Raw genomic sequence first — 116,953 nt, forward strand, 5'->3', positions numbered from 1 at the left:
TTAATATTTAAAGCCCAAATGTTCTCCACCCCTTGTCTCATTGCCTATTTCACAAATAAACAACACAAAACAGTTATGTAGGGCCCAATTATCTATCACTCCTTTTTTGGGTGGGTAAATCTCTATCTATCACTTCGCATCTCGCGAGCGGATCCTCTAGAGTTAATCCTCTAGAGTGATCTCCTAAATTGCCTGATCGGACGGCTGAGAGTAATACTCACCAAAACGACGTCGTTTTGGTGAGTATTTTCAACAAAAAAAAAAAAAAAAAAAAAAATTTTATTCAGATTTAGGGATTTCAAAACAACGAACCTGTGGAAATGCAAATCTGAATGTATAATTAATGTATCGATAGAGGATGATGATGATGATGATGATGACGACCTTTCGGCATTCAATATACGCAGAGACTAGGTTTGAATAGAGAGGATGATTTGCGATCTGAGCCTTGATGAGATCGGACAACTCCGATCCGCCGACCTCGATTTCGGTGGCCTCGAATTGAAGCATGTTGTCAACGGGGCCGTGAAGTCCACTCAAAGTCGTCGAAAAATCTCCAACTTCGCGAACATCATGATCATGATCTGAGAACGAAATTGAAGAATGAAGCCTGTACAGTTCGTCCATTGACTACTCAAACTCACTCAGGAGAGAGTGAGAAAACTACGAATATAGTACAATTTTGCGTTAAGAATAACCGAATCTTGTACAGTCCCGATCGAGCTTCATTACAAGTTAGAGAGTACGCCAAAATCAGGAAGAAGAAAAATTCCAGAAACTTCGATCGCTGTGACTTCGTCTGACTAATTTGAGGTTTCGAGGACTAGCGTTAATCTGTTAGATTCCATCAAGAGTCGCCATTAATGCAGGAGATTCAGCTGATGAAAAAAACTTCAAAGATTAATTAATAATCTACAGAGAGAAAGTTCAGTAATCCTTGATACAGAGATGAAGGAACATTACTTTTGCATTTCCATAGGTTCGTTGTTTTGAAATCCCTAAATCTGAATAATTTTTTTTTTTTTTTTTTTTTTTGAAAATACTCACCAAAACGACGTCGTTTTGGTGAGTATTACTCTCAGCCGTCCGATCAGGCACTTTAGGAGATCACTCTAGAGGATTAACTCTAGAGGATCCGCTCGCCCGCATCTCACGTATCAAAAGAAAACTCAACAATCCAGTTACGAGTCTCATTTTAATAAATTCGTTAATTAATTTTTTAAGTCCTACATAGATTATCCATAAATATCATATAGATTCAATAACTGTAATCATATGATCTTATCATATTTGTTCCTAAAAAAAAATAAAAAATAAAAAAATAATGTTGAATTCATGTGATTGTAATAACCTTTTTTTTTCTCCCCCTTAGTTAATCTACACAAAAGGGTTTAAAATAGGAATTTTTGGTAATAAGTCCCTTAATTTCAAATTTTGTTGCCAAAAAGACAAGCTAAAAACATTTAATTCATGAAGGACAAAGTTCAAAATATTTAAAAAATATGATAATAATACCCTCAACTTCTATCATTTTCTTACATTACCTAGGAATGCAACTTGGGTGGGCTCAACACAAGCAACCCAAACCCAGTCCGAATTTTTTTAGGACTTGGACAAGATATTTTCAAATTCGGTACAGGCTTTGGCAAAAATTCAAAAGCCCGAATTAAATTTGAACATGCTTGGGCAAAGACATCAAACAACCAGAGCAACCCAAAACCCGAATTATACATATATAGTTATATAAAAATATTAAATATATATACAAATTGTTAGCCATTACATGATATTAAAGTACTTTAGATTATTAAATTATATTGAATATATATTATATATACAAATAACATAAAATCTTACTTTTTATTTTATTTTTATTTTCACTCATAAATTGTAAAGACTACTATAGCGGCATCTCTCTTACATTATATAAATTATTTATTTTGATGGTATTAATGATTTTCTATATATATAAAAAAATGTAAATAGAGTCAAATTTTAATAATTTAATAATGTAACTACAAAAAAAAAAAAATACAATTCGGGCAACTCGGGCAATTCTAGTTTAACTCGGGTCGGGCTTGGGCAGGCAATCTCAGGTTACAATTCGGGCTTAGGCGGGTCTGGGCAAATCTCAGAACAATTTGGACTAGGCTTAAACAACCTCCAAACCCAACCAAACCCGCCCGAGTTGCACCCCTAACATTACCACAACCATTGTAACACCCACCTTCTTAATTAACTACTAATTATGTGAATTGCCTTAATTATGTGTTATATGCTATGTAGTTGCTATGTTATGTACTATGTGCTAATTGTATTTTATTATACGCAATAGATAAAATAGGTTAAGAAATGAACTTGTTTGAATCATGAATTAAGAGGCTAAAATTAAATGTTGGACTAGGTGGTTAGAGTCTAATTCACCTTATTAAGATTAAGTTTGGGTTGAGTTAAATTAGATTATAATGAGGATTGACTTGATTTAAGTGAATTTGATTTAAAGTAATTCAAGCTTAAAATTGATTAAGGAAAAAAAAGAGAGACATTTGGATATATTTGGAACTCAACAATAGATAAGAGAGAAAGAGAGACCAAATTTGAGAGAGAGAAAAAGAGAGAGAAAAGAGAGAATTCTAGATACTTAGGAGAACAAGAGCAAGTAGAAGGAAAAGAGAAGAAAGAAGGGAGAAGAAGGGAAAATTGAACATATTTTCACCAAATCAACCATTGTAGGTAAGAATTCTTCTCTAATTTCTTGAATCTAAGTTATTTTATCCTTGAACTCATAGAATCTAAGTGGAAAATTAGGGATTGGGTGGTGTAGTTCATGTCAAGAACCCTAAAGAGAGAAATTGAAAGAAATAGTTGAAAATTTTGTTATACATAGCATCATTCTTGCTCAATCACTTGTCCTTGCATAAGGTTTGAGTTGAGGAAGAAATTCTCATGGATTTTTGAACATGGAACTCTCTATGTATGATTTTGTGATTTTTCTCTTAATTTCAAGCTTTTGACCTTGTGGGTGGAAAAATGAGCTTTGTTTTGAAGTCATGGTTTAATTTGAAGTTAGAATTTGGTTATTCAACATGTTTTTGTGAGTTTTGGGTTTTGATTTGCATGTATTTAAAGTTTGATTTGCAAAAATAGAGCTTCAACTTTGAAGCAGATTTTTGGACTGGAACTTCACCCAGACCGTTCGAGCGGCCTAGGCCACCACACAAGCGGCCAAGTCTTTTTCTGTTCAATTTGCATTCTGTTTGAGGACCGCACGAGCGGCAATGGCCACTGCACGAGTAGCCGGCCCTCCTTTGCTCAACTTTGCATTCTGCTTGCTAGAGCGGCCAAGGCCACTGCACGAACGGCCAGGCCACCGCACGTGCGGTCAGCAAGGCCAGCTTAGTTTTGTTTACTTTTTATTTTCTCTGATTTCTGGGCCTTCGGTTGCATGATTTTCAACTATTTTCATATGCATATGCATTGCATGAACACAAGAGAAAATGAAAGAATGAATGGGAACAAGTTAGAGAATAAGTAGCAGATATGTTATGAACTAATTGAACAGAAGAATTGTATTGTGGACCATTATGCTTGAATGTGTTTGTGTAGGTCAGTCGCCACGTCCTAGCCACGTGTTTTGCGGACCCAACTATGAGTAATAACCTTGTAAAGATATGTTCTATTATAAGTATTTTCCGACTTAGACTATACTTCGTTTTTGAAATGATATTCTCTGCTTAAGTGAATGATTGTCCTATTTTCTGAACTGTATTCATGGCATCCTTAGCATTTGTTTACTATTATTGTTACAGAGATCTCTATCAGTTCCAATTCTTGGAACTTCTGTTTACTGCATTGATGGCATGTCTATCAATTCTGACTGTTCGGTCTTCATGATCGTTTATACTGTTCTGCTATTGGATATACCATGTATGACTATCTATGCAAATGATTCTTATTTTTTGTTTACTGTTATAATTAATCGATTTGTATTACAGTAAGGACATCATTCCTAACATCTTTACATTGTTGTTATTCACTAAGCTCTAACTCATTGTTTTATATATGTATGTACGTAGGTGATCAAGGGCAAGAAGGGATTTAGTGGCGTCGACCTAGCCTCAATTTTGTCAAACTAACTTTTGTGCCTACTGCGAGGTTCCTACTGGTCTAGTGTCAAGGCTTATGAGTGGTTCGGGATTCACCCCTTTTGAGATTAATTCTAATGATATGAAAGTTTTCTTAACTTTTGCGCATCTTTTGTTAATGGATTCGGTTTTGTTATGTTTGAGATGCAAGCTTGTCATAGATTGTTGTACATGTGTATATATAAAAGTTTATTTTGTTCCATTTAAGTCTTCACAGCTCATTGAACATTTTATTTTCTTATTTATTAGCTTCCGCCAGTCCCGTTACTGTATTACTGTTAAGCAGGCCTTAGTAATCACAGATTACTAGTCAGTTACAACACTAAACCTATAAGGGTAGGATTGGGTCGTGACAACCATTACCGACCATTATCTGCCATCATCGACCATTGCTAGCCACCGTTGATCACCTCGACCGATGACAATTTTTCAGCGACCACTGTTGGTTGACGAAAATTTTCCAGCAAGATTCTCCGGTGACGATAAAATTTTACACTATTAGACAATAAAATTTTACTTTATTAATTTAGACAGTAAAATTTTACTGTTTACTTTAAACATATAAATAATGAATTTTGCCATTATTATCACTAACCATCACACCTACTATAATTATTAACATTGTTCATATAGATATTAAATGAGAAATCAGTCAAAACATTGAATTAATAACCTTAAGTAGAGTAAAATTTTACTATTTCACTATTGAATATACTAAAATAATATTTTCATTTGAGATCTCAAAATCAATATTTAAACTAATAATGACAAGAAAAAATGCACTAAAATGAAAATATATACATATAGAGAGAAAGAGAAAAAGATAGAGAAATAAAGAGATAGAGAGAGTACATATATTGCCTCAAATCTAGTTCAAATCAGAGTAAAATTTTACTGTCTTAAAAACACAGAGCATCATGAGGACACAAAGAGAAAGAGAGGGAGAGAATATAGATCTAAGATGATAGATCTCAGATTTGAGGTCATCAACCTCAAATCTAAGGTCTTGGAGGCGAAGGATGACGATGGTGGTTGCTGGTAGTATAGTGGCATCGAATGGCGTTGATAGTTGAGACAGTGGTGGTGGTGGTGGTGACAAATGGCGTCGGTGGTTGAGACGATGAAAGTAGTGGTCATGGTAGTGGTGGTAGTGGAGACGGTAGTGGTGGTGGAAAGAGCTCGTAGAAAGAGAAAGAGCTGAGAAAGATAAAGATAAAGAGAGTTAAGACAAACTGAGGATAGAGAGTGTATGGGTGTGAAGAGATAAATTTGTCCAACAAAATATAAATCTAAAAATTATTGTCCTTCTTACTATATATATTTTTTTATTTTATTTTGGAGGGGTTTATGAGCTAAAAAATTATAATTTGTCATTTTTAAGAAAAACGGACTCTAAAATGGAGTTATGGCAAAAAATTCCTTTAAATAAAATATTAACGAATCAAATCATTAAAATAAGATTAATAATTGGCCTATAGACCCAAACTGAAATGTCTAGTTCTTATGGAGTGAGGACAAGCTACTTTATTCTAAGAACTTGACCACATAACCCAACAGCAAGTTCAGATTCATGAAGATTTTAAACTCAAAACCAAAGTAAATTCCAATACTAATGTATAAAGTAATGGCTTTCATGGGTGGTTCGTTGGGTAGGCCATAATTTCAGCTCAAACCAAAAACCATCTGTACACAAGAAAGCTGTAGCCTCGTTATCTTTAATGTGCACATGGGGGAGTCTCCCCTCCAACAATGATATAGCAACAACCCCTTGTGAAACTGTCTTCGAGTGACGTGGCACTTCCTCCATGGGACTCAATGAACATATTATAGGTCCCCCTCAGAGTGAGAGTGAGCCGGTTTGGATAGGTTCATGTCAAACTTCCACTATATAATAAAAAGACAAAAAAATTAAAAATTAATTTTCCCAATCTCAAATGTAAATCAGTAAAAAGCCTCTTTAGTGCACAAACAGTATGAACCATTGAATATAAACAAATTAATCATGAGCCTCCTACAAATAATATTATTGATTCCACAAAATGAACCAATACTATGCATTTTTAATCCTCTCCCATACCATAAGAATAACAATCTTTCCATTTTGGAGAAATCACAAGAAAGAATATTGAGAAGAGTATACTATACAATGACAATTGGAACCACTCTACAAGCAACCCTTGCACTTGAGGAAATAAAAATAAAAATAAAAATAAATAAAATAAAATAAAATCTCAGTATGACAGATGTTATGAGCATAACCTTCGTATATTGTAAGTCTTGGTTCACATCAGCGGTCATATCAGACAACCGTCCCACCTGAAATGCTTTCCTAGCATTAGAGTTGGCCTACTGGCGCTGTCTTCTTCCATGGTGTACCTGAAACACGCATTTTGGATAAATGATGAAGAGCAAGAACAATGAAAGTCATGTATGAATAGGTTGGAATAGCTCGGTTTCATTCTTCCATCGATCACTTCATTGTCCCTTATTTAGGAAGCAAGTAATATCAAGATGAACAATCTCAGTGTCATTTGATTATGTCCTATGAGGACTCATAAAATAAAATAAAAAGTCCTTTCAGTAATATATTTCTTCCTTGAATAAGTTGTAGGCCTGTTTTGGTTAACTTGCTAAAGTGAAAATACTTTTCCAAGATAAAATAGTAAAGATCAAATCCTTTCAGAATGCAAATGAAAAAAGCATTTAGAAACCGTTTTTGAGTGCATAGAACCACAAAGAAAACAAAATGAAAAGGCTCGGCTTGGTTTAGTTTTCAAAATCTATTTTTTGGTTTTTTTTTTAGATCTAAAACTAGCTTGGCAAAAGAAACACCAAACTAATTTGAAAATGACATGAAAATGATATTTTTTTTTTTTTTTTGAAATTTTCATTTTATTTCACCAAACTAGTTTTTAATTTTTTTGATTTTTTTTTTTTCACAAAAGAGATTTGAAACTAAACAAAAAAACTGCAGGACCGAACTCCAAAATGAAGTGAAATGCAGATACAAATCAAAGCTGGCAAAGCAAAAACAGGGAGAAAAATAAAAGAAAGAAGGATCAGTTACAGAGTTATTTTAGCAAGGAATATTTCCATCAGATTGCACCCGAGGAAAGCATCAGGAAAGAAAAAAAAAAAACATCAAGAGTGATACAGAACAATAAGCAAACAAGCAAATATTTTGTGATCCGTAAAAGCATATGAATTAAATTACCCACAAATGCACCATCTAAATACTCTTCATGAAAGTACTGTCAAGAAACAGCAAAAAAAAAGGCAATTGTCTAATTACTCTTTACAAAATTACTGTAAAAAAGAAACGAATACTTTCATTTTTTATAGCAAATTTTATCACACACACACGTTTTGGTATTGAAATAATGTCTTCACCCTGTGTATGATGCTAAAGTGAAAAGCAAGTCCACCATCACTGTTGGCGGCGGCGGCGGTGGTGTAGGAGTCATGACAAGTTTAGTGATGTTGGCCTTAAAGCTAGGCCACAGCTATTATGGGCATGGTGCAAAGTTGCTGCTGTGACTGCGATGACTTGGATACCCGGTTTAGTACACTACAAATTTATGCAACAGTTTAATAAAACACAATTGAACACACAATTACATATAACACACCTAATACGGAAAATATGCAATTAATTAAGATCATTATCCTCAGAATTCCCAGCAATTCTTTTTAATATCTCGTAGTCACATTTTTGATACCGCAACATCGTCAAACATTCCATGACAAACTGTGATATCAGATAAGATGGACAGATCAGGAGATTATGGGCGCCCGCAACACACACACAAAATAAATTGTATTGCATTGCAAAATCGTATTGATCATTGTGAAGACTAATACTTTAAGCAACATGAACAACATTGATGTTTTGTTTTATTTACCTTATGAGTTCATTCAGTTGTTCACATTTTTAGAATTTTTTCATATTTTTTTTATAATTCTTTAGCATTTTGTATAACATAGCTTTGCGTTTTGCCAATACTGCAATGTGACACAACGAACGAATCAAATTTGAGGTTCCCCCGTTAGCAACCAATCCCATGACTTTGAACCACAATTGTGGGATTTGAGGTAGAGAATTTCCACCAATAGGAGAGGCCATCATACAATGGTCCATGAGTCTAGGGTCCTGAGTCAGTTGCTATGGTTTCCCTTAGTGATCTTGATAGATAGAGCATTGTCTAGTTAGATAGAAATATGGACATGCCCATATGTGTCCTACAGATTTCGGTGTTGTGAATGTTTATACTCATAGAAGGTAGGGACCCGTAATTTTTTGTTCTTCATATTTCGGGTAAGTACTAGAAACATTTTAAAATAGCGTGGCCAAAAATTGAAGATTTATCGGAAGACTCAAGAACATTAGCAAGAAAAGAATTATAAAAGCATTAAGAAGCATATATAACCTGAGATTTGTTGTTGTTGTTGTTGTTGTTTTTTTTATTTTTTATTTTTTATGTATATATATATATGTTTATGCATCATGCATGGATCCAAATTCCAAGGCAGCTCACACAATCGATTTCACAATGACCCACAATACAGATGTCCTTTTATGCTTTAAAAATGCTCATCATCCAAATTTCGCCCCTTCAGGCTTTTTGAATACCCACAACTTTTTCAATTCCTTCTAAAAGGGATATGATGTCTTGGGTTAAATTAACTACGCAGAGAAGTTCAGGGCTATATGTCCAATTGGAAGAAATGGAAGAAACCTTTTGCAACTATGATTCAATTAGTCAGCCACGCAGCAGACCATATATATCAATCTTAATTAATCAACACACCAAAATGAGCAAAAAAAACCCCATATAAATCATTATTGAAGTGGATATAATGCAATGGAGCCAAATAAATACAAAAGGTTACATGCTAATCACACATTAGTAAAACAAGACACAGAAAAAGAAGGTCTAAAACAAACCTCAGACATAAGAAAGCAGCAAGTTGAAGTAGATAATCATATACATTGAAAGAGAGAAAAGTGCGAATACGTGCTGCCAAAAGAGGAGCGCTGAAGCTTCGCTCACAGCATAACCTCTCAAGCTAGCAATTGCTCCAATCAAGATGGCGCTTGGTGTAGTGTACTGCAACAAAAGCACAAACCTGTACATATGGTCTCCCGGGATCAAAATATTCATTCTATCCGCAAACCAAACAACCCCAATTCCAGCCAACGGAAGTACCAAAAGCCTTGCAACAATGATGCCAATCGTAGTCCTAATTCCAAGTTTAGAATCATTTGGACCCTCGGCAAGCATTCCTCCAAGGATTAGCATTACTGCAGGGACCATTGCACCGGCCAAGATTTCTAAACTGTCCAAAACAAATGAAAGTGGAGCATCATCACCATAAACAAAAGCTTTGAGTGGAGGAACCATCCCAATGATAAAGGCCAAGAGAGTAGCAATTGTTGGAGGTTGAAGGATGTGTCGAATTGGTGTTCGCTCAGCAACGATTCTAATTCTTCTAACCATCCGTGGCTCTGCCAAACACCTAATGGATCTGGGACTCCTTGTACCTCCTCCGTCTTCTAGTATATCGGGATCTGGAATAGAAGTTTGTGAAATGCTAGTAAAGATCCTTGCTATAAAGGGTGTCTTGCAATGTTCGGTTTCTTTTTCTTCCATCCCGGGCCACTCAGCTTCCACAAGAAGTGACCTACTGAGATCATTATTAACCGGCAATTGTTCTTCAATCTCACGATTCTCAACCCCTTCCTCAACCACCTCGTAATACTGTAACGGAGGTTCCATCATATGGTACACAAGGGTATAAACAAGGAGTGCAGCAACCCATTGGGCAAAAGATACATAAGCCACACCGGTCCCATAGCACTCTGGACCAAACGGGTTATCTGCACTATGACACACTGACCCAACAACAGCAAGGGGCAGATTTCCCGTGTTTCCAAAAGCCGTCACAATTACAGTGAACCTAACAAATTCAGGAGGGGGCTGGCATATTCTTGCCACCAAGTAACCCAACACACAACCAATGGCAGTACTGATAAGTACGTTTACGGGGATGAACCACCAGAGAGCAAAATTCTTGAGAGTAATGGATTCCCCAAGGTGAACAAAGATTGTGCAAGGCAAGAATAGGGCAAAAACAAGCTTGCTAAGAAGCTTGAAAGTAGCTCTGGGGATGATTTGGGTTTTTGGGTGGGCAAGCACTAGGCCTATGATAGTGAGACAGAGGAGTTTCAACAATGGAAGAACAGCACTTAGAATGTTTGCCCCTCCAGATTTTAAGTCTGCTTCACGAGTTTGATCAAAGAGGAATCCCATTATCTAATTGTTTTGCAAGATTCAAAAAAAAACACAAGGAAGCTTCCAAGCAATTTCACAGACCTCCTATGCAACAAAAATCAGATTACAAAATGGGTTTCATAGATTTTCAACTTTCCAACATGGGTTTCATGGATTATCACAATATCATAAACAAAAACAACATAATCAATCAAACACAAGGAAAATTCTCCAAAATTTCACGAACCCAAATAGAATCCAAGAAATCCCCAGAATTGGGATTCAAATACCCAATATAGAAATCACCAAAACAATGGGTTTTTTTTCACAAAATTTCACGTATATGAATTGAAAGCAAAAATCAATTATTAGCTGACTCAGATTCTTAGAATTTACAATTCCCACATATACTTCCTGGAACAAGAACGACTGTGTTTCTAGAGAGAGAGAGACTTACAAAACCAGAGAAATCTGAGGAGGCTACGAAACTTGACAGAAGGAAGAGGGTGGCGAGTTGTTTTTTGCAGATGATTAGTCACATCTCTTTTCTTTTTCTTTTAAATAAAAGATATTATAATTACCCAATCATATCAAATTTCCTAATATTCTTTTGGTTTGGAAGATGATTCCGTCACGATCAAATGCAATTGGGAGAATTGTTTTTAGAAAAAATATTTATCAAGATATTTAAAAAAAATTATAATTATTTATAAAATTTATTATTTATGTGTAATTTTTTTAAAACTTTATGCTGAATTGTCATTTTTTCAATTCAATTTGGACAATAATTGACAACACATACAGAGAGGTCGGGCTGCTTCAGAAATTAGAAATAACCCATCCTTTTTTGGTTTTTTTAATTTTTATTGACTTTTTTTCACAAAATTATGTTTATTTTTTTTATTTTTTTATGCTCCGTTTTATTTTGTGTCAACAAATCTATATAAAAAATAAAAAAAATTATAAAGAATTTTTTAAAACTGAAAAACTTAAAATAAATAAATAAATAAATTCATTATTTTTTACTTATTTTTGTATTTTTTGAACTTTTTTAGCTTGTATAATCGAATAAAATCTAAAATCTAAAATTAATTTTTTTTTTTATAAAAAAATTCACTAAAAATGAAAATAAATATTAAAAAGAAGGGAGAATGACAACTCAGCCGTTTTTTATTTTTATTTTTATTTTAACAGATGCATGAAAAAGTTTAGAAATTTAATTATTAACGTTTATAAAGTTTACCACTTATGGGTGATTTAGGAATTGTTTGGAATGATTTAAATAAATATACTTTTTGACTTTTCATTAAACGATATGAAATGTGGAAGAGAAATAATATGACCCAAATAAAATTTGATGTAACCTAAATAAAATAAAAAGATAAAAAGATGTGTTATTCTAACACATCGCAAACATGGCCTTACTTTCTAAATCTATAGTGAATTGTGTTTTCTCCTTTTAAAAAACCACTAAGGTTGCGTTTGATTTAAGAATTTGGGAACGTATTTAGAAAGGAAAAATATAAGTAAAATGTGAATAAATATAATTTACCTAATTTCACACTCATTTTACCAGGAGGTGCAATTTGGGCGGGCTCAACCCAAGCAAATCGAGTCCAGCCTCATTTTTTTAGGATTTGGAGAATATTTTTGAATTTGGTACGTGTTTGGTAAAAATTCATAAATCCGAATTAAATTTAGACGGACCTAGGTAAAGACGTCAAATAACCTGAGCAACCCAAAACTCGAATTACATATATAAATATATAAAATATTAAATATACATATACATTATTAGCCATTGGATGATATGAAAGTAATTTAGATCGTTAGATCATATTAAATATATATTATATATACAAGTAACACAATACAAAATCTTTTTTTTTCTCACTCATAAATTGTAAAGATTATCGTAATGGTATCTCTCTTATATTATATAATTTTTTTGTTTTGATGTTATTATGATTTTATAAAAAAAAAAAAAAAATAGAATCTAATTTAACAAATTAATTAACTTAAGCCTCGTTTGGCAAGTGACTTTTTTAGCTAAAAAGTCAAAAAGTTACTAAAAAAATTAAAAAGCCAATAACGTATACCAAAAAGTAAAAGATTTCATTTTCTTTCTACTTTTTGCACACCTTTTCGTAAAAAATTAAAAAATCATCCCAAACATACTAAAAAGTCAAAAAGTTACTAAAAAAACATATTCTCAAACGAGGCCATAATTGAACTAAAAAAATGAAGGAAAAAAAATTGAAAATTATCTATAATTCGAGTAACTCTGGTTGCCCTTGGGTAGACAATCTCAGGTTACAATTCAGGCTTGAATGGGCTTAGATAGTTCTTACCACAACCTGAACTGGATTTGGATAACTCATCAATCCGTCCGAACCTGTCTGAGTTATACCCTTATCTTTTTCTCTTTTTGTTTTTAGAATAATGCTTGGGACCCCCTTTTAGGGGTCACCCCCTCACCCCCCTTTGCCACGTGGCAGGGGGTGATTGGAGGAGCAGGAAAAAAAAGAAAAAGAAAAAGAAAAGGTAACCAATGAGAGAGAGAGAGGGGGTCAAAGAGGGTGGGGGAGAAAATGGGAGATGAATCATTACTCTTGTTTTTAAATCCCTTCCCAAATTAATCTAAAGCAAACCTTAGATTAATTTGACAATTTATAATAATTGTTTTTTTTTTTTACGAAAACGCGTTATTCCCAAGCAATGCCTTAATGATTGGGTTTTTTGCACATGTAAAACATCATGGTTGACGGTCGTCTGTAATTGTTTGTCACTATAGTCGTTTTGTTTTTGCTCATTCTGAGTTGGCTTGCGATGTGGGTTAATTTTTTAATTATTTTATTTTGAAATTAAAAAATTTCGTTTAAAATAATTTTTTGATTTTTGTAACTTTATAAAAAAAATAATAATTATTATAAATTAAATATGACATTTTATTTTATTAAAATAACATATTTTATTATATGAGTATTTAACCCAAATACTCATCTCAAATGGAGCCTCTAGAAGTCGTCAACGGTACCAGAAGTACAATAGCCCATGACCCATCAACGGTACCAGAAGTACAATAGCCCATGACCCATGTGACTATTGAGGTGCACGGGCTCGGTTTGGGAATAATTGTTGCAACAATGATTCATCCCACTAAAAGTATCACCACTAATGCATTAAAAAAGTAAAAAAAAAAAAAAATACAACTCTAAGACCAAAACATCGCATCATTAATGGCGGGACCCACTGCTACCTAATTAGTGGGAGCACTAATTAGTGCTCCCAAGCATTTTTCTAATTGTTGTAGTCTGATTTTTTTTTTTTTTTGTTGGAGGGGGTTAATTTAGCCTAATTAAATTAATTTTATTTGAGAAGAATTTTTTGATTTTTTTATGAAAAAAAATATTATAATTTAGATGTGATATTTTATTTTATTAACTTATTTAGGGATTGTTTAGAAAATGTTAAATTAATATACTTTTTGATAGAGGTGATCATGAATCCATTCAATTCGCCCAATCTAACCGAACTGATCCAACTAGACGGATGTGTGTCTTTCGATAGATAGATGATGAAATATTTTAAAATTTACGGATACAATTCGGATAATAAATCAACCATTTTGCACCCACATAAATCCGATCCGCATGTAGATGAAGTTAAAAAAAAAATAAAATTGCTAACAAATAACAACACAGAATAGAAATAATAAAATATATGTTTTTGTGAAAATAAAAAACAATACCTTAAATATGCATGCATGGTGTCATGGTTTATTATAGACAAATAAAACATATTTTTTTAGATTATTAGTTATTGGAGATTGTAAAAGTTATGAATTATTATTCAAAAAAATATCCAAAATTTATAAAGTTCAAATCCCCAAATCAATCTCATCCATCCATTAACTTGCACGGCCCGCTCAATCTATATATGTCAAATTAGTGGACGGATGCGGATTGACGTTTTTCAATCCGGCTAATTTTGGATGGATAGCAGATGGGATGTCACCCGACTCAACTCGATCCACGATCACCCTTGCTTTTTGTCTTTTTACGAAAAAATATAAAATATAAGTTAAGTTTAAAATGATGTGATAAAGAAGGGATGCGACTCTAATAAAATGATTATAACTCAAATAAAATAATTTGTTAAAATAACATTGAGCACATGTCAAACAAAATCTAGTCTATTTTATTTTTTTTTTGTATTTTTTAAAATTCCAACTTAAACCCAACCTAATAATCATTTTGATTTTTTTTTTTTGATGGCCCAAGCTCTAGTGTAGGTGCTGCGGCGTCCCGTGTTGCAGGCTATTTGGTGTGCTCCAGTGAGGGATATTTGCAAATTTAATTTTGATGGTGCTATCTCAGTGGAGCATGGCGCGTCCGGTCTTGGTGGGGTGTCTCGCGATAGGCTCCGAAGGATGATGGCTTCCCTCTCTGACCAGACTTGTTTGATCACGATGTTGATTTTTTGGAAGCTACTGCTGCTCTACGAGCTGTACGTTTAGTTTTGGAACTTGGTTCGTTGGATATTCACCTGGAGGCTGACTCTCTTACTGTGATTAATGCCATTTGGGTTTAGCTTCGTTTGGGCATGTGATTGCGGACATCCATGGTCTGGTGAGTTCTTATCGGTCCTTTACACACTGTCTGGTTAGGAAATTTGGAAGGAATTTTCGAAAGATGTAAATAAAATATATTAATTTTCATCTAATTTTATACTCTTTTTTTCTTTCTCTTTACAAATCTCTCAACCAAATTACAGCGTAAGGTTATCATGTTCGTTGAGATAGTAATTGAGTCGCTCATTGTTTGGCTTAGCTGGCAATTCGAATTTGGATGGAGGAAATTCCTGTGTCAGTATTGAGTGCGATTTTATTTAATATTTCTTATATCTTCTTGTCATATACAGATGTTCTGTTTTACCCGCTCTAAAAAAATATTACTTTACATTTGTTCACACATTATCTCTTCCCAACCCTAACCTAATATCAAATAACACAGCCTCTCATTTTCATGTTTTCAATTAATTGTAAGTTTTTTATGTTAGCATTTGTGCCTTCAAAAACTAATTTATTGACTTTATTAATTGATTATATAAATTGTTTGACATTTTATTTTGCATTTTGTATGTTATTACGGGTAATGTTATAGTTAATGTTACATATGATGTGAGCATAAAGTCTCTTAGGTAACATTGTAGAAAAATATGTTAATGGTTTTATATGGGTGCTTAACATGGAATCCATCATTCTCAAAGTGAGAAAATATATTCAAGCCACTTTTTCTATTAACGTTGGACCAAAAGAAAACCGGCCAGTTACTTTTTCATAAAAATATTTTTATACATATATAATTACAAAAATGTTATTTTTGAAAAATGATTTTGGGGTCCAATTAGAAGGGGAAAAAAAAAATTAGAATTCATCTATATGAGCTAGGGTTTTGAGAGTGATAAATTTGTCCATACCTAGTAGCTCATGTGGAATATAGTTTGGTGGAAGAAAATTTGTGAACAATTGAAAGAAAGGGTTTCACTTGTAATTCTCTTCTTTTAAGGGTTTAATTGTAATGTGTTGATAGACATTATTACAATTAGCAGAAGTTCTATATTATCTGTTTAAAAGATAATTAATAAAAAAATTGGATAGATTGTATCTTGTATATTTAAGATAAAGGCCCTACAACTAAAAGATAGAGATCCCTAAGGATCCCACCTACATGTAAACTCTATCATATGTTGTGTATATATATCAGATGTATTTGATACAAAAATTGGCCATCAAAATTTTTAAGGTCCGTAGAAAAATATACACAAAATAAATTGAAGAAAGTTCAAGATGAATCACTTTGGGAGCGAGACACTTGGATCCTTTGGTGAGGTATTATCAAATGCTTGGATTGAGGTATTTTAGATTGTATAATTAGGTGGTATTTCTCTGAAAAATTATTTTTCAAAATAAATTATTTTTCCACAAACTTTCATTTTATTGGTGTTCAGAATTTAAAAAAACATTTGAATTTGAAAAAAATTAACGTTCTCTGAATTTTTTCTTCATTTTATATTTTTAACTCACCCATTTCACTCAAACCCTTAGTTTGAAACCTATTCAGGAAACCCGCTGCTTTTGAAGATGAGTGACCTGGCCACAAGTCAAAAAATTCTAAATCCGAAAAAATGATTTAATTGATATATATATATATATATATATATATATTTTAAATTGACTCAAAACCGATCTTGCACCCTACCCCTAACCCAAGCACTAAACTTGTGATTGTAAGCTTTGCCGTAACTTTTTTTTGAACAAAGCTTTGCCATAACTAGTTCTGAAATGGATGTTTATAAGTTAGATGGGGAGGTGAAGAAATAATCAATTTTCATTGAATCTGAGCCCACCAGATTATTCATAAAAAATTCTAATTTTTGTTTGATTATTCATAAAAATAAAAATAAAAATGATATACATATATATATATATAACAATTTCAGTTATCTTTCAATTTTTTTTTTTTCTTAACAAATTTAAGATGTAAATATAAGGTAAAGGTAGACATTAATGGTAAGTAGATGAGTGATGCACATTTAACCCATGTTTATCACAAGTTAAAAATAACAGCAATGGTAGAGGGTCACAAAAATAGTGGTTCAAATGGCTTAAAACTGTCAAAACGACGTCGTTTTGGGTGCAAAATCTGCCAAAACGACGTCGTTTTGACAGTTTTGAGCCATTTAAGTCAGTATTTTTGTAGCCTTCAAACATTTTTCTAAAAATAATATAAAATGTGGACGTGTTCACTTAATACTGTAGGCATTATCGAATAAAACAGGCATGGTATGCTTAGGTACCTTATGAATCATGATTTTTCTTTTTCTTTTTTAAAGATAATGAATCATGATTGTTTTGTTAGTGGTTGGATGATTGACCTTTTATTTATTTATTTAAGTAATGCAATGATTTGATTTTGCTTATTACGTTTTCTTAGTAATAAAATAAAAAAATTATGTATTTAAATATTAAAAAAATTAAAAAGTGCTTAATATTTATAATTTATGAATCATATTCATTTGGTGTGGAGCCCCAACAAGCTTAACTTTATACGATTCATTCTTAAATTCTATGCAAGATGCTTCGGATAATAATAATTTTAAAAAAAAAGAAAAAAAAAAAGAGAGTATAGTCTATAATAATATATATAAATTTTAAATTCACTTCTGTACGGGGAGCAAATATTCTGGCAAGCCCGTACTCCTTTCTTCCGAGCTCCATCTTTGCCCGATCACCTGCGAGCCAATAAGGGTGAGCTACCCGGCGGTGTGTGGCCGGAAAAACCCTCCGACGATCAAGTTAGCACACACCTTAGGATAGAGAGAGAGAGAGAGAAGAGTGTTTTAATGTAAGAATTCCTTACCCAAGTGTTCGTCTGTCCGCGTATGGGGGGCGCAGACATGCTTATATACCCTCTGCGCCCCATATCCACTCCCAGTCATCTCCTAACACGTGGCTCCGCTATCCCATCTATCAACATAAACCTTGCTGAACACCACCTAACCCAACTGCCAGCCCACTCTACTGGGAGCTCGGCAGCCGGGCTGCAGCTTCTCGGCTGCTAACAACTATACTGCACTTCAAGACCAAGTGCTTCCAATAACCGAGCTTCCTTTCAGCCGTGCTCGACCGCATTCCGGCGACGCCGAGCACGGGATTGGTCATTCCGGTCAACCAAAGGCCTTCCTACCAAGCTTCAGGCACGAATCTTCACGCCGAGCTATGGGTGCGCGCCTTCCGACCGAGCAACGCACGAACCATGAAGCCCTTCTAGGCCGCGGACGTCTCAGCCGAGCTCTCACTTGACCGGCCTTCATACCAAAGAGCCCAAGTAGCTCGGCTCCGCAGGCCCTTTGCCATTACTGAGCAAAACCACGGTACAATCCTGAAGCCAAATACCTTGGCCCAATCTGGTTTGGCCGAAACTAGATCATAAATCTCCCTCTCAATTGCCCCTTAATTCCGTCCGTGCTAGCGTGACTGGGATTACATTACAAGGTCCGCTCGGCGACTTCCCTCTTGGCGAGCAAGATCAGCTCGACCATGAAACTCCAAAGAAGGCGAGCAAGGTCCGCTCCACCACTTCCTTCTTGGTGGACAAGATCAACTCAGCCAAGGAACTCCAAAGAAGAGGAGCAAGGTCCGCTCCGCGACTTCCTTCTTGGCAGACAAGATCAGCTCAGCCAAGGAACTCCAAAGAAGGCGAGCTAGGTCCACTCCGCGACTTCCTTCTTGGCGGACAAGATCAGCTCGGCCAAGGAACTCCAAAGAAGGGGAGCAAGGTCCGCTCCGCGACTTCCTTCTTGGCGGACAAGATTAGCTCGGCCAAGGAACTCCAAAGAAGGCGAGCTAGGTCCGCTCCGCGACTACCTTCTTGGCGGACAAGATCAGCTCGGCCAAGGAACTCCAAAGAAGGGGAGCAAGGTCAGCTCCGCCACTTCCTTCTTGGCGGACAAGATCAGCTCGGCTAAGGAACTCCAAAGAAGGGGAGCTAGGTCCGCCCCGCGACTTCCTTCTTGGCGGACAAGATCAGCTCGGCCAAGGAACTCCAAATAAGGGGAGCTAGGTCCGCTCCGCGACTTCCTCCTTGGCAGACAAGATCAGCTCGGCCAAGGAACTCCAAAGAAGGCGAGCTAGGTCCGCTCCGCGACTTCCTTCTTGGCGGACAAGATCAGCTCGGCCAAGGAACTCCAAAGAAGGGGAGCAAGGTCCGCTCTTCGACTTCCTTCTTAGCGGACAAGATCAGCTCGGCCAAGGAACTCCAAAGAAGGCGAGCTAGGTCCGCTCCGCGACTTCCTTGTTGGCGGACAAGATCAGCTCGGCCAAGAAACTCCAAAGAAGGGGAGCTAGGTCCGCTCCGCGACTTCCTTCTTGGCGGACAAGATCAGCTCGGGCAAGGAACTCCAAAGAAGGGGAGATAGGTCCGCTCCGCGACTTCCTTCTTGGCGGACAAGATCAGCCAAGGAACTCCAAAGAAGGCGAGCAAGGTCCGCTTCGCGACTTCCTTCTTTCTTGGCGAGCAACATTAGCTCGGCTGAAACTTCGGAGTTAAACAAATCATCAACTCGCTAGCCAGAGTAAAACATCTCGGCTGGAACCTCGCAGTTGAGCAAATCATCAACTCTTCAGCCGGAGTAAATCATCTCGGCTGGACCCTCGGAGTTGAGCAAATCATCAACCCGTCAGCCAGAGTAAAACATCTCGGCTGGAACCTCGCAGTTGAACAAATCATCAACTCGCCAGCCGAAGTAAAACATCTCGGCTGGAACCTCGGAGTTGAACAAATCCTCAACTCGCCAGCCGGAGTAAATCATCTTGGCTGGAACCTCGGAGTTGAACAAATCATCAACTCTTCAGTCAGAGTAAATCATCTCGGCTGGAACCTTGCAGTTGAGCAAATCATCAACTCTTCAGCCGGAGTAAATCATCTCAGCTGGACCCTCGGAGTTGAGCAAATCATCAACCCGTCAGCTAGAGTAAAACATCTCGGCTGGAACCTCGCAGTTGAACAAATCATCAACTCGCCAGCCGGAGTAAAACATCTCGGCTGGAACCTCGGAGTTGAACAAATCATCAACTCACCAGCCGGAGTAAATCATCTTGGCTGGAACCTCGGAGATGAACAAATCATCAACTCTTCAGCCGGAGTAAATCATCTCGGCTGGAACCTTGCAGTTGAGCAAATCATCAACTCTTCAGCCGGAGTAAATCATCTCGGCTGGAACCTCGGAGTTGAACAAATCAACTCGCCAGCCGGAGTAAATCATCTTGGCTGGAACCTCGGAGTTGAACAAATCATCAACTCTTCAGCCGGAGTAAATCATCTCGGCTGGAACCTCGGAGTTGAACAAATCATCAACTCTTCAGCTGGAGTAAATCATCTCGGCTGGAACCTTGCAGTTGAGCAAATCATCAACTCTTCAGCCGGAGTAAATCATCTCGGCTGGAACAGGAGAGTAGGCCCCTCATCCACTATTATTTCGGACACAACAAAGCTTTTCAGCAAAAGTAATTCACTTCTATTACATTGACAAAAAGAGTATTTGCATTCAGAAGTGTAGGGGAAACAAGTCCCTCAAAAAATTACATAAGGCCGCATTCCATGGCCGGGGTACGCCTTTGCCATCCAAATCTTCTAAGTGGTATGCCCCCTTGCCCGGTTATCTTGTAAGGCTCTTCCTAGTTTGCCCCTAGCTTGCCTTCACCCGGCACTAGTGCGTTGCCCATGACCTTCCTTAAAACCCAGTCGCCCACTTGCCCGTGGCTATCGAGGTTGTCTCCGCGGTGGACATCGCTGCATCGTCCTCTACTCGGATGTGCTCATTGATGCGCTGCATTAGGTGCCACATGGATGTCTGCTGGCTCATTGTAAGCGAATCCCTCAGCCTATGTCCGAGCGAGAGACCGCGCTTATATTGGGTGATTGCCAGTTTGACTGGGCAATCTAGGATCTCATTGAAGGTATCCCAGTACCTGGAGTTGTACGCCTTGAGAGTGTCGCTCGGTTCCATCCTGACACTAAGTAAATGATCGACTTCCTTTGGTGTTTTTGTGTTGGTTTTGAAGCGCGTCACAAAGGCTTCGGCCAACTGATGCCACTGTTGTATGCTCCCTTCCGGCAACCTCTCGAACCACTTCAAGCCCAGCTCACCTAAACTTGACGGGAAGATCAGGCACATAAGTCCGTCATTTCGCCTATGTCCGGCCATAACCTGTCGGAAGTGGCTCACATGCATGTAAGGATCGGTTTTTCCGTTGTAGAGTGTGAACTTAGGCTGGTGGAAGCCTACCGGAAGCGGTGTTGTCTCTATTTCCAGGGAAAAAGGGGTGGCACTTAACCTGGCCAAATCTGAATCCACTAGGAGTGGCGCTGCCTGGCGGGGTGGAGGCATTCCGACCTCCTCGCTGGCGTGAACCCCGTAGGATAACCGCTGGAACGCCGGTATCCTCTAGGCTTCGCGCCGGCGAGCCCGCTACTTCAAGACCACCCGCAAATCCTCCGAATGAGCGGAGTAAGAGTACCTCGAAGTCGTCACCGGACGCGAGGGCCGGTAGGTGCTGTCTTGCGCGCTAGACTTCTCTGCATACGCGTCGGAATCACCAACCTGGTAACTTCTGGTAATAGATATGGACTGAGTATGTCGCTGACTCTGGCCGCCTGAACGACGGGATGGAGTGCGCTCACTCTGGTCTCCCACTCCAGCTACACCCTTCCCTTTGACATGCCGCTTCAGATCCTCCATCTCCGCCGCCATTCGCCGGATGACAGCGTCATGATCCATCAACTTATTTTCCAGACGCCTGGCGTGTGAATCTCTCCTCCGCCGGTGACCGTCTGGACTACGTGAATGTCCATGACTTCTTCCGCGCTTATCCCGCGCGTCTCCTGACTGGCCTCCGGTGGGCGTCCCCAAGTCCGCCATTGGATGGATGGCGGGAGGGCCTTCTCTCCTTCGGGTGAACTCCGGGGTAGCTCCATCTATGGCAGACAACGGAAACTCATCGTTGTTCGCCATGGACAGCGATCAGATGAACCTGGAAGACAAGGTTTTGTCTGTCAAGCTTCCCACAGACGGCGCCAATTGTACGGGGAGCAAATATTCTGGCAAGCCCGTACTCCTTTCTTCCGAGCTCCATCTTTGCCCGATCACCTGCGAGCCAATAAGGGTGAGCTACCCGGCGGTGTGTGGCCGGAAAAACCCTCCGACGATCAAGTTAGCACACACCTTAGGATAGAGAGAGAGAGAGAGAAGAGTGTTTGAATGTAAGAATTCCTTACCCAAGTGTTCGTCTGTCCGCGTATGGGGGGCGCAGACATGCTTATATACCCTCTGCGCCCCATATCCACTCCCAGTCATCTCCTAACACGTGGCTCCGCTATCCCATCTATCAGCATAAACCTTGCTGAACACCACCTAACCCAACTGCCAGCCCACTCTACTGGGAGCTCGGCAGCCGGGCTGCAGCTTCTCGGCTGCTAACAGCTATACTGCACTTCAAGACCATGTGCTTCCAATAACCGAGCTTCCTTTCAGCCGTGCTCGACCGCATTCCGGCGACGCCGAGCACGGGATTGGTCATTCCGGTCAACCAAAGGCCTTCCTGCCAAGCTTCAGGCACGAATCTTCACGCCGAGCTATGGGTGCGCGCCTTCCGACCGAGCAACGCACGAACCATGAAGCCCTTCTAGGCCGCGGACGTCTCAGCCGAGCTCTCACTTGACCGGCCTTCATACCAAAGAGCCCAAGTAGCTCGGCTCCGCAGGCCCTTTGCCATTACTGAGCAAAACCACGGCACAATCCTGAAGCCAAATACCTTGGCCCAATCTGGTTTGGCCGAAACTAGATCATAAATCTCCCTCTCAACTTCTATGATGTGAGTTGTCAATTTTAGCCCTCTAAGATCATTTACAACCATTGTTGCTATAATACTATTGTTATTGCAATAATTTGACAATAAATAGTGTTATTTTGTCAAATTATAGCAATGATGCTCCAATGGTCATTTGTTATTTTGTCAAATCTCAACCAACTTACCCTCTAAATTTGTAGGTGTTGTTTGGATATAGGTTTTTTTGTGATTTTATTTTTGTTTATTTTTTATCTTTTGTGACATCTTTTTACCTGTATGTAAAAAAAATTATATATTTATATTATTCCCAACTAGACAAATATAAAAAATTAAAAAAAAATGAAAAATTGGAAAAATAAAAAAATAAATATATCACCCCACCAAAAAACATATCACTACATATTTAATAAATTTTCTTAACTACACATAAAAAATAAACAATCACCAATTGTGTGGGTGATTTTCTGACCACACTGCCCGCTTAGTAACCAGCTGGAGAGTACCGGCAGAATAAATGGCACCTGGCTGACCTGCAACAGAAAGAGAAGTCTCCGGCGGTGGTTCAACCACCCGGGGGGCACTCCGACGATCAAGTCAGTATATCTCTCAAAGATAATCAAGTGCTAAACTCACAAGCTTAAGCATAAAAAGTATACCTTAGACCTATGGGGGTGCCTCTCTTTTATAGCCAACATAAACCTAGTCCCAATAGGAGCCTGGCCCTAATGAACTTAGGATTACTGCTAATCTGAGACTCCCAGTGGGATTAGGATAAACTCTCTAAGAGTCTTATCTTTACCCAAACTGAAGTCTTCTCCCAATCTAGGACTCTTGTCCATATCTAGGTTGAGTTCCCTCTTTATTCTAGGACTCTTGTCCTTTATCCGCTTATCTCGGATTTCGATATCTTCGAAGATAACCTCGGCCTTGCCGAGATCACCTCGGCGTCACGACCAGGAAACGTGGCACCTCGGCTAACACGTCGGCGTCACCTTGCCACGTGTTGGTACTCAGAAAATATATCCCCACAACTGCCCCCTAGGTTCTATTACCTCGGCATTCTGAGGTGATGGAACCTACACTGTTCGTTCATCTGTGCCCCTCTGTCCGAGATCAAACTCGCCGACCTCAAAGTTCCCTGGACTTTACTGTCCACTTCTGTCAAGTATCAAGCTTCATGCTTTTCAGGCTACTTGAGATCGCACCTCCTTGCCGAGGTTCTGGTTTCATTAATTCGTAAACTCCAAGAGCTTTTGCAACTGCTCCACTCACGCTCTCTGGTGAGTTCCCGATTTCCAATCATCTATTTGACTCCGGCGGTTTTCATATCAGCGTTCATTTCACTTTGTTGGTTTATAAACTCTTTACTTGCTATTAAGCTCAATCTTTCATAAACTCTTCTGAATCTGTTTACTTGCCATCTGTTGCCTTCTATTTTCGTCTGTCTTCAAGTTTTGAATTGTTTGAATGCCTGGCACTGTTCTTGTCATATCCGCTTTCTGTTGCTAGCATCGTGTCTGGGTCATTACTTTCTTGTTCTTCACATACTTACTTAGTGCCTGTGCACTTGGCTTTATTCTTGAACTTTGTCGTCTTCTTGACTATTTTTCTCTTTTTTCATTCAATCCTCTGGCTTTTTCTCTTTCTAGCTCTTTTGCTTAAATCCGTTATTGTTTCAAGCTTTCAAGCTTCTGCAACTGTCTTCGTTCCTCTCCTTCGGTGAAGCTTATGCCATTCTGTCATTGTCGTTAGACTTCGGTAATTCTCATTCCGGCTTCCCTTTTTCTGGTAAGTCACCATTCCTCCTGGTTTTATTTCTTGTTGCTTTCCAAGAAGCTCTGCTTCATTGTTAATCACCATTGCTGTTTTACCCGTTATTTCCAAATCATCTTCTTGAACACACAATGTTCACACATCTGTTGATTTCTACCACTGTTCTTGGCTTGACACACTTGTGCAATCTTTTTGTCTTGATTTCCTGATAGCTTCATCACCATTACGAATTACATTCTTGTTTCTGTTTTCTGTGTCTTTTTCCAGATTCTTGCTTTCAATCCTTGCCTTCAAACTCCGAGGTGCCAATCGCCGAGAAGAGCCTTGATCAAACTCTTCGGGAGATCGATGCTGAGCTCAAGGCCGAGAAGGCTGTTGAGAAGTCTTCCCAACTGTCTTCTATATCCTGCCATTGATGCCGAGTAGTTTTGTTTCCTTCTTGAAATTGTTGCCGAGATAATGGTAGAGAAGCTCTCCCAGCTGACTGCCAATGCTGAACCACCGTCAACCGTTATAGTAGATTAGTCCGATGTTCTTACCCTAGTCCCTAGTTCTTAGGGTCTTCATCTTTGTACTTTTGTTTTCTTTGCATATGCAACCTTTTTTGCTTCTGAAAAATGTCTGTTGTTGGCCGATGTTAACATTCCTTGCTCCTTGATTATCATTCCTTCTTCCACTGTATTTGATAGCCATGTCGGGTAATTGATTTCTCGGATGGTCCTAGGCTCTAGAAGTCTGTCTACTTCTTCCTCTACTGCTTCGACGTGCATCAACGTCGGTCCTCTTGCTCGTTGGATTACAGGTTTGGCCGACCTATCGACGTTCAGTTGGTGGCAAGTGACCTCGGGGTCAATGCCAGGCATTTCGTAAGGTGTCTAAGCAAATACCTCAATGTTTGCTCTAAAAAAAAACTTCCAATTCTCTTTCTTCTTCTTCGGCTAAGCCTGAGCCGAGAAGAAAGAAGCGTTCTTCATCCCCCTCCTTAGGATTTTCAGTGCCTCTTCTCTCCTCTCAGCTGGCTCCTTGCCGACATCATCTAGGACCTCTATGTCCTCGTTTTCAATCTCTACCTTCTCTGATTCTCGAATGCTGTAGGTAGATTTCATTGCTGCCATGGAGCAATTATCCGCCTGTAGTTGATCCCCTCTGACTTTTTTAACCCCATGTTCTGTTGGGAACCGCAGTAGTTGATACAACGTTGAGGGAACTGCCCCCATTGCATGCAATCATGGCCTTCCCAAGATGATATTGTATGGCGAGGGCGTGTCAATCACCATGAATTCTGTCTTGATCTTCTTCTAACTGCTCTCGCATGATTCTATACTTAGAATATTTTTGCATATCTGTCACGACCCAAACCCGGCCCTATGGGTTTAGCACCGTAACCGGCCAGTAATCCAAGATTACCGAAGGCCTGCTTAACAGTAATACAGTAAAACAGAGTACAGGGCCTGGCGGAAGCCAATACAGTAAGTAAATAGTGTCCATTGAGCTGTGACAGTCTGTATGCCAAAAAGATTTTTCATGCATTCATACATACACAAACAGTACAGTCTATACAAAATTTACAGTCACACAGTACAGGGACCTAATCCCTTGATAACAGTACGGTAAACATTCCGTCTATACAGAACAGTAAAACAGTACAGGAGGGGGAATTGTAAAAGACCCCTAAGCCTTAACAGATAGGCTCGGAACCTCGCAATGAGGCACAAAGGCTGGCTTGACAAAACTGGAGTAACCCTGACGCTCCTAGCCGCGGTCTGGTGCCTATACACCTACATATATATATGAGCAGTGAGTTAAAGCCCAGTGAATAACATAATGCGTAAAGAGGTTTAGAATGAATGTCCTTACGGTAATGAAAACAGTTCAATTCAATCAGTACTTCAGTTGTTCAGTACAGTAAACAGTCATATGTGGTACATCCATTAGCATAACAGTAACAGTAGGTCTTGAAAGACCGAACAGTAATGATGGCCATCAGTCAGTAAACAGTAGTGGTTCCACGAGGGAACCGACAGAGAATTCTGTCGCAGTAACAGTAACAGTAAACAGTAAGTACTAAGGATGCCACAGTACAGTTCAGAAATAAAGGACATACATTCATTCAGTAAATAATACCAGTTCAGTAAACAGTTCAGTTCAGTATTCAAAAGATATCAGTTGAACATATCTTTACACAATTGTTACTCACAGAGTTCTGGGCTACAGTATGCTAGAGCGTGTCTCCCCAGTTGCCAACCCTACACAGTTCACAGGTTGAACACACACTAAGCTACACAGTTGGGAAATATCATAACTTAATCCCTAATTTGCCTTGGTGTGTTCTACAACGATATCCTCATCTAAATGTCTTAAACTAGGCCTAAAAATGCCTAGGATGGGATGAGGATGCAAAAATACACTTAGAAAACATTTTGCACAGTTTGCTGAAAATAGGAACCTCGCTCGAGCGAGACTTTCTCCGCTCGAGCGTACGTCCAAAATCAAAGGCTTCGCTCGAGCGAGTAATCCTTCGCTCGAGCGGTCTGCAAAACAGTAAAAATACTGGATGCTGAGATTTTACGCGCGATGGCCGCTCGATGGTCGCTCGAGCGGATCCCTGGACAAAGGTGCTCGCTCGAGCGGGGAACCCTTCGCTCGAGCGAGGAAGCCAAATCTGGAATTTCCAGATTTGCCTCCCAAGCTCAAACCAAGCATTCTACCACTCCAAACTCGACCTCTTGGGCCCAAATTCTGGAAAACATAACTAAATTCAATGTATAACAAGTTTCAAAGCTCAATTTATGAATTCAAGCCCCAAATGTGAGTCAATTAAAACCATATTCAAACCCATTTTCAAGAACAACATTCAAACATGCAAGGATGAGTTTTAAACCAAATTAAAGCTCCAAAGCTTGCTCAAATGAGCTCATTTCATTTCAAAACCAGATGAAAACATGGTCTATAACAACAATGTGAGCATGCATGTACTAATGTCCGTGTAATCAACCTCAAAATGCAACAATACTAACATGCATGCAAGAGATGAGCTTCAATCCACCATTAATGAACCAAATCATGACTTAGCTCTACAAATTAACATGAATCATGCAAGAATCCACTCAAAACATGAATAAGAAGACAATGGAGCTACCTTTAGTCTTGTATTTCAAGAAGGAGCTCAAATATGCAATCACTTCAACAATTTCTTCAATTACCAAGCAATTTACAAGCAAAATTGAGATGAACTCCACTCCTCTAGTTTTTCTCTCTCTATGGTCGGCAATGAGAGGGGAAATGGCTGAGGAAATGTTGTCTTTGGCTCAAGTGTATGAGTGTATACAAGGCTTAAAGATGTGTGAGATAGTGGCCCACTCAAGGGCAAAACGGTAATTAAGTCCAACTCTTTAATTAGCTTAATTTAATCATACCTAATCAATTTTCAGATAATTATACCATAAAATCACATTAATTCTAAGGATCATGGAACATCAATCGGTTTCTAATTCGGCCGCCGATATGGCCTTCAATTTACAGTTTAAACATATAAGCATGAACAGATAATCATACAGTCAAACAGATAGAATGCAGTTTAACTAACATATACTCAATCAATTCGGTTTCCAATTTCAGTCAGTCAGTTCAGTACTTTTAATCAGTTCAATTATCAGTCAGTTATCAGTCATTATCAGTTCCGTTTAGCAGTAATCAGTGATTATCGGTAATCAATCAGTCATTAATCAGTAAACAGTATGAGGGTTGTTACAATATCTTATGTACTTTTCCTTCTTTGTGCAATCTTCTCGGGGTGACATACCTCGATTATGCCACCTGACGTTTTACTTCGGCAAGTACTTATCTTGTAAATTGCTTACAAATTTCAACAAGGATAAACATATACTAGTTTAATCTCAACTTCGTAAACTTTTCTTAAGTTATAACAAGTGCTAAACAATGATCTACTTGTAAATTGCTACAAATTTTCACAAGTATTAAACAATATATATCGGCTTAACTTCAACTTGTAAATTGCTACAGATTTCAACAAGTGAAGGTAAACAATGATCTCAGCTTAACTTCAACTTGTAAATTGCTACAAATTTCAACAAGTGAAGATAAGCAATTATCTCGGCTTAACTTCAACTTGTAAATTGCTACAAATTTCAACAAGCGTTAAGTATTACTTCGGTTTAACTTCAACTTGTAAATTGCTACAAATTTCAACAAGTGAAGATAAACAATTATCTCGGCTTAACTTCAACTTGTAAATTGCTTCAAATTTCAACAAACGTTAAACATTACTTCGGTTTAACTTCAACTTGTAAATTGCTACAAATTTCAACAAGTGAAGATAAACAATTATCTCGGCTTAACTTCAACTTGTAAATTGTTACAAATTTCAACAAGCGTTAAACATATTCTTCTTCTCTCTGCCTCCCCAGTGTGAACTTAAAATCCACTTGGGTTCTCATTATACATACAGCTTCGACCTTGTCGCCGAGGTTTAATTCAAGCCGAGGTAGTCGGCCTTGGTTTCTCTATTGATCTTACTTGACTCCAACCTGAGTTTGATTTTTCGGCCTCGCATCGGCGAGCCGTTTCTCTTTTCTTGTTCCGACGCCTTTGTTCCCGGCATGTCCTCCTCGGCCCTAGTATACTTCTCAATTCTGGCAAACTTTAGTCTGATCTTGTGTGTTTCCTTTTTATCTTCTGGGATCTGAGATCTGCTCATTGTGCTCTTCTATTCTCGGACTCAGGTCTCGCGATCTTATCTTCTGGAATCTTGGATCTGCTCACTCAGGTTGAGCTCTTCTTTTCTCGGGCCTACTCATCTAGGCCGAGATCATATCTTCTGGGATCTGGGATCCGGGATTTGCTCACTCAGGTTGAGCTCTTCTATACTTGAATGTTATCTCCTTGGGAGCGCTCATGCCCCCTGTCTTTGTATCCCTTCTGGAAGGGTCTTCGTTCCTCCGCAGGTATCTATCCTTCCATACCTGGAGGTCATCTTCGTTGTAGTATCCGCTTCGATCTGTTGTCTTTGGTGCGTTACCTTCCTGGCCGGCGTCTTTCACTCCGTGACTCTGGTCACGAGTTTCTGTGTTGCGGTCGTCCTTCAACGTCGAGATCGATAAGTCTCCCACTCCCAGCAAGAGCATTGTCTCTAATCTGATCCTTCTGTCCGTCATTGGCCATCTATTCTTCTTTCTTTCCCACAGACGGCGCCAAATTGTGTGGGTGATTTTCTGACCACACTGCCCGCTTAGTAACCAGCTGGAGAGTACCAGCAGAATAGATGGCACCTGGCTGACCTGCAACAGAAAGAGAAGTCTCCGGCGGTGGTTCAACCACCCGGGGGCACTCCGACGATCAAGTCAGTATATCTCTCAAAGATAATCAAGTGCTAAACTCACAAGCTTAAGCATAAAAAGCATACCTTAGACCTATGGAGGTGCCTCTCTTTTATAGCCAACATAAACCTAGTCCCAATAGGAGCCTGGCCCTAATGGACTTAGGATTACTGTTAATCTGGGACTCCCAGTGGGATTAGGATAAACTCTCTAAGAGTTTTATCTTTACCCAAACTGAAGTCTTCTCCCAATCTAGGACTCTTGTCCATATCTAGGTTGAGTTCCCTCTTTATTCTAGGACTCTTGTCCTTTATCCGCTTATCTCGGATTCCGATATCTTTAGAGATAACCTCGGCCTTGCTGAGATCACCTTCGCATCATGACCAGGACACGTGGCACCTCGGCTGACACGTCGGCGTCACCTTGCCACGTGTTGGTACTCAGAAAATATATCCTCACACCAATTATCCACCAACAATCACCCATCATTCACTCATCATTCATTTACCAACAATCAACAACCAACCATCCATTTTCGTAAATTCTCCCCCAAAAGTGAGCATACGATTGCGAATTGCCAACAATTAGGTCTTCTGAAATGTGACACCAACATTTACAAATTGCCATATCTTCTTCAATGGTGAATGATTTTCCTCTCTTTGTCTTTGATGGACCTTCCAGAGTGATTAGATGAAAAAACTAAAAAGAAAATAATTTAAGAGGTTTGCTCTGAAATCAAATTCAGAGAAGAGAGGAGAAAAAAAAAATTAAATCCAAATGTTTGTATGAAATAAAATTGACATGGGGGGTTTCAATTTATAGAAATTTAAAATATTACTGTTTGGGGAAATAGCCGTTTGAAGATAGTTGTTGTAAAAAAAATTAATGTTTTTTTTAAAAAAAAAAAAAAAAACCAAACAGAGCACAATGGCTCTTTTCCTACACAATGAGAGCATCTCCACCGTCCACATATTTTTCATCAATGGTTGATATTTTTTGTCTAGAATAATCCACCGATATCAACCCTCTTCATCTCTCTCTCATTCTGTCTTCCTTTCCTCAAACCACTTTCTATTCTCCTCCTCCATGATCGAAACCACTCTCTTACTCTCTCACTATGTCTCCCTCTCACTCTCTCACTCTGTCTTCCCCCTCTCTCTGTTTTCACTCTTCCTCTCTCTCTCTTTGTCTTCCCTCTCCTCAAACCATTCCCTTCTCCTCCTCCATCATCCAAACGTGTCTCTCTGTCTGTGTATGAGTGTCTCCGTCCTTGAGCTCAAGTCTTCACCGATCTGTCTACTCTTTGATCTATCTACTCTTCGATCTCTCTCTATCTTTCTTTTTCTCGCTCTCGGCTCTGTCCTTGGTTCCAAGTCCTCACCTCCGATCTGTCTACTCTCTGTCTCTGGTACAATCTCCATCTATATATATGCTTTGATTTTTTCTTTATTTTTCTGGTTGTTGATGTGGATCTGAAGTGATCGTGATTTTTGAAACTCAAATCTGGCGATGGATTCAAACTGGATCTTCAAAGAACTCAAGCATCTCTAGAAGGTTCTTCAAAGAACACAATTTGGTATATTTTTTTTTTCAAATTTTCTTAATTATTTATTTTGATTTTTGGTTTAATTTTTTTTTCATCCATTAATTTTTGTTCATCCATTTATTTTATTTTGATTTTCAAAGAACTGAACCCTATTTTGGTTTGGTTTATTGTGATAATATCCATCTGATTTGGTTTGGTTTATTATGAATGCATACCATCTGATTTGGTGATAAATGATTAAAAAAAATTAAAAATTTTAGAGAAACCAAATTTTGGTTTGTCAAATTCATTTTGAAATTTGTTAATTTGGCAACAAAATAGAAAATTGGGTTTAATTCTGAAAATTGGGTTTGATTCTGAATTTTTTGGATTCCCTACTGTTTCAATTATGTTTTTTTTTTTTTTTTTTTTTTGAACTAAATTTGGTGCCAAATTTTTGTTGATATTTGCTGATCTGGCAAATTGGGGAGCTGCTGTTTCACTTGCCAAATTTGAGAACAGATATAGCATCTGCTATCTTTAGCAAGTAGGATAGCAGGCCATTAGAGACCCTCCTTTTGTCATTCTTGTCAAATTTTAGCTTTGACAAGTTGAATAATAGCTCCATTAGAGATGCTCTAAGCATCGCATCAATGCAAAAATTCTAATTAATTAATAATAGTAAACTAAACACTCAATCAAAACACATTTTTCTTTAAACATAATGGAAAGCGTATTTTTCAAAATAATATAATTTTCTGGGCAAATTACAAACACCTCCCTCGAGGTTTGGTAAAAATACAGATTCCTCCCTGAGGTTTGAGAAATTACAAATTGCCCCCTGAGGGTCAAACTTTCATGACAAATTAGGGGAAATTATGGAAGAATCTGTATGAAAATAAAAACCTCAGGGGACAATTTGTTATGGAAATATAAACCTCAGGGGGTGGGATGTAATTTCTCAAATCTCAGAAAAAAATCTGTATTTTTACCAAATCTTGAGGGGGTGTTTGTAATTTGCCCTAATTTTCTATATAAATGATCTGCTTAAAAAATATTATAAGATAAATTATTCAAATAATCGGGATGTTGTAATGGCCCTACCAATACCCAACAATACCCAACAACACAGTCCAATCCAATTTGACAGAATCTCGTCCCCTTTTGTAAAAATATGCTAATATTTTTTATGGCTTTCATTGATGGTTTTCATTGCTAAGACCACAATTATTAATTTAAATATCATTGAGTGAGTTTTCTATTTTTAAATGGAATCACTGAATGAGTCTTGCACAAAAAGATTTGATGATTAAACTACTTTCAAAATGTTTCATAAAAATATTTAAAAAATCAAAAGATTAATTTTTTTAGTATTTAATTCACTGGAATTAAATGAAATTATGAAATTGTCATCTTTTCCAGCTCTATGAAATAATGATTCCCTTATAATAATAAATAATGATTCTATTTACATATGGTTCTATCGTTTTTTTAATGAATTAAACACGACAGTATATTATGATGAAAATGAAAACATCACTTTCATATTTTGAACCTAACACTACCTAGATTCATAAAAGTGAATCATACATGCATGTATTAATATCGACTTCACCAACCACCATAATTCCAGTGTTTTTGCACTTTTCTTTCATTCAGCTATTATAAAAGCAAGATTAAAGCAACAAAACTATAACAAAGAGTAAGTCGAAGATGCATCTGCATAGTAAGTGAGTTTATTGATAGGCCATAAAGCAATGAAGGTCACCAAGGATCTCAAGGAGGCTTTTCTGTTTGTATATCCAACGAATTGCAGAACACATACTATCTTCCCCAAATCCAAGATCTTGGATTTCTGAAAGAATGTATGGTGGGTTTAAAAAAGGATAATATATATAGCTTCTACATTATTCCCTTTTTTCTTTCTTATTTACTCTATGCTGTGTTTGGTTCATGAATTTGGAGAGAGATTTGGAAAGAGAAGAAGTGTGTACAATGTAGGTGAAATGTTTAAGATTTTAGGATTTAGGGTTTCATTATTATTTTACTTACCTTTCTCTTTTCCCTTTCCCTTTCCCTTTCCCTTTCCCTTTCCCTTTCCAATATTTAGGTTTTAGGTTTCATTAACATTTCACTTACCTTTTTCTTTTCCCTTTCTTTTTTTTTTTTTTTGGTCTTGCAACCTTGAAACTAATGTGCTTTGGTTGTATTAGTGGTGGTGGGGTGGGGGTGGGGGTGGGGGTGCTGCTGGCTGTGGCATTGGTTAGACTTTAGTTCAAAAAATATTTTTGGAAAGTGGAAAACATTTCTACCCTAATAAGTTTGTGTTGTTTATGGAAATTTCCGCTGACTTCTATTTTCCATTGTACCAACACCAAAAAATGTGGAAAACGTTTCACTGAAACAACAGAGCATAAGATCCAAATCACAGCTTAAGATTTCAAATCAATAGTTGATGCTGCAAATGGGAGGTATTGTCCCTCATCCAGGCAAATGAATACAACTAAAGTAAAGAAATCATAAAAAGAAAATCCACCAAATTCAAATAGTTTAAATGATATCATACGAGAAAATATTTTACTAGAGTACAGAGGGGATATTTTACAGACAAACCTCAGTGATAGCCAAATACAATGAAGAATTTCAGGTGACTCGTGCAAATCTATAACTGCCGGGAGATTGGGCAACTGTATCAGTCATCATACGAAGAGTGAGGGGCAGCGGTGCATCCAGGGTCAAAGGGATCTTCAGATCCGCAACAATGCCAATATTGAAGAACTTTACCAGAGTCAGGTGTATTCATGGTGCCTCCAGAGTGCACGCTCTCAAACTTCCTCTTTGTTTCTCCTGAGGTGGCAAATGGGTATCAAAAGATGCAACAATATTGTACGACCATTTGGTCTCACCGAACAAGGCAAAATGCAACATCACAAGATTTGTGGATGTGAGCAATATTGCTAGCACAGTACAGAATGGCAGTTGATATGGAAATGTGTGTGTGTGTGTGAGAGAGAGAGAGAGAGAGAGAGAGAGAGACATGGGTTGAATAGCTGAATGTGTCTTCTTGCAGAAATAATTTTTGGTTCTTACAATGAATATTTAACAATAGTTCATATACTATTGTAAAGAGAGAATATCATTTTCGCATTCCCCTATTTGAAGCCTTGTCAATCTTTAGAATTCCCAAAAACCAATTAAATAGTTTTAGATGTTGCTTTTGTAAAGGGACTTTCTGGAGATTCTACAATCACCTATAAATTTGAATTGTAACTCTTATTTAATTGCATGTACAAATTAGAAATTAGTTAACTGATAGGTGAGGATGTACAAGAAAGAAAAACTATTACACTTCATATTTTTGAGTGACTTCTTGCAAACCACAACAATTTAAGTTATTGCTCTATCCCACCCTCCCACAAACTTCTACGCGTTGACATACTGTTTGTCTGTCTGTCTTGTCATAGAGTTCCAATCATGTGCATGCCCATCACGCGTGGCAACCCTCTAGCATGGCATAAGATCTGTTGTTGCTATAACTAAAGTGACATGTTACACCAAGGAATGCATCACTTGATGATTTGGTTGACCTCTATTTTCTTCTGAATAACTGCACTTTTGGTTACCATAGATCTTAGAAATGTAGACCAAAAGCTAACGTCCTGAGGGTTTCATATTGTTCCCTCTATTTCAATTTTGCATCCAAAAGCTATTCAAACTGCGTGACATCGGATTGCCATCATAAAGGCAGATATACTTACAGTCCCCTTTTTCGTTTCTCAGAGCCATAACCAATTTACTATGAATGGCAGCATGGAAACCAAAGAAGAGAATTATGTAGACAGAAAAAAGAGAGATGAATCATGAGTTCCCCATACTTTGCAGACAAAGTTACCACAATCCACAGTTATCTGTGAGAATATATGTGTATATTCTATATTTAGCATGATTGTGATTGTACATATTATAGGCGTGATTGCACATATTATAGGCGTGATTGTGTATAGGCGTGATTGTGTTTTCCTTTTTTGGTTTCAAAGTTAGGACTATATAACCTAGGGTCTTGTTGTAATCAATTACACAATTTGAATATATAGAATACAAAAAACTTACGTGATATCAGAGCCACATCCGAAACCATAGGTATGGCCTTGATCATTCGAAGTTCTTTCTCTTTGTTCATGCTTGTTGTTCGAAGTCTTCTCTAGTCTTCTCCGAAGCCATGAAGGTCTTTTTGAGTTTCTCCGAAGTCGCGATAGCCCTCTCTGTCTTCGCCGAAGTTGCGACAGACTTCTGGTGCTTGGTCTGAAGTCGCGACTCTAGTCTGGGTTTGAGAGATCTCTCCCTTTCTCTCTAACGACCTTTGCTTTGGCTCAATTTCTAGTTCTCTCTCTCTCTAGCAGTGTCGATCGAAGCTTCTTTGCTTTGGTTCTCTCTCTGGTCTCTACTCTCTGTTTTTAGATTTTAGTCCACCAGTATTTGACCCCTCTATCTCAACTTTGGGTTATTACAATTTGACCCCTCAGATTTATTGGGTTTTATCACTTTGCCCCATTAGTTCCCTTCTCTATTATTTCTGGTTCATGACAATGACAAAAGATAAAATTCAAACTATTAAATGCAAACTTACAAGTGACAACTATGCTTATTGGTCTAGTGTTATGAGAAATTTTCTTCTCGGCCGAAAAAGGGGATATGTTTTTGGTTCTGTTCCTCGTCTATCGAATCCCAAACAAGAAGGATATCTAATTTCCTATAACACTTGGAATTGTGATAATGCTCAAGTTTTGACCTGGTTCCATAACCCTGTGGATGACCGTATCAGGATGATGTTCTCTAAATATAGCAATGCCAAAGAGGTGTGGGATTACTTACAAAATGTTTATTAGTAGTCCAACTTTGCCAAATGGTATGAGTTGGAAACAGCTATTTAGGAAGCTCGTCAGCGGGATATGTCTATTCAAGATTACTATATTGAAATGACAGGTCTCTGGGATCATTTGGCTCTTATGGAACCTTCCAGCCTCAAGGTTCTAGATGCTTATATTGAGTTTCGGGAGCAGAGTCGTTTAGGGAAGTTCTTAACGGCTCTCACCCCTCAGTATGAGGCTATCCGTGGTGACATCCTTCACCGGTCTCCTCTTCTTTTTGTGGATGCTATTGTTCGTGAGCTTCTCTCCGAGGAAACCCGTCTCAAAACAACCAATCAGACTCCGTCTCTATCTGTCTTCCTAGCTCTTGCTTAACCTCCACTATTATCGACCCCACCAGTTCAAGCCACTGCCAAACCCAAAAAAGGGCCCTTAGCATCAAATGAGTGTGTTTTCTGCCATCAGAAGGATCATTGGAAGTACAACTGTCCCCAGAAAGGACGTTCATCTTCTCAACAATCTCAGTCCTGAGCTTCTACTCAGAGTTTTTTCCGGCCCCCCGCTGCTTATACTGCATCCACTCCAGCTCCAAGTCCTAATTTGCTTCCTTGAGTACTCAGCTGACTCAACTTCAACAGATCTTGTCCACCTCTCAGTCATCTTCATCTGTCTCTGCTCCTACCTCTCTTCATTCAGGTTGCTTAGGTCCTCTTCAGGTATTCCTTCTTTTGTCTCGTTTTTTATTCTGACGCCTCACATCATATGACTCTTCACCTTTCCTTACTCCAAAATTGTATCCCCTCTTCTTTTCCTATTACTATTAATACTGCTAATGGGTCTGGTATGTCTATCTTATCTATTGGGTCTGTTTTACCCCCTGTCATGTCTGTTGTTGCAATTCCCTCTGTTCTTTATGTTCCTCAATTGTTTATCAACTTGCTTTCTATCAGTCAGCTTGATACTTCTGGTTTTGATATTATCTTTTCATCTTTTATTTATTGTTTGCAGGATCGGGTGTTTAAGAAGCAGATTGGGACTGGCCATAAAGTTGGAGATCTCTATGTGGTGGAAAGCCTGCATCTTCCTCTATCTACCTCTCCTGTTGACTTTCATTTTTTCAGTTAGATTCTCAGGCGAGTCAGTTTTATTCATGGTATTCTCGCCTCGGTCATTTGTCTGTTGACCGCTTAGGGTCTTTAGCTCAGTCAAGATTATTGGGTAAAGTTTCTCCTGGTCAAATTAATGGATGTCAATGGTGTAAACTTGCTAAAATGACAGCTTTACCTTTTAATAAAAGTTCCTCTATTTTTGTTTCTCCTTTTTCTCTCGTTCATACTGATGTCTGGGGACCCTCTCCTGTTCTCACTAAAGGGGGTTCTGCATACTATGCGTCCTTTGTTGATAATTGTACCCGCTATACCTGGGTTTATCTTATGGCTCATAAATCTAACTTTTACTCAATCTACCGTACCTTTCAGTCTATGTTCACTACACAGTTTGGAACTAAAATTAAAATGCTATGGTCTGACTTGGGTAGGGAATACTTTAAAACCAAATTCTATGAGTATTTAACCAATTTAGGTACCCTTCATCAAACTTCCTATACAAATACACCTGCCCAAAATGATCGTACTGAGCGTAAACACTGTCATCTCCTTGAGACAGCTCGATCTCTCATTCTCTCTACCTCTGTTCCAGCACTATTTTGGGGTGAGGCCGTTCTTACTGCTGCTTTTCTACTCAACCGTATGCCGAATCTACTCCTCTCTGGACAATCTCCTTATCAGGCTCTGTATTCCCAACCTTCTAATTATTCCCTCCTACGTGTTTTTGTGTCTGCTTGTTTTGTCCTTCTTTCCCGTAAAGATAGGACCAAACTCAGTGCCCGGTCTGTCCTGTGTTTTTTTGGGTTACAGTCTTACTCAGAAAGACTATCGCTGTTATGACCCTATCTCTCGTCGCCTTTATGTCTCTCGCCATGTTGCCTTTCTCGAACATCTGTCTTATTTTCAGCTTTCCCTATTCAATGCTCCAGTTTCAAAAACGGATTTGGTTCACATTGACTCATATCCTTCTGAGGTCCCGTCTAATGATTACATCTTCATTGTTCCTCCTGAACTTGTTCTATCTTCTCCACCTTCCACCTTCCACCTCGCCTGTTGAGTACCTCTCAACAAACCCCCCCGAGGCCATTCCTACTTCTCCTCCTGCTTCCCCTTTGGCTACTTCTCCTCCTCTGTTGGTAGTCTATTCTTGTCGTAAGGCTCCCCCTCCACCAATTGTCTCTGCCCCGGCTGCTACCTTTTCTGCTTCTAAAGACTCTGATCCTGCTACACACCGATATTTTACTTGAGAGCGTTATCCTCCAAACAGGTTAGGTTGGTCTAATATATGTTTTTCTGCTTCCCATCATACGTTTTTGTCTGCTATTCATTCTTTTTCACAACCTCAATCTTACAAGGAGGCTTGTCAGGATCCCAATTAGGTTCGAACTATGGAGGATGAGTTGTCTGCTTTGCACAAAACTCGTACTTGAAAGTTGGTTCCTTTGCCTACTGGTAAGAATCTGGTTAGTTGCAAATGGGTCTACAAAGTCAAGACTCATTTTGGTGGTTCTCTTGGGCGCTACAAGGCTCTCCTGGTTGCCAAGGGTTTTTCACAAGAATATGGTATTGATTATGAAAAGACCTTTGCCCCTATTGCCAAGATGACTACTGTCCATACTTTGATATCTGTCGCTATTGTTCGCCATTGGCCTCTTTATCAGATGGATGTTAAGAATGCTTTTCTTAATGGTCATCTCATCGAGGAGGTTTCCATGTGTCCTCCCCCTGGCCTTCACCATTCCTCTGGATATGTTTGCTGTCTTCGGCGTGCTCTTTATGGTCAGAAGCAATCACCTCGTGCTTGGTATGATCGCTTTCAAACTACTGTTACTGAGCTTGGGTTTCATTCTTCTGCTTTCAAATCTGCTTTGTTTCTGAGCCATACCTTGGCTGGTTTTGTTGCTTTCTTACTATATGTGGATGATATGATCATCACTGGCTCTGACTATTCTGCTACCTCTAAGGTCAAGCAACATCTCTTCTGCACTTTTGAAATGAAGGATATGGGTCCATTGCGGTATTTTCTTGGTATTGAGGTTACTTCTTTCCCAAAGAGCTATTTTCTGTCTCAGGCTAAGTATGCTAATGAGGTCATTCACCGTGCTGGTCTTACTAATACTAAGGTTTCTGATACACCTATTGAGCTTAATGTGAAGCTCAACTCTACTGATGGTGTCCCTCTGGATGATCCCACTTTATATCGCGAGCTTGTAGGTTGTTTAGTTTATCTGACTGTCACTCACTTTGATCTTGCTTATGTTGTTCATATGGTTAGTCAGTCTGTTTCTGCTCCTCGCTCTATCCATTGAGCTGCTTTGGTTCGCATTCTCCTCTATCTCAGGGGTACCATTTTCCAGGGATTACTATTGTCCTCTACTTCCTCTTTAAACTTAGTAGCCTGTGTTAATTATGATTAGGCTGGTGATGTTACTGATCACAAGTCTACGTCTGGTTTCAGTATGTTTCTTGGTGATTCCTTGATCTCTTGGAAAAGCAAGAAACAATCAGTTATTGCTCGCTCTACTGTCGAAGCTGAATATCGTGCTATGACTCATGCCACTGTTGAGATTGTTTGGCTTCGTTGTCTCCTGCCTGACTTGGGTGTCCCTCAATTTTCTCTTACCTCTCTCTATTGTGGCAACCGTAGTGCTATTCAAATTGCCCACAATAATGTCTTCTATGAATAGATGAAACACATTGAGATTAATTGTCACTTTGTTCGACGACATCTGCAGTCTGGTTCTATCTTACTTCCTTTCGTCTCTGCGGCTTTGCAATTGGCGAACTTCTTCACCAAGACTCACACAACCGCTCAGTTTCAATTTCTTCTTAGCAAATTCTTAGTGTTTTCTGCTAAAACACCTTGAGTTTGAGCGAGTGTGTGAGAATATATATGTATATTCTATAGTTGGCATGATTGTGATTGTACTTATTATAGGCGTGATTGTGTTTTCCGTTTTTGGTTTCTGAGTTACGATTATATAATCTAGGGTCTTGTTGTAATCTATTACACAATTTGAATATATAGAATACAGAGAACTTACAATCTACATATTTTGCAGACAAAGTTAACACAATCCACAGTCAATATAAATTTTCTGCTATCAAATAATAAAATTCATGTGTCAATGCTATTTAATGTTTGGTTTCGTTAGGAATCCTCTGTGAAATAATGACAAAATTAAAAATATTGTGAGTTCAAACTTGAAATTTTGTCACACTTTTTTGTTTCCCAAGAATGCTCATGAAATTGTTACCTGCTAAAACTCCACTAACTAACTGCAAATGTAAGTCTTAAAAATTAGTATGCGTTTGCTATCAGTAACCCAAAAGTGCCAGCTAGCTAGGGAGCTACATGCTTATGTTTCAGAATCATCAAGTCCAAATTCACCATTGTACAAATTAAATATGCAAAAAACTAGGTATTGGTTAGATAAAACCAAGAATTAACATCAAAGTTCAAGCTTTTAGCAATAGGATCCACAATAGTATTGAAGATTAAAAAATTAGGCATTTCAGATGAAAATTGACAACCCCAGAAAGCATCCAAGCTGCATAATACGAGAGAGGGAGAGAGAGAGGGAATTGAAAAGGTACCTCCGAAATGAGCAGTGTGGTAGAGGCAAGAGCGGGGGTGATTGAGAAAAGGATCGAACTGGGTTTTGCAGTTCTTGCAGGTTCTGAGGGTTTGGATTGGTTCTGCGGAGCATCGAATTTGGAATTGTCTGGTAATTGGTATTTCTTCACAAATACTTGCATTTTGTTTAAATACGAGACGAATTTGACGAGCGTCCTGTGAATTTCGATGACTGAGGGACCAAGCATATGGATATAGGATTGGTAAAGATGAATTCGAATACACTATTTGGACTGCCATGGAAGAAGCTCAGGGTTAGCGCCAGGAGTTCTATTTCAGAACACTATACTACGCTTGTTTCATAATTTTGAGGGAGGTGAAAAAAAAAGTGTGAAAAAATATGAATCAAATATAATTATATATATATATATATATATTTTATTTAAATCTATTAATAGGGTTGTAAATGAATAGAATAGTTTGAATTCGGCTCGGCAAGAATTCCTTTCAAATTCAATTCGTTAAATTTTTAATAAACAAGTATAAACAAATTAAAACTCGGTTTGTTAGTTATTGGTTTAATGTTTATTTATATAATAAAATAAATATATTATTATATGGGTTTTTTTTTAAGGTCCCTCGTATTAAGATTTTATAGTATAAAAGACATCTAATATTTTCATAATGTCTAAGGTCCCTCAAGTTGATCCAGAGAAAATTGATCCAGAAAAAATTAATCCAAAGAAATTTGGCCTCCTTAGCCTTTAATGGACTGTCCAGAGAAATTTCAAATTTCTTTACCTTCTATATACTTTCCACTCTCCAGAGAAATTTCTCTGTGGCTTCTTTATCTCATCATTAAGATTGTTTGGTGAAATATTACCCATGTTCCAAAGCTAATCCATCTTGACTTGAATTTTACTGCTATTAGGTTTGTGATTTTGGGTTGTCTCGAATGAAACACAGCACATTTCTTTCTTTAAGGTCAATTGCAGGGACGGTAAACAGTATTTGTGAATTTGTAATTTAGTCCTATTCCTCTGCTGCATGCTAACCTAAGCTGCTCTCCACCACCACCATCTCCCTTTTTCTTCCCTTCTTATTTCCCAACTCTCTGCCCCTTTCCTTCTTCTTCCTTCCTAACCCCATTCAACACCAACCTCTCTCGCTCTCTCTCTCTCAATTCATAGAGCACTCAAAGAGAAGGATTGTGATGAAGTGTTCTTAAAAGGATTGGAGTGAGCTGTTTATGATCACTTAATTTGCTTCTTTTTATTGCTAAATTTAGGTGAATGGGTTTTACTTCTCTTCAAGTTTGCATGGATTCATCTGATTGGCTCCAGGTATGCCATGCATTCTTCAATTTTTATTTCTTCATTTTCAAACACTTGAAATTAAATTTTGCAACTTAATTTAATGGCGATACGTGTTTTAAGATTAAAAAAAATAAATAAAGAGATATGAGACGGAGAATCATGCGCACACAACCCATCATCATCATCATCCTCTCTTTTCATCTAAATCCCAATACTTCAATTTATTTTCTAAAAGTTTCCTAACATCCTTAGATTTTATTTTTATTTTCAAAAGTTTAATTTTGATGACAGCATGGTCTAAGATCTAGGTGAAAGAGACTATTAAGCATATGTAATCTTTCACTGTAATTATTCAGTGTCATAATAAATTATTAGTGTTGGTAATTAAGATACTATGCACTTCCATAGCTTACAGTTCTAGGGGACTAAAATTGCTCATTTAAAGTAGTTCAACTCTTATTCTCATGCAATCTAATGACACTAGAAACAAAACATAAATGATTTGTATATGAAAAATATCCATATTTGAAATAATAGTGTTGTGGAGTCTAGAGAAATTCTCTAGGTTGAGAGAATTTCTCTGGAAATATTTGTCTGGGAATTTTCTCTGGGTTGTGGAGTCCAGAGAAATTCTCTGGGTGAGAGAATCTCTGAAAATATTTGTCTGAGAATTTCTCTGGATTTGGGGAGTCTAGAGAAATTTTGAAATTTCTCTGTGATGTGTCCAGAGAAATTTTGAAATTAAGCAAAGCTCGATCATCGACATATTGTTTCATCTCAGCAGTCATTCCCGACATACGAATTGGATCTGTTTCGTGTGCAATCCAACTTCGCAAAGCTTCAATTCGATCCTCAAACGACTTCATAGTATTGGCAACAATCAGAGTTTCATCCAGATCAAACACAATTGAAAGGCACCGTAAATTCAACATCCCCAAACAAGCATTATACAAACTGGACGGAACCGCATAGCACAAAAAACACGGAAATTTCTTCTGCTTGCTCGGCATTGCCACCAAGTGAACCTCTTCGTCTCCGATCAACACCACCGCAGTCTACAAAACCAGCTTAAAACCAATCAATACATACAAAATGAAACCCAATTACAAACAAATAAATGTATGTGTGATTGAAACCTTGAGTTCGTAAAAGCAAGAGGCGTGAAGATTGATCAATTGAGACTGTTAGATTGGAGATGTGGATTCGAGCTTGCATCGGACTGAATTTGAGGAAATTGTTTGGAGGATTACAGCTCCGTCGAGACCACGATTCGTGGGTCTGGACGTGTTTGAACAAGAACAAGGGTTTTAGACGCCATTTTTGGGTGAAAAGTTGTTACTAGCATATATATATATATATATATTTTGGGGGTGTATCGACTTGAATTGGAATTGGATTGGACTGAGAGTGAGTAGCTTGTACGCAACAAGAAGTGAACTCGGTGATGGAATGTTCGAAAAAGGAATAGAAATCGTGGGCAAAGAGTCAAATTTCTCTGATATATGTTTAGGGACCTTAGACATCAAAAATTAATTTTGTAGATCTCTTCCATTATGAAAAGTGGGAGAGGGGTCCTAGACTAATTTTCCCTTATTATATATTACATATTGTAAAAATATGTATAAAAATTAAAATAAATATATTATTTATATATTTAAATAATATAAATGATAACTAAATTTTTTTATTTGTAAATAATAACTAAACATAGATAACATATTTAGATAATATTAATGGTAGATATTATTAGTTTGGTAAGATATTAACTTTTTTTTAATTATGTTTGTATATATTATATATATAGTTATATAATTAAAATTTTAATTATAACTTTAGTCTGATAGACAAATATGAATTTATAATTTTCTTGACTCGTTAAGGCTCGTAATCAGGCACGAGCTCGAGTCAAGCTTAAGCCAATCCGGCTTAAGCTCGATTCGTTAAATTTTCATCACTCTAGTTAAAATTTTAATAAATAAGTTCAACATATGAAAATTCGATTTAACTCAACTCGTTTATAGTCTTAATAAAAGATAACGTCGTGCATATAGCACGTGTGTATGCTAGATTTATGTGGATATTTGTTATGTTGATGTGGCAAATCATTAGATGATGTGATATTTTAGGATGTTAGTAAAAAATTAGTTTTTTGATATTTTTTTGTGACTTTTTTGACTTATTTGTATAAAAAAATAAAAGTGTGATGTGATTGAAAAAAATTAAAAAGTCAAAAAATTAACGTTTTACCAATTTCTCAAAGGCCCTCGTGTCTCCTGTCTCTCAAGCAAGTAAAGAAGTTGGTTACCTTTGACAAATGGTATTATTAATCAATAATAAATCCTACTATGCTACATATACATAATAGAAAAAATAACGGAGTATTGAATGGTGATACCATACCATTGGCATCACCCTCATACCATTGGCATCACCCTTATATTAAAAAAAATTTCCTCCTGAGCAGCAATCCAAACATATTCAAAATAAAATATGTTGATTACATTTATTTTAAGCGTTATTAATAGTATATTAATTTTAAATCTATATCATCTTAAAAAACAAGAAAAAAAAAATCCTCCAATGCTATACGTAAAAAATTGCAAAGAATTTGTAATTTATAAATCACATTCATTCATTCATTCTAAGTGTGCCTATATTATGTTCAATTTAAATTTTATATATTTTTTTGAACAAATACTATTTATAAAAATTATCACATGATATTTTTAAACCTTACATGACAATAATAAAGACAAATTTTAAAAAACACTTCACCCATTGTGTAGTGTTAAATTTGATAAATAAAAATAAAGTTCTTATTTTGAAATGTGAAATTTTAAGATATTAAATTCTCACATAAATCTTCAAATAAATCTGACTTTTCTATAGTTTCTGGGCCATTTAGAAACATTTTAAAAAAAGTCAAAAGTTAACTTTTACCTCATTTTAAATCATATCACTTCTCACAAAAAAAAAATTAAAAAACTCAAAAAAATTAAAAAAAAAAAATCAACTTTTAACCATATTTCCAAAACACCGTAGATAATTTGTATTTGAACTGAATGATATAGTTAAAATGTATGGATCATGACACGTTATTTATGCAAACGATTGTTGTGATTTCACCATAAACGCAAAAGCCGATGAAAATCTCAAGAATCTTATATGTACACATGTAGTCCTTTTTTTATTTTTATTTTCCCCTCGAAATACACATGTAGTCGTGTACACCAAGATGTATCTTAAATTTTAGAGAAAGACTATAGTATGCGCCTTATAATTAAAGAAAAATGATATAATTTTATATTTTATCAGTCATAATTAAAAAAAAAAATCAAAATCAAACAATACATAAGGCATAACTAAAGATTTCAGGAGTTATAACTAAAAAAAAAAAAAAAAATAGTCATCTAAAGAAAAAAGTAATATAACTTAAGAGTGCATATAGTAGAATTTCCCTAAATTTTAATTATTACTGTAACAATCAATTGAAACTTAAAATAAATTAAATTTCATGTTAAGATTTCAAAATTGCACCTCAGAATTTGAGAAATTCCATCCCAAACCTGAAAATAGTGAAATTTGATCTCAAATTTCTCGATTTTTTACAAAAACCGAGAAACTTTTTTGTTTTGAAAACAAAGAAATATCTCATCTAAAATGAGAAAATTCAATCCAAAACTATGAAAGTTCCTTTCAAAAACTAAGGAAATTGATCCCAAATTTGGCAGACTACATCACAAAATTGAGAAACTGGGATGACATGAAACTGCGATATTCCATCCCAAAATTTTAAGTTACACAAAACTGAGCAATTTCTCATTTTTAAATTAATTTTTTGCGTAAATGAGAGTGAACTTCTCGTATAGAACTCATAAATCTCTCACTCAACCGTGGCATATACTTTGAGGCGACAGAGATTGGCATACAAATAAGAGAAATGGTGTACCACAAGGCTTAAGCTTAACAAAACACCATCATGGAGAGTTGCATGGAAGCTCGAGCAGCGGGTTGGTCATCCAAACATACTCTTATCTCGTTGACATTCTTTTCATATGTACCTCATTTCAAATCACTATTTGGTTATTTTCTCCTCTTTGCAGATCTGATCGCGATAATTTCATGAATCCCTGTGAAGCAAAAGAATATGGGTTGGTAAGCTCGGATTGGTGGCCCCCTAGCACCTCCACCCAAAACCAACGCATGGGATATTTGGAAAATTGAAGGGAGCAAGAAAGCAAGGAAGAATTTGCCCTGGAGGAAAATATTTTACATAATGGATACAGAGGTGGTTCATGAAGTGCCGAGGGGAGAGGCACAGAAAGAAAATTAAATTCACATCAGAAAATTAGGATTCTGTTCCAATGCTCTTACAAACTATAATAGAATAGCCTAAGCTTTTATATTGTATTAATTAACAGGAAAGGAAAAAATAAAATGCGGAGAAAAATTTGGAGTTGACAATTCAAAACTATTTCATACACCTAAACATTATGTTCTGTGAAAAGGCGCATGTAACAACAGAAATTCAGCATGGTACCTTCCTCAAAGCTTTCATTCAGAATCCACTCCAGAAGCACACAGTTCCAATGCACACAGTTTCCTAGATCTGGCATCTTACTCGCCGACCTGTTGTTTTGTACCATCACAGTCAATGTAGAGGTGCTCAACTGAAGTGACTTGCAGGACTTCCACTTTTCAGATAGAGTTGACAGAGTCATCATCACTCTCACTGTCACTGCTGCTGCTCCCACTCCCACTCCCGCTCCCACTTCCGCTTCCACTCCCACTTTCGCTACTCTCGCTCCCACTGCCGCCACTAGAGCTTGAAGTTTGCTCTCGTCTTTCCTCTGCATTCACCTGTGCTCTAAGGGCTTCTGCGGCGTTACGACCCTTATCCTCATCGTCACTGACATCTACTTCAGCAATCTCATCATCTGTATCATTTTGATGTGGTACATTAATGTCAATACCGGTGTGGAATTCTTTTTCAGCATCGTTCCCGCCATTGCCTGCTTCACCACCATCTTCATCGTCATTGACTATGTCTATCTGTTCCTCCAAGTCATCATTCTTAAGGTTTGGTGATGCAATAAATGGATCTGGTCGGGCAGATGGATAATCGACAGCCTTCTCATTTTTAGGTTTTGTATCTGTGGCAGAGAGACAAAAAGAGTTGGTGATTGCCAGACTTAAATCAAAAAACAGATCCAGCTACAACCAGCTGTGGTTGTCAAGGCCATTGAGCAACAACTAAGCACTATGTACAACAACATATATCGATTCATTATCAATGATCATCCAAACACACCCTAAGTAAACCTTTTGCAATAAAATTAGACAAGGCTGCAAATCCAGCTCGGTAGGAAAATCTTCAAGGCACTTGGTCTGGTGATGGTAACCTCTCTTGCTACAGCACTTGATGGGATATCAAATTTCTAAAATTATCACAAACTAAGGTATGCTTTTGCAATTGGTCTGGGACTCAACAACTGGGCACCTAACCGTCGCCCAATATTAAGCATAGTTATTTTTCTTCCTCTTCTATCTTCTCATTTCTTATTATCAATTGAAAAGTCACCAGAGCTCAATTGGTTATACAAACTTATAATAATAGCACCATGAAAAATGGGACACACATTACAATAAATAGCATAATGCCACAGAGAATAACTTTGAAGAGTCAAGTTCAGACAAACACAAGCCCAGCCGACTTATCAAACTGTCAAGTATGTATTGCTAAGGTAAGAATATTGTTTCTCCTTCAGTTACGTAATGCTTGTCTAGCAATCCACACAGTCCACACTCGATATGTACTTGAGCTCAAACAATTGGAGTTCGTATAATAATTTGGTCAATAATAACTGAGTAGTCAATCGAGTAACTAATTTTAGTGTTGAAAAACATACCTAAACTCTTGAAGTCACCAATTTCAATTCGTTCAATCTCAACCTGTACAGGTACACAATAAAAAGAGTATGCATCATTAGTATAAATGTAACAATAGGGACTTTATTTAGTACAAGTAGAACATTATAATTACAAAATAGGGGCCATTGCTTGGTGCAGTTGTAAAGCTCTGGGCTGCCAATTATGAGAGAATTTGAGTTTGAGTACGAGGGCAGCCACTTTGTGCACATTATCCCAACAGCACTATCGATTTTACCAGGGACCAACATAAGGGAATCACCTTTAACAATATATATTACAAATGCAATGCATTCATTATTGTTTTCTTCCTCTTCTCTTTTTCGTTTTTTTGTTTTTCTTTTTTTAAGAATAAAGAGAATCACAAAGTACTACAGATTTTTCAAAGTATCTAAATATTCCAAACACAAAAAAAAAACCAGATCTGATTAAGAATATATAGACATACGGTATTGAACGAATACCCACAGTATACAGACAGCACAAAAACAATTTTCAAATGTAAGAAAAATTCATTCAACCCACATGGACTATCATTTTGTATGGAAAGAAAAACATAGATTCCAAGATATGCCATCAACATCCAGTTCAGCAGTTTTTCAGACGGCTATCAACCTTACAGTATGTAGTAAGCAAACAAGAACAGCCTTAACTTGTCAGGAAGATGAATCCAACATAATACGAAGTATTAACTTTTTCAATCGGAATAATATGGATGTTGCACTATCGAAATTACAATCCAGGGCATCATCAGTTGTAGATTTTATAAATAAATAAAAGTTCCCAGTTCAAAATAAATAAATAAATAAATAAATAAAAGTTCAACGATTCCAGTCCCCGTTGGCTGGGGGTTTAGGAGACAGATTTGAGTGCAGACCTAATCTTTGGTCAAATATGACAGTGCCTGTTCTCATAGGTTTGAGCCCATAACCTCAAGTTTAATAAAAAAGTTGCCAAGTTGTCAAGTACTTACACTGTCTTGAAGTAACAAGAATTAAAATTGCTACAGAAGACTGTGGAATGTGTATACTCAAGAACAAGATAAAAATGTTTCTCAAGGTATATTATAAGGTCCTATTTTAACACAACATGAGAGAGAGAGAGAGAGATGTATTTCTAAATTCAGGTTATGGTGAAAGAACGGTCGACCAAAATAAAGCAAAATGGTTGCCACTCACTGTTGTTCAAACCTCATAATACAAATAAAAATGACACTGAATGCCCTGGAAGCATCTTTATTGGAGTTGCACTACTGTAAGGATACCATTCTATAAACAGATATTTGTAGTAAATGTTTACTAGAACTAACTTGATCTTCCAAAGTTGGTTTTCTCTTCATAGATTATGAAACTGTAGAACCAAAATTTAAACAATTTCACCATATTGAAAACTTACGGGCATTGAATGTGGTATGCTCTTGTTCAAAGACTGGAACTTAGCCACTTTACCGAGCGGTGGTGAACCAGATTCTATGGCTGGTCCAAGTGAAGTTGTTGCAGCTGCAGTAGCAGACTCACCAGGTAGCCGAACATGTCTCAACCGCTTTACTGCCCGATGCAACCGTTCCAACCGAAAGGTCTCACCGCCAAAGAATAAAACAGCATCATTTTCCTTGTAATCCTCGCTACTGCCCTCGAAGGTCACTTTTGGTTTTCCAGGTTGGTTGTTGTGGAATTCTACAGTAACCCTGTTTTCCTTGTTCTTATGCAGTGATCCTGGCTGGTTCTTATCAATTGAAGCCGGTTTAAATTCATCTGAAATATATTTAAAAATAAGAAAAACCAATTCAACAACCTTCTAATATCCCAAGCAAGCTTTTTAACTGAAAAAGAAACGAATAGATGAATAAAAAAATCTCAAACCCCATGTTTTTATTGCTTTGGGTCTGGAAGAATTAGATAGAAACTGAAATGAAAAAATGCAACTTTTGGGTTTGCAAGAACATATAGCTAAGCTAAGTCCAATTACCCATAGGGCCATAGCTAAAACAGCAAAAACACAAAATGCAAACTTTCCCATATTATTTTGTTGTTTTTGTTTTTGTTTTCGTTACTCAGTTTCCTCAGCATACAATAAGAGAAAAAATATTTCAATTCGCATAAAACTACATTCTCAATCTTAAAAAGAAAAAAAAAATGGTACATTCTTTTCTTTCCTTCAGCTTTCTGGGCAACCAAACAGAATGAAATGGAAAACTAAGTACATACATACATACATACATACACACATATATATATAGAAAGAGAGAGAAGTATACAACGTAAAGTGCAGAACTTGGAGGAGGGACGGTGGTCTTTGAAAGAGGAACCTAGGGTTAGGTTATACCAACGATCGGGCTGAGGAGCTGTGTTGGGTTCTTCATTTTTGTTGTTAGTAGCCATGGTGGTTTTCAAACTTTCTCAGACAACACTGCTTATGTCGAATTCGAAATCAATGAAAATCCGAAGCCCCCTCAAAATTCGAAACCTTTTTAGGGCTTTTTCTTTTGTTGCAGAGAGAGAGAGAGAGAGAGAGAGAGGGGTAGAGAGAGGTCGAAGAAGCTGCTGATCAACGGATGAGTTGGAGATAAAGGCTGCACGCGGTTCGGATTGGTTCGGTTCTGTAATTTTGAGAATTAAATCATACCATTACCCTTGTATAATCGAATTGAACTAAATCAAAAAAATGATTCGGGCCTTGTTTGGGGAGTGGTTATTTTAGCTAAAAAATCAAAAAGCCAACTAAAACTTGTCACATCACTTCTCTACTTTTCTGCACATCTTTTCGTAAAAAGTCAAAAAATTACTAAAATAGCCTGTTCTCAAACCAGGCCTCAGTTTCAGTTTAATTTACGGTTTCAAAAATTTCTATTTATAAAAATAAATTATTACTATTAATAAAATAATTATTCAAACTAATTACATTTAACTCATGATAAAAATTAATAATATTAAGACATTACTCAATATTATATATCTATAACATTGTAATATCATTAAAATTAAAAAAAATCAATTAATAAAAATAAAACTTAATATTATATATATATATATATATATCTTTTAAAATTTGGTTCGATTCGGTTCAAATCGCGATTTTTTCATAAAATTTATTAATCGAACTGTTTTTACGGTTTTCATATTTTTTAATCCGAAACTGAATCAATTCTTAATAAAATTAAACCAAACCGTATGATTCGGTCTGGTTCGATTCAGATTATCGATTTGAACGGATTTTTGAATCACTTTTGTTGGAGATGAGGGTACTTCCGTCTTTTCACAATAAGCTCGTTTCGCTAACGTGCGCTGGAAGGGCCGGGCCCACCGAGCACGAGGATTGCGTTGGCAGCAAAACCATCACTGCCGAAACCGCCAGCCAACGTCACAAAAGTTAGCTTCATTTGAAAACGTAAAAAATTGAAATAAATGATTGGATTTTAGCATATTTGAAGGAAATAAACATTAAAATTTTACTTACCCAAAAATAAAAACATTAAATTTTAAGTAAGCGTTTTTACCAGTAAAAAGGTAATTCGTCATAAATATCTAAATATTACAATCTGTTACAGATAAGATTTTGTCAATCTCAATTCAACTTTTCCGGTAGAATTGGCCAAAGTTTTCTCTTTTTTTTTTTTTGTGGGTTGAGATTCTTGTTATCTGAGCTTTTGAGGAATGCAGTGGCGAGACGGAGCATTTAAAGACATCAGAAAAAATGTTATGGTAATAAAATTTGAGAAATTATGCAAAGTACATACCAAACGAATTTAAATGTGAAATGGAAAGAATAGAAAGGTAGCGCGATAAGGCCTAAGATTGGGGATTGATTGTAGAACTGGAAAAGAGAGAGAGAGGAGAGGCATTGACAATTACATTTTATAAAAAAAATGACAAAGATCATTAGGATAGACGTAAGTAAATAGATAATTTTATTAAAGTTCTCTAATTGGATAACGTGACAATATTGTATTGAATGTCTATATTTAGAAATTTACGAGAGAGTCGTAAATAAATTACAACTCCAAGGTTGGCCTACAAATCCTGATAATAAGTTTCACGTTTATAATTTATAGTCTATTGTGTATATCACTTAAAAAATATTAATTCAATAATTATAATTATATGATTTTGTTAAATTAGTTCATGATGTTAGTTTTAAAAACAATAAATTTGAAATCAATTGTTCAATTTTTAAGACAAATAAATTAATTTTTAAAAGATAAATAGATGAAAACTTTTTTAAAATAAACATATCAAAATATATGATTTTAAAAATATTAATTTATTTTTTAAAAATAAATATAACAAAGTCATGCAATCAATATACTTTTTTTAATAAATAATATACACATAGCTTATAAATTAAACAACTTTAATAATTTAAGTGAGACCGAAAAAAATACATGTTTCTAAATGAATTGAAAAGAAGTTAGATCTTAATTTGCACAATACAATCTATTGGTACAAATTATAAGATTGTTTATAAATTTATTTATTTATTTAATTGAAAATTGTGTGCCAAAGAGTATTTGGTGTTGTTTATTTTCAATAAAAATAATTTTAAAAAAATTATTTAAAAGTTATTTTACTTTTATCTTTTATTTTTTTTATTACTAGCACATTTTTTTTTTTTTTGTTTGTTTGTTGGTACCCGAGTGTCGAGACTTGTTTTGCCTATAAATACCCGAAGTACCTGAATGAGATTTGCGGCACAGGCACTCCTTTAGAAGAGAGAGAGAGAAAGAGAGCGAGCGAGCGAGAAAACTTGCAATGGCAAGATTTTCTGTGGATAAAGAAGATGATTCCGCAGGACCTAGCAACAATCCGTGGTCCAAGAAACAGAGAACCACCACCACCTTCACTCGATCACCACCAGCACCAGCACCAGCACCAGCACCAGCACAAGAGCAGCCACACTACCCACCCAGCCTAGAACCACAACTAGTTGAAGACAACGACGACGACGATGAAGAAGTTGAATCCGAGTACGAAGACGAAGAAGAAGACGAACAGGTAGATGGAGAATCCGGAAACGACGAAGAGGAAGACGGAGAATCTGAATACGACAACGAAGAAGATGGAGAGGAAGATGAAGAAGATGAAGATGAAGAGGAGGAGGAGGATCAGAGCGAGGCGGGACACCCATCGAATGGCGTCGCATGCAACGACGATCGCGAACGCAACTCCGTTTCCGTAATCCTAACCGACCCAGACGTGCTCGATTGCCCCATCTGCTTCGATCATTTGAGCATTCCTGTCTATCAGGTCCGTTCTCTCTCTCTCTCTCTCAACCCCCTTTTACCTCTCTCCATACGATCGCTTTGTGTTTTTTTCTTTTACAAACCCTTGATCTCAATGTGTCTATTATTTCTGTATGTTGTGCAATTGAAGTAGCATCTGTGTTATCATTTTATGAAATCCTTATTATTATACAGTGTGATTCCGAGTGTATCATCTAGTAATAATCTCAGGTTGGATCGATTAATGGCCATACAAATACTCAAAATTTACTGATATCAAATCAAGGAAGGTTACTAATGAATAAATCAGGGGAAAGTGTTGGGCTTGTTCTTATTAGAGTTGTAGTGGGAAAAGGATTATTGTGGAAGGCATGATTTCAAGCTATAAAACTTTAAAAAGCTACTACAAGAAATAAATTGCTGAAAAACTTGTTAAACAAGGACTTGCTGTCTTTGCTATCTTTGAGTTGAGTAGAGAGGTTCACGTGTGGTTTGTTTTGGCCCGGTTTACATTTTTTTGGCAAAAGCCACCATCACTACTAATTCCAGTGCTGCATGGGTTATGCTCTTATGGCATTTCTGTTTCGTGCACATTTATTGTGGTGATGATCAGTGGGGATTGCTTTCCAAACTTCTCGCCCCCGCCCCCCACGCGCACACCCCCACGTTGAAAGCTTGTTTTTCTTATGCATGCCTGTTTATGGAAAGACACACGTGCTATTTGGTTGCGGGCGTGGGTGTTTCACTATCCGTTGCATTTATCTTGTACTTTGATCGATGGAATCTTAGTTGAATTTTTTGGAGTCCTTTATGTCGTTTTCGAAGGAAGTTAATAATAACGAACTTTATGGGATATTTTTCTACAAGCAACGAGACAAACTGAAAATTGGGGGTTTTGATTCATTAAATGGGCGTGGAACTCCCTTAACGTTGATTTATTCTATTATTTATTTTGGTCTTAATAATCCTGCGTAACTTTTTCTCATTTTTTGGGGGTAGAAGAGAGTTAAATGATTTTAGGAATCAAATCATTGTCATTTATTATACTTGGTCAAGAAATCTCAAAATACGAGTTATATGGTTTTGCACAGGAGTTTAACTTGTACATGGCGCTCTCATAAACCCCCTGCTTTACAAATGACCAATGGAATGTTGCCACCTCAACAAATTTGTGATTCCACCAAAAATTTCCATCCATTTTACGTGCACTCGCCCTTTTGTGATAACCTCCTCCCTATGTTCCCCTAAAATGCTATTGCCCATCTTTGGTCACCTTCATTTCTCCTCAGCTGCAAACAACAACCACTGCCACCGACCTCCCTTTCTCTCTCTCCCTCTACCTTCCCTCTCTTCATCAGCCCCACCACCCTCCACTCCCTTTGCTACCATCCCTGTCCAACATTGGAGAGAATGGTGTGATAGTCGGGTTGGGAACCTGTGTGCCACACGTGCCGTCACCAAATTGGTCATTGCTGGGGGTTGGGTTGAGGTGGTGGTGATTGGTGCTGGGGTTGGGAAAGAGGGGAAGGGGAGGCAGAGTCGATGGCATTTTAGGAGAAAAGATTGAAGTTATCACATAAGAGTGGGTGAAATTTTTTGGTGGAGTTCACAAACTAAATGATGTGGCAATATTCTATTGGGTGTTTGTAAACCAGGGGGTTACAAGAGCACCGCAAATTAGTTAGATTCTTTTGCACAGATGTTCTGTTGTATAGGGGCTGTATCTGCTCTATCTTCAATTCACTGATGAGCATTTTTGGTAGACTATAGCTGGCTTCAATGGATGGGGTCCCTGAGTTATGTGTTGACAATAGATTTAACAGCCAATCATTCTAGGGATAACATATGAAACAAGACCTCAAATCCTTGTGATACTTGGGTTATTATTTCCTTGGAGGTGTTCTCGCTGCATTTGGATCAGTGTCTTTCACCAGGAATGTGGTCTATATGTCTGCTTGCTTTCGTCAAAATTGATAACTTTTATGCAATTGGTTTTCTATTTCTCCCTATCATCCACTGCAATTGGAATAGTCACTTTGTATACAATTTTTAATCTTTCCATTGACTCATTAAGGTTTGTATACTTTGGGCTTTTGGTGGCAAACTCTGTTAGTATGGTAGAAGTTGTGTTCTTAACTCAGATCGTCATGACTTTCTATGAAAACTTTTGGGAGTATGAATTTCTTTTATAATATCGGATATGCACATGTAAGTATTTAGTAAACAAAATGGTAAAAATGACACAATAAATATGATTCCATCAGCATTCCCGTATAAGATTTACCATGTTAATGGTATTTGAAGCTGTATGATGAATGTGCTTTTTGAGAAACTTCAGGTTTTTACATTTTTGCATACAATATTAGTTGTTGCGTAAGAAATCTGTATGTATTAATTTCCATTGGTGAAACTTCTGTGACTGGTTAATTGCAAGTTATGCCTGTGAATAATAGCCCTAATGTGGTTTTTTTCTTGCTACATCGAAATTTAGTGTGAGAATGGGCATCTAGTGTGCTCCTCCTGTTGCAGCAAGCTTGGAAGTAAGTGTCCTTCTTGCGCTTGGCCGATTTACTATCACCGTTGCCGGGGCATTGAGAAGGTTATTGAATCAGTCAAAATATCATGCCAAAACATGGAGTATGGGTGCAAAGAAACAGTGAGTTACAGCAAGAAACGTGACCACGAGGGGATGTGTATCTATGCACCATGTTTATGCCCACTTCCTGATTGCCAGTATGTTGGATCCTCCAAGCACTTATCCATGCATGTCAGCAACAGCCATCCAAATTCTGTGAGGCAATTCTGGTACAACTGTCTCTTCCATATATATTTAGAAAAGCACCAGAAGTACCTTATTCTTCAAGAACAAAGTGAAGGCATAATTTTTATTCTCAATAATTGGATTGAACCCTTCGGAAATGTGGTCAATGTTAGTTGTATTGTACCAAGCTCATCGAATACAGGGTTTTCTTATGATCTCATAGCAACAAATGAGGACAGTTCTGTGAGACTACAATCTTTGACAGAGTGCATATATGAGCGGGCCAAACATCCTCCTCTGAAGAAGTTTCTTGTGGTTCCAAGTGATTTTGTCAGTGCTGCTGGGCAGCTCAAATTGCGACTCTGCATATGGAGGTATCATGTTTTTCCTCACATCTGAGGAGGTGATTGTGTTGTTTTAAGGTTATGGTAGATGTTGTGAACTTACAGTACATTTCCCCTGGGAATTGACTAGGGCAATTGGGGTTTTTGTTCTAGCTTAAGTTAAACTTGCTTATTTTATTTATACCAGAAACCTTTTTATGCTGTAATTGTCAATTTTGATCTTTGCTTTTGGATAATCATTGGTCGTGTGTCTCTTGGTGGCTGATAGTTTTTTATTTTTCTTGGTAATTTTTGTTTCTTATTTTTCTAGGTGAAAGCAATTGGTGCACAAATAAATTGCAGGAAATGTAAATGAGCCCTAGGAAAATTGGCACTGGAAATGATATGTGTGTGGGCTTACTGATTCTATTGATATGATTTGGTGTGTAACTTTGTGGTATGGTTTTAGCATTACTGTTTTGGTAGATGAGAATTGAGATAATAAGAACATAAAACTCTTCTTTTTTATTAGATGATCTGCATTTTGTTTCAAGATATTTAGATACAGGGGAAAGCAGCTTGAGGGCAAAATAATTGTCCTTGAATAGCTCTATATTGTGCATCTTTTAATATTGCATTTAAATTGAGAAATTATTTAAAGCTCTTGGAGTTATTTTTAGTGATACTTCAAATTGGTAGTTATTGGCCGAGGCAAGGAAAAAAGTTGAGACCTCTAAAGCTTCATCCCTAAATTTACATGTCAATTTTTTATTCTTGTAGTAAGAAACACATGTAACACAACTTTTACGACATCATTATAATTAAATTTATAAATAATATTTTAGAGGTCATTACGTCTTGGTAATAGGATCCATGACTTATGTGTTGGTATCTCAAAGAAACAATATAAAATATATTAATTAGTAATCGGAATGGAACAAACTTTGTAATTTTTTTTTTAAAATTTAAATTTTGGATTTGTGCGTAAAACTAAAACCCAAAATAACCTAATGACATTGTGCTTGGTCTTCTAATTTTTCTCTCCTAAACTTAGTAATAGAACTAGTGCCTTTGGATAAGTGGTTGTGTAGTATCACTTTGTGATGTGAGGTTACGAATTCAAATCTTATAAGCTGAGTTTGGTTAGAATAAAAGTGGTGGAAAGTGAATAAAATAAAGAGAACAAATAAACTACTTTCAAAGTTTATTTAACATGAAAGTAGTGAAAGTTGTATGAAACATGAATTTCTTGTACAATTCATGTTAATATAGATTTTAGTCCCTTATAAAAAATACAAAGTTCAAATTTATTTATAAAAGTGGTTAATATTCGAAATTTATCTTGCGTTTCTTCTAAAATTTTCATCTTAGGCAAATACATATGAGAAAATATATATTCTTCTCAATTTTTTTTTTCTTTCACTTCACTATTTGTCATTTACACCTTTCATTATTAAATTCTTTTGAATCGAACGGATCCATAGAGACCCATAGAGAAGAGTTTGACGCATTTTATGTTATCCCCTTTCCTTGCTAACAACTAACAAATTAAATTAATCCCTAATGGTATATGTGACAAAGAAGATAAAAGAAAGCACCATGTTGGAGCAAATTAAAAAGATTCTATAAAAACGAAGACAGGAAAGCTTAATTTAGCTCAATCAACTTGATTTTATATACTTCAAAGCATATTTATGCTTATCTATAGTTGAGTTTAAGCCCAACTGAAAAAACAATAAATTTAAAAAATGTGTTTAATTTAATTTGTTTTATAACCTTTCTGCTTGTTTTTAAAATAAAATTTTTGCAAATTTTACGAAGAACTGAAATTACATAAGTTTTTACAAATTTTACCAAGAATTGAAATCAGATAGGACTTTTGAGTATTTTTAACATTAAACCATCATCTTGCTCTGTTGGTAATATATTTTTTTCTTCTTCCGAAATTTATTTTTAATCAAAAGCACCACAAAATTTCACAATTATTATTATTATTATTTAGAGTAAATTATAGTACTTGTTCATTTGTTTGAGTGAAATTTTATTTTGGTTCTCATAATTTTAATGTGAACAATTTGATCTCTATACTTTTAATTTTATTGTAATATGATCCATCCATCATATGTTGTTAACATTTTAAATAAAAAAAATCATGTACAAAACTAGAAGGACCAAAGTAGAATTAGTTTCTTTTGAATTTCACTTTAGTTTATTTTTCCAAATTTTAATGGCAAATGACGAAGGAACTACATTACAACCAAATTAAAAATATAAAAATCAAATTGTTCAAATTAAAATTTCATATATTATGGTGACAATTTATTTAAATTTCAAGGACTAATAATTTAATTTATCCTATTATTTATTATTTTTAAAGTGGTAAAAAAAATTCTCAAACAAGGGAAAAATCGGTTAACCCTTTCAATCGTTTTATCTCTCCATGCCCGTATATCATGATTCGTTATCATTTGAATTATTTATATTAAAACCTTTTAAACTATTGAGAAAAATATTACTTTTAACTCTTTAAATTATAAAAATATATAAATAAATTTTTTAAATTATTAAAAAATATCACTTTTTTTTTTTAAATTATAAAAACGTAGGAATATTCTTAAGTTATAAAAATATACAAATTGAACCGTTAATGAAATGGGTTAAAGTAAAAAATATTAATAATTTAAGAGGTCTATTTATATATTTTTAAATTTACGATGTTAAAGTAATATTTTTTAATAATTTAAAAATTTATTTATACATTTTTAAAATTTAAAAGGTTAAAACAATAGTGGTTAACAATTAGGGGTGTACGTGTAAATAATCCTTGTCATTTATCAGGAAACGAACCCAACGAAAAGGTACAACTCAACTCAGCAGAGAGAAACTCCATTGCCAAAAGCTCAACAACGTCTTCTCATCTTCTTCTCCGAATTCAAGTAGCTACCAACGTTCCTTGAATTCGATCGAACCCTAATCTCGACCCCTTGCTTTGCGTTCGATCTCGCTGGACTGTCCTCCACTCGATCTCACTAACAGAACAATGGTTTGTCTTCTCCAGCCCTTTCGATTTCATTCAGTTACATATATGCATATCTTATCTCAATTCCATATATTTGTTTCATTAGCATTTTCTGTGAATAATTTTTGGTTTCTGGATTCAATCAAAAGTGGAGCTCTTTGTATTGGTTCTGTGATGCATTAGGGGTTTTTGTGAATTATAAACTTCAATATTGTGGGCCTTTTCTAGTAAAGTTCTTACTTACTAGGACACCACATATGACATTGGTACAAGATGATGCAGATATGTTGATAGAATTTTTTGAGAAAAAAGTAAGAGATAGATGTAGTGATAGTATGATTTTTTTTTTTTTTTACACAAATCCACAAATATCATAGGGGACAAATTCACAGTTGTGATATAATCCGCGTCTAAATACTTAAAAGATGAAGCTCAACAGAACTAAAATTTTTGTTTACGTTGTGTTGGTCTTTGAAAATGAGGTGCTGGGAGGTGTGGATTGGGTGCAAGCTGAGACTCGGGTATTATGTGCGAAAAATGGTTGCCTCAAATGCAAATCCACTTTCTTAAGAGGTGTGCTAGAGTTTTTAAAAGACAAACTACTAATGTAGTGATTGCATTGTGGATTGTTGAATCCAAAATGAGGAACAATGTTGTTGAATTTAAGGATCCAAAATTAGTTTCTTTTATCTTTCCTTACTTTTATCTTTATGAAGAGAAACATAATGCAAAAGAAAAAGAACCAAAATTGGTGCTAGGAAGGTGAGAGTCTTTTTAAGTGAACGTTTAAGCAGAAGGACTAGGAACATGAATAGCTTGATTGTATAGGGACCAAATTTTCTATTAAATTCAAAAATAATAAATTTCTAGAAATAACTGGACAACTTGCAGATTCCAATCGTATTAGTTTCATTAAATTTCTTCTTCTTTTTTCTTTTTTCTTTTTTTAAAAGAAATTCTGCTTGCTTTTAAAAATGGCTCAAAACTTCCAAACAGGGATAAACTTTGTTTAGTTCTGTTCTATGCCCTTTTTTAACACTAACTATGATGTATGTTTTTGTCATTCTAATAGATGTGCCCTTTTGGACAAAAATTGGATACATGTGGGACGAGATTCTTTATTTTTTTCTTTTCTTTTTTGATAAATAAATTTAGTGAGTGATCTGCAAAACACCTTTCAAAATTATATGCTTTAAGGTACCGAATGAAGGAGATACTGTGATGGGCAAGAGAAAGGGGGAAGAGCTTACAGTGCCTGAAGGGATTAAGAAAAAGAAGAAACAAGTTACCACACCTCGTCCTGCATGCTCCTGGGTGCATTTTAGGTAACAGTTGGTTTCTTCAAAGCAAAAATGTGCATCTGTAAGCATTCTCTTTTTCAAATATTTACATTAAATGGTTAATGTTGTAGCCGAGAGTTTATTAAGGAGTATAGTGCTTCCCATCCCGAATCTTCAGGCCTGAAAGCTGTAAGTTGTTGAATTTCTTTTAAAATTTACATAGTTCTATTTAGTGTTGAATAGTTGAAATGGTTAACCGTATGTGATTTCTTTTTGCCTTTTAGGCTACAAAGGCAGCTTCTGATGCATGGAAATCAATGAGTGTTGAGGAGAAAGCTAAATACACCAGGCGTGCCCGTGAAGTGTGGGATAACTACTTGAGCACTGCTCCTGCCCGTGTCCCAAAGCCGAGACGACAGGTAAGATATTTCTTGGACGACTGTTTGCAATAACAACTCTGCCGGGGTTGCTTAACAGCTCCGCCGGTCCTAAGCCCGGGTAAAGTAGGAGGGTTGTGTGTTAGGTAGCCAACAACCAACACGTAAAAAAGCCGCTCGGATCCTTTATGGTTTGGTTTGACTGTTTGCAATAATGTTTTGCACCACAACACAAAACTCTTACAAATTCTTTGTTGCAGGCCAAACTAATCACAAGGTGCTCTCCTGGACGTTTATTCAATGTGTTACAACGCCTTTCCCCTGATCAAAAGGCTGCTGTGAAAGGCATGGGATTTGGTAGCCTCCTTGGTCTTAGATGTCGAACCCTCCGTCGCAGTTTGTGCCTTTGGCTATTAGAGAGGTTCAATACTGCACGAAGCAGCATGAATATTTGTGGTGAGCGCATTCCTTTATCACCACAGGATGTGGAACTCGTGCTCGGATTAGCAGCAAGTGGGAAGGATGTGGTGAACTCAGGTCCTGATGAACTAATTGCAGAATTGCGTCTTAGTTACACTGATTCAAATCGTGGGATATCTCTTCGGCTTTTGGAGGATAGGTTGGCAGCCCCAGAAGCAGGAGATGATTTTAAGAGGTCGTTTGTCCTCTATGCATTAGGCACTCTTTTGTGCCCTACAGCAAGGCTGGATGTAAGTCCTTCTTTCCTCCACTTCTTGATAAATATGGATATCATCCATCAGTACAACTGGGGAAAGTTCTTACTTGACCGTCTAGTTCGGGAGGTATCACGTTTCCGTCAAGGGAAGCAACGTGCAGTTGGTGGTTGCCTTTTACTTCTCCAGGTAGAGAATGTCACCTCATATTCAATTTCTGAAGAATTATGCCTGTTTGGTTCTTTTTTTGTTTTGTTTTGTTTTCGTGTTTTCGAAAATGAAACAATAAAAAAGTTCCAAAACACTCGCCCTTTTCATATTGCTTTAATTTTTGAGTTTTCAAAAAAAAAAATTGAGAATTTTTTAGTATCTCCTAAAAATGGTTTTCTGAAAATTTTCTAATTTTTTTTTTTCAGAAACAGTTTGCTAAACAAGTTTTCCATGATTTTCAAATATTGAAAACAAAAAACAAAAATGCAACCAAACAATTGGATTAGAATTTTACCTCTGTAGTTGTTCACAGCTTTTCTACTATGAGAGAATCTCTGTTGGAGGGCCTTGTGAATTGGTCCCCATTGTTGCTCCCTGCTTGTCCTCATGGGGTGAGGAAGAAATTACTGAGAGGGAGAAGCGAGAAAAGGAGCTTGGTGGTTATGGACGTGGCGAGGTAAATTAAAGTTATAAATATATGACACTATATATGCGGATCATCAAGTTTTCTGTTCCTCTGCAGGTAATTTACAAGGAGAGGTGCCATGGGATGGAGTTAGTGGTGGACAGAACTCAACCGGATGACTTGCTAGTGAGAGAAGTGGACACCATAGTCGAGCATGGTCTTGACTTTGCTGATGAGGGTAACCCGGTAATTAAGACGTTGCATTCTTAGATTGTGTTACTGTGAGCTTTGTTTATAAATTTGAAATCAATAATTTGTGCTTTGTCAGACTTTGGGTAATGGTCTCTCTCTCTCTCTCTCTTTCTTTTTTTGTTTGTGCTTTCTCTTACCTGATGGGACTTAAGGCTTGGTTTGGTTTCTCTTACCCATCATTCCTGGCCATTGGCAAAAGGTTGTTAATAGTTGCGTCTTTGATATCTTAGTTGCTTTTTGCACTTTTGATGGACAAGAGTAACACCATTTTAACCCATGCCATCAGGGGGGCTTCAGACATCTGCTTGCCATGTGTCCTCTAGTTGGGGCATCCTTGCCATCCACCATAGTAATAGTTTCAATGCCTTCTGTGCATCAGATTTTATAGCATATTTTACTTATGCATTTTTAGATCCTTGTTTTTCCTAAACCAGAAAAGGCCAGATGACGATTAGAGTTGGTCACCTTGCATATGTGTCTTCTTTTTGCATCATGTGACCTTGCTTAGGAATTTCTTTCATGTAAAAAATCAAATTGAATTTCAATTTATTGACATAGATTTTTGGTGCAGTGCATTTTTTCTTCTCTTTGATATTTGTTTATACAAATGAATTGAGTTGATTGTAAGATCAAAATCGATTGTTTGAATGAGATGTTATGTTGTCTTGCTTTCTTTTAGGGGATTGAGGAACCTGCCTTTAGTGATTAGCTTAATAGGCTAGGTGGTATCCCATTGATCATTGTCTTTTAGTGTTTGTTGGACGTCTACAAATTGATTATTTATTATTTTTTTATGATGACAAGATATTAATTTATGATTTGACTTGCACCAATTTATTTTTGGTGATACATAAAGAAGCTCTTTTGTATTATCCATACCATTGTGTAAATAATGACGACTTCTTTTCTCATGTATTTTTATAATTCTCTTCTATTTTCTTCTTGTTGGGGATTGTTACTTTGTAGACAAAAGAGGATCAAATAAATGGAGAATTTGTTATGGAGGAGGTAACCATCAATAGCTCTCACTTTTTTATTCTCTTTATATTTTCTCTTCCATTATCTTCTTCTTGGGGATATGGTTGTTACTTGTGATTGTTACTTTGTAGGCAAAAGAGGATCAAATAAATAGGGCAATTGTTATAGAGGAGGTAATCATCAGTCTCTCGTTTTTTAAAATCTCTTTACAATTCTAATCTTGATTTTCCTTTTGATATGTACCTCTAATGATTTAATTTCAATGTTCTAATGTCAAATAAATGGGCAATTGTTATAGAGGAGCTTGTTTTATAATTTCAATCAAGGAAATAGTTTTGGATAAAGCAAACTAGAGAAAACAGATTAATGTAGGTGACCCCAAGTAAGTACTTAAGGCTTGTTTAGTTCAGTCAATGAATAAGAATTTTAATGCATTTTTATGCTATGTTTAACAATCTCATCGCCGTGATTGTATCTTTGGTGTATTCAGAATGTTATAACATTTTGTCTCTTATAGTAAGGAAATATGGCAGTTGTGATTGGATCCAGATCCTCTCCATGACATATCCAATGGCTATAAATTTGTCACATGAATTTATCATTATTTCAATTTTTTTTTTTTTGAAAAAAAGAAGTCATTACATCCATTGAGGTGGTATTTTCAAAACCATTGGATGGTGTAATGAAGAGGATCTGTATGCGTTGCGATTAACATGTCCCTGTGGGCTATCTCTCACTGTATCTAATGCTGTGTTTGGTTGGGGGATTTGGGGAGGGATTTGGAAAGGGAAATGGAAAAGGTAGGTGAAATGTGAATAAATTATGCATATATTTCACATAGTTTCACACACCTTTTCCCTTTCCCTTTCCAAATCCCTCCCCAAATTCCCCAACCAAACACAGCATAAATGACTGAAACCTGCAATTAACTAATGTTGTGTTTGGATGTTTGTGGAGGGAAAAGTAAAAGCAAGGGAAAAGCAACAATTTTTTTTAGCGTTTACTTCATTTACAAACTCAACCTAAATATTTGCTTTGGGCTTGCTCTATGTCCAAAAACTTGAAATTAATAATCAAAAGAGAGAAGATTTTTGAACAAAAGAAATAGTAGACCTTGTATTGAAACATATAGGAGCTATTGATAATCAGGTGCCCAGCTGTATATTATTTTTTGTTAATTTTTACGAGTTCCTAGCTTTGGAACTAGAATTTGTTTCTTCAGTCTTGTACTCAATGTCTTCCATATATTCTCTCTTTCTCTCTCTCAATATCTTTTAAGTTTCTCAAAATAAATAACTAGGTTGTTGGATTTTTACAGGAAAATATGTCATTAGTCAGGGATGTAGAGGTGGTTGTTGAACCAGTCAGAATGTTGTGCCGAAACAGAGACTATGGTTGCACGGAAACATTAAATTACACGGAGAAAACTGACCACGAAGAAACATGTGCCTATGCACCATGTCCATGCCCTCTTCAGGACTGCAGCTTTGTTGGCTCAGCCGAACAGTTATCACTTCACTTCAGCAGTAAACATTGGGATTCTGGAAGGCGTTTCCAATACAACTGCCCTTTACATGTCTATTTGTGTAAGGACGAACAGTTTCTCATTCTTCAAGCGGAGGAAGACGGTCTTCTCTTTCTCCTCAACAAAGGGATTGAAAATATCGGGCTTACGGTCATGATAACTTGTATTGGGCCAAGTTCTTCGAAGGAGCAGTTCTTCTATGACGTCGTTTCAGAGAGAGGAATAAGCTCTCTTCGGTTGAAATCGTGCACACAAAATTTTCCTGGGCACGTGGAAGGTCTTCCTCCCGTAGATTTTCTTTTGATTCCATTTGGTTACGTTAGTTCATCAGGGCAGCTGAATTTGGAGGTTTGTATATGGAATTCAACAGAACTTGGTGCTGATTGAACCTTTTTTTAGTTTGGTGAATTTATGATTGTGGGGTTTTAACTTCAGCAAATACTATAGCTCTCTCTCTCTCTCGGTTCTATTTGTGATGCTATCTAGATGAAGATGGGATTTGATCCCCATGCTTTTGGGACATTTATTTTTTGAAAAACTGGAAATAGTCACAAAGGTCTAGTTGTACATCATGTTTGTGGAGCTCCCAACCTTCTCTTTTTGGGATTGTGAATTAGTTTCATATTTTTATAGAGTACTATTTTACTCACTATATATGAATGTTAAATTAACTTTTTTAGGTTGGGAGAAAGCACATTGATCCCCAGATTACCTTGAATTTTCTTAAAATTTAATTCACATGATGTTTTGTTTTTTTTTTTATTATTAATAATTCATTAGTTGTATGAATAAAAAAATAATATAATCTTATCTCTTTTATATTGAAATATATATTTTATCATGTCATTGTATGCATGAATCATGTGTAATTAGTTCTGGTCACTTTAACTTTATCAAAAAGAAAGTGAGCATGATTATTCCAAACTAATAAAGTTTATTATATTTGTTGAAATATATCTTAATTATTTATGGTGTGTGAATATTATTCACCTTCCTAATTAATTCTTTTATAAGAGTCATTGCTTTTGAAAGAATCATTCAAAAAGATAATTCGTTTGGTTCAATTTTAGAATTATAATTTGAGTGTGGAATTATATTTTGAGTTTTGAGTTTTTGAATCATAATTTGAAAAGAAAAGATTTGTTTAGTTATGAGTTTTGAGAATAATTTTGAGATGATTTGTAATTTTTTTTATTTTTTTGATTAATTGATGTATAGAATGTGAAAGGAAAGAGAATTGATAGAGAGAAAAAGTGATTGATTAATTGAATAATAATAATAATAATAATAAGAGAAGAGAGGTGTTTTAAAAGTAATTTTACAATGTATTTTAAAAATATGTTTAATTAACATGTTTTATTTAAATCATAATTTAAAAATAAAGTTGAATTTTGAAAAATAAACCAAACACTACCAATAACTTTCACTCCCTATCAATTAATTTATTAGTGAATAAAAATTGTTAATACTTTCTAAACCATGTCACCATTCCGATGTAAAGGAAAGAGGCAATTCAATTCTATGGTATTTATCTCTTTAAAAAGTATATATGATATGTTCTTGTTATGATCCAAAGAATTAAAATAAATTTTTTCTTAAGAATTGAAATGTGATCCAATGGTGAAAGGAAAAAGGTTGAGATTCCTTTTTTTCTTAACCTCCACCATCTCTAATGTATTGGGATTGGCTAATTTTTTGTTTTGTTTTTGTTTTTTTTTTTGTTTTTTTTTCCCCGCCTCTTATCACTCACTGACATGTGTTTATGATGGTTGTGGGGGTCAAGAAAAAAAGAGATCTGTATCATTTCTTGTACGGGGGCCAAATATCTGACATTATTCATACTCCTCGTGTCCAAGTTGCGCTTCACGTCGATTAACCTGAGAACATAACAACGGTGAGCTACCCGACTGTATGTTGCTGGAAAATCCCTTCGACGGTCAAGTTAGCACACTTAGAGAGAGAGAGAAGAGAGGAGACAAAGTGATAGGTGAGCCCTGATCAGAGGATGTTCCAGACCTGAGTATGAAGGCGCAATGCCGTTTATATAGTTTCTGCGCGCACTTGTACGCCCATTCCCCTCTTGATGCGTGGACCTGCTCTCCTCTCACATTTCCCCACATATCAACGCTAATACAGCTAAACGCCACCTAACGAAACCGCCAAACGGTATTGACATGTATGGACAACGGAATCTCCTTCATGCAGTCACGCCGTGCCGTGTAGTACTCCTCACCGAGCTATATTTAGTACGGCGCCACGCCATCACCTTACGACCGTGCTACTTGTCTGGTTTCCTTGATAGTTCCTCACTGTGGGCTCAATCGAACTTCCTCAGTCATGACCAAGCTCCTGCTCGGATCTGATCTTCTGAGGACTAAACTCGTCCAATTCAGCAGAACGCACATCTCTACCGGGCCAGCGGTCTAAAGTTATTCCAAATTGATCGAACTGAGCCCTTGTTCCGGTGCGCACCCAATGTCCGACTAAGCAAGGAACTTCGGCCCAACTTAATTCGGTCCAATTTAGCTCGACCCAATGTTAGGTTATGAATCTCCCTCTCAATTGCTCCTTAATTCCGTTTACGCTAGCATGAACGGGATTACATTTAGAGACCGAGCCTATTCCCTTACTCGGCCATCACCGCCTAGCTGTATGCTTAGCCATCTGTGCTACCAAACTAGTTCACCACCTTCAATTGGGCTAGTTAGTATGCTCGGTCGAGTAGCTCGCCCGATTGATGTTTTGGGTTTCCAACCCGTCTTCTCAAGATTGGCAGCGGTCCCATCATAGACACGTGGCGTTCACTGATTGGCTTCGTGTTGTTTATCCTGCTGTTACGCGCCGTCTCTTCAGTTTAAAATTTTGGCGCCTCTTCTCCTCTTATACATATATCGCACGCCCTTTCATATTTCTTCCTCCACTGTTCATTTTCTTTCTCAGACGACCCAGGAATCCAGAGCACACAACCTTTGTTTTCTATGCTTTGTACTTAGATTAGAGCATTCTCTCAAGTTGATTTTGTTCCGTCGCCGTTGTTGGGGCTCCATCTTATGGGTTGGATACGATCCGCGCCCTAACCAGTAAGTCTTCAACCCCTCTACTGTTCTTCATGCTTTTTTCGTGTTCTTAAACTTTGTCTCCCATAGATGAGTCTAAGGTGTGATAACAATAGATCTCATGGCTTCAAATGAAGTTAGGCTAGGGTTCTTATCCCATTGTGATGATATAAAATGTCTTTGCCCCTCGCCCTCGACACTGTTCACCATCTTCTGTGATGAGCATGTGAGAATCTAGGATCGACCGGGCTACAAATCTCCATTTGATCCAAAATCATGACTTAACCGAGCAAGTTCCCTGTTTGTAGAACCTAGGGGAAGAACTGAGCGAAAAAAAGCACTGGATCGCTCAACCAGGCTAAAATTTGGTCTGCTCGAGCGACCGAGCTGTTTACCCATTAGAGACCGAGGTGCAATTGCGCCCAAAGTGATTGAGCTAAAGTCGAGCTTGTTTGCGTGCCCGCGCTATCACTTACACTTGGTTTTTAACTACAAAGTCCTAGGGGGACCAAGCACACAAACACAAGGGTTTTCAAAGACCGAGCAGCCACCGTGCAAAACTTTGCAAACTTAATACTGCCATACTGAACAAGCTGGCCTCCCATGGGGCGCTGGCTCCGTTCCGAGAAGAGTACTGCATTCCAGCCGATGTGCATCTGGAGCTCGGCGATGAGGACATAAACCTATGGAGTAGGCTGGAATCCTGCCCTTTCACCATGTTAAGCATAGTTGAGTGAGGGTTGCGCTTCCCTGTGCAGCCCCTAATGTGCGAGTTTTTAAGGCGCATCGGGCTAGCCCCCATACAAGTGTCCACAAACACTTTTAGGATTATAAATGGAGTGGTCGAGCTGAACAACCGACTAGGTCTACAAATGGGCCTGGCCGAAATACTGCGTCAATATATGCTCGGTCAAACAAAAGATGGTTACAACTATTATTTGAAAATAAGACCGGGCAGAGAATGATTAGTGACTGGCACACCGGATAAGGACATGCACGATGATGATTTCTTCTGGGTGTTCAGTAACTATGAAACAGCTGGCGTGCCCGGTTGGTATATCAACAAGGACTTCAGTTCTTCTTGTAAGCCGATCTTTTTGACTGGTTGATTTTGTCAATGTCAATGTCAATTATGTCGAACTAATTGTCTTCCTTTTACAGCTATCGAAGAGTTACAAGCCAATTATCAATATCCAAATAAAAAGGCGATCAAGGCTGCACTGAGATATAGGCACCGAGATTGCCACGAGCTTCTCGGTTACGTACCGACCTATCGTTATTTAGCTCGTCGCAAGAGCAAGGTCACAGATTTTCTGCAGGTGCCTTCTCCGCCTCTCGATCCAACACCTCCAGACGTTCCCCTCATCCGCTTGACCGAGGAGCAGGAAATGACAAAGAGGAATCGAATTAAGAACCTCATCACCACTATTTCAACAGAGCTATCGAGCATCCCTTCTCCTACTCCAACCGTCGGCCAGAGTTCAGGGACCATGATTGCCTGGCTTTCACAGTCGCTCCACATGTTGAGTTTCGTTGTGTTGGTAAGCGGGCCTGTTCGGCTGATCCCTTTGCCGAGCTCGTGGCCGAGCTCAGCACTGAGCAGCCAGTGCAAGATGTTGAGCCCACACCTCCGTGGAGGCCGGAGTTTAAGTACCGATGTAAAGAAATCCCAGCCAACGCATCAGTCAAGGAGAATAAGGAGCATCTTTTCGCTTTTGACTTATCAAAAGTGATGCTACTACCGAGCGACGTGACCAGGAGCGATCACGTTCCTGACACCTAGCTTGTGAAGTTGGCGATCAAGTCCATGATTACGGTATGATTCAAAATTTCATCAAGTCTCTGCTCGGTTTTCTTCTTTGGGCTAACTTTCTTCTTTTTGCAGGCCATCCAAAAACAGCATCTCGTTATGGACCGCATTGTTAATTTGCGTCATAAAGTGACCGAACTGAATAACGCCAGCAATAACGTCTCAACCGAGCAAGAGAGGGATGCTTTGAAAGGTGAGCTAGAGGAGGAGAAAAAAGCAAGACAGAAAGCCGTGGATGGGGCCAACAACCTCAGCTTCAAGGAGGCCGAAGAAAACTATACCAAACAAGTTGAAGCCACCAAGGACATCTTCTTCAAGTCTAGTTGGAAGGCTGCTTGTGAAAAACTTGGCCAAGGATCTAAAATTGAGGTGTTCACCTATCCTTCCCCTGTCTTTTTATCGGTCTATATAGTGCCTTATGCCAATGAAGTCTTCAACTCTCTGCAAGAAGAGGCCAATGAAGAAGTTGAGAAAGAGGCCGAGGAGGAGGCCGGCCAGAAAAAGATCGGCAACAAAGAAAAAGCTGCCGTGGTCGACCTGGAGACTGCCACAGAGGGAGCCGGAGATGAATTCACCGACCTCTCCCCCTAGCTTAGTTATGAATTCTCCACCTTTTTGTTTTGAACTTTTGTAACTGGGCCGATTGCCCCAACTCTTGTACTTGAACAGTTAATGAATGAAATTTTTTCCAACTTGTCTCTCTTGTATTCTTGCAATGTAGGTTGTGATTCTTCTTTGCAACTGTGCAATACTTACTCGACAAAGAATCCATTAATTTAACCAGGCACAGCATCTCGGTTACAATAAAAGTTGAACAAAACATCAACATTATTGGTCGTAGAACACAGTTTACTAAGTGTTAGCCGGGCAAAAGTCCTCGGCTAGGCATTTAAATTGTGACACTTGAAACTGCCCAAATCATAAACTAGTCTAACTGAGCAAAATGCCTCAGTTTGACATTTGAAGTTGAATAAAAGTTTGATGAAAGTTGAACAGTTCACCAATGTTGATGACTGAGCAAAACAATCTCGATTAAAAGCCTAGAGTTGAACAATTCATTAACTCTTAAAGACCGAGCAAAACTATCTCAGCCAAAAGTTTAGGGTTGAACAAGTCATCAACTCTTGATTCGGACAAAATCACCGCGGCTAAAAGCCTAGAGTTGAACAATTCATTAACTCTAGAGACCGAGCAAAATCATCTCGGCTAAAAGCTTAGAGTTGAACAATTCATCAACTCTAAGGGCCGAGCAAAATCATCTCGGTTAAAAGTTTGGAGTTGAACAATTCATCAACTCTAATGGCCGAACATGATCATCTCAGCTAAAAGCTTAGAGTTGAACGATTCATCAACTCTAATGGCCGAGCAGGAACATCTCGGCTAAAAGCTTAGAGTCAAACAATTCATCAACTCTAATGGCCGAGCAAAATCATCTCGGTTATAAGCTTAGAGTTGAACAATTCATCTACTCTAATGGCCGAGCAGGATCATCTCAGCTAAAACCTTAAAGTCGAACAATTCATCGACTCTAATGGCCAAGCAAAATCATCTTGGCTATAAACTTAAAGTTGAACAATTCATCAACTTTAATGGCCGAGCAGGATCATCTCGGCTAAAAGCTTTGATTTGAATAAGTCATCAACTCTTTCGACCGGGTAAAATCACCTCGGCTAGGAGACAGTTGCCCTTTGTTCATTGCAATCCATTAACCACTACAAATTTTCTATGTACAGTAATTCATTTATATTACATATTGCTTTCATAAATTCACATGGTGACTGAAAGAATTATATTGGTAAATGGAGGGGAGCGTTTGTTCCTTACAAAATATTACATTTAAAGATTGAAACTAAAAATAATACAACTTTAGATTGGCTGCGTTCCATGGCCAGGATATAGCTTTGCCATCGAAGTCTTCTAGATGGTATGCCCTTTTGCCCGCCAGACCGGTTATCTTGTAAGGCCCTTCCCAGTTTGCCCTTAGTTTTCCTTTGCCCGACATAAGAGTGTTACCCATCACTTTCCTTAAGACCCAATCCCCGACCTTGAACGGTTTAGGGTGAACTGTTTTGTTATACTTTCTGGATAATTCTTGTTGATACGCTGCGACATAGATCAGCGCCTTTTCTTGGCGTTCTTCTACAAGGTCCAATTCTAAGGCAATAGCTTTGATGTTCAAGTCAGGCTCAAAATTTTTGCTGCGGATGGTAAGCATACCGATCTCCAATGGGATGACTGCCTCCATGCCATATACCAAGGCGAAAGGCGTCTCCTCGATCGAGCGTCTTGGTATTGTTGGATAAGCCCAGAGGACATTTGAAAGTTCCTTGGCCCACTTTACTTTGGCTTTCTCTAACCTTTTCTTCAGCCCATCTAGAATGGTCTTGTTTGACGCTTCGCGTTGGCCATTGGGCTGAGGATATGCTAGTGTGGAATTATAAAATTCTATCTTTAGTTCCTCACAGAATCCTCTGAACAACCGTCTATCAAATTGGGTGTCATTGTCGGAGATCAAAGCCTTGGGGACTCCGAATTGCGTTATCACGTTCTGCCAGACAAACTTCTTCACATTCTTTTCTTTAATTGTCGCCAGGGGCTTGGCTTCGATCCATTTGTGAAGTAGTTTGTCGCCGCTATGAAGAACTTGCGGTTACCCGACGCGGTTAGGAGTGGTCCCACTATGTCAAGCCCCCATATTGTGAAAGGCCAAGGACTTGTGAGAAGAAGGAGCTCTCTGGCTAGTTGATGAATTTGGTAGGTGACCTTCTGGCACTTCTTGCATTTTCTCACATATTTTTGTGCATATCCTTGCGAAATAGCACGGTAGGCTAAAGATCTCCCACCAATATGGCTTCTATACATTCCTTCATGGATCTCGAAAAGAAAAGCATCGACTCGGTTTGGGTGAACGCATTTGAGGTATGGACTGGTTAATGACTTCTTATACAAAGCGCCAGATGGAAAGAGCTAAAACCGCTCAGAGTTCACCCGGATTTTGTGTGCCTCTTTTTTGTCGATCAGCAGGATCCTTTCTTTAAGGAAAAGGATGATAGGGTCCATCCAAAAAGGACCTAGCTCGGTGCAGAGAAATCCTATCTGCTCTGAGTCTTCAATGCTGGATCTTGGGAGGAATTCAATCAGGAGAGGGCTGGGGGTTGATCTGTTGACCATGGAAGCTAAGCCGGCCAACTCATCTGCACGGCCGTTATCTTCTCGGCCAATTTGTTGGACTCTTATGGCTTGAAATTTCTTGATTTGCTCTCCTACCAAAGTTTGGTACTTGGTCATTTTGTCATCTTTGGCTTCGTATTCCCTAGATATTTGGTTTACAACGAGTTGGGAGTCACTGTAGACCATCAGCTCAGATGCTTGCATTTGGAGTGTGCTTTTCAGTCCGGCTAGCAGAGCTTCATACTCAGCCTCGTTGTTTGACGCAGGAAATCCCAGTGTGATGGAAGGTTCAATGGTCAGTCCGTTTGGGGAGATCAAGACTACTCCCAACCCAACTCCATACTTGTTTGAGGCGCCATCGACAAAAAGTTTCCACATTTCGCCGATGAAAAGCTTTCAACATTCTGCGGGGTCCTGGGACGTTTGAAGGTTTAAGTAATCAGAATTGCTCGGCTACTCGGCTACTTCCGCGGCGAGCGCATCGTTGACGATTGCAACAAACATGCATTCATCCTCTCTTGGCGATGCGCTGTTGGATTCAACAGGTTGTCCTGTTATTTCCAAATCCAATGGCGTATTGTTGGGCTGGGGTGGGCCTTCAAGTGATGGGTCTGTAGACAGGCGCGCAATTTCCACGTCGCCTTCAACGTTCGGTTGGATGGAAGACAGTGCAATTTCCGCCATGCCTACCCCCTGCCGCCCGGCGGTATGTTGCTAGAAAACCCCTCCAATGGTCAAGTTAGCACACTTAGAGAGAGAGAGAGAAGAGAGGAGACAAAGTGGTAGATGAGCTCTGATCAAAGGATGTTCCAGACCTGAGTATGGAGACGCAGCGTCGTTTATATAGTTTCTGCGCGTGCTTCTGTGCCTATTCCCCTATTGACACGTGGACCTGCTCTCCTCTTACATTTCCCCACGTATCAGCGCTAATACAGCTAAACGCCACCTAATGAAACCACCAAACTATATCGACGTGTATGGACAACGGAATCTCCTTCTTGCAGTTGTAGTACTCCCTACCGAGCTATACTTAGTGCGGAGCCACGCCATCGCCTTACAACTGTGCTACTTGTCTGGTTTCCTTGATAATTCCTCACCGTGGACTCAACCGAGCTTCCTCAGTCATGACCGAGCTCCTGCTCGGTCGATCTAATCTTCTGAGCACTAAACGCTGTCCAAATCAACAGAACGCACATCTCTACCGGGCCAGCGGTCTAAAGTTATTCCAAATTGACCGGACTAAGCCCTTGTTTCGGTGCCCACCTAATGTTCGACGGAACAAGGAACTTTGGCCCAATGTTAAGTTATGAATCTCCCTCTCATTTCTGATGGTGAAAAAGGAATTAAATGAGTAAATCTATATACATTCACCTTTTAAGAGCATTTTAGAAGTGGACATTCTTTTGTATGACCCAGAAGAAAGAGAAACTATGGCCTCGTTTGGGAAGTGGCTATTTTAGTAGGCTATTTGGCTTTTTGGCTATTTTAGTGGCTATTTTAGTTTTTGTGTTTGGGAAGATGAGATGATTTTTTAGTTGAGTTATTGTATTGAAAAGTGTGTTGAAATGATGTTTAAATTTAAAATGATAGATTTATCCCTAACTTTTTATTTTTTAAAATTGATATAAAGGGGCAAAATGGTAATTTCGCCCTTGGGGGCAACACTGTCCGGCTGTGACAGTGTAGGCTACACTGTCCAGCAGCAGCCTTTTTTTTTTTTTTTTTTGAAAATCCATGCACAGTGTTGCTTTTGGGCTAAAAAATCAAATGAGGCTATAATAGCCTAATTCTCAGAACCCCAAACAGCGCCTATAAGTTAGAAAAAGGAAATCTATATATTTTAAGCTTAATTTTAAGGGCATTTTAAACTAAAAAAGTTAAGCATATATCCACTTTTACTGAGGTGGTTATTTGATAATTTAATTCAATACTTGAAATTAAATACATAAAGTAAAAATCAATTAAGTTGATTTTTTTTTTTTTTTAACCAAACGGTTAGAGTATTACAAAAAGGGGGTACCTCTGAGTCTCTGCTAGTGTTTGTAGAAGACAACCACATGCGAATGAAAACATTAAATAGACAACGTTTGCTAGTCTGCTAGGGTTTCTTCATTTATTTATTTATTTATTTATTTTTTCTCTTTTTAGATTTTATAGTTTGCCTTGAGGAATTGTGATGGAGCATTGGTGTTTGAGTACATGAAATTATGGATGTTATCCTTTTGAATTGGTTGAACTTCATTTGTTTCCTTCCCACCTCTTCATTTGTTCTGAATTTCCTATCTTCCATATGATCGTGTGGTAGCAAATAGATATGGGACAAACGAATTGGAGAAAAGGAGACAAAAGATCCATTTTCCTTTTGAATGAATTCATTTACTTTATAAGTCACAATTTCTCTCTCGTAAACTAAGTCCAGTTAAAAGAGGAATTGCAGATACTCTTACTATGTCGCTAGAAAGCAATGTGATCCATTTTCAAATTTTTCATATATAATATCTCAATAGAGGCTCATATGTAACATGCTTTTTTGAATGAAGGTGGTGCCAGCCTAAGATTGTCTAAAATCTGAAAAGAACTAGGGCATGTTTGAAAATGGTAGTCAAAATATACCATTTTTTTAAATGGTTGTATTCAAGATGATATAGAAATGAATTGGGTAATTAAAAATCAAAAGGAATTCCAGACATGCCCTAAAACATTGAAACCATTATTAGAAATGATTTTAGCTGGAACAGAACTTAGAAAGAAAAGTTAACATTGATTTTCAAACTGTTAATGGAATCAAACTACTGGAGCCATTATTATTGTGGTATTTTTTTTTTTTAATGAACAATTGAAAAGCAAAAGGCACCACCACACACATTGAAGCAAAATGAAAGTAAACATAAAAGTACTTTTTTCACAACATTTCTAATTAGTTTATGAACATAAACAAGTGAGAAATCCAAAAGCATTATATGCCCTGTCATGATTTTAAGGCACATTATATAAGCATATAACACAGCTTGTTCACACATCTCTTCAAAAGTTCAACAACAAACACCTTATATATACATATATACAAGTACCAACAAGTCTAATTACAGTGTAGATGATATAACCTTAACCACTCACTCACCCATCTCTCTCTCTCTCTCTCTCTCTCTCTCTCTCTCTCTGTGTTTTGCTTTAGGAGAAAGAAAGAGAAGGAAGATGGGTGCCCTTGACTATCTGTCCAACTTTTGCACCGTCACCAGCACAAGCATAAGAAGCAAACGCAAACCAATGCAGGTATTCGTTATCTCTCTCCTTGCAACATCTAACTAGCTACTTTGATGTGTGTATAATCCTTAAGAACTCTCTCTCTCTCTCTCTCTTTGTGATTTGTACTTTCTTATGTTGCTCTTTCATTTTTTCTCATAGATGGGTTGTGTTTTCTTTCAGACAGTTGAGATCAAAGTGAAAATGGACTGTGATGGCTGTGAAAGAAGAGTTAAAAATGCTGTTTCCTCCATGAAAGGTTCTTAACTATACATGCAGCTCTCTCTCCCTTTCTCTCCTTAATGCAATTTTTCTATTACTTTCTAAGGAATGGGGAAAAAATAAGTGAAAAAATCAAAAAATAAAAAACAAAAAATGCACTGCATGCAAATTATTAGACAAATGGGTACTTGTATTTTAAATGTGATTTTAGTTATTGTATTTTATGGAATCTTACTTTTCTCAAGAGTACTAGATTGGATGGTTGTACAATGGACCTCACACAAGGTGTGAGTCTCACAATGGCACAATTAAATAATTTCAGTAGAGAAAATACTTTTTTTTTCTCTGACACATTTAAATATTTAATTATAATAGCAATTTCATCACCAAATTATTAAGATACGTAGCAAAGCTCCTAAACCCTTCTTTTTGTTTATTTATTAATTCATTTATTTAATGTTTCTTTGCCATAACATGACCTTCATTCACACCCTCAACCTGTTTCTAATCACATGCTCTCTTGATCTTTCTAGTTCTTTCCATCTAAATATTATCATAACATAAACATACTAGTTCTCACTTTATCTCTCTCACTTTCAATTGATTTATATATATATATAGGTGTGAAATCTGTGGCTCTAAACAGGAAGCAGAGCCGGGTGACAGTAAGCGGCTTTGTTGATCCAAACAAGGTCTTAAAGAAAGTAAAGAGAACTGGGAAGAGAGCTGAGTTCTGGCCATACATCCCATACAATGTAGCTTACTATCCTCATGCTTCTCAGGTCTATGACAAGAGGGCTCCAGCTGGTTTCGTTCGGAATGTCGCACAGACCGTCTCTGCTGCCGGCCCAAACCCTCCAGAGGAGAGATTGACCTCTCTGTTCAGTGATGATAACCCTAATGCATGTTCTGTCATGTGAGGAATATTCATATCATGTTTGTGTCTGTAGTTAAAAATTATCAACTGGTTTTGTTCCTCTTTTTGAGAGAACATAATGTTTTTGTTAAAAAAAAGTGAGTCGAGTAAATTCTATATGTTATGCATTAAATAAAGAATGTGCCTTGCCATTATTTGCTTTGTTAATGGTTAGTCACAAGTTTTATGTACCCATTGCTTAGAAAAGAAAAGCAAGATTATTTGTCTCTAAATTTTCTTGTCTACTAGTTTCAAAATATTACAACTATTAGATCATAAAAATAATCTTACGGAGCAAAATCTCAAGAATAATTCAATAAAAGACATATAGCCCTAAGGCTTTAGATCCAAATTTTGTTACATGTGTAACCGAACTCATGACTTTCTAATGAGGAACACAAGATTTTACGTCCTTGTTTATAATAGGAGAACTCCTAACCTGAATAGTAAATAGCTAGTTATGCTAATTACTTAACAGATATGAAAATAAAAGTAAGCAGAAAATTATCAAAATTGACAGGTTTAAGTTAGGCCCAAATTGGATACTATAAAATTTAAAAAACGTGTCAAAACAAATGGTACTAAAAATAGACATTCATAGCTAAATGCATTACTAAAACAAAACTATCTAAAAAAGAAAAATTAGGGCAAATTATACTTGTGATCACTATAGTTTGCATGTTATGCCAATTTGGTTCTTGTACTTCTAATTGTAGCAATTTTACTCTTGAGTTTTTCATATTGTGCCAATCTAATCTTATTGATAATATCGTTTCAAAAATTAAACTAAAATTAATAGACAAAAATGTTCATTCAACTTGCCGCTTTCTTCTATACTTCCAAATTTGACGCAATTATGAGTTCACAAGCCACCAATAATTTTCTTTTCGTTACACATATGTAGATTTTATTTTATTTTATTTGTTTGGGCGGGCAGGGTGAGGGGTTTCAAATCTATGCTAAAATGTTCAAAGACAGAGCATGATTCATTCTTTTCCAAAGGGTGGAAAGGGATGCAAGTTTTATTCTTTTATTTTATTTTTTTTAAAAGACTTTCAAAGGTTGTGGTGGTGGTAGAATTATATTCTTGCTTAGAACCTATCTACAACCAAGGTCATATTTACAAATCAACAGAGTGAGTTAGCCCGTTGACTAGAATTCTTGTATCTTATTAGCAAGTCAGTGTTTGGATCTTTCCATTTACATTTATTTGTTTGAGATTCTGTGATTTCCATTATGATCACCATACACTTTGGGATAGTTTCTTCATGATCTCCAACACGAGTTTTTTTTTTTTGGTATTAACTATACTTTATATTTGATTTCCATTATGATTGTAATTCATTGGGTTTCATTGTATCATACATTAATTAATAAATAAATGGCTGTGCTTTATATGCCAGCCAATAATTTTCGAAGTATTACATTTCACTGATCAGTTGGAATGTTGGATTACTTAACGTACCTATGTTACAATTTATTACAAAGTTACTTAGTAAACTTGACTCATAATGCATGTGTGTGTGTGTGTTTTTGTTGAAAAATACCATGCATAAAAAGAAAATTTTTGCCTAATTTTCTTACCATCAAACATAAAAGGCAATGGTTGTATTTATTAATGTGATTTTATTATTTTTTGTCTTGTAATAAGAGAATTGGATAAAACTAAATACCCTTTTAGAGAACACAAAAATGCTAATAAGAGAACTTTTCTCTTAAAAAAATATTATCAAGCATTAAAAATTGAATAGCATAAATGCTTACAAGCAAATTTTATAATAATAGAGTAACCCTTCCAAGTTGAGAAACAACTACAAAAGGCATTTGCTTGCTAATCAAGCCAAAAATAAATTAAATCAAAAAAATTAAGACAAAAGAAAATTGAGTTGAGCTCAATTTTTTATAAAAAAATTAAAAGAAACAAACCAAAACACATAACGGCAACCAAAATGGAGTTCTTTGGATAGAGTAATTACAAAAATAAAACTTTCTTAAAATGACAAAATCAGCAAATTGAGGGTCTTAAATGATGGAATCTGCCCAAAAAGCATCTTAGGTCACAGCACTGTGAGTTTTGATCTTTTTCATGATAAGATGAATTTTTTTTTTTAAGAAAAAATTTTAAAAAAAAAAGAAAAAAAAAAGTAGTCCCAAGTTCACCAAGGTCGCAGTGCCCAACAGAATCACAATCAAAATGATATAAGACCAAAAATGTTATGTACTCAGAAAACATATATATACACACAAAATATTGAGAATTTAAATCTATGATGTAAATTTAAGATTATGAACACTTTTCTATTTATGTTATTCTTAAAACTGTAGAAACTTGAGTTAATTATAATATTGTGTACCAATATGATATGCTTATGGAGAAATGGCAAGATTTGTACATATTTGAAATGGATGGTTATGGCTCTTATGCTGCAGCTCATTTAACTAGGTTCAATCTTTAACATCCTCCTCTCCTTCCCCCTTGAACTAGGTTAGAGTAAGCTTTCAAGTGTGTGTGTGTGTGTGTGTGTTTTTAATTTGAAAAAAAAATAAAAAGAAAAAAGAAAGAAAGAAAGGATTGATGTAACAGAAGTATTAGTTGTATGATGGTGACAACCATATACACATCAACACAAATTTGGAGATGAATCTTATCCTCATTATTCCTTTTGATCATGGATTCATAGTTACTATCTAAGGAGGCAACAACAACCTTCCTCTTATCTTATTAATTTTGTGTTTGATCATATCTTAAGATAAAATTAAGTTATAATCAAGTTAACTAACCATTTGTCTGTGTCAGGCCAAAACTACACCCCGTGTCACATCAAAGAATGGTAAAATAGTGAAAGTGAAGTTTCACTTGCAACATATATATTATTTACATGATAGCATCAAAGAGGGGGAATTGATGGTTATTGGAAGCACCACTTTCTTTGGTCTTGGAATAATTTCTTGGTGTTAGAAGGAAGCTTCTTCAAAAGGAATCACTTTTTAAGGACTTTATTACTGGTTTTTGGGATTTAATTGATTTGAAAGGATCAATCACAAGCAATATTTAATCAAAAGTCAAGTTGCAATTAGAGATTGATTGTCATGGGATCTATCTTTTCAACCATGTCCACAGGTTTTGTTTATCTGTGACCAATTTGTGAGGGAGAAGAGCAAAGTTGAAGCATCATCGTCTGATTAACCTTTCCCAAGCATCATGGATAGTGAATTTCACCTATTATTTCATAGAATTTTTTAAATATTCTTTTTCCAATTTTGGATTCGTGACAAAATATCAGATGGAAACAGCAAGCCAAGTTATCAATGACAAAAATTCTCTCTAATCATGTTCATGCCAATATTATCAACAACAACAAAAAACTACAGAGTATGTGGAGATACAGACATTTGAAACACCAGTAAAAGATAAAGAATATACAGAATACTTTGATTTCAATGACCATTGACGGAGAAAAAAATACAATTTACCTCTTCCGTGCCTTCCTACGTCTAGACTCTGCCTTCTGCCATTTCTTTTTAGGGACCAACTTGCTTTTTGGTTTTAACTTCAACTCGGGCGAGAACTTGTAGTTGGGATCTCGCATACGTGCTTGTATATCCTTGAAGAACTCAATATTTAACTTCTTAGCTCCTCCCTGTCTGAGCTCCGCATATTCTGGACCTGAAACAATATTTTCAAATGCTCCTATCAGAATGTCTAAATCACTCATGACTTCCCACACATTAGTGTAACGCCCATCTGGCCCCTTCTTTAGTTTTTTCAGAGCATTCTCAACCGCAAGTTTTCTAGCTTGCTTTCCTGGGGATAACTCTTCTGGTTCCTTCTCAGCTTTCAATAGTTCTGATATTGTTCGATATTTTGGTGTTTCCTCAAACTCAAACAATTTATCAATATACGCATCGCTTTTTTCATTTGGGTAGGCTTCAGTAGGAATATCGTCATCATCATCACCTTCATCACCAGTCCACAAAGTCTTTTCCTCGTCACTTCCAGACCATACACTTCTTAACTCATCACTGTCATCACCATCAATGAGGTCCGAGTGATCCTTTGCCTGTTGTTTTACTTTCCTGATTTCTTTTTCAAGGCGATTTCTACCGTGTTCACTATCGCTTTCATCTTCACTTCCTGTCCAGAGACAATTGTCTTCATCCACCTCTTTCTGCCACGCTTTCCTGAATTCCTCATCTCCTGGTTTTCCATTGCCGAAGAGATCATATTCTGAACGTCCACGTCCAGCATATGATCGTGATGCTGAAAATTATTTAGAATATCCGAATAGCTTTTAGCTCAAAGAGGAAGAACTTATAGAAACGGGGGACTGACTTAACCAAAACTAAAGTTTTGTCACAACCACACCACATAAGGGAAAAAAATATATAGAGAGTTCTTCCATATATTTTGTAATTCAAAACAAGTAAATTGCATATCTGCATAATTTACATGGACTCTCTTAAATTTGTGAAGTTAAAAAGCAGTCATAAGATGTGTCTGATATGCCTAATTAGAGATGCTCCCAACAAGCATATATAAGTAGTCAAGTTCATATAACTGTGTAAGACTTTTATTATATACATAAAATGCTATATTTTAGTTTTAAATATCATTTTTTTTGTTAAGGTATTACAAAAAAAGTATTTAAGTAGTATGAAATATAGGAATGTGCTGGTGTTCTTGACATGTGGCGAGATGAAGGGATGGAAGGAGGCTTATTGTATTACGAATCATAAGAAGACTCACATTATCAGTGACTCGCTAAAATATATGTATAGAACAGTCTTTCCTACTACAGCCAAGTAGTATGGTACAGATACAAACTATAACTCCAGCCTACTACCCCCCAAGTAGTGTAGTACTAAAGCCTTGATTGACTCTTGGCTGCCTTCACTTATAGACGCTTCCAACGCTTAGGCACATAAGTTGCACCCAACACCCGTAACCGTCCACATTACATAGGTCTGTGCAAACCATGCATATAAATTATAATTATGGCTAATTGAGAAGAACACTAAAATTTGGTTTTACATGATAATAGTGATTTGAAGCCATGTCCAAATCCAACTTGTCAAAAGCTTCTATTCTATGTTCTACTTTTGATCTCACCACTTGCAAATCCAAAGTTTTGGATATATTAACTGACACATGCGTTGCGTCCTCAAAACTTTAACACACAATCAAAAGCATAGCAAAAACTAATATGCGTCTTCTGTGAAGACTTTTCACAAACACATAGTACACATTGCGGACACAACCTGCTAAAGTGTCTTATCTTCCACAGAAACACAATGAAACGAAATACAACTGCAGACCCATTATGCAAATGCACATTAAAAATGAAACAAATGAATAGCAACAATTTTGACGGTGGAAAGTGGATAGTACGGACCTTGGGAAAAGAGGAAAGGCAAAGAATTAACAGGGTTTCTTGAAGTGATCACAGGTGAACCAGAAAGAAATCTTGGGGTTTGAAAATGGGTTTTTGTGAATTTGAAGAGAAACATGGAAAGGCGGGAAGATAGCCTTTGAGTCATTTTTAGGAGGGATAAGGAGAAGAAGACGGCTCAAACTTCAAATGCGATCTAGCTCGTGCATCTCGCATACTCTTAGGCCATAATTGAACTAATAATCCGTCAAACCTAGTTAAAGAGGAGTAAATATTCAGTAATGTTGGAGAATGAATACTGTATTTTACAATATTATGATTGGCGGAGAGATCGGTACAGAGTATTAGGTTGAGGAAAAATGCTTGGGAGCACTAATTAGTGCTCCCACTAATTAGGTGGTAGTCGGTCCCGCTATTAATGATGTGATATTTTGGTCTTGGAGTTGTATTTTTTTTTTTTTTTACTTTTTTAATGCATTAGTGCTATTAGTGGTGATACTTTTAGTGGGATGAATCATTGTTGTAGATTGAGTGATTAGAAACATTAAGAAACATATTGAATATAATTGATTAGAAAATATAGGCAAGTGATATTTCAAAATTATTGAATAATTTCTCATTAAAAACTATTTAGTTAGTAATATAAGTAAGAGTATTAACAAGGTTTGAAAAGCGGTTGCAGTCGCCGGAATGGTGGCGGTAATGCGGTTGCGGTTGCGGAGTGTAAAGGGCGTAGTATAACAGTTGCGGTAATCGAAACCGTTAATTTTTTTATTTTTCGCACAATTTGAAAAAAACTTATCGATAGGCATATTTTTTTTCCATGATTATATTTATTAGGTTAAAAATAAATATTGATAAATTTTTATAAATTTTTAAGTATGATCCAATATATTTCATATTTTTAAATCACTATAAATTCAGCTTTTTACATTTTATTTTAATAATTAATGACTTTATATTATACAAAAAATCAATCACTAACTATTATATAAAAGATAAACAATAATAAAAGTAGGAGAATAAATAAGCACCTAAATATATATATATATATATATATATATACATATTTTAACTAAGCCAAATAGATAATGACCATATGTCACGACCCAAACCCGACCCTATGGGTTTAGCACCGTAACCGGCCAGTAATCCGAGATTACCGAAGGTCTGCTTAACAGTAATACAGTAAAACAGAGTACAGGGCCTGGCGGAAGCCAATACAGTAATTAAACAATGTCCAATGAGCTGTGACAGTCTGTATGCAAAAGATTTTTCATGCATTCATACATAAACAGTACAGAACAGTATGTACAATATTGACATCCATTCAAACTAGGGACTCAACCCTACATAACAGTACAGAAACATTCCGTCTGTACAAAACAGTACGGTCTATACAAAATTTACAGTCACACAGTACAGGGACCTAATCCCTTGATAACAGTACGGTAAACAGTCAGTCTATACAGAACAGTTAGACAGTACAGAAGACGGCGGGGGAAGACAAACAAAACACCCCCAAGCCATAGCATGGCAACTCGGAACCTCGCAGTGAGGCACAAAGGCTGGCTTGACAAAACTGGAGTTACCCTGACGCTCCTAGCTCCGATCTGGTGCCTGTACACCTACATATATATATGAGCAGTGAGCTAAAGCCCAGTGAATAACATAAAGCGTAAAGGGGTTTAGAATGAATGTCCTTACAGTAATGAAAACAGTTCAATTCAATCAGTACTTCAGTTATTCAGTATAGTAAACAGTCATATGTGGTACATCCATTAGCATAATAGTAACAGTAGGTCTTAAAAGACCAAACAGTAATGATGGCCATCAGTCAGTAAACAGTAGTGGTTCCACGAGGGAACCGACAGAGATCTCTGTAACAGTAACAGTAACAGTAACAGTAAACCGTAGGTACTAAGGATGCCACAGTACAGTTCAGAAATAAAGGACATACATTCATTCAGTAATACCAGTTCAGTAAACAGTTCAGTTCAGTATTCAAAAGATATCAGTTGAACATATCTTTACACAATTGTTACTCACAGAGTTCTGGGCTACAGTATGCTAGAGCGTGTCTCCCCAGTTGCCAACCCTACACAGTTCACAGGTTGAACACACACTAAGCTACACAGTTGGGAAATATTATAACTTAATCCCTAATTTGCCTTGGTGTGTTCTACAACGATATCCTCATCTAAATGTCTTAAACTAGGCCTAAGAATGCCTAGGATGGGATGAGGATGCAAAAATACACTTAGAAAATATTTCGCAAAGTTTGCTGAAAATAGGAGCCTCGCTCGAGCGAGACTTTCTACGCTCGAGCGAGGAATCCTTCGCTCGAGCGGTCTGCAAAACAGTAAAAGTACTGGATGCTGAGATTTTACGCGCGATGGTCGCTCGAGCGGAGCCCTGGACAAAGGTGCTCGCTCGAGCGGGGAATCCTTCGCTCGAGCGAGGAAGCCAAATCTGGAATTTCCAGATCTGCCTCCCAAGCTCAAACCAAGCATTCTACCACTCCAAACTCGACCTCTTGGGCCCAAAATCTGGAAAACATAACTAAATTCAATGTATGACAAGTTTCAAAGCTCAATTTATGAATTCAAGCCCCAAAGGTGAGTCAATTAAAACCACATTCAAACCCATTTTCAAGAATAACATTCAAACATGTCATGGATGAGTTTTAAACCAAATTAAAGCTCCAAAGCTTGATCAAATGAGCTCATTTCTTTTCAAACCAGTTGGAAACATGGTCTATAACAACAATGTGAGCATGCATGTACTAATGTCCATGTAATCAACCTCAAAATGCAACAATACTAACATGCATGCAAGAGATGGGCTTCAATCCACCATTAATGAACCAACTCATGACTTAGCTCTACAAATTAACATGAACCATGCATGAATCAACTTAAAGACAAGTCAAAAGGATGGAATTCATACCTAGGTTCCTTGAATGCAAGTCTAGAGGTTCAACTATGCAATCTTATGCTCTAAATCCCTCAATTCCCAAGCAATTTTTCAAGTGAACTCAAGTCTCTCACTTCCTCTCTCTCTAAATTCGGCTAAGCACAATGAGAAATGGCTGATGAAATGTTCTTCAAGTGTGAACATAAGGCTTAAGTGTGTGCATTGAGTGGGCCACTCATGTGGCAAAATGGTAAATATGGCGAACTCTTTAATTAGCTTATTTAATCTAATTTAATCATACCTAATCAATTTTCAGATAATTGCACAATAAAATCACATAAATTACGAGGGTCACAGAACACTAATCGGTTTCAGATTCGGCCGCCGATAAGGCCTTCAATTAGCAGTTTAAACATATGAACATGAACAGATAATCATACAGTCAAACAGATATAATGCAATTTAACTCACATATACTCAATCAATTCGGTTTCCAGTTTCAGTCAGTCAGTTCAGTACTTTTAATCAGTTCAATTATCAGTCAGTTATCAGTCATTATCCGTTTCGTTTAACAGTAATCGGTGATTATCGGTAATCAATCAGTCATTAATCAGTAAACAGTATGGGGGTTGTTACAGTCTCCCCTCCTTATAAAGAGTTTAGTCCTCTAAACTCGAGTTACCTTCATTCTGGAAGAAAACAGGATTCAGTGGAAACAGTTCGGGATATCGTTTAGCCATGTCATCTTCCCTTTCCCAAGTGGCATACACGCCACCATGGTTCTGCCAGTCAACTTTCACTAACGGGATCTCTTTGTTCCTCAGTTTTTTGATTCGTCTGTTTACAATCTGTATAGGCCGTTCCTCGTAAGTGTAGTCATCACTCAACACTACGTGGGTAGGCTCTATTATATGGAAGGGATCCCGGAGATAGTCTCTCAACATAGAGATGTGGAAGACGTTATGCATGTGCTCCATTTCAGGAGGAAGCGCAACTTGATACGCCACCGAATTGATTTTCTCAATGATCTCGTATGGTCCGACGTATCTCGGTGCTAACTTGCCTTTGACTCCGAAACGAGTCTGGCCTTTCATTGGTGTCACTCTCACAAAAACGTGATCACCCACTTCATACTCTCTGTCCCGTCTTCTGACATCTGCATAACTTTTCTGTCTACTCTGTGCAGTTTTCAGTCTTTGCTGTATCAGTTTCACTTTTTCAGTTGTCTCATAAACAATCTCGGGCCCAAGTAAAGGCCCATCTCCAACTTCTGCCCAGCAAATTGGAGATCTACATTTTCTGCCATACAATGCCTCGAAGGGCGCCATACCAATACTCGAATGGTAGCTGTTGTTGTAGGCGAATTCAGCTAAGGGCAAGTGACTTTCCCAGTTTCCCTGAAAATCAAGGACACACATTCTCAATAAATCCTCCAGAGTTTGGATGGTCCTTTCTGATTGGCCATCTGTCTGAGGATGATAGACACTACTCAGTCTCAGTTCAGTACCCAGTGCAGTTTGTAGGCTTTGCCAAAACCTCGATGCAAACTTCGAATCCCTGTCAGAAACAATAGACACAGGCACTCCATGCAGTCTTACAATTTCATCAATATAAATAACAGCCAATTTGTCCGCATTATAAATCGTCTTGACAGGTAAGAAGTGAGCAGATTTGGTTAGTCTATCAACAATAACCCAAATCGAATCTATACCTTTTCTGGAGCGAGGTAATCCCACAATGAAATCCATCGTGATATGCTCCCATTTCCACTCCGGTATGGGTAGGGGTTGCAATAATCCGACAGGTCGTTGATGTTCAGCTTTGACCTGTTGGCAATGAAGACATTTGGATACAAAATCAGCAATTTCTTTCTTCATTCCCGGCCACCAGAAATTCTGTTTCAGATCTTGGTACATTTTCGTATTCCCCGGGTGGATAGAAAATCTTGAGTTGTGGCCCTCTTGCAGAACTCTTCTTTTCAGTTCAGTATCATTTGGTACACACAGTCTTTCATGAAATTTCAGTACATTATTCTCAAATTTGAATCCCGGTCTCGGTTTGGATTCTCTTTCCTCGATGATCTTCTTCAAGAAATCATCCAGTTGCTGTTTCTCTTTAATCTCTTCAATCAGTGCCGGTTGAGCAGAAATAGCAGCTAAGGTTCCACCTTGTTCTCGTAAAACAATTTCAATTTCAGATCTTTCAAGGTCACAAAGCAACTCTTTCTGTCCGGTGAGCAAACATGCTAGATTTCCAACCGATTTCCGGCTCAATGCATCGGCAACGGTATTGGCTTTTCCCGGATGGTACAGTATCTGTAGGTCATAATCTTTAATCAGTTCTAGCCATCTCCGCTGTCTCATGTTCAGTTCTTTCTGTGTGAAGAAATACTTTAAACTCTTATGGTCGGTGTATACTTCACATGTCACCCCGTAGAGATAGTGACGCCAGATTTTCAGTGCAAATACTACTGCAGCAAGTTCCAGATCATGGGTCGGGTAGTTCTTTTCATGTGGTCTCAGTTGTCGGGAAGCATAAGCAATAACTCTCCCATTCTGCATTAAAACACACCCCAGACCCTTATGAGAAGCATCGCTAAATACAGTATAACCATCCGTACCTGAAGGTAAGGTAAGAACTGGTGCAGTCACTAATCGAGTTTTCAACTCCTGGAAGGCAGATTCCCTTTGGTCAGTCCAGTCAAATGATGTCCCCTTCTGAGTTAACTGAGTCAATGGTAGAGCAATTTTGGAGAAATCTTTGACAAATCTTCTGTAATATCCAGCCAATCCCAAAAAGCTTCGGACTTCAGTCACATTTGTTGGTCTAGGCCAGTTCACTACAGCTTCAATTTTCTGCGGATCAACAGAAATTCCATCTTTGCTAACAACATGCCCCAAAAACATAACATGGTCAAGCCAAAATTCACATTTAGACAGTTTAGCATACAGTTTCTGTTCTCTTAAGGTTTGTAGGGCAAGTCTCAGATGATGTTCATGCTGTTCTATGCTTTTGGAGTAAATCAATATGTCATCGATAAATACAACAATAAAGTCATCAAGGTACGGTTTAAAAATTCTGTTCATGAGGTCCATAAAGGCAGCAGGGGCATTCGTGACTCCAAAAGGCATAACCAAAAATTCGTAGTGTCCATACCTCGTTCTAAAAGCAGTTTTATCAATGTCTTCCGGTTTAACCTTCAGTTGATGATACCCCGATCTAAGATCGATTTTGGAAAACACTTGTGCACCCTGTAACTGATCAAATAAATCATCAATACGTGGCAATGGGTATTTGTTCTTTACAGTTACCTTATTCAGTTCACGGTAGTCAATGCACAGTCTCAGTGAGCCATCTTTCTTCTTGACGAACAAAACAGGAGCACCCCATGGCGAAGTGCTAGGTCTGATAAACTTCTTATCCAGCAGTTCCTGCAGTTGTACTTTCAATTCTTTCAGTTCAGTTGGAGCCATTCGGTATGGAGCTTTAGAAACTGGTTGTGTTCCGGGAATCACATCAACGGTAAATTCAATCTCCCTGTCAGTCAAATCTCCTGGAAGATTATCTGGAAAAACATCTGGAAATTCTCTGACTATAGGAATGCAATTCACATCAGTTTTAACACTATCATCTATAAACACAGTCAGTACAGAACACAGATATCCCTTACACCCCTTTCTCATTAGTTTAACAGCTTTTACTGACGAAATCAAATACGGAGGAGGTACTACTCCACTCCCATTAAACACGAATTCAGGCAGACCAGGTGGACGGAAAACAACTTGCATGGTCACACAATCAATAGTGGCATGATATTTTTGTAACCAATCCATCCCCAATATTACATCAAAATGATCAATGTTCAATGGCAGTAAATCAATAAACAGATGCATATCCCCAACAATAATTTCACATGCGGGATACATATATGCACAGGTCATAGATCCTCCTACGGGTGATGATACGGCTAGCAGATAGTTCATAGGTTCTAAGGGTCTATTCAATTTCCGTGAGAAAGCATGCGATACATAAGAATGTGTAGACCCCGAATCAATCAATACATATGCATTTTGTGTACAAATAGAGAGAATACCTGACACAACGGTCTCGGTATTTTGCACGTCTCCCGGTACTAGGGCGAACACTCGGCCCTGCCTCAAGGGCTCTTTCCCGGTAGCCCTGGGGTTAGGCTTTGGTGCTACAGTTGATGCTGCTGCGCTTGGTGCAGCTTTACTACTGGCTTGTGGAGCAGAGGGGCAGTCTTTAACCATGTGGCCCACCTTGCCACACCTGTAACAGGCTCCAGATATTCTGTAGCAGACCCCCTTGTGCTTCTTTCCGCACTCAGGACAGGGTGGTATGGACCCACTCCCTTGGCTGGGGCTAGTCGTCAACCCTGTGTTCTGTTTCTTGTTGGCTGGGTTGTGCTTGCCTTTCTTGAATTTGAAACCCTGCCTTTTTCCATGCCATTCAGTTGTTGGTGTTTCAGATTGTTTCACTGCTGCAATGTTCGACTCGGCCATCAATGCCCGGTCGAGAACACCCACAAAAGTCGGTAGTTTCAAAACATTTATTCGGTCAAGTATTGCCACATTAAGGCCACCTTCAAATTTTCTGGCCTTCTTATATTCGGTATCCACCATGTGCGGTGCATAACGGGCAAGTTCAGTAAATTTTGTTTCATACTCTGCAACGGACATTGTGCCCTGCTTCAGCTGTTCAAATTCAGTCACTTTTCTATCCCTGACACACTGAGGGAAATACTTTTCAAAGAAGGACTCCTTGAATTGAGCCCACGTCAAAACAGTGCTTGTATCGCGGATCAACATCCACCACCTTCTAGCCTCTTCTTGTAGGGTGAAGGTAGCTAGCAATACTTTGTTCGCTTCTGAGCACGGAAATACTTCAAATAATTTTTCTGTTTCCAGAACCCAAGCTTCAGCTTTTAACGGTTCAAGGCCTCCCTGAAAGGATGGCGGTTTCATTTTACTGAACTTCTGGGTCAGAGCAATAATATCCCCATCATTCACATTAACATTAGGTTCCGGCTGTACCGGAGGAGGAGGAGGAGGGGGCTGTTGGTTCTGTTGCTCAAGTCTAGCAGTTATCAGTTCTATCATTCTTTCCATTCTTTCTATTCTTGCCTCGGTAGACGAGGATTCAGGTTCATTTGCATTGTCCATTTCACTATAAGCAGTTATAACAGTTTTAAACATAAGCAGTCATTTGTTTAACAGTTTACCACATTAGCATGCATTCAGTCATAACATAACCACACACTTATCATGCTCATGAGATGCCATAATGACTTTTCTAGGACACCCTATAGCTCATTTGGACACGTGTGTGCGGTATAACTCGTGGTAAGTATCGCTCTGATACCACTCTGTCACGACCCAAACCCGGCCCTATGGGTTTAGCACCGTAACCGGCCAGTAATCCGAGATTACCGAAGGCCTGCTTAACAGTAATACAGTAAAACAGAGTACAGGGCCTGGCGGAAGCCAATACAGTAATTAAACAATGTCCAATGAGCTGTGACAGTCTGTATGCAAAAGATTTTTCATGCATTCATACATAAACAGTACAGAACAGTATGTACAATATTGACATCCATTCAAACTAGGGACTCAACCCTACATAACAGTACAGAAACATTCCGTCTGTACAAAACAGTACGGTCTATACAAAATTTACAGTCACACAGTACAGGGACCTAATCCCTTGATAACAGTACGGTAAACAGTCAGTCTATACAGAACAGTTAGACAGTACAGAAGACGGCGGGGGAAGACAAACAAAACACCCCCAAGCCATAGCATGGCAACTCGGAACCTCGCAGTGAGGCACAAAGGCTGGCTTGACAAAACTGGAGTTACCCTGACGCTCCTAGCTCCGATCTGGTGCCTGTACACCTACATATATATATGAGCAGTGAGCTAAAGCCCAGTGAATAACATAAAGCGTAAAGGGGTTTAGAATGAATGTCCTTACAGTAATGAAAACAGTTCAATTCAATCAGTACTTCAGTTATTCAGTATAGTAAACAGTCATATGTGGTACATCCATTAGCATAACAGTAACAGTAGGTCTTAAAAGACCAAACAGTAATGATGGCCATCAGTCAGTAAACAGTAGTGGTTCCACGAGGGAACCGACAGAGATCTCTGTAACAGTAACAGTAACAGTAACAGTAAACCGTAGGTACTAAGGATGCCACAGTACAGTTCAGAAATAAAGGACATACATTCATTCAGTAATACCAGTTCAGTAAACAGTTCAGTTCAGTATTCAAAAGATATCAGTTGAACATATCTTTACACAATTGTTACTCACAGAGTTCTGGGCTACAGTATGCTAGAGCGTGTCTCCCCAGTTGCCAAACCTACACAGTTCACAGGTTGAACACACACTAAGCTACACAGTTGGGAAATATTATAACTTAATCCCTAATTTGCCTTGGTGTGTTCTACAACGATATCCTCATCTAAATGTCTTAAACTAGGCCTAAGAATGCCTAGGATGGGATGAGGATGCAAAAATACACTTAGAAAATATTTCGCAAAGTTTGCTGAAAATAGGAGCCTCGCTCGAGCGAGACTTTCTACGCTCGAGCGTAAGTCCAAAATCAAAGGCTTCGCTCGAGCGAGGAATCCTTCGCTCGAGCGGTCTGCAAAACAGTAAAAGTACTGGATGCTGAGATTTTACGCGCGATGGTCGCTCGAGCGGAGCCCTGGACAAAGGTGCTCGCTCGAGCGGGGAATCCTTCGCTCGAGCGAGGAAGCCAAATCTGGAATTTCCAGATCTGCCTCCCAAGCTCAAACCAAGCATTCTACCACTCCAAACTCGACCTCTTGGGCCCAAAATCTGGAAAACATAACTAAATTCAATGTATGACAAGTTTCAAAGCTCAATTTATGAATTCAAGCCCCAAAGGTGAGTCAATTAAAACCACATTCAAACCCATTTTCAAGAATAACATTCAAACATGTCATGTATGAGTTTTAAACCAAATTAAAGCTCCAAAGCTTGATCAAATGAGCTCATTTCTTTTCAAACCAGTTGGAAACATGGTCTATAACAACAATGTGAGCATGCATGTACTAATGTCCATGTAATCAACCTCAAAATGCAACAATACTAACATGCATGCAAGAGATGGGCTTCAATCCACCATTAATGAACCAACTCATGACTTAGCTCTACAAATTAACATGAACCATGCATGAATCAACTTAAAGACAAGTCAAAAGGATGGAATTCATACCTAGGTTCCTTGAATGCAAGTCTAGAGGTTCAACTATGCAATCTTATGCTCTAAATCCCTCAATTCCCAAGCAATTTTTCAAGTGAACTCAAGTCTCTCACTTCCTCTCTCTCTAAATTCGGCTAAGCACAATGAGAAATGGCTGATGAAATGTTCTTCAAGTGTGAACATAAGGCTTAAGTGTGTGCATTGAGTGGGCCACTCATGTGGCAAAATGGTAAATATGGCGAACTCTTTAATTAGCTTATTTAATCTAATTTAATCATACCTAATCAATTTTCAGATAATTGCACAATAAAATCACATAAATTACGAGGGTCACAGAACACTAATCGGTTTCAGATTCGGCCGCCGATAAGGCCTTCAATTAGCAGTTTAAACATATGAACATGAACAGATAATCATACAGTCAAACAGATATAATGCAATTTAACTCACATATACTCAATCAATTCGGTTTCCAGTTTCAGTCAGTCAGTTCAGTACTTTTAATCAATTCAATTATCAGTCAGTTATCAGTCATTATCCGTTTCGTTTAACAGTAATCGGTGATTATCGGTAATCAATCAGTCATTAATCAGTAAACAGTATGGGGGTTGTTACACCATACTTATTATTATTATTATTTTCAAATAATATGTAGATAGACAGACACAAACAAAATGGTTTAGTGATAGCAGCTGAATAGAATAGTATAGATCTTACAGTTTCAACAAATCAATAACTTGTTCTTCATCTTCCCTCTTCTCTCTCTCTCTCTTTCCCCATTTTCAGTTTTTTTTTTGTATTTTTTCGAAAGAAACAGTTTGGAGCCGTTACGTAACGGTGCGTAATAGACCGTTACGGCACCGTTACGACCGCTATGGCAGTTGCTACGACCAACATACCTGTGAATCTCAATCGCACTGCAAAAACGACCATAACGGGTAGCGGTAACCGCTAAAACCGTTACGTAACGGTTGCGATCACTTTTTAAAACCTTGGGTATTAGTAATTTCCCAAATGGTAGGATTAGCGAGGGGATGGGGTCACTGCTGTGCCTTTCGTACAACAGTGATTATTTTGTCTTAATTTAAAGTGTATTACGAACTTATTTTTATGATTTGAATCATTCATTTTGTAGGATTTGTTGAGTATTTCATGCCTACCAAAAATAATATTAATCAGATATTAATAACTATATGATTGAATTGCATATTTTTTATGCTATTTCTTAAAAGAAAAACTTATTGTTTGTTTTTTTTTATTATCGATCATATAATTATTGATATCCGATTAATATGATTTTTGGTAGGTATGAAGTACTTAACAAACCCTACAAAATAAACGATTCAGTTCATAAAAATAAACTTATAATATATTTCAAATTGAGACACCACAGTCATTGCTTTGTCTTTAGTACAATAGTAACCCCATTTCCTATTAGTAAAGCTATGAGAATGTTGGAATTAGAAATTGGATGAGGAAGTTAGCGACTTTTTAAATAATTTTTAAATGAAAAATATATTTTTTAGAACAAAAAAATAATTATAATATTAAAAAAATATTAAAAATTTAAAAATATTTAGCTTGTTTGGTTTTATAACTTAGGATTTACTTTTCAAAAAATTAAAATTTTTTATTTTTCGTATTTTTTAATTTTTATTGATTTTTTTAATTTTTAAATACACCTAACATAAATATACTTAAAGAGTATAATATTTGTGAATTTTTAAAAAAAATATTCACTAAATACCAAAAATATTAAAAATATATATATGAAAATTCAATACATTTTTCGTATTCTTGTGTATTTATTGATTTTTTAAAATATTTTTTACAAATATTTTACCTTTTAAATACATCTAAGTAAAGTACATCTAGAAAAGTAAAAAAAAAAATTGCTTAAAATTTTAAAAATATTCACTAAAAATTAAAAAAATACAAAAAATAAAAAACTCAATTTCTAGAAAATTGAAACCAAACACAATGATTAATTTTATATAGTATACAAACAAGCACTCTTTATCGTATATCTCTAACTTAGGGGTTGTTTGGAATGATCTAAATAAGTACATTTTTTACTTTTTTATAAAAAGATGTGCAAAAAAGTAGAAAGGTGGTGTGACCCAAAAAAGATAAAAAGTGTGCTTATATAGCACACCCCAAACAAGCTCTTAGTACCACCTTACTAATAATCTTCTCATTCAATCTTACCATACTCTTAATAAGCCAAACAAACATGACCTTACAGCTTCCGAAAATTATTAGGTACTCCGATCTTGTGAAGAAACAGATTGGGTCGGGTCAATTGTGTGTTGTGGTGCTCCTAAAGTTTGTACTTAGGTCTCATTTAGAAATATATTATTTTATTAATTTTTTGACTTTTTACGAAAAGATATACATAGTGATGTAATTTTTTGAAAACATATTATTTTATTAATTTTTTAGCTTTTTACAAAAAAAAGTGATGTGACAATTTATAATAACTTTTTGACTAAAATATATCATTGACAAACGAGACCTTACCATTTTGAAAAAAAATATCAAATCAATCCAAATTTTAAAAAATAATTAATATATATTATTAATGATAAATTTTATAAGGATTAAAATGTAAAGTTATAAACTATACCACGAATATATAAATACTTTTTGAAAAGTCCACCGATATGTATCCCCTACTATTTTTGCCTCTTCAATTGGGGAATTCACACCTGTTAAAGCTTGCATGTCTCTTTATTATTATTATTATTATTATTATTATTATTATTATTGTTATTTTTGCATTAAACTTTTTATTCTAAGGGTTATTTTGAGAAGAGAATTTTTTTTTAAGGTTATTGGTATTAAAATTTTATAGGATAAAGAACATGCAATATTTTTATAGTGATTGGGGTCCCTTTACATTTTTTTAGAGAAATTTTGATCAAGAGAAATTTCTTTAATTTGTTCAATTTTTTTGACTTTCTCTGTGTTTTAAAATTTTTCTGGGTTGAATTTTCTCTAGTTTGCTCATAAATTTCTCTGTGATTTGCTCACAATTTTCTTTGATTTGCTAATAATTTTTCTTTATGTTTTAACCAAACCAAAGAAAAGTGTATTTTTTCACAGAGAAATTTCAAGCAACTTTCAATAAACACATATACAAAAAGAGATTGAGGATTGAAAATGTTCTTACTCAAATTTATGCTTGAATCTGAGTTTGTCCACTAGAGTAGTTAAATTGAGTACAATAACAAACTCAAATGAACAAAATATATATATATATATATATACATAGCTCTGGTTGAGAAATAGTAACAAACAAATAAGATTCCAAACATAGGTCTGGTTGAGGATTGAAAATGCTCTTCTTCTTCAAACTAGAATTAGAAGATATATGTGGCTTCGAATGCTTCTCAACTTCGCTTGGATTAAGCAAACATAAACCCTAGAATTCAAGTGCAAGGTGTGAATCGGAGAATTGCATACACTACATATATATACATATATATATTTGAGTGTGTGTGTGTTTGGATTTTTTTATTTTTTATTTTTTATTTTTTGGAGAAATAAGGCAAATTTATATTTAATTGTTCAACTTCTCCAAGTAACACAAGATTGATAACAGTATATAAAATGAACATCATTGTCTCTATTAATTGTGATTTGTGGTGGTAGATGGTCTCAAACTTCTAAGCTGATTGATCTATTGATCGATCTTCAGGGACTTGATCTGTCCAACCAGGAGCCAATCCACTGAACGAGACACCACGCATGGCCTCCATCACTCTTGTTGATGTCTTTGGCGCCAATGAAGCGTTCTGGCGCCTCTCATCCTCTCTCAATGCTCTGAGTATTGCTAAATTAGAGCTATGATAAAAGTGAACATGTTGATCGAGAGAAAAGACTTGCCTGGTTCAACAAAGAAAGCGACAATGTGTGAAAGAAAAAGGGTACAAAAAGTGCAGACAAGTAGATTACAATAAACTATATGGGTGAGAGACCTTAGGTTACAAAAAATATATATTATGGATCTTCCATCATTAAAAGTTAGAAAAAGACATTAGACTAACCCTTTTGAGAAGTGTACAAAAGTTTATTGTTTTACTTATTATGAAAAAATATACAAAAAGTAAAATGATGATATAATTCAAATAAGCCAATAAACCATTAAATTTACTTTTTTGACACTTCCAAAAGAAACCTAAATTAGCCAAATGAAATTCTACTCTAAATTAACCAAACGAAGGAAAGAGAATAAAAGTTGGGAATTGAGCCTAATCATAATACAAATTAAATTGTTTAACTCATATTTCACTTACAGTATTAAAAATTAATTTGAAATCGATTTGCCATTTTAAATAAATCAAATTTAAATATATTTTTAAACGGGTCTACAAGGAGGCCACTTTATGGGGTCAGTTGGGGATACCAACAATGGACGGTAAATAAAATTACAAATTATGGGGCAGGGGATACCAACAATGGACAGTATAAATAGAATTACAAATTCCCTTCAAGGTAATTAAACATGTCCACAAAATCATCCTCCGAATTATAAAATTCCAATCTATTTGAAAATAATTCCAACAGCACACAAACTTTCTTCCTTAACCAAATATTACAAGTCTTTCTTTAACTCTTTGTTGCTAATTAATCACTGTCCATCTACATAACAAAAAGAGTGATACTATACAAATATACACACGCGCGTACACCAAAAAAAAAAAAAAAAAAAAACTGTACAAAATGATATGATTGCATTCTAAACTCACACAACTTACAAACAAAAAACCTCACCAAAATTACTATTAATTGCAAAATGCCATTGCCATATCATTATCATGTATCTGCATAAATTTTCTATAAAAATAATTTTTTCCTAACTACTTGCTAAAAGAAAAAAAAAAACTGAACTCCTGCTGCCAATTTCCAAACCATGAATCACACATGTGGCTAAAGTCAGTATCCATATAAAGCAGAACAAGATCAACAGTAAAAATATGTATGCTTCCAAAAATTATTCACTGCTTACTGTAGGCATGATCCACAACAGACATTAGTGTGGGTTCCTCTGTAGTGAGTAGCTAGCTCCTCATATGTGTCAACGATTCAACCCCCTCAATTAACATATACATTTTCATTATTTCAAATATATATGTTTCTACAATTTTTTCTCTATTAGTTGACAATGACATCACATTTCAAGGTACAGGAAGAACCTTTTTTTTTCAAGTTCTTTTTGAACAATGTGTACGATGATCTAGAGAAAATAACAAGATATCATGTCTCATCTCATGTTAGCATAATTAGCTACACATTAGAGTTGCTGAAAGCAGAGATCATGAAGACTCCAAAAACCATGCTGTCCCACAATTTCTGATGGCCAAGCCAATAAGGTCCGTGGCTTCTGTCACATGTCTAGGCAGCTAGACCTTGATCAATCGTCTAACACCACAACAACTGGAGCAAACTGCAGAAATTGAAAGATAATTAGCAGTTGAGAGAGAGAGAGAGAGAGAGAGAGAGTCATGAATTATGTGAGAAAGTAAAGATGGTCAAAAACAGCTCTTGCACACTACACACTGACCTCATCATCCTCTTCGCAGTACATTCCATCTACTGCATTTTTCTGCTGGAAGTCCCATCCAAGAGTGTCCTCAAGCAGCTCTTTGAATTTCCTTGTCTATAAAAATAGAACAATTGAACTCAACTCCTCCACACAACATTATTTTGTGGGCATTCTACAATCAACTTCGGAAATATGACTGAAAGTGGATGAATTTCACAACTAAACATTCTCATTCAAAAAACTATCAATTGTTCATTATATTTCAAATTTCTTTCAAGCAGTTTTGGGTGATGCATCAATTTATGATCTCCAGTTTTGGGTAATGTAAATATAAAATTTTACATTACAGAGAACTGAAACATGCAAATTACTCTTCAATAATTATAGTTTTTATTTATTTTATTTTATTTTTTTAAATTTATAAATGCAAAGTATCCTAAGAAAATATGAAATACAATATAGATCATATTTGGTTATGTATCTCAACTCAACATGGTGCCTAACTCGTTCAAGTATATATTAAACAAGCTTTAAAAACAAATACTTTGCTCCACGTTATAAGGGATGATGTTTACTACCTTAAGGAAGAAAAAAAAAAAAAAAGTGGACAACTGTAAGTTTTACTTTTCCCCCGCGTGTATATGCATCTTTGATTATACAATCCACACCATGTCTTTCTAGAATCTACTTCAAGTAAAGTTACCCAGAAAGTTATTTTTCGGGAAAAAAAAAAGTTAATCCAGAAAGTCTAATTTTCCTAGGATATGGTTGTTTAACATTCGTCATAGAAGAATAGGCAAGAGAGTTCAAATTCTTGGTAGATTTGAAACAATTTTTAAATTAAGAAAAATAATCTGCTCAAAGTGAAGCATAGAGAGAAAAGTCTAGAATACAAACCCATGACAAAAGATCTCCATTCACAACTGGGGCTTCTAGCACCAACGAAAAGAAATCCTGTAATAATAACTCAGTTATCAGAATATGCTAGACTGATCAATATCAACTCATAATTTAGTTTCTTTAACCCAACAGTATTTCAGAAAATTGTCAGTATTCAAAGGTAGGGTCGAATTCAATACTAATGAGTTGGTAGAAGATCAAGTCACAAAATTCCTGAGAGTTTTTTTTAAGTGGCACTATACCGGTTTCAAGGCACTGCAGAGTGATGCAAATTGCAATCATGAGAACTAGAATTTGCCAATAATTTCCAGTGTCTTAGTAAAAAATTTAATCACCCCAGAAGACTACCTTGCAAAGATGGTGCAAAAAGCTATCAGACAACCAAGACTCATCTAACAATGTTAATGTGCCCTTTTCTGCACCACCAGTACTTGTGTGCTCTTTCTGAAATCCATACTTGAGCTGATAATAGATAACTTTAATAAACTGCAAGATGTTATACAAATTTCAGATATCACTGAAAAAAACACAGCAAATAATATATATATATATATATATGTATATTATGAGTAACAAATAGAATACAAGCAGAGAAGAAGCATCTCAAGAATGTTAGGTAATTTATAAATGCCAGTCAAATAAGAAAATAATCTAGAAAAGAAACAGAAACGGAACAAAACAGATATAAGACAATAGGGAGTAGGCAAATAAGTTGGTCATGTGCAATGAAGACCAATGCCTACCAACTGCAATAAAAAGCAACAATGCCAAAGTTGAAGGTGCAATAAAAGTAAGTTGTAGGCGCATGAATTCATTTGTTTTTCTTTCTTTTTTGAACATTGCATGGTACATGAATTAATGAAGGTTATGTCCTAATTGAGAGTAGTAAAAAAGTGATTATATATAAAAATAGATTGACAGGATCATTGGATTAACTATGATACAAGAAAATGTATTTAATTTATAGAAGAGATTCATAACATAAGATGTCATCTACAAAGTTGACAATGACATTTGCTCAAAAGTCTTCATTGAGTGGCATTCGACATCAAAACAATTCACAGTCTCAATAAAAAAGCAAGACTATCTAAGATATTAAGGTTCATATCTGAAAATTACCTTGGTAAATAGTTGACTCCTTGTATGAAGAGGCTGCAGAGAAATAAAGTTTATAACATAAATACAAGCATAAACTGATCTGTTTCAAAGAAGAAGATAGTGAAATGCACAACTGCTTCTCCAGGAAAAAACTAACACTTGTAAAATAAACCAAACCCGCTTATCAATCTACAAAGTGCCACACAAGAATGCTTGGGTCCTTATGTTAATTGAAACATGTCAAAATTTTAACTTACTATAGCATCAAAATTTATGTGACCTAATGCGAGGTCCTCAAACAATGTAAAACTGGCAAACAAATTAATACTTACAGCTTCTGTACAGCCCAGAAAGAGGCTAACTAATGATTTCCATTGTAGAAATGCTTCAAGTGATTGTCCCATCTACAAAATTACAGGCGTCATATAAATCTGATAATTTTCTGCAATATGATCAGATGTATCGTAAAAAAAATAAAAAAATAAAAAAAAAAAAAGAGAAGAGAGAGAGAGAGAGAGGAAAAGACGTGAATAAAAGCACATTGGGACATGTCATTTTGTTCTATCCTACCAGGAATGCAATAAATGCAAATTGCAGCTCGCCTAATATTAAGTCTTCAGAACCTCCATAGTGATTTATTAGTATGCTTTCCAACAACTGAGTCTGAAAACATATAAGTAAAATAATGAACAAATCAGCAAGAAAGTACAACAGTGACAAAAGTTAGGTTCAGTAGGCAAACATGTCGCAATCTATACCTTGTCAAGATTCAAAGAAGTAAGTTCTTGCCCATGAATTGCCTTGTTCTTTATAACACGGGGAATTGGTGTATAATAACTACCTCTCCTTTGAGACTTATCAACGGACCTTGAGAACTTACCATTCTTCAGCTGCTCAGCCAAAGCTCTCTCTGTGGGTGTGCTAGGAATGTTTGCAACAATCTCAGATTCACACGCAACTGTAATTTCTCCTCCGATGGGTTCTGTAAAAAGAACAAACACACTGAAAACAATAAAATCTGTCCGAATTTTGCTACAATAACTGGGCAGAGAATCATTTAAGCAAAAGGTAATCTACAGTTTAGTCTCAGAAAAACATTGAAAGTCTTGGTAATTCAAGTGGTATCCATTACGATCACCAAATTTACAGGAACAACTTTTTTTTGGAGAAACAAATACTTGTGTGAATACTTTTTTTTAAGTGTCTCTAAATTAACAGCCATAAACCTGCCATCACCAAGAATGAGAATCTGCTGATTGAAGCAAAATGCTTGATTTCAAATGTCCATGCTAGTCAATATACAGAAGCACTCCCCTTTAATGGCAAAAAAATTATTCTGATCGAGTGGTGTAATGGTTTCAGATCCCCATCAAGTAGTTGTTACAATCAGGACTAGATAATTCGTAAACTTGAAGCAAAATTTTGGGAAACTTACGTATAGGTCCTAATAGGTGGACTTATTATCCAATAGATCATGTGATAATTAATGGCATTTTTCATTAAACATTATTAAAAAAACGTCACTAATTGTTAATTTTTAGCGATAGTTTAAAAATTTTGTCACAAAAAAGTCACTAAATATAAGTTTTAGCGACAATTAAAAAAATTGTTACAAAAAAAGTCACTAATTTTCAACTTTCAACGACAATTTGAAAATTCGTCATAGAAAAACGTCACTAATTAAGTTTAGCGACAAATACAATTTATAAAAATCGTGACAAAATAAAGTTACTAATTGTTAATTTTTAGCAACATATACAAAAAATCATCGCAAAAAATTATTTTTAGCAACACTTTTAATAAGACTAATTTCAATAGGACTTAATGGAAAAGTCTAACTATTAGGACCTATTGGTAGTTTATTCCAAAATTTTTAGGGTAATAAGTTACGTAGAGAAACTAACATGTTCTCATCCTATAATGTAATGTGACAATCAATTCTACATTGGCATATACTGCACATCAAAGTCGTCCATGTTACCAACACTACCACCACCACAATGTATTCCTTTAATCGTTGTCAACCAACATGAAGAGTTACAATGTCTAACTAATACATTCACAAAATTGTTGACAATAAAGTTCAAGTATAACCTCAGACTTGTGCCTTTTATTTGCAAACCTCGACAATAATTACAAATTATCTTATCAGTTAAGAAGACCAAACTCTTGACCTCTTATAATAATTTGAAATTAAACTATTTAAACTTAATTGAAAAGTACATTTTACCTTAGTGGTTGCTTGGCATGTGCTAAAATAGCACATGCTATTTTAGCACATTATCCTATTTAGGTCACAATCATCTTATTTAAGTCACATCACCTCTCTACCACATCACTTTAAACCCAACCCATATTTCATGTTTTTTCGTAAAAAGTCAAAAAGTATACTAATCTAGCACTTCCCAAACAACCCCTTAATAATATACAACACAATGCCTTCAATGTTGGAAAGGAGTTGAAATCAAAGGAGTAGCATATATGTTCCAGGTTGCCTTGACAAACTCTTTCACCAACCTCGTCAAAGGTTGGGACAATTTCTAACCTGAAATTCCCAATGAAGATCTCCCGAACTTTGATAGCAACACTGATATCTATAAAGTACTCTTCCTCTACCTAGCCTTCTTTTACCTTGTTCTGCTTATGAATGGACTAGTTCCTTTTATTTTATCTACCAAATTCTAAATAACCAATAAAAGCGAAGGGGAACTGATAAAAGGTGAACCAAAACGAAATCTACGCACATGGGAACACACACAAATGCAAACATCACACTGCCAAAGAGACAGCAAGGGTTCCCTATATCCCAAATTCAGTATTGTAACCTTATACCCACCTTAAGCAAACAACATACATATTTTCTCCCCTGAAAAGCTGCTCCAAAAGAGCCACTTATAAAATATAAAAAAAAAAATCGAAAGAGCAACCCAACTAGACAAGAAAACAATAATTAACTATGTAGACCTTCCAAGTAACTAAACAGTGCTTACCAATGCATTCAATAGTGCTCTTTGTAATATAGTTGGACAACCGCTTCCAATCACCATACTGACTTAGTGTATAAGGGCCCAGTTGCCTGTCAAACTCCAAGCTTTTTACTGCTTGAGAATATCTCTCTTCCTTTGGTAAAAGATAGAATGAATATAAATTAGCTAAATGGTATCCAATGTTAAAGAAAACAGTGTTTTCAGTTTCAAGAAAAATGCATTGTATAGACACCTACAATGAGCAGCTTAGTTGAAGTTCAATACACTCTTCTCATGATTCACTACTATTCGATTCAATTTGAATTGTGCTGTTGAATAGAAAATTGAAATGAATAGTGCAATTCACTATGATTCGGTTTTATTTCTGTTTTTGTTTGCATAATGCATGAAATGACATAATTTTCACCTATCTATCACCAAAATAATACTAATAATAATTCAATTATTAAATATATTGATATACGTGGTTTTATATGTATATACATATACATAATTTAGTTATATTGATATTTGTTTTGTTTTAAATATGTGTATTTTTATATGTATATACATATATAAAATTATATATTATATTAAATAAAATTAATCTTACAAATCATGATTCGATAAGATTCACAATTTGATTTGAGAATTGACAACAATGATCAGATTGGTGGCATCATTCAAGCTTTGAAGCTATGCATCCCAACCCATGGAATTCAATTCATAATAAAGCATAAATTATTCTGTTACAGACCTCATCTTCTGATAGTTTGACAAGTCGTTCCTCTTGTTGATCCCATTGACGGACAATCACCTGTTAATTGCAACAACATAGGAGGCAGATTAGTCTGGCACACCTAACTTGATATGATAGAACAACCAATTTATTTTTGTAAAGCTATTGACAACAGTAACAAGTGGAAGAAAGTGACTTTGAAAAAATTATATTGAACAGCTTTACATATGACGTAATTGTTGTAATGTAGTCTAATCATGGTTTATTTAGATAACACAGTGGGTGTTTGGGAAGTGAATTTTTTTGTAAGTTTTTTTAGTTGTAGTATATTATTGGAGAAGGTTTGGTTTGTTTTTCAGAAAAAATTTTGGGAAAATTCTCTACAAACAAATTTTCAAAAACAATCAAACCAAACAAATTTTTTTTAAAAAAATCTCAAAATTTTGTTTGGTTAGCTACTTTCCAAAATCACTCTCTCTCATACACATCAAATCAATCACTTTTTTTAAAACTCTCTCCCCAAAACAATTTTTCAAAACAATTTCCGAAAAAAGGCAAACCAAACAAGTTTTTGTACTTTTTATCTCAAAAACTACTCTATAAACACAAACCAAACACACCCTTTGTGTTTGGGAAGATATTTGGATTTTTTTTTGTGGTTGGATGTGATATTTGTGAGAGAAAAAGTGAAATAATTATGGGATTTGATGTGATATTTTGTTTGGATTTATTTATTTTTGGTTTTGTAAAACATTTGTCTTGTAGTGAAAAAGAACAAAAAAAAAAACTCAAAAACCAAGTTCCCAAACACCCCCACAACCATACTCAACTGTATCATCCCAGTTTGCCTTGATAGCAAAAACTGCACTGCAAAATGACAATGCACCAGCTCACATAGAGTCTTAACTCATAATTTATATCTATTGAGAATTAAATGAAAACATGCACTATTTGTGTAGTACTTAAATCAAATCTATCTCCTTTGTGTTAATTCTGTGACAACATTCCACAATCACTTGGAACTTGAAACTGGAACAGGATGCAACTCAAATTTTGACTTGGCTGCACCTATTACCACAGCAAACATGGCTGCTTTGGGAGCAATGTACAACTGCTCAAAGCAGCTCCCAATCTGAACCAGACAGTGATCCGTAAATAGCAATTCCAGTTGTTCCCATATCTTTAAATTCAAAATTGACACTCACATTGCAGCATCTGCTCCAGTTCTTCAAATTTCACTCCAAAGTGGAAAGAGTCTAAAACAAATGAGATGATCACAAACTGATTTACTTCAACCATATAACCCCCCCAAATTACTCGGCGCCACAAATAATTTGGGACTCGTTTCAACACGTAAAAGTTGTTATATAAATCTGTAAAATTGTAACATCCATATATTAGTAAATGACAATTCAGATTTTGCCTCTTCATGGGTCACCATTTAATTTCACACTAGTCCCTGACTAGCCACATCAAAGGAACAACTTCCCAACCCAAGTAGGAGAACCAACAACCATATTTTCCCAATCAATCCCCAGTTTGTATAAAATGGATGGTCTAGAATAATGAAGACACTAATTTAACATGCCACACATTAAACAATTTCAAATCAAAATAAAATATATGTGAAGCAACTTGTTGTGAGTTGAAAATGAAAATGAAGAAACTAATAATTGTTATCAAAACCTCTGAAGGGCTGGCGTCCACAAAGAAGCCGATTATTGGTGAGAACTCATTTCCTTCTCTGCACGTAAAAGCCCATAATTTTTTTATATATAGGAAAATATATATTCATAGAAGTGAGAAATGAAGTTAAAAAAAAAAAAACCTGTTGGAAGGACTATAATAGAGAAAATGAGCACCAGGAGGAATCATCTTGATACCCTTGAAAGCAGGGCCCACAGAGAACATCTGCAAAAATGCAAATTGAACAATTACGTAGAGGAAACAAGCAAGTTTGATTTCATAGTGTTTTAACTTTCTCGGAAGCCAAACGGAATTTTGTTATAATTAGTTTGAAACCTGAGTATCAATGCCGACAAGGGTGTGTGGAGGGACGTCGAGGAGGAGAAGAGTAGCGCCGTGCTTTACAAACCCTAGCGCTGTTTCTGGATCCATCTCTCAGCGTATATGCGTGTAGGTGCGTATGTTTTGTTGTTGCAGATGATGATGAACTAACAAGAAATGCCAAATGCTGAAACCAGAGAGAGAGAGAGAGAGAGAGAGAGAGTTGGGGCTCCTCGTTTTGAGCCTGCACCGTTTAACCGACCTCTACCCCCGACCCGAATCGAGTCTAGAACCCTCCACAGCTATTACACGTCATGTTTTCCTAATTAAAGCCGACTTCAACGGCAGTGTTGTTTGGAAACAATTTTTTTTTGTTTGATTTTTTGATTTTATGATTAATTGAAGGCACATTTATATATAATTTTTAATTTATGAATTTATATTTTACTAAATTTTAATTAAGATTTTTTAAATCTTTAGGTCGTATTAAATTTTTAATAGTTGAAATTATCTTTCAAAAAATAGTTAGAAAATTTACCCATAAGGCCTAGTTTTTGAAACGTTAAACCATTTAGTCCTAAAAGTTTTCTTATGCTCCATTTAGTCCCATTTTTACATCAACATGATGTGAATGATGTAAATGATCTGATGATTCATTCTATAAATTCAAAATTTATTGAAATCTGATGAACATTAGATGTTTTTCATCCTATATTTTCCATCATTTATGATTATATATAAAGAAACCTGATGATTTAACATTTATTTTAATTTTTAAAATTTTAAACTATCAACTTTTAAATTGAAAAAACTTAAAGAAAAAATTTATATGCCAAAAAAAAAAAAAAACTAATGTATGTGTTTGGTTTGAGTTTTTTGAATTAAGTTTTTTATCTTTCATTTTTTTTTTTGCTTTTAGTGAATATTTTTAAAATTTTAAGTATTTTTTTTACTTTTTTAGATATACTTTATTTAGATGTATTTAAAAAGTAAAAAATATGTGAAAAAATATTTTTAAAAATTAATAAATACATAAAAATACGAAAATATACTAATTTTAGTATTTTTTAATATATTTTTGGTATTTAGTGATTTTTTAAAAAAAAAAATTCACAAAAATTGTACTTTGTATGTGTATTTATGTTAAGTGTGTTTAAAAATTAAAAAAATTGGTTAAAATATTAAAAAAATTCAGTAAAAACAAAAAAAAAATGAAAAATAAGAAAGTAGAATTTTCTGAAAAATATTTTTGAAAAACCAAAAACAAATTGAAAAACTGAATTATTTTTTTGTGTAAAATTAAAAAATTTATGTCTATAAAAGAGTATGATAATGGAACACTTATGTGCAAAATTGAAAAAAAAAATTGTAAAAATGAAAAAATTGATAATCTTCTTGATTTTATTGGATAGTTGAATCAAACCAATAAGTAGAATGACAAAAACATTTAATCTCATCCTCTGTTTTTTTCATTAGTTAGTGAAATAATTATCTGAAATATTACTATACAAAATTGATAATATTCTTGGTTTTAAAAATTAAGAAAAAAATGATAATATTCTCAATTTTAATAATAGGATTTATTGGTTGAAAAAAATCTTAGATTGGACTTGAGGTATCATAACATTCCTCATAACATTTGTAAATAGGATTTTAAGGTAATTAACTCTTAATTTAACTTGGTTAAATTAGTTTCATTTTGGAATTTTTTTTTTATTTTTCTACTTTTTTGTGAGAAAAAAAATAAAATGATTTTCTGGAACATTACCTAGAACAATTAGTTAAATTATCTGGAACATTATTATGCAAAATTGATAATATTTTTAGTTTTAAAAATGGAATTTTTATTGATAAGTCCAATTTAGAAGTGTTTTAACTCAAGAAGTCCATGAAGGAATTATTTAACCCATTTAGTCCCATGTATGTATAGTTTTATTCCATAAAGTCCATTTTCTTGATTTACACTATTTTCTTGGACACTTATGCCCTTATATTTAATTTTGATACATTTATAAATATTTTTTGAACGATTAGCAATTTAATGATGTGAACATTCATATTTTTAAATTCACATTGGTAGGAATGTAAAATTAACCCGTGGGCGGCCCGAAACCCGCTCGAGAACCGGGGCGGGCCCGGGCCGTTGACAATGTGAATATTCACATTGACATATTAACATTCACATTAATAGAAGTGTAAAATTGGCCCGCGTCCCGTGGCGATGTGAAACCCGCTCGCGGCCCATGGGCGGCCCGGGCGGGGCCCCGGTCCGACCTCTTGACAATGTGAATATTCACATTGGCATGTTAATATTCACATTGATAAGAGTATAAAATTGGCCCGCGGCCCATGGGCAGTCAAAAGCCTGCCCACGACCCGGGGAGGGCCTGGCCCAGCTCGTTGACAATGTGAATATTCACATTGACATGTTAACATTCACATTGATAGGAGTGTAAAATTAGCCCGCGCTTCGTGGCTGCTCGAAACCCGCCCATGGCCCGTGGGGGGCCCGAGGCGAGCCCGACCCAGCCTGTTGACAATGTGAATATTCACATTGACATGTTAACATTCACATTGATAAGAGTATAAAATTGGCCAGCAGCCCAGGGCGGCCCTGACCCGGTCCGGCCCGGCCCGTTGACAATGTGAATATTCACATTGACATGTTAACATTCACATTAATAGGAGTGTAAAATTGGCCCCCGTCCTGTGGCGGTGCGAAACCCGCCCGCAGCCTATGGGCGGCCCGGGGCAGGCCCGGTCTAGCCCGTTGACAATATGAATATTCATATTGACATGTTAACATTCACATTGATAAGAGTACAAAATTAGGCTGCGGCCCATGGGCGGCCAAAAGCCCACCCGCGGCCCGGGCGGTTGACAGTGTGAATATTCACATTGACATGTTAACATTCACATTGATAAGAGTATAAAATTGGCCCGCAGCCCGTGGGCAGCCCGAAGCCCGACCGAAGCCCGAGGCGGGCTTGGGCCGACTCATGACAATGTGAATATTCACATTGACATGTTAACATTCTCATTGATAGGAGTGTAAAATTAGCCCGCGTCCCGTGGCTACCCGAAACAGGCTCACGGCTAGTCGGCGGCCCAGGGCGGGCTCTGCTCGGCATGTTGACAATGTGAATATTCACATTGACATGTTAACATTCACATTGATAAGAGTGTAAAATTGGCCCGTGACCCGTGGGCAGCCCGAAGCTCAACCTCAGGTCGGGGCAGGTCCGGCTCGTTGGCAATGTGAATATTCACATTGATATGTTAACATTCACATGGATAGGAGTGTAAAATTGGCCTGGAGCCCGTGGGCGGCCCGAAGCTAGATCGCAGCCCGAGGCGGGCTTGGCCCGACCCGTGACAATGTGAATATTCACATTGACATGTTAACATTAACATTGATAGGAGTGTAAAATTTGTCCGCTGCCCGAAGCTTGCCCGCGACCCGGGATAGGCCCGGACCCAAACCCGGGCCTTCCCGGGCCGCCCATGGGACGCGAGTCAATTTTACACTCTTATCAATGTGAATGTTAACATGTCAATGTGAATATTGACATTGCCAATAGACCGGGCCCGCCTCGTGTAACCCACGGGCCGTAAGCGGGTTTCGGGCAGCCACGGGGCACGGGTTAATGTTACACTTTTATCAATGTGAATGTTAACATGTCAATGCGAATATTCACGTTGTCAACGGACCGGGGCTGGGCTTCGGGCTGCCCACGGGTCACGGGCCAATTTTACATTGTTATCAATGTTAATGTTAATATGTCAATGTGAATATTCACATTGTCAACGGGCCGGGCCGGGCCCGTCCTGGGCAGCGGGTGGGCTTCGGGCCGGCCACGGGCCAATTTTACACTCTTATCAATGTAAATGTTAATATGTCAATGTGAATATTCACATTGTCAATGGCCCGGGCCAGGCTCTCCCCGGACTGCCCATGGGCTTCAGGGCGTCCATGGGACTCGAGTCAATTTTACAATCTTATCAATATGAATGTTAATATATCAATGTGAATATTCACATTGGCAACAGGCCGGGCCGGGCCCGCCCCGGGCCGTCCACGAGCTTTGGGCTGGTTTTGGGCAGTCACGGGGCGCGGGCTAATTTTATACTCTTATCAATGTGAATGTTAACATGTCAATGTGAATATTCATATTATCAACGGGTTTGGCCGGGCCCGCCTAGGGCAGCCCACGAGCCGCGGACGGGTTTCGAGCCGGCCACAGGCCGCGGGCTAATTTTACTCTCCTATCAATGTGAATGTTAACATGTCAATGTGAATATTCACATTGTCAAGGGGCCGGGTCCAGGCTTCGGGCTGCCCACGGGTCACGGGCTAATTTTACACTCTTATCAATGTTAATGTTAATATGTCGATGTGAATATTCACATTATGAACGGGCCGGCCCGGGCCCGCCCCGGGCGGTGGGCTGGCTTCGGGCCGCCCACAGGCCGCGGGCCAATTTTACACTCCTATCAATATGAATGTTAACTTGTCAATGTGAATATTCACATTATCAACGGGTCGGGCCGGGCCTATTTTTTTGGCCTGTGAGCCGGCCCGGCCCGGCTCGAATTTTTCCGGGCACCTACGATGATCGACATGGGCCGAGCCCCTACATATTGACGATATGAGCATTCACATTGACGGTGTGAATATTCATATTAAGGGTATTTTGGTAATTATGTCACCCATAGGACTTATTGAAATATAAGAAAATAATGTGAACTAAATGGAACATAAGTAGATGAAAAGGGTATTTTAGTCTTCTTATCTCAAATTGGACCTAATGGAATAGTCAAAAAGAATATGGGTTGGATGGAATAAAACTCTTAGAAAATGAATTTATCAAAAAAGCTCCCTTTAAAAATTGAGAAAAAAATGATAATATTCTCAGTTTTACTAATAGGATTTATTGGTTCAAAAAATCTTAGATAAGACCTGAGGTACCATAACATTTGTAAATAGGATTTACAATTAGTAAAACTAAATAGAACAATTAGTGAAATTATCTGGAACATTAGTATGCAGAATTGATAATATTTTTAGTTTTAAAAATTGAGAAAAAAATGATAATATTATCAGTTTTACTAATAGGATTTATTGGTTCAAAAAATCTTAGATACGACTTGAGGTACCATAACATTTGTAAATACGATTTTTAGGTAATTAACTTGGTTAAATTAGTTCCGTTTTGGATTTTTTCATTTTATTTTTCTACTTTTTTGTGAGAGAAAAAAATAAAATGATTATGATTTATATGTGACATTTTATCGTACTAACTTATTTAATTTATTTTATCTTTTTATAATTTTTTAATCCAAACCCAATTTTAACCCACTTGCCAAATGACAACTTTTGTAAAACAAGAAAAGACAGTACGAGAAATGACTAAAATATTATTATAAATTATTATATTATTTTTTTATTTTTAATAAAATTTTTAAAAATTAATTAAAATAATTAATTTCCAAACAAATTTTAAAATTCGTTATTATAATTTGATCAATTTATAAAATTTTATGCTATTATTCCTATTATTTAAATTCAAACTCTAATCCGAATTTTTCATCGGCACTACCTTAGCTGCCACTTCCCATCCAATGACACTACCTCTCATCCCTCCCAGCACCAACCTTCAGCCTCTATCCTTCCCTAGCCTGTCATGCCACCCTCAACCGTCTTTCAGACCTCTTATTCACCAGCACCACCATTGTTACCTCTACCTTAGCAATGTTGTAGCACTGTGACTCCCTACCACGTTCCTGTGATCTCTTTTTTTGTCACAATCTTTGGCTCTGTTTGGCAAAGTTATGGGAAAGTGATTATAACTTATATCTTAACAGCTTATAGTTTAGAACTGTGAACATAAGCTAATTTTTTACTTATAAATTAAGCTTCTCCTTCCCCACTCAAAGAATAAGTTGATTTTTGACTTAAAAAAAGTTATAAACTGTGTTGTTGAGCTAAATCAAACACATCAAAATAGTTTAAATTAAATTAAAACTTTTATCTCCTCCTCTATTGTCATGATCTCTTTCTCTCTCCATTTAAAAAATAGTGAGGAGCTAAGCAGTAGAGAAGAAGGTGAGAAAGGGAAAAGTTGAGCAACGTTGAAGATAAAAGGAGATGGGGATTGTTGGAGAGAAAGAGGGGACTGGGGGTCCAAAAGGTTGGATTTGAAATTATGATGGGTGCTTACAGGAGAAAAAAGAAAAAAATAAAAGAAGAAAGAAATTTTAGTGTGTAGGGGTTTGGTTTCAAAGAAATATTGTAAGAGCAAAAAATGGCACTCAAACAAAACTAATTTGGTCTGGTTCAAAAAAAAAAAAAAAAAAAAAACAAATTTGTTTGGCTTCTAATATGATCGGTAGACACGTAAATTTAATATAATTTTTTTATTAATATGGTTAACAAATGATAAATAAGAAGGGAATAAAATGTTACATGAATTAAAATTTTATAAAAATATTATACAATTTTATTAAATTTGTAGAACTCAATATATATTTTTTCTAAATTAAAAAAAGGTTAGTATGATTTACTTAAAAACAAAAAAAAAAAAGAAAAAAAAGAAAACAAAGAGAGTTTCTCAAATTATGATATATATATATATAAATGTTGGCCTTCTTTCAAAATTTAGACCCACAAAGCCCACCATGAGTCCCACTTTGTTGATATCAATTGTTTGTTTTATAAGGCACTTGGCATATACTATTTATAGAAAAAAATTTAGATCAACAAAAATAATTTATTCATTGAATTTGAGTTCGCCTAAATCGCCTGAATTTGTGCATGTCGATTAACCGCTTAAATGATCAGCTGGATGACTGGTGCAATACTTGTCTATCGCGATTGTTACTGTTGTTGCCAGAGGATTGGTCGAACAACCGGCAAGCTAAAATTCGAGAGGTTCAAACAAGTCAAAATTCGGTAAATGTAGTATTGCTTTTAGATTAGAATTTATACCACAAGTTTAACTCCTTACGCCTTGAAAATCCAATTTTTTATTTTATTTTATATTATTTCTATAATTCCTTTATTATCCTCACTCTTATCATTCCTCATTCTGCTTACACCCAAAACTTAAAAACCCTAATCCTAACAGCCATTTTCATCTCCCCCCTCTCTCTCTCTTTCACACACACACACACATTATATCATTGTAGCTGACCGTCGCCACTGTCACCATCGTCACCACCTTTAACTCTTCATTGGAAAGCCTCGTAGAAGCTCCTCAAAGCATTGCTGCCATTTTGCCCTCTCTTCCGAAGACCAATTGTTTTTCTCTCTATTGTTAGCTCCATCTCTTTACTTCTGTTCCGCACTCTTCCCTATTTTCTTCTCTTCTCTTTGGATTGGATCTAAACCCAAATTAGTCTAAAAAGTAAAGTAGACCCACAATTGCAAATATAACTGTTATACATATATATACCCTCTCTCTCCTCTTCTATATAAACTCGAATCGAATCAAAATAAACCTAGATTCAGTCCTAATTTTTATTTTGTTGATTGTCTTTGTCCTCAATGGTTCCAAGAGCTGTTATCAAAACTAGGTTCAAGAATGGGTGCATGGAGAGGAAAGAGAAATTCAAAAACATAAAGTTTAAAATTGCTCTTTAATATGATGTAGTAGATTTTGATGATTCTTTGCCGGGAAAATGGCATTTCGGATGAGAAGGGTGGCCGGAGAAGTGGTGGTGTCAGTGATAGATTGGTGGAGGTGGTAGTGATGAGGGAGAATTTAAGATTAGGGTTAGGAATTTTAGGTTTTGGATGTAAAGAGAAGGAGAAAGTTTAGAGATAATAGTAATAAAAGAACTATAAAAATAAAAAATAAAAAAAATTTGAATTTTGAAGGTATACGAGGTTAAATCGGTGGTGTAATTAGAATTTCCCCCTTAGATTAATATGATAATTGTTTATATTTTTACAAAATGGTAAAATAATATAATTATTAGATTAAAATGGTAAAATAATATAATTATTAGATTAATTTTTTTATTTTTATTATTGAAATAAGTAATTTTTTTAAAAAAAATAAATAATTCAAATCATTTTAATAATGAATTAGCGACTCTCATATCTATTTATCTATCTATACTATTATAAAGTGAGCGTTCTTTATAGTGTCTTGAAGACTTTGTTTCTTATGCTGTCATGTGTGTACTTTTTTATTTGAAATTAAAATTTATTTCTTATGTGTCACGTGTTTATTTTTTTTTAATTTGAGAGAAGGGAATTTAAATCTTAGGGTTGGTTTGGCATAAACTAAATAATACAAAAAGTTAAAAAGTTACTATCCTATTTAAGTCATATAATCTTATTTAAATCACATCACCTGTCTAACACATTACATCAAACTCAACTCATATAAACCAATAAATTAAAAAGTATATTTTTTTAAAACATTCCAAATCAACCCTTAAATTTATGTCAAATGAATAAGATTCTTACCATTTAACTAACACAGCGTGTGACATCCGTTTAGTATATATATATATTTTTTAAATTTAGATTTTACGAAAAGCTAAAAAACAGGGAAAGAATCCCATAATTGTGATCCGCAGGTAGCTACATACACGCGATCGGACACCTCAAATCTAGGCACTTGCCCTAGCTCCGACACGTCCGTCTCCTTCCCGCGCAATTCACTCTCCGGCATCAACAACCAAAAAAAAAAAAAAAAAGAAAAAAAAACACCAAACCCCACTCTCTCCGACACCCCCCTCAACATGAAGCGCAAGAAATGGTCAGAGCTGGAAGAACAAACCCTACTCTCTAAGTACTCGGACCTCCTCAACTCCGGAACCCTAGCCAAGCTCAAGACCCGCGAGAAGAAATTCAAGCCCATCGCCGACCACGTCAACTCCGTCCACCACCTCCAAGACCCCCTCAACTTCCCCTTCAAGTGGTCCTGGCGTGACGTCTCCATCAAGGTCCAGAACATGCGCCACCAGTACCTGGGCGTCAAGCAGAAGATTAGGGTTTCCGATCACGAATTCAATTGGAAAGATGGCGAGAACCACTGGGAAAATTTCTTGAAGTATAAGGAGGTTTTCGGCGATGTTGAGCTGGAAGTGAAGAGCAAGAAGTTTGGGGAAGAGGGTGTTGATCTATTTGGGAGTTCTGGATTTGGGGATTCTAGGAATGGGGATGATCTTTTTGGGTTGGAATTTGAGATCGATAGTGAGGACTTTGAGGAAGATGGAGATTTAGGTGATGATGTGGTGGTGAGTGATGGTGAATTTTGCGGCGAAGGAGAGGAAATTGAGGGTCAGGGTTTGATTCGGGGAAGGAGGTTGAAAAAGGGTATTGGTGGGTGTTGGGGGAGGGGTAAAAGATTGGGTTTAGTGGGTGCACAGGTGTTGGAGTTGAGGGATGTGATGGTGAGGAAAGAAGAGAGGAGGAGGGAGCGAGAGTGGAGTAAAGAGGAGGGATTTTTGGAGAGAGAAGACAAGAAGAGAGAGAGGGAAATGGGGAAAGAGAAGCAGAGGAATCAGAGGGATGAAGGAGTGGAGATGAGGGAATTGGAGTTGGAAGAGAGGCAGATGATGTGGGCTAGGAGGGAATTTGAGAAAAGGTCAAGGTTAGAGAGGGAATTTGACGAGGAACGGCGAAGGAGGATGAAATTAGAGGAGAAGTGGGAAGAGGAGGAGATGGAGTGGAGGGAACGGGTGGTGGGATTGCAAATTGAGCATGAGAAGCAAATGGTGCAAATGCACGCAGATGCTTGCCAGAATCAAATGCAGATTCTTGGAGTCATGGCACGGCTTGTCTGTCAATTTTTTGGGTCGGCGAATGATGGTTTGGGTGGTGGGTTGGGGGTTTTGCCCCCTCAAGTTTTGCAGAATTTACAGCATCCAGGGGGCTTAGGTGACAATGGGAAGCCTGATGCTAACTCTCCGTCTGAGTTCATATAGGCTGTAATTCGTACCCTTCTATTTATAAATATTTATTCTTGCTGCTGAAGCTCAAATGAGATGTTACATAAGTTAAATTTTGTTGTGTTGAATGCTTCTGTAATAAGTTTGGAAAGAATGGTTTCTTATTTTGTTAAATAAAAATCCTTGGTACAGAATTTCGCAGTTTATTTATTTTTCGTTAGTGCAAAATTTTGTAGTTATTGTTCATCTTTGGTTATAGAATGGTATAGTCTTGTATCTTCTCAATTGTGTATTCTGTCGTACCCAATTACATTTTCGAGAGTGAGAGAGTGTTAATCCTCATGAGCCTTGGTGTGTTAGTTTTACCAAAAATAAAAAATAAAAAATCATAGGAGTGTTATCAATCATGAGAAGTGCTTGAGGGAGAGCATTTAACCTTATCATAGTTTAGGAATTGTTAAGCTTTGTCATCCCTTACCATCTAATTTAGGTGGTTCCTTTTATGGTGTTGCGGACTGTAGTAGCAGGG

The 116,953-nt window shown here is 36.6% G+C and overlaps 8 protein-coding genes across 13 annotated transcripts; 3 read left to right on the forward strand and 5 right to left on the reverse strand.

Annotated features, from left to right (window-relative positions):
* Positions 1-4,977: 4,977 nt before the first annotated feature.
* On the reverse strand, positions 4,978-11,082 carry LOC114315165 (protein PIN-LIKES 2). Of its 4 annotated transcripts, XR_014343539.1 has the most exons (4): positions 10,875-10,998; positions 9,091-10,522; positions 6,405-6,521; positions 5,566-6,029 (listed from the first exon to the last, which is right to left on the reverse strand). XR_014343539.1 is itself a non-coding variant. In XM_028261739.2 (3 exons), the coding sequence occupies exon 2, from the start codon at positions 10,454-10,456 to the stop codon at positions 9,092-9,094; it is 1,365 nt and encodes a 454-aa protein (XP_028117540.2). In that variant the 5' UTR covers positions 10,457-10,522; positions 10,875-11,082; the 3' UTR covers positions 6,102-6,521; position 9,091. The 4 variants fall into 4 exon arrangements, 2 of the variants coding, with proteins under 2 accessions (XP_028117540.2, XP_028117541.2); XR_003647688.2 differs by lacking the exon at positions 5,566-6,029 and adding an exon at positions 4,978-5,342 and having other exon boundaries at positions 9,091-11,067; XM_028261739.2 differs by lacking the exon at positions 5,566-6,029 and having other exon boundaries at positions 6,102-6,521; positions 10,875-11,082.
* Positions 11,083-33,877: 22,795 nt separating this feature from the next.
* LOC114309004 (carboxypeptidase) lies at positions 33,878-41,405 on the reverse strand. Its single transcript, XM_028254691.2, has 2 exons — positions 41,035-41,405; positions 33,878-34,310 (listed from the first exon to the last, which is right to left on the reverse strand). The coding sequence occupies exons 1-2, from the start codon at positions 41,312-41,314 to the stop codon at positions 34,156-34,158; spliced, it is 435 nt and encodes a 144-aa protein (XP_028110492.2). The 5' UTR covers positions 41,315-41,405; the 3' UTR covers positions 33,878-34,155.
* A 4,637-nt stretch (positions 41,406-46,042) lies between these two features.
* LOC114309005 (uncharacterized) lies at positions 46,043-50,825 on the reverse strand. 2 transcript variants are annotated; one of them, XR_003645650.2, is made up of 5 exons: positions 50,516-50,825; positions 49,654-50,012; positions 48,240-48,282; positions 46,871-47,483; positions 46,043-46,460 (listed from the first exon to the last, which is right to left on the reverse strand). XR_003645650.2 is itself a non-coding variant. In XM_028254692.2 (4 exons), exons 1-4 carry the CDS (start codon positions 50,637-50,639, stop codon positions 47,029-47,031), a joined length of 981 nt encoding a protein of 326 aa, XP_028110493.2. In that variant the 5' UTR covers positions 50,640-50,825; the 3' UTR covers positions 46,620-47,028. The 2 variants fall into 2 exon arrangements, 1 of the variants encoding a protein (XP_028110493.2); XM_028254692.2 differs by lacking the exon at positions 46,043-46,460 and having other exon boundaries at positions 46,620-47,483.
* A 2,115-nt stretch (positions 50,826-52,940) lies between these two features.
* LOC114308989 (putative E3 ubiquitin-protein ligase SINA-like 6) lies at positions 52,941-56,817 on the forward strand. The gene is made up of 2 exons (XM_028254677.2): positions 52,941-53,501; positions 55,968-56,817. Exons 1-2 carry the CDS (start codon positions 53,007-53,009, stop codon positions 56,634-56,636), a joined length of 1,164 nt encoding a protein of 387 aa, XP_028110478.2. The 5' UTR covers positions 52,941-53,006; the 3' UTR covers positions 56,637-56,817.
* A 2,540-nt stretch (positions 56,818-59,357) lies between these two features.
* Positions 59,358-65,853, forward strand: LOC114309006 (uncharacterized). 2 transcript variants are annotated; one of them, XM_028254693.2, is made up of 10 exons: positions 59,358-59,603; positions 60,777-60,904; positions 60,991-61,048; positions 61,144-61,278; positions 61,497-62,099; positions 62,434-62,577; positions 62,644-62,772; positions 63,745-63,786; positions 63,888-63,929; positions 65,075-65,853. In XM_028254693.2, the coding sequence occupies exons 1-10, from the start codon at positions 59,601-59,603 to the stop codon at positions 65,666-65,668; spliced, it is 1,878 nt and encodes a 625-aa protein (XP_028110494.2). In that variant the 5' UTR covers positions 59,358-59,600; the 3' UTR covers positions 65,669-65,853. The 2 variants fall into 2 exon arrangements, with proteins under 2 accessions (XP_028110494.2, XP_028110497.2); XM_028254696.2 differs by lacking the exon at positions 62,434-62,577 and having other exon boundaries at positions 59,362-59,603.
* A 10,384-nt stretch (positions 65,854-76,237) lies between these two features.
* On the forward strand, positions 76,238-77,932 carry LOC114308990 (heavy metal-associated isoprenylated plant protein 21). Its single transcript, XM_028254678.2, has 3 exons — positions 76,238-76,591; positions 76,745-76,820; positions 77,405-77,932. The coding sequence occupies exons 1-3, from the start codon at positions 76,514-76,516 to the stop codon at positions 77,701-77,703; spliced, it is 453 nt and encodes a 150-aa protein (XP_028110479.2). The 5' UTR covers positions 76,238-76,513; the 3' UTR covers positions 77,704-77,932.
* Positions 77,933-81,009: 3,077 nt separating this feature from the next.
* On the reverse strand, positions 81,010-83,435 carry LOC114308991 (glutamyl-tRNA (Gln) amidotransferase subunit C). The gene is made up of 2 exons (XM_028254679.2): positions 83,093-83,435; positions 81,010-81,960 (listed from the first exon to the last, which is right to left on the reverse strand). Exons 1-2 carry the CDS (start codon positions 83,235-83,237, stop codon positions 81,170-81,172), a joined length of 936 nt encoding a protein of 311 aa, XP_028110480.1. The 5' UTR covers positions 83,238-83,435; the 3' UTR covers positions 81,010-81,169.
* Positions 83,436-98,336: 14,901 nt separating this feature from the next.
* Positions 98,337-106,821, reverse strand: LOC114309007 (AAR2 protein family). Its single transcript, XM_028254697.2, has 13 exons — positions 106,534-106,821; positions 106,340-106,422; positions 106,198-106,255; positions 104,530-104,589; positions 103,797-103,926; positions 101,565-101,788; positions 101,377-101,469; positions 101,139-101,210; positions 100,828-100,860; positions 100,057-100,194; positions 99,706-99,762; positions 98,827-98,922; positions 98,337-98,709 (listed from the first exon to the last, which is right to left on the reverse strand). The coding sequence occupies exons 1-13, from the start codon at positions 106,627-106,629 to the stop codon at positions 98,677-98,679; spliced, it is 1,173 nt and encodes a 390-aa protein (XP_028110498.2). The 5' UTR covers positions 106,630-106,821; the 3' UTR covers positions 98,337-98,676.
* Between the last annotated feature and the right edge of the window lie 10,132 nt (positions 106,822-116,953).

The sequence above is a fragment of the Camellia sinensis genome, chromosome 1 (assembly GCF_055761805.1).
Source record: "Camellia sinensis isolate YWXY chromosome 1, ASM5576180v1, whole genome shotgun sequence".
In the NCBI taxonomy this organism is placed as follows: Eukaryota; Viridiplantae; Streptophyta; class Magnoliopsida; order Ericales; family Theaceae; genus Camellia; species Camellia sinensis.

What these genes read in the sequence shown, in the direction of transcription:
- LOC114315165 (XM_028261739.2), bottom strand. Translation starts at nt 10,456, where the DNA reads ATGGGATTCCTCTTTGATCAAACTCGTGAAGCAGACTTAAAATCTGGA.
- LOC114309004 (XM_028254691.2), bottom strand. Translation starts at nt 41,314, where the DNA reads ATGGCAGTCCAAATAGTGTATTCGAATTCATCTTTACCAATCCTATAT. An exon ending in CCACACTGCTCATTTCGGAG is followed by an intron (nt 34,311 to 41,034) that starts GTACCTTTTCAA and finishes TTGCCACCTCAG; the next exon opens with GAGAAACAAAGAGGAAGTTT.
- LOC114309005 (XM_028254692.2), bottom strand. Translation starts at nt 50,639, where the DNA reads ATGGCTACTAACAACAAAAATGAAGAACCCAACACAGCTCCTCAGCCC. An exon ending in CAAGTTCTGCACTTTACGTT is followed by an intron (nt 50,013 to 50,515) that starts GTATACTTCTCT and finishes AATATATTTCAG; the next exon opens with ATGAATTTAAACCGGCTTCA. An exon ending in TGGTGACTTCAAGAGTTTAG is followed by an intron (nt 47,484 to 48,239) that starts GTATGTTTTTCA and finishes TCTCTGCCACAG; the next exon opens with ATACAAAACCTAAAAATGAG.
- LOC114308989 (XM_028254677.2), top strand. Translation starts at nt 53,007, where the DNA reads ATGGCAAGATTTTCTGTGGATAAAGAAGATGATTCCGCAGGACCTAGC. An exon ending in TGAGCATTCCTGTCTATCAG is followed by an intron (nt 53,502 to 55,967) that starts GTCCGTTCTCTC and finishes ATCGAAATTTAG; the next exon opens with TGTGAGAATGGGCATCTAGT.
- LOC114309006 (XM_028254693.2), top strand. An exon ending in GTTGCCTTTTACTTCTCCAG is followed by an intron (nt 62,100 to 62,433) that starts GTAGAGAATGTC and finishes AGTTGTTCACAG; the next exon opens with CTTTTCTACTATGAGAGAAT. An exon ending in GGGCAATTGTTATAGAGGAG is followed by an intron (nt 63,930 to 65,074) that starts GTAATCATCAGT and finishes GGATTTTTACAG; the next exon opens with GAAAATATGTCATTAGTCAG.
- LOC114308990 (XM_028254678.2), top strand. Translation starts at nt 76,514, where the DNA reads ATGGGTGCCCTTGACTATCTGTCCAACTTTTGCACCGTCACCAGCACA. An exon ending in GCAAACGCAAACCAATGCAG is followed by an intron (nt 76,592 to 76,744) that starts GTATTCGTTATC and finishes GTTTTCTTTCAG; the next exon opens with ACAGTTGAGATCAAAGTGAA. An exon ending in TGCTGTTTCCTCCATGAAAG is followed by an intron (nt 76,821 to 77,404) that starts GTTCTTAACTAT and finishes ATATATATATAG; the next exon opens with GTGTGAAATCTGTGGCTCTA.
- LOC114308991 (XM_028254679.2), bottom strand. Translation starts at nt 83,237, where the DNA reads ATGACTCAAAGGCTATCTTCCCGCCTTTCCATGTTTCTCTTCAAATTC. An exon ending in GCCTTTCCTCTTTTCCCAAG is followed by an intron (nt 81,961 to 83,092) that starts GTCCGTACTATC and finishes AATAATTTTCAG; the next exon opens with CATCACGATCATATGCTGGA.
- LOC114309007 (XM_028254697.2), bottom strand. Translation starts at nt 106,629, where the DNA reads ATGGATCCAGAAACAGCGCTAGGGTTTGTAAAGCACGGCGCTACTCTT. An exon ending in TATTATAGTCCTTCCAACAG is followed by an intron (nt 106,256 to 106,339) that starts GTTTTTTTTTTT and finishes TTTTACGTGCAG; the next exon opens with AGAAGGAAATGAGTTCTCAC. An exon ending in TTGCATTTATTGCATTCCTG is followed by an intron (nt 101,211 to 101,376) that starts GTAGGATAGAAC and finishes GTAATTTTGTAG; the next exon opens with ATGGGACAATCACTTGAAGC.